This window comes from Gastrolobium bilobum, unplaced genomic scaffold (assembly GCF_033153095.1).
Source record: "Gastrolobium bilobum isolate Gb01-03AN ecotype WA unplaced genomic scaffold, APGP_CSIRO_Gbil_v1 utg35590, whole genome shotgun sequence".
NCBI lineage: Eukaryota > Viridiplantae > Streptophyta > Magnoliopsida > Fabales > Fabaceae > Gastrolobium > Gastrolobium bilobum.
Genome location: NW_026898223.1, coordinates 298,691 through 442,869, shown reverse-complemented (window position 1 = coordinate 442,869; position 144,179 = coordinate 298,691). Strand labels below are relative to the sequence as shown.

At 35.8% G+C, this 144,179-nt stretch overlaps 11 protein-coding genes and 1 long non-coding RNA gene across 14 annotated transcripts; 6 read left to right on the top strand and 6 right to left on the bottom strand.

Moving 5' to 3' along the window:
* Positions 1-1,478: 1,478 nt before the first annotated feature.
* Positions 1,479-18,692, top strand: LOC133313993 (uncharacterized). Of its 2 annotated transcripts, XM_061515424.1 has the most exons (5): positions 1,479-1,893; positions 17,397-17,628; positions 18,027-18,151; positions 18,285-18,353; positions 18,607-18,692. In XM_061515424.1, exons 1-5 carry the CDS (start codon positions 1,573-1,575, stop codon positions 18,610-18,612), a joined length of 753 nt encoding a protein of 250 aa, XP_061371408.1. In that variant the 5' UTR covers positions 1,479-1,572; the 3' UTR covers positions 18,613-18,692. The 2 variants fall into 2 exon arrangements, with proteins under 2 accessions (XP_061371408.1, XP_061371407.1); XM_061515423.1 differs by lacking the exon at positions 18,607-18,692 and having other exon boundaries at positions 18,285-18,471.
* Positions 18,693-27,908: 9,216 nt separating this feature from the next.
* LOC133314002 (laccase-15-like) lies at positions 27,909-30,262 on the top strand. The gene is made up of 6 exons (XM_061515434.1): positions 27,909-28,004; positions 28,226-28,377; positions 28,471-28,715; positions 28,795-28,923; positions 29,082-30,026; positions 30,132-30,262. The coding sequence occupies exons 1-6, from the start codon at positions 27,909-27,911 to the stop codon at positions 30,260-30,262; spliced, it is 1,698 nt and encodes a 565-aa protein (XP_061371418.1).
* A 500-nt stretch (positions 30,263-30,762) lies between these two features.
* On the bottom strand, positions 30,763-33,363 carry LOC133313974 (uncharacterized). Its single transcript, XR_009751884.1, has 3 exons — positions 33,077-33,363; positions 32,136-32,224; positions 30,763-31,022 (listed from the first exon to the last, which is right to left on the bottom strand). It is a non-coding gene; the product is annotated as an uncharacterized LOC133313974 (long non-coding RNA).
* Positions 33,364-38,459: 5,096 nt separating this feature from the next.
* On the top strand, positions 38,460-39,176 carry LOC133313983 (uncharacterized). The gene has a single exon (XM_061515409.1). The coding sequence runs from the start codon at positions 38,460-38,462 to the stop codon at positions 39,174-39,176; it is 717 nt and encodes a 238-aa protein (XP_061371393.1).
* A 23,084-nt stretch (positions 39,177-62,260) lies between these two features.
* LOC133313991 (uncharacterized oxidoreductase At4g09670-like) lies at positions 62,261-74,991 on the bottom strand. Its single transcript, XM_061515420.1, has 2 exons — positions 74,455-74,991; positions 62,261-63,128 (listed from the first exon to the last, which is right to left on the bottom strand). Exons 1-2 carry the CDS (start codon positions 74,908-74,910, stop codon positions 62,508-62,510), a joined length of 1,077 nt encoding a protein of 358 aa, XP_061371404.1. The 5' UTR covers positions 74,911-74,991; the 3' UTR covers positions 62,261-62,507.
* Positions 74,992-81,148: 6,157 nt separating this feature from the next.
* Positions 81,149-83,349, bottom strand: LOC133313981 (uncharacterized). Its single transcript, XM_061515408.1, has 2 exons — positions 81,819-83,349; positions 81,149-81,747 (listed from the first exon to the last, which is right to left on the bottom strand). The coding sequence occupies exons 1-2, from the start codon at positions 83,347-83,349 to the stop codon at positions 81,149-81,151; spliced, it is 2,130 nt and encodes a 709-aa protein (XP_061371392.1).
* A 4,944-nt stretch (positions 83,350-88,293) lies between these two features.
* LOC133313980 (F-box/kelch-repeat protein At3g23880-like) lies at positions 88,294-89,182 on the bottom strand. Its single transcript, XM_061515406.1, has 2 exons — positions 88,493-89,182; positions 88,294-88,365 (listed from the first exon to the last, which is right to left on the bottom strand). Exons 1-2 carry the CDS (start codon positions 89,180-89,182, stop codon positions 88,294-88,296), a joined length of 762 nt encoding a protein of 253 aa, XP_061371390.1.
* Positions 89,183-92,486: 3,304 nt separating this feature from the next.
* On the top strand, positions 92,487-105,426 carry LOC133313979 (uncharacterized aarF domain-containing protein kinase At1g71810, chloroplastic-like). Its single transcript, XM_061515405.1, has 9 exons — positions 92,487-92,876; positions 93,235-93,279; positions 95,080-95,118; positions 95,887-96,057; positions 96,177-96,329; positions 100,321-100,356; positions 101,951-102,249; positions 105,225-105,240; positions 105,373-105,426. The coding sequence occupies exons 1-9, from the start codon at positions 92,529-92,531 to the stop codon at positions 105,424-105,426; spliced, it is 1,161 nt and encodes a 386-aa protein (XP_061371389.1). The 5' UTR covers positions 92,487-92,528.
* A 146-nt stretch (positions 105,427-105,572) lies between these two features.
* LOC133313978 (probable serine/threonine-protein kinase PBL28) lies at positions 105,573-107,374 on the bottom strand. The gene is made up of 6 exons (XM_061515404.1): positions 107,075-107,374; positions 106,797-106,984; positions 106,375-106,573; positions 106,134-106,297; positions 105,942-106,046; positions 105,573-105,722 (listed from the first exon to the last, which is right to left on the bottom strand). Exons 1-6 carry the CDS (start codon positions 107,142-107,144, stop codon positions 105,573-105,575), a joined length of 876 nt encoding a protein of 291 aa, XP_061371388.1. The 5' UTR covers positions 107,145-107,374.
* Positions 107,375-114,072: 6,698 nt separating this feature from the next.
* Positions 114,073-123,061, bottom strand: LOC133313985 (transcription factor SRM1-like). 2 transcript variants are annotated; one of them, XM_061515411.1, is made up of 3 exons: positions 122,937-123,061; positions 120,790-121,460; positions 114,073-114,955 (listed from the first exon to the last, which is right to left on the bottom strand). In XM_061515411.1, the coding sequence occupies exons 2-3, from the start codon at positions 121,173-121,175 to the stop codon at positions 114,454-114,456; spliced, it is 888 nt and encodes a 295-aa protein (XP_061371395.1). In that variant the 5' UTR covers positions 121,176-121,460; positions 122,937-123,061; the 3' UTR covers positions 114,073-114,453. The 2 variants fall into 2 exon arrangements, with proteins under 2 accessions (XP_061371395.1, XP_061371396.1); XM_061515412.1 differs by lacking the exon at positions 122,937-123,061 and adding an exon at positions 122,145-122,391.
* An 8,724-nt stretch (positions 123,062-131,785) lies between these two features.
* On the top strand, positions 131,786-132,864 carry LOC133313998 (uncharacterized). The gene is made up of 2 exons (XM_061515429.1): positions 131,786-131,941; positions 132,308-132,864. Exon 2 carries the CDS (start codon positions 132,320-132,322, stop codon positions 132,554-132,556), a length of 237 nt encoding a protein of 78 aa, XP_061371413.1. The 5' UTR covers positions 131,786-131,941; positions 132,308-132,319; the 3' UTR covers positions 132,557-132,864.
* Positions 132,865-141,507: 8,643 nt separating this feature from the next.
* Positions 141,508-142,631, top strand: LOC133313997 (gluconokinase). Its single transcript, XM_061515428.1, has 4 exons — positions 141,508-141,636; positions 141,747-141,789; positions 141,920-141,999; positions 142,130-142,631. Exons 1-4 carry the CDS (start codon positions 141,621-141,623, stop codon positions 142,531-142,533), a joined length of 543 nt encoding a protein of 180 aa, XP_061371412.1. The 5' UTR covers positions 141,508-141,620; the 3' UTR covers positions 142,534-142,631.
* The last annotated feature ends 1,548 nt before the right edge of the window (positions 142,632-144,179 follow it).

The following is a 144,179-nucleotide window of genomic DNA, read 5'->3' as shown; positions in this document are numbered from 1 at the left end:
AGCTATATATAGCTACTTAAGTTCTAAACGCACAGTATTAGCATTAATATCTACGCTTAGCATTTTAATCCCAAACTTTGGAATCTGATCCTACTCATTTTTCTAATATTTATCATATTTTTATTTTATTTTTCGCAGCACCTTTCCGGTATGCGCTTTTCCATAGCCAGTATCAGTTCTGGCACCAGTTCTCATTATTTTAACTTGAAAATTGTTTTACAAGTCCTATATATTATTCTAGTGACATATACACACTTTTCATAATTTTTCGGGATACTTCATCGGTACGCATTTATACCGAGTAGCAGAACCGATATCTGCACTTTTCGTCAGAAAATCAACTTTCAGCAATATTACTCACTTGCCAATATTATTTAAGCCTTATAATAATTATTAGGGTCAATTATAGAATTATTTCCTAATTTCACATAATTAATTAATTAATTTCCTTAATTAATGGTACGGGTTCTTACAGCTACCTTTAGAGGTTAGGATAAATCTTATTGAAAGATTTGTCATTAAGGTGAATCAAGCAAAATATAGTAATGGTATGCAGACTACAAGGAGGCGGGTTCCTATTAACATAGTTTGGAGATTTCCTGAGGAAAATTTCGTGAAAATCAATACTGACGGAGCAGCTGGTGGAAATCCTGGTTTAGTAGCTTGCGGGGGGTGTGATCAGGAATTCTCAAGGCGGCTGGTTAAGGGGATTTTCTTTCAAGTTGGGTTTCTGCTCAGCCTTTAAAGCAGAATTATGGGGTATTTTGCATGGTTTAGAGGAAGCATGGTCTGCAGGTTTCAAAAGAATAATTCTGGAAATTGATTCATTATCAGCGATCACTGGGCTCACCAAGTGTGGTGCAGCAGTCCGTGAGATTCGCCTTATATCTCGTATACGGACATGGTTAAATAAAGACTGGGAGGTTCACCTTCAACATACTTTCAGAGAAGGCAATATGTGCGCAGACTGGATGGCTAATTACCTAGTAGATTTATCTGACGCTAGTGATTTAGTCAGATTTGAGACTCCTCCAGGGGGTATTAGGTCTCTTTATGTAGCTGATCTTGCATCTGCTGGAAGGGAACATATAGTTTCTCTTCCTGATTAGTTTTGTGTCTGTTTGTTCTTTGTTTGGTTATGCCTTTTTGTTTACAAAAAAAAAAGGACATATAATTATATTATTTTAAGTGAGAGAAAAATACAAACAATGAAAATTATGGAAGAGAAAATGAGTGAATTTTTTAATTTAAATTTTAAATAAAAATACTAGATTGTATCTTTCTCTTACTTAAAATAACACAACTATGTATTCTTTAAAAATTTTCCCATAATAATAATAATAATAATTTACTCAAAGGGACGAGACGACAAGTCGTCGAAAGAGGTTTTAGCAATAACCAGATCTTCAGCAAACGACTTGCCGACTTGATGTCCCTTGGCATCCTCTTCGGATCTTCTACTTGTGTTTCTCCGGAAGAAACGCCACAGAACGAACACTTTTCAAATCAAATGGCACTGCCACTGCCATCGACGACATGAACCTTCCCTTTCATCAAACTCCGTAAGCCATAATGAGCAACAGCTCCATGTCACGAAACATAGCCAAACGCTTCTTCCCGTTGCTCTTCACACCGAAACTTCATTTTCTCGCTAACCCGCTACATTGCCCACCACGTGTTCGACGTTATCACCGCATCAACAAAATTAATTGGCAACACAAAACTTCGCACCCTTCTTTCTCTCCAACGCCATCTCCTGCGTTCTCTTCTTCTTCTTCTTTTCACAAGTTTGGACTCGTGCAATGGTATCTGAGTAAGCTTGAAACTCATCCGGTTGTCACCAAAAGCATAACATCCTCGCTTATTTTCACCGCTGCTGACTTGACTTCACAGGTAACGATAATTTTTGCATACCCACATGAATAAAGTGTGCATTCTTCGTGTATTCTTAAATGTTTGTGTGTCCAGTGTTGAAACAGTGTTATTTGGTTAAAAAAGTTGAATGGTTCCTTGCCATTGAATGAGTGATGCTGATTTGGGTTCTTAAATGGTCCATTTTTATGAGAGTTAACTAACTGAGTGAAAATGTACGTCATTCTGCAATTCTGTCTTTGATTAAAATTATTTAAACTCGTTTCGTGGTACTCCTTTTGTTATGTATAATGGGAACTAATGTTAAACAGGTTTGAATAATTTAAGAACTGAATTGCAGGAGAGGTACATTTCTAAGGACCAAACTACCATTTTATTTATTTTTATAATGAATTAAGTTTTAGTGCAAAGTAGTAGTACTGCGTTGGAGGGATGATTTAGGCACACAAGATAAGAAAATAGTGGCTGAAACTGAAAACTAGATTGAATTAAAAAGATAGAAACTAAACACAAACTGGAAGGGTTTTTCTGCTTTAGAACATTCTCCTGTGTCTGTTTTTGGACTTTTTTCTTGTCACACTGTTGATCATCAAGTTACATGGGTTTTATAACAAATATACCCAATAATCACAGATAAGTTGCTAAATAACTAACACATAAATTTTTCTTAACTGCACATTGTTAATGTTTTGACAAGAAGGGGGCCTTGGCATGACGGTTGGTATCATCACCATGTGACCCAGAGCTCACAGGTTTGTAATCGGCCTCTTGCAAATGCAAAGTAAGGCTTTGACCCACACAATGGGTACCCTTCCCTGCACTCTGCGCATAGTGGCAGTTTTATAGCACCAGACTGCCTTTTTACAAATTATTTGGAATAACAACAACAAAAGACTTTTTCCACTAAGTCTATGCTTTGTCCATCCATACTACAAATGTGTGAGAGGGGGGATGTGGTGCCTTCAGCAAATAGCTTCCACACAAGTCCACTGCTGTTGCTGATTCTCCATTTTCGAAAGGAATGGGATTAAGTTGGTTTTATTTCCAAATATTTGTGAACGTATAATTTAAGATAATTGAACAAGTAAGAATGAATATTTATTTATGTAGGGACTAGTATAGTTTCTTATGACCATTATGTTGCTATATCAATGAGATATTTTAGATAAATTAGTTACGAGAAACTGAGAAAGATACCTACTTTATGCTATGATGCATGGTATTGCCCTTGTGCAGGAGTGTTACACAGTCAAGTTTTTTTCTCACAGTACTTCTAGCCAATAGCTTTAATTTGATTTGATTTCTGAAATGTTTACTTATATTCTACATCATAATCACTCTGGTAGGATTTTTTTCTTCTTCCATTCCTTTTTCTCTGGTAGGTAACAACTATCCATGTTATATTTATTATAAGGAATTAGGCTTTTCTAAAGCGAGGTGTAACACCTTGTGTGCACCTGGTGTATTATCATACCTTGGTACTAAGCACAACTTTTTCAACTAATTAAATGCGGAAGCTATTCATACGATTATTAACAAGATTCTAAATCCGAATGTGAATTTACTTTTTTCTTTTTACCTTATGTATTGCAAAGACAACTAACATGGAATACTCTTATAATTAGTCATGAGCCTACAACATGTAGTCATGACAACATCCATACATCATGGTGTAGACAAATATACGTGTCCTCAAATCAACAAAACCTGATTATTTAAATGTGGCATAGACAATTCCTATGCTCACATCAAATTAAACATGCATAATATTCAGAATAATCATCATGTCTCGGGAATAATCGTCATGTCAAATAACAGCAAGGTATGTCAATGCTAAAAGGTCTATACCGGCCTGTTGCCTCTAGACGCACCCATCGCATGGATATCAACACCTGAAAAATGTTCCCCAGATGGGGTGAGATTTTGACAAATCTCAATAAACTGGGGTTCTCGAAGGATCACTCCTCCCCAAGTTCACTTCTCAACATAATAATTAAAAACATGGTATTCATGGCAAAACAGTAATTCTCATAAAACAGTATATGGCAGTATATATCATGTAATGTGCATAAACTCTATTCTACTAGCTAGAGAACAATATAGGCATTACACACATCTGCTACCTACCTAGGCATAGGGGCCTCCCCTTTTGCCTCGACACTCAGGATCCACCATATTGTGTAGTCAAACAACATCACATCCATATATATATATATATTTGCCCATATACCACAAGTTTAATTACAAAAACATACATAAACATAGTAGTTAATTGCACCGCAATAGCGCCACAAGCTGCACCGGAACGCAATAGTGGCCAAATCGCGGCCATATTGCTGTCATAAGACAAAATGTCAATATTGTCCTAAATTTAAATGTGTAGCAGAAAATTTTTAAGGGTTTTTTAGTCTATCTGCGTCTTTTTCTATCACTTCTGCTATCTCTGTCTTTAAAAATATTTCTTTTTGTCATTATTTTTGTCATATATCTATTCCGCTATTTCTGCAACTACAAACCGCTATAGTGCTGTAGCCAGTGTTGTTAAAACGTAGTGTCGAAACGTAGAAACGTACCGTTTTTACGTTTTTATGACCAAAAACGTGTCAAAACGGGAGTTGAAACGGATTTTGAGTTGAAACGGTTGAAACGGCGAGTCAACTCGGTAAACTCGGTTGACTCGGCGAGTTTACCGAGTTGACTCAGTTTTTTTTAAAAAAAAAACAGGGGTATTTTTGTCAAATCACGTCATCCCCCAACTTAAAAAAAAAACCCTACCATCTTGTACACGTTGCTGCTGCTTGCTTGCTTCTTCCCCCAAAAAACAAAAAAAAATCGCTGCTTCTTCAGTTATCTTATAAAAGCGAGTATCCTTGCTTCTTGCTTCTTCAGTTCTCCTATAAAATTGCTGCTCATATTTCTTTGCTCCTTTTTTGCTTTCGTACAGTACCGACTACCGAGTTTTTTTAAACAGATTGGTGATATATCCTCTTCAAATCTAATACGCCACCATCCTTTCATACTGATATAGTTGAATATTGAATTTTTATAATTTTTTAATTTTTAATTTTTAATTTTAATACAGATCTAGTTTTTTATTTATAATAAAAGAAATATTGAATTTTCCTAAAGTATTTGATATTATTGAAAGTAGAAATATTTGACTGTATTTAATTTTTATAAATATTGTTGAAAGTAGAAGTATTTAATTTTAATTCAAATCTAAACAATGTTTTATTGTTTTATTATTAAAAATGATCCAAATTTAATTTACACGTACGTTTCACTTTATGTAACCACTGAGAATTTTATTTCAGTAAAGAAATAGGAAGATTTCAATTTTATTGTTGACAATGAACGGAGTGCATGGTGATATCTTTTATGATTTTATTACCTAGGTGTTTTGATTTTAATATGTATTATGATGACTGAATTTGAACTTAATTTTTATTTCTTTTAGTATTTGCACTTAAATTTGTGATGACTTATGTATTGGTGTGTTTTGGTTATATATATATTGGATATATTTTATTTTTTTTGGTACGTAGTAAACTCTTACGTTTAGTTTACGTTTCTCGATTTTACGTTTTTGCTTCCCCCCACCGTTTCAGCGTAGACTCTACATTTTAACAACATTGGCTGTAGCGTTTTTCGGGATTGGCCGCGACATGCCACAATCCGCATTTGATAACTTTGCACATAAGCATATGCCAATATCTCAATTTAACAAAATAGTTTATCATATATACATAAGCCAACAAACCATCCTCTCATGAAGTTTAGTGGAATCAACAGGGATTAATTCTGAGAACCAAAAGCTTACCTGTCGTCGCTAAGTCCTTCAATAATAACTCGGTGTCCGAGAGATCACCAACGCAAGATCCAACAATATCACAATCTGTTTCTACAACATACACACCATCAATATGAAAGAAACTGACCTTGAAGGTCGAGGTATGTGAGAGGGAAAAACAAAATTTTTCGAGCGGAATAACACATACCATATCAAGAAACATGCTTTAGGGCATGGATGTTACCTTGTTTGCTTTCCAAAATTGGAGGATGATCAAGATGAGGCTTGAAGATGCAAGCCCTCTAATGTTGATCCACACCACCCTTTGTCAAGACGGAAGAACTCTTCTTCAAGGCCACCAACGAAAACACCAATGGAGGCAAGCTATGTGCCCAATGTGTGAAGGAGGAGGCTAGGTCAAGGTGTTTAGAAGAGTGTATATTCAGCAAGAATAGACACAAAAGTGGCGCATGGTTTTCTTTGAAAAAGGCTAGGTTATTTCGAAACTCTCTTAAGAAAAACCTCAAAAGGAACCCACAAGGAGATGAGAGAATGAGTTAATTAAAATCTAATTTTCTTCACTCAAATAAGGCCCTATATATAGCGCACACTAGGGGGATGAGTGGAGCTGTTGCAAAATTCAAATCTTGTCAACAACCTCCTCTCACATCCTCATGATATCAAGTGAATATCTCAACAAGAATCTGACTCAACAACCATCATATGGCCAGCCATATGGTGCGCCCCACTTGGCCTCATAACAGTCCAGATACGTTGAGCAGTTGCATTCAAACTTGAACCAACTGTCTCACTTATTCTCTCAACAAACCAAATCTGACTGGAGCTCATTTGGTTGATCCTATGACCATCATCAGATACCTAAATTAGCGCCCCATGTCCTCACTAGAAGATTCTCAAAGATCTCCTCTTGATATTTGGGATTTGTTCCAACAAGATCTTATCTTATCCTTTTGTTATGAAACAACCTTTCATAGCCAATTCAAATTCGAATTCAAACATTTGAATTCGAACGTTCAAATATTTAAATTTTAAATTCAAATTCAAATTCAAATTTTAAATTCAAAATTCAAATTCAAAATTCAAAATTCAAAATTCAAAATTTCAAATTTCAAATTTCAAATTTCAAATTTCAAATTCAAAATTCAAAATTCGAATTTCAAAATTCAAATTTCAAAATTCAAATTTCAAATTTCAAATTCAAAATTCAAAATTTAAACATTTGATAATTAATTTAACTAATTAAATTAATTAGTAATGTCTTGGACCATCCAAGCCCATTAACTAACCATGCGCCATTTTTTTCCTTTTGGTGGGCTTCCAAACTTCTTCTTGGGCTAACAACCATTATTAGGCCCAATACCTTTAATGCTATATTGTCATGACAATAAGGTGTTAGTGTGTGACCCATTAGGCCCAACATAGCCACTGACATAAATGGGCTTGGGCCCAATAAGCCCACAACCCAACTAATGACAACACAGAGCACTAGCAATGTTTTGTTGCCCCAGAGCTAGTTAGGTTAATGACATAATCATCCTATTACACATATTTGGTTTCCGTATGTATTTCCTTTCGTCTCGGTTACCTTCCCATAAAACCTAGGGTAAGGAAACGTATCAACCCTTGCGGTTTAGGGTAAGCTTTATTTGAAATAGGGAATCTTCAATTTACTGACTCTAAAGGCAGATCATCTCATGATCTCTTTACTATGCATAGATTCCCGAGTCCCTGTTAATGTCATCCCGATTTCTCCGGTTTACAGATAACCTAATCTCTCACAGAGATTTGACGAATTCCTTCAGCTTATCACCCTAGCCCTGTGCTCTTTCAGGATAAGCCCAACAGTATACCTATGAGTCTCCATGTTTCAGGCAGACGAGGTATACAGTCAAAGCATGTCTTCTAGAACACAGTCTAGGTAATAACTTCTGGTCTAAGGAAAGACATACCCAAATATAAAGAGACTACTCTAATGATACTCTCTGTGAGATTTCCTCATAGAGTCTCTTTTGTGGGTCTGTTCAGTGCGAGCTATACCCTTATAGATCCACCCACGACTTTAGCTAAGACATCTCCATATCTGTAGCTCATGAGGTCTTTACCTTGCATCCGAATACAAGTAGATAAGTCGTGCTAGTCTTACCCGAGATCACTGATCCCCATTCTCAGTGTCTCTAGACTAGGAATATAAAATTAGGAATAAACATCCAGTATCTTTGAATCCTCATGATCGTGATCTCATCACAGATACTCAAGAGATACCTATTTTATTCCAAGGGGTTTATCCAGTTACTCATATATAATATTAACAGTAATATCGAGACAAAATATGAAACAGGATAAAGAATGCTTTTATTTATTTGCGACAATACAAAGGTCCACTTATGTCCTAATCTAATCAAAAGATTGTCTCTAGGACATCCATATACTAACACAATAAATATATACTAACCTATCATGCTTAAAGGGACTCTATTTCTTTTTCGTTTCTCATGCTTAAGGCTCCTTGCAAAGCCACAAGTCCTTAATCTCTTAGGTTCTTAATTATATTCATTTCACAGAGGTACACACTATTCCTTTAAGGGTCCTATACCCATTGAAAGGGTTTTGTCCGGGTAATGCTGAAGAAAACTCGAAAACAGGGGAATATCCGAATATTTGTCTGGGACATATCCAGATATCCCCAAGCTCATATCCGAATATTTTTCGGCAGAAGTGCAGTTTTTCCTTCTACGCGAAGATATCCATCAAGACTCCATTTTTAGTATTCCCAGTACTTAGAACGACTCAGTTTATGTGTGTTCATGCTGTTTTTAACCAAGGTCACTTAGTTTCCTTACTTTACTTGCTTAAAGCTTAGTTCTTTACAAAGAAATTCAAGAAGAAAGGTTGAGGTATATACCTTATGCTTCAAAACAGTAAAAGGAAGAGACTTGGAAGGCTTTGATGCTACTCTAAGCTACTGCCAAAGAAGGTGTACAAATTTTAGTTCCCAAGCTTGGTCCTTTCTTCTAAAAGATGGTTCCTTGGTGCTTCAATCGTTGTGTCAATGACTCCAAACCCACACAACAAGAAGTGGCAGCCCTCACCCTCACAAAACAGAAGCTAAAATGCTCCAAGAATGGATTCTTCTCCCTCCCAATGCTTGCTCTCAAATGTCTATAACGTTTTAATGGTGGAAAGAGGAGGAAAAATGGTGTCTTGGTGTTTTTCTTGGAGAGGAGACCATGGAGGTAGGAAGGTGATCATATGGCAGCCATGAGAGAAAATAACAAAGATGTCTACATAGGAAAAGTGGAAGAAATGAGAGTGAGAGTGTTAGTTTTTGCTATTTAGGGCAAACTCACTCAAGACACCCGGTATTAGTTCACACAACACACTCACTTAACTCTCTAATATTTTCACAATACAGTGTCTTAGAAATTTTATGGAGTTATAATCACTAATTTAATTTAAGTTTCGGGTACTTTCACCGATACACATTTTTACCGCGAAATACACAGTATTTGTACTTTTCTTCTGAAAGTTGAAATAATTAATAATTCTACTTACTCTCTAATTATCATATTCTAATTATGAAATAATTTCTTCAAATTATAATTTTATTATTAGTAATTACTAAAATTCTAATTTAGCGGTGTGAGTTCTTACACGAAGAGTATACTTTAGAAAGTAAAGTGCAATGTTATAACCATTGATTGAAAAATCAATGGAGTAGATTTTAACAACTTTATAGTTTGTTTCTCAGCTTTGATTTTTCAACCAATGGTTATAACTATGCATTTTACCCTCTAAGGGCACTCCTCACTTTGAGGAGCCAAATCCTATTAGAAGATTTTTGAAAGATTAATATCTTGCTGTTTTATAATATTGAGATTAAGTAAAGGATTCAATTGTTTTGTGCATGTTTAAATTCATTTGTGGATTCAATGCTGTTCTTTGGGTTTCAAGATGCTGAATAGATCTTTGTAAATATGGTTTCCATTTTCATTGCTTCATGTACTTCCTCACATGTTAAAAATTGGTGGAATTAAGTGGGGGATTGAGTGCAGGGTGAGCATTTTTTTTAGTAACTACATATATTTTTGAGTTCCAAACCATCTGCAATCGTATTGTCTGAAGGAACTGCTGTGTGACTGAAGCCTACTATTGTGAGGGTAGGGTGTACATGAGGAGGAATCATAGAGGATTAAAGCCCCCAAGGGGGCAAGGAAATTTGTGTGACTGAAGAGTAGGGATGACGTAAGGGAATTGGGAGGAAAACTCTATTCTAACAGAACAAATATAAAAGGACAGTAGAGTAGGGAGAAAGGCAAGAAAACAGTGTTTCCCTGATGCCCTTGTTATGATTTTTTCTCTCATTTTGTTCATTGTAACCCCTACCCTCACTAGTTGGGTTTCATAAGGAGTTGTTTTCTGTTTTTTTGTTCATTGCAATCACTTTTACACCACTGCTGCTATCACACTAATAACGGTAGTTACAGTGGAACACTGTAGTTCCTCCTTTTCATTCTATGTAATCTGGTCCAGTTTCTATTTAGTATTTAGAAAATATCTCATAAAATATTTATTGTATCCTAAAATATTATAGAAGATCTTAGATGATCTCTTAGGAGTGGTTTTCAGATTGTATTGTATTTTCTGATTTTTCATATTTGATTAGAATTAGAGTCTAATACTATTTATAAATAATCCAATATTATTATGTTTGGCATTCATAATACAAATTGCAGTTATTATCTCATGGTTACTTGGAAAGTTATCATATTACTAGTAATTCTCAAATTAGTAAAACTTATTTTGCCCCTTGTTCAAAAGTATATAGAATCATGGTATATCTGCAAAATATTAGTTTCTTTCACGTGCATTTTACAGAATGATGGTAGGTCCTTCTGGGAATTATTATGTTTGGATGATATGTTGAAGACAATGTTTACACAAATATGAATTAGATTAAAAATTTAAATAAGGGTTTTCTAGATTGTAAAGTGTTCGAACTTCAATTTGTTTCTGATAGGACCCCACAATGGTGTATCATAAGAATTGCCACATGGAATTATTTAGGAAAGATGACTCAGCTAATAAAATAGATGTGAAATTGTTGGAAGGCTCCAATTTTGTTAGAAGGGATGAGGAGGCAAGGAGAGAGGGTGAGGTGGTTAAAAGGCAGTAGGGAAGTGAGGAGAGACATCTTTTGGGCATTTGCAACCTTGGGCACCTTAGGGTGATTTGGGAGAGACTAGGGGCTCTAGAATTCCTCTAGAACTTTAGCTACTGTAGTTAGGATCAATCACTGTAATTTGTCTTTCTAATTGTCTTCTGGTTTCGCTGTACTCTTTTATTCAAGATTTTGGATTGTAATTTCGTTTCCATATTATACAGAAAATCTAGAAGATGTTCTTCTGGGCGAAAAAGTGTTATTCTCCTTTCTGTTATTGTTAGTCTCTGATCTGATTCTTATCAATTTACTGATAGGACCCCACTAATGGTTTCCTTACACTTAAGCCCATTAGGGTCTCTATATATTGTAACTCCCTGACACAGATCAATACACAACGTATTCTTTTACATTTAACTTGGTACCAGAGCTATTTCGTTCTGGGAACCCTCGCTTCCGCTTAGAAATCTTGTTCTTCGCTTTAAAACCTAAGCCCACTGCTTAGGAGTCATCTTTTCTTTGCCGTGCGTCCTTCCGGTAAGACATCAAAGGGCTGTAAGTCCTCTCCAGGCATCTTCTGCACGTGTCCATAGTCACCGGAGCACCATCAGCCACCGTCAGCCACTGTTCAGGCTGCCGGAGTACTTTTCCGGCGAGTTTTCAGTCTGGAACGAACGCGAACAGAACCCTCTCCTCCCGGCGACCTGCTCTGTGGAAGTCCGGCCACCATCGGAGTTGTCACGCGCTCTCACGCGCCTCCAGTCTTCTCTGCGCGTGGGCTTCACGCGCCACCTTCTGCCGGCGCGTGAGCACTATTCCGGCGGCTTTTTCCGGCCGGTCTTGGACAGAGAAGCTCGTCTTCTCCTCCTCTTTCTGGATCTGTGGTTGGTTCTTTGTGGGTCTGACTTTTTGTGCGCACCTCTTCTTGATTGGTGATCAGGTTCGTTTCTCTTTATTCGGTTTGTATCTTTGTGATTTGATACTATGGCAGCAAACCCTCCAATTCATTCGGAGGTCAAGTCTCCATCTCCTCCTTTGAGAAATTCTCCCAATATCATCTCTACCAATATTGGGTCCATTACCTCTTCAAAATTGAAGGGATCTGTTAATTACAAGAACTGGGCCACCTCTGTTCGAGTTTGGTTCTTTGGACAAGGATATGGGAACCATCTCACAACTAAGTCTACTGATGTCCCTAAGGAGGACAAGTCTGATTGGGAAAAGATTGACAACCAGCTTCTGAGTATCCTCTGGCAATCCATTGATCCGATTGTCTTGGATATCTTTTATTCATTTCAAACTTGCACTGAAGTGTGGGAGGAAGCAAAAAACCTCTACACTAATGATGTTCAGCAGCTCTATTTCATCATCTCTCAGTTTATGGAATTGAGCAAATCATCCGACATTCAGATGGAGACATATATTGGCAAGAGTCGCTCTTTGATGCAGGCATATTTGGATATGCTGCCTTACCCTACTGATGCTACTGCATATCGGAAACAGGTGGAACGTCTCTTTATGGTTGCCACACTTTCTGGCCTTCCCGAAGAATATGATAATGTTCGTGATACTATCTTGACTAGTGGGGAGCCTGATCTATCCATGACGTATCAGCGTCTTCTGAATTTGAATAAGAAATCTGCTCCTGCATCGTCTTCTGCTGTTGATTCTACTGCTCTAGTTTCCCGTACTGATTTTCGCGGGCATATTGGAGGTGGACGTGGTCGTGGTAGAGGCCCAGGAGGCCGGGGCCCAGGAGGCCCAGGAGGACGTAGCCCAGGAGGTCGTGGCCCAGGAGGCCCAGGAGGTCCAGTCGGACGTGGTCAGCGACCTCGTTGTCATTACTGTCAGCAACTTGGTCATTATGAGGAACGCTGCTACACCAAGTATCCTCACATGCGACCTTCTTTTGCTGCTAATGTAGCTCAATCGGATACTGCTTCAAATGGTTCAGTCTCTCTCTCCTCTGAAGAATATGCAGCATTCCAGGCCCTTCTCAGGAAGTCCTCTCCTCAATCTCAGGCCTCTGCTTCAGAAACTGGTAATCCTGTTGCTTGTGTTTCTCATTCTGCATCACTTGGTCCTTGGATATTTGACTCAGGTGCTACTGATCACCTCTGTGGTAATAAGGAACTCTTTTCTTCCCTTACATATTCTAATAATTTACCCTCTTTTACTCTTGCTGATGGAACTAAGGCCCCCGTTCATGGGATTGGACAAATCTGTCCAACCTCCTCATTGACCTTGACATCTGTCTATTACATTCCTCACATCCCTTATAATTTAATATCGGTTAGTAAATTGATCAATTCTCTTAATTGTATTGTCACATTCTCAAACCATTCTGTTTCTGTGCAGGACCCGGGTACGGGGAAGATGATTGGAGTGGGCCGTGAGTCACGGGGTCTGTTCTACCTTGATGTGCCGAGTCCTTCAGTTGCTTGTTCTCTCACAGAATCTCCACAGCTCATCCACAGTCGTCTCGGGCATCCTAGTCTTGCGAAATTGCAGAAGATGGTTCCTCTTTTATCCGGTCTTCAAACTTTAGATTGTCAGTCATGTCAGCAAGGAAAGCACATACGCTCCTCCTTTGCTAATCGAGTCAATAAACGAGCTGATGCTCCTTTTTCAATTATTCATTCAGATGTTTGGGGTCCTAGTCGTAGTGTGTCTATTTTAGGTTTTCGGTATTTTGTCACCTTTATTGATGATTTCTCCCGTTGTACTTGGATTTATTTAATGAAAAACCGTTCTGAGTTGTTTTCTATTTATCAAAAGTTTTCTGCTGAAATTCATACTCAATTTGGTGCTTCTATTCGTATTTTACGTAGTGATAATGCTAAGGAGTATGTTTCTGTTGACTTTTCTCACTTCTTAGCCACACAGGGTACTTTACACCAAACCACTTGTCCTCACACTCCACAACAAAATGGAGTAGCTGAACGTAAGAATAGACATCTCATTGAGATTGCCAGGACTCTTCTTATTCACATGCATGTTCCTCTTCACTTCTGGGCTGATGCAGTCCTTGCTTCTTGCTTTCTCATCAACCGCATGCCTTCATCTGTGCTTAATAATGATATTCCTCATAACTTATTGTTTCCAGATGTTCCTCTCTTTCCTCTATCCCCACATGTTTTTGGTTGTACCTGTTTTGTTCATGATCTCACTCCTGGTAAGGATAAGTTAACATCCAAAGCCTTTAAATGCATTTTTCTTGGTTATTCTCGTCTTCAAAAGGGTTATCGTTGTTACTCTCCTGACCTCAAGCGTTACTTAGTTTCCGCGGATGTCACCTTTTTTGATCAACAACCCTTTAATTCTATCCCATCTCCATTGTCACAGGTTGATCATGTTCTTCCTGTTCCTTTTCTTGACTTGTCTTTGCCAGATGCAGGTGCTTCTACTCCAGATAAGCAATCACCTATTGCTCCAGTACCTAAGGACCGTCCACTTCTCACTTATCAGCGTCGTAAGACAGTACCTCCAGTCGACTCGACCCCTGCTGACTCATTGCCCTCTGCAGTTGATTCTTCCCCTCCGGATCCTTCACCAGAGGCTCTTCCCATTGCTCAAAGAAAAGGTACACGTACTACTCGTAACCCTTATCCTCTTTATACCTTCTTGAGCTATGATCGCCTTTCTCCTCCTCATTTCACCTTTGTTTCTAGTCTTTCTTCTGTTCCTATTCCTAAGACCACAGGTGAAGCACTTTCCCATCCAGGATGGCGCCAAGCGATGCTTGATGAGATGACCGCACTTCATACCAATGGCACTTGGGACCTTGTTTCTGCTCCTCCAGAGAAGTCTATAGTTGGTTGTCGCTGGGTGTTTACTGTGAAAGTTGGACCTGATGGCCATGTTGATCGTCTCAAGGCACGCCTAGTTGCCAAGGGTTTTACTCAAATCTTTGGCCTTGATTATAGCGATACATTCTCTCCAGTCGCTAAGATGGCTTCCGTCCGCCTATTTCTTGCCCTTGCTGCTGTTCGTCACTGGCCACTCCTTCAACTTGACATCAAAAAATGCCTTTCTTCATGGTGATTTACAAGAAGAAGTTTACATGGAGCAACCACCTGGTTTTGTTGCTCAGGGGGAGTCTGGGAAGGTATGTCGTCTTCGAAAATCCTTATATGGTCTCAAGCAGTCTCCTCGAGCATGGTTCAGTCGCTTCAGTTCTGCTGTACAGGCGTTTGGCCTAATTCGCAGTAAAGTTGACCATTATGTATTCTATAGGATTACATCTCCTAACAAGTGCATCTATTTGTTAGTCTATGTTGATGACATCATCCTCACCGGAAGTGATCAAGACGGAATCCATCAGTTAAAACAACATTTATTCAGTGCATTTCAAACAAAGGACCTTGGGAAGCTGCGTTACTTCTTGGGAATTGAGGTGGCGCAATCTAGACAGGGCATTTCTATCTGTCAAAGGAAGTATGCCTTGGATATCCTAGAGGAGACTGGTATGTTGGGGTGTAAACCAGTTGATACACCCATGGATCCTAATGTTAAGTTATTTCCCAGACAGGGGGAGCTATTATCTGATCCTGGACGTTATCGAAGGCTGATTGGGAAGCTCAATTATCTTACTGTGACTAGGCCAGATATTTCTTTCGCTGTCAGTACGGCCAGTCAGTTCCTTGATTCCCCTTGTGATTCACATTGGGATGCTGCTGTGAGGATCCTCCGATACATCAAAGGAGCACCAGGAAAATGTTTGTTGTATTCGGATCAGGGAAATACAGAAATTTGTGGTTACTCAGATGCCGATTGGGCAGGATCACCCTCGGACAGACGCTCTACTTCTGGTTATTGTGTCTTCTTCGGAGGAAACTTAATCTCATGGAAAAGCAAGAAACAACCTGTTGTTTCTCGATCTAGTGCAGAAGCTGAGTATCGTGCAATGGCAAATACTACCTGTGAGTTGATCTGGTTAAAGCAGTTGATTCAGGAGCTTCATCTTTGTGAACAGAAACAACCCATGACACTCATCTGTGATAATCAAGCTGCGCTACATATATCCTCTAATCCTGTTTTTCATGAGAGGACCAAACATATAGAGATTGATTGTCACTTCATTTGGGAAAAGATTCAGTCAGGAGAAATCAAGACAGCTTTTGTCAACTCGTCTAATCAACTAGCAGATGTTTTCACTAAAGCTCTTAGAGGTCCTCGGGTTGAATACATTTGTAACAAGTTTGGTGCTCATAATATATACGCACCAGCTTGAGGGGGAGTGTTAGAATATTAGATATGATATGATTAGATTTGATTAGATATGATTGGATTCTGTCTTATCCGTAAATAGTCTGACTGTATTCTGACTGTATTAGGATTAGGTTTGGATTAGGTTTGGGCCTTACACTTAAGCCCATTAGGGTCTCTATATATTGTAACTCCCTGACACAGATCAATACACAACGTATTCTTTTACATTTAACTGGAACCTTGGGCATCTTAGGGTGATTTGGGAGAGACTAGGGGCTCTAGAATTCCTCTAGAACTTTAGCTTTTTTGGTTAGGATCAGTCACTGTAATTTGTCTTTCTAATTGTCTTCTGTTTCGTTGTACTCTTTTATTCAGCATTTTGGATTGTAATTTCGTTCCCATATTATACAGAAATCCTAGAAAATGTTCTTCTGGGCCAAAAAGTGTTATTCTCCTTTCTGTTATTGTTAGTCTCTGATCCGGTTCTTATCAGTTTACCTAACTTAATTAATTTGAGCTTCTGAAAAGGTTATTTCAGTCTAAAACCTAGTTTTATAAGCCTTAGCCAAACATGTGACATCCAAACTTGTACAATTCTACTTGTCCTCATCTTTAAATCTTCTTAGTCAATGATTACTAAAGTAAGATAGCATTTACCACCTTAGTTCCTCCTCTCCTAATTCAATGTGTTGTTGGTACGGTGATTACACAGTTTTTAGCTGGTAGCTGTAATAATTTGTAGAATATTATATAATGTGAGAGTGGCATAGGATGACTGAATTTGTCTTTTGTTATAATATTCTTTAATGAGTTTATAGAACTTGTTGAGATATATAGTCCCACATTGGTTGTATGAGCAACTAATGTGACCTTTATAAGGTCTTGGGCACTCTCACACTTTGAGCTAGCTTTTGGGGTAGTGTATCACAAGATTCTTTACATGGTATCAAAGTCTCGTGTCCCGGGTTCAAACCTCGCCGCCCCCCCCTTTCTCTTGTGGAATTTCTTAACACAGGTAGGCTGGGCCTGTTGCATCATCCACTCTTCAAGCCCAATGGGCTCTCGTGTGAGGGGGTGTGTCGAATAATAGACCCACATTGGTTGTATGGTCAACTAATATGACCTTTATAAGGTCTTGGGCACTTCCACCCTTTGAGCTAGCTTTTGGGGTGGTGTATCCCAAGGTTATTTACAGAACTACTTATATATTCTGAGCGAAGGCCTAGGAACACTATTTATTGAATTGGGATTAAAAACATTCTCTCATTTATTTTGTTGTTACTGCTTTTGATTATTATTTGGTCTTTGTGTTTTCACTAACATTTTGATTCACCCATTTGTTAGATGATTACATTACCCTCTTCTTCTACTTTGTATGATTTAAAAAGGACGTCCCGCATGGCAATATACGGGTTGCTAATCTTGGGGCCATCACAGCATGTGTGGTTTAATTTTCTGTCCAAAATTTTCCCAAACAGAGACATTCCAACAACCTTGAAGAAAATTTTCATGGGGCAAGCTGTATTTGGTCCTGCGATCAATACTATTTTCTTCTCCTATAATGGTGCTGTACAAGGTAATTTTTAACATTTTAATTGGTGACCTGTTCTTAAATATTCAATGCCACTAGTTTATATGACAGTTCACTGACATGGGTAGTTAGTTGATTAAGATAGTATTTTACTCTCGTGGTCTGTTTCTGTTGTTAGTTTTCACATGATTCTATACAAACTCAGGGGTAGGGAACTTGAGCCGTTTAACCATGGGCGTGATCTATATACCCTATGTCTGATGGCTATTAGACTCTAAACTGATATCATGAAGATTATCTCCATGCATCATTTGGCTTCTTAAGCTGAGCTTGTTAAAATCAACTATATTTATGGATAAGTGTATGGTTTTATTAGCCTCATTCTTTGCAAAAGCCCTAAGGTTATGGATGATTCTGAGTTACCGTTTTGATGCCAATATCAGGTGAAAGTGGGCCTGAAATTATTGCCAGGTTGAAGCGAGATCTACTTCCTACATTATTAGGTGGTGCTCTGTATTGGCCTATATGTGATTTTGTCACCTTCAAATACATTCCAGTCCATTTACAGGTTTGAAAATGTGGATAAAATCTTTGTTGAATTAATTTTCTGTTTTAATTTATTTTTAATCAGTAGCTACAACTCAGCAGTTGCTTTCTAGCTTTTTAGTTAGCTAACTTTATCTCTTTTACAATTGCTGCAGCCATTGCTGAATAGTTCCTGCGCATATATGTGGACCATTTATTTAACATATATGGCAAACCGAAAAAATGTGAGCGATGCTTAGAGCTTGGTTTGTATATTTGTAGATTTAGTATTCTCAAGTAATTTCTCATTGCTTAGCATATCTATCGGCGGAGATTTGTGACAAGAGATACAAAAATCTTTGTATTTGTACGTTTCTAGATTTCATATCAATTTGTTATTCAATTCGTTTTGTATATAGCTTATACTTCAGATTCTTAGTTTGTTCTTTCAGTTGAAGTGAATTTTTTGATAAAATGACGTGTTGTTAATAAATGCAGAGTTAAAGCATGCATCAAAGTAATGCTATGTTTACACTCTTAAATCACACTGTTTCTGTCCGTCACTGGAGGACTGAGACTTGGTTCAAATCATCCTCAGGTGAGTATGATACAGACCTCTCAATAATTAAATCAAATCACACAAGTAATTCTGAAAAAGAGACACAAATTGATATATTGATGGATCTGTATCTGTATTACACTATAGAATTCAAACACTCTGAAACAATTTACCGTATTCCACTCTTTATATCTCAAACAGCAAATTACATTTAAAGGAGAAGATAAAATAAGACAGAAGGAAACGATAATGAGGAGTATTCGAGAGACTCCACGCTCTCCCAAAGTTCCAGTCCAGAAAATGCTACTCGATACCCACCACAGCCCCATGCTTTCCTTCTTAACCAATTGGTGCCAGCTCCACATTCTGTTGGGGGTAAAATGGACATTTGCTGCTGAGTCAGCAGAGGCCTCAGCAGAGGCCCAAATTCTTCTATTTTTATCTCTTTTGTATACTTTAGTGTAGGGCTGTACATGGGTAAGGTCGGGTCAAGTTTTTGTCCGACTCGACCCAACTTGGTTTTTATAGGTCAAGTATTTTGACCCGACCCGCTTTAATTTGATCCAAGTCGAGTCTGACTTGGATTGGATTTTGTTGAACTAGTTCAGAACCAGTTTGGATCTGACCTGACTTGGTTTCTGAAGTGGGTCAAATCTGACCTGACCCGTTTTTGACTTGGTTTTCTCACAAAATTTTGTCAAAATTTTTACGTTGCAAAAGACGAAAATTTCGTCACAAAATTATTTTTTCGTCGAAATTTGTACAAAAAAAAATTTTCTATTGAAATTTAGTTTCCATCGATATTTTTTGATGACGCCAAAATTTGAAATCTGTAAAGAATTTTGATGAAATTTTTTGCCGTTGATATTTTTTGCCGTCAAAATTTTTTGATGACGAAAATTTTTCCGTCGAAAACTTTCGCCAAAATTTGAAATCTGTAAAGAATTTTGATAATTTTTTTGCCGTCAAAATCTTTTGATGACGAAAATATTTTCGTCGAAAACTTTCGCCAAAATTTGAAATCTGTAAAGAATTTTAACAAAATTTTTTGCCGTCAAAATTTTTTGATGATGAAAATATTTTCGTCGAAAACTTACGCCGAAAATTGAAATCTGTAAAGAATTTTGATGAAATTTTTTGCCGTCAAAATCTTTTGATGACGAAAATATTTCCGTCAAAAACTTTCGCCAAAATTTGAAATCTGTAAAGAATTTTAACGAAATTTTTTGCCGTCAAAATTTTTTGATGATGAAAATATTTCTGTCGAAAACTTACGCCGAAAATTGAAATCTGTAAAGAATTTTGATGAAATTTTTTGCCGTCGATATTTTTTGCCGTCAAAATTTTTTGATGACGAAAATGTTTCCTTCGAAAACTTTCGCCAAAATGTTAAATCTGTAAAGAATTTTGATGAAATTTTTTGCCGTCAAAATTTTTTGATGACGAAAATATTTCCGTCAAAAACTTTCGCCGAAATTTGAAATCTGTAAAGAATTTTAATGAAATTTTTTGCCGTTGAATTTTTTTTATGGAAATGTGTTTCGTCAAAATTTTCAATGGAAATTGTTTTGAGGAAAATGTTTCATTTGAAACTTTCGACGAAATTTAGATTCTCTAAAGAATTTAGACAAAATATTTTTTATGTCAAAATTTCTTATCGAAATATATTTGTCATAAAAATTTACGAATATTTTTTTACAAAAATGTGTTCCGTTGAAAATTTTGATGGATATATTCTTTAACAAAAAACTTGACGAAAATATTTAGTCGAAATTTTTTGATAGAAATGTGTTTCGCTAAAAAATTCGACGAATTTTTTTTTTGTCAAAAAGTTTAACGAAAATGTTTCCGTCGAAAACTTTCGCCGAAATTTGAAATCTGTAAAGAATTTTGATGAAATTTTTTTCGTCAAAGAATTTCGATGAAAATGTGTTTCGTCGAAAGTTTTTATGAATATATTTTTTTGTGAAATATTTTGACGAAATTTAAATTTCGTAAAAAAATTTGACAAAAAAAATATTCCGTCAAATTTTTTTACCGATATGTTTTTTAGTCACAAATTTTGATGAAAATATTTTTCGTCAAAAATTTTTGCGAAAATTTTTATGAAAATATTTTTCATAAAAAATTTTGACGTAATTGTTTTACGTTAAAACTTTTCTTTTAATGTGATTGTGATTTTTTTTTTCACATAATGGGTATGGGTCAAGTTTTGGGTCAGTGGGTCAATATTAAAACGAGTCAGGTCTAAAACTGATCCAAATAAAAATGGGTCAGTATTTAAACCAGTTCAAAAAATATGGGTATTTATGGGTCGGGTCAAGGTCGGATCAAGGGCAGGGCAAGTGAACCAGTTTTTTTGCACACCCCTACTTTAGTGGGCTGGGCTGTATCACAGTACCTCACACACTGTCGTCTAATAATTTCCCTATGGATAAGGTCGTCTAAGATGTTTGGCTGCAGGAATTCACCTGAAGAGTTAAGAGCTTAAGATTACTAAAACTGAAAATAAAAGCATGCAATCTTTCAGGTTTGTAGAGTGTTGTTACTTTATTTTTTTATTTTTGGTAATCAAAAGTGCAAAGCCCAAACAAAAGAAAACAAAGTCTAACAAGGAAGGGACACAGTACGTTGTTCCCTCCCAACGGACGCAAGGTCTGCCAAATAAAGTAAACGGATTCCTCCTGGTGGCTCCTCAAAGAAGATCTGATCAACTTGTTCAAATGGATTTAGTAAATAGTTGGCCATCCAATCACACGTATAGGAGATATAAGACGAATCTCACGGACTGCTACATCACATCTGGTTTGTCCAGTGATAGCTAATAACGAGTCATTTTCCAGAGTTATTTTCCTAAAACCAGCATTTCAAGCTTCCTCTAAACCATGCGAAATACCCTAGATTTCTACTTTGAATGCCAAACAGAACCCCAGCTTATAAGCAAACCCCGTCAACCAGATACCTTGTGAATTTCTGATCACACCCCAACATGTTGCTAAACCAGAATTTCAACCAGATACCTTGTGAATTTCTGATCACACCCCAACATGTTGCTAAACCAGAATTTTCACGCGCTGTTCCATTAGTATTAATCTTCACATAACCCTCACCAGGAAATTGTCAGGCTATATTAATTTGACTAAGCCTCGCTCTAGACTACAGCCCCTTACTAGCATACGCTTCCTTCTAGGGATGTTTGCGTTCTGGATTGGATCAGTTTTAGAAGCAAAAATCATTCGATCCAATCCTTTCGGTTTGATCATGTAATCATCTATTCGGTTTGGATTTTTTTCCAAATCCAATCCGATCCAATCCAATTTTTTTCAGTTTAGATTGGATCGATTTTCGGTTTTTGAAAATCCTAAAATTTGTTTCATGATTATTGTGCAAATAACATATTTTGTATATATTGGCTTTGTAATTTTTTTTTTAGAAATACAAAAGCATCAGTAAACGATAATATAGTTTTTTTTTTACTATAAGATATGAAGTTCTACATAGATGAAATTTTGTTAATGAGATGTGATTAGGTTTTTTCTTGGATTTAGTTGATGGATTAATGTGTCTTGGGTTTAGAAATTTTTGGGCTATGATTGGGGAAAAGGCCCAAGTAGGTAGAGAAAAATTAATATATTGGATCAGATTGGATTGGATCAACCAATCCAAAAATCGATCCAATCTAATTAAAATTTGCGGTTTTTTTCGGTTTTCGGTTTATTTGGTTATCGGTTTTTTGGTTCGGTTACCGCGATTTGAATTGGTTTGGATCAGTTGATGAACACTCCTACTTGCTTTACATCCATAGCTAGCCTCCTAATATGATTAATCTTGACCTCTGAGGGAGGCACCTCTTCACCCTGATTAACCTTATTCGTCCAATTCCAGATCTTCCAGCAAGCTGAGAGGAAGGTAGTTAACCAGCCATCCGGTACATCTTAGTTAATAGGTACCACAAAATTAGAAATAACCACGACGCTGTTTCCTGATTAAAAAAAGAGAAAAGTGTTTGATTTTTTAAATGATATAACTGGTGTCATTTCATTCTCTCCAAAGTGTAGGACCCACACCTTTATTTTTTTTTGTTCACTCTCTCCTCAATGATTTATTTATTTCTCTCACTTAAAATGACATAATTTTACATCTTTTAAAATGACACACTTTTTCCTTAAAAAAAAAAACTTGATACAAAGGTAGTAGGAATAAGAATCTCCCACACCCTTTTAGCACTTGTGCAATCCCTTAACGAATGCATTAATGATTTAGATTCCCTCTTACAGCACGTAGATAAATTATCAGCTCCACTCCATTGAGCAATTCTACATTTCGTTAGTAGGCGTTGATGCACCATCTTCCAAGCAAAAATTTTGATTTTCTGCGGACCATTCCAAGACCAAAGCCTCTTCCAGATTTTTAGATTATTCTCATCCGCTATAGCATGAACTGCGAGGCACCTATATATTGCTCCAATCGTGACTGATATGGTCAAATTTGCGTTGAGGAATCACATTTTAAAATTATTTCTTATATGGTCAAATTTGAAGTCATAATTAGTTCAAAAGAAAAAAAAGAATACAAAATGTATTTTTTAAGTTTTAAACATTGCGAGCTATTCTCCAATAGATCCACCCATTAGTCAGCTAAGACATCTCCATGTCTGTAGCTCACGAGGACTCTACCTTGCATCTCCATGCAAGTAGCTGAGTCGTGCTAGTCTTACCCGAGATCACCAATGCCCATTCTCCAATAGGTTCACCCACGAGTCAGCTAATTACAGTCGTTTGATGGACGGAAATCAACGGTTAAGATTGAGCGTAAGAGTTATTATTCTTACACTGGTGTAAGTTGATCCTGTTTCATATATATATATATATATATATATATATATATATATATATATATATATATGGACTTATTATTTTTCAAGATGCTTCAGATAACTTTATCTCCGACCATTAAATCATAACTGTACAAAGATGGATCAATGGTGATAAGAAGAGAGAGAAAAGAAGAATAATAACCATTCAAAGGTGAATCAATTAATATAAAGAAATAAAAAAACAAAATGACGAAATTTTTGAGTGACAGGAGATAAATATATCTCAAGCATTTTGAGAAATATTTTTCTTATATAAATATATACTATGAAGCACTGACACTTCAAAAATTCTGACGTGTCGTGTCCGACACTCCAATACTCGTTGCAAAGACTCAAAAAAGGTTCAAAGGTTGTTGCGTTGCATTTTGAGTTTCAACTATTAGATTCGTTAGATTATGATTAAGATTTTATTGAGTTTAATATAAACATTTGGGATATATTATGTTTCTTTGCAAATTGATGGGTATTATAAATTTAACTTTTTTTTTTAAATTATTGAATGCTAAATATAATATACACTACTTAAATTAAAAATATTGCACCGACATTTTAAAAATTCTGACGTGTCGTGTCCGACACTCCAGTACTTGTTGCAAAGACTCAAAAATGGTTCAAAGGTTACGTTGCGTTGCATTTTGAGTTCCAACTATTAGATTCGTTAGATTATGATTACGATTTTATTGAGTTTAATATACACATTTGGGATATAGTATGTTTTTTTGCAAAATTTAACTTTATTTTTTTGTTAAGTTATTGAATACTAAATATAATATACACTACTTAAATTAAAAATATTATATAATTTAAAAACATGTCTTAACATGTCGAAATTTAATATTTTTTAGAATTAACGTGTCGGAGTATCGTGTCATGTCGTATCTTGTGTCCCGTGTCAGTGTCGGTGCAACATAGTATATATATATATACATATATACATATACACATACATATATATATATATATACATATATATATATACACACATACATATATAGAGGCAGGATCGTTTGACACCGGTGTCAAATTTGAAGTTTGACACCTCATCTAAAAGTCGTTAGATCAAAAAAGATCAACGACTCTAAGGTGAGGTGTCAAATTTCAAATTTGACACTAGTGTCAAAGGATCCTCCCTTATATATATATATATATATATATATATATATATATATATATATATATATATTCCCCTTCTCAGTCGTTAGGGACGAAAATCAACAATTGTCATTTATAATGTAATTAATAATTAATTAATTAGTAGGATTTTCTAAACTATAACAGTTAGATAGGCGGAATCAACGGTTAAGATGGAGAGAAAAACTTATAAGTCTTATTTTGGAGTCAAAATATAATATATATATATATATATATATATATATATATATATATATATATATATATATATATATATAGGGCTAGGATCCTTTGACACCGGTGTCAAATTTAAAGTTTGACACTTTATCTAAGAGCCGTTAGATAAAAAAAGATCGACGACTCTGATTTGTAAGCGTGTGACACCATTGATCTTTTTTTATTTAACGGCTATCAGATGAAGTCTCAAACTTTAAATTTGACACGATTGTGTCAAAGGATCCTGCCACACACGTATATATATAGGGGCAGGATATTCTTACACCGGTGTAAGAGTTAGAAGTCTTATACTCAAAGATGACCATTGATCCACTTGTATCCATTCGCTCACATTACTAAAAAATTTGAGCCCTTAGATATAAGTGAGATTAACGGATAAGATTAAGAGTATAACTTACATTGGTGTAAAATATCATAACCCATATATATATATATATATATATATATATATATATATATATATATATATAGGATCCGTTTACAAACATTTTTTGCAAATTACACTAAGTATGACCGGTCGTACACTGCATGATTAAAGTATGACCGGTCGTACTTAGTGTAGTTTGTAAGAGTTTGTAAACAAAAAAGTTTGTAAATATAACTTGCCCATATATATATATATATATATATATATATATATATATATATATATATATATATATATATGAGAAAAATATTTCTCAAGCTGCTTGAGATATATTTATATCGGTCACCTCAAAACTACGTCATTTTGTTTATTATTTCCTTATATTAATTGATTAGCTTTTGAATGATTATGATTCATTTTTTCTCTCACTAACTTTATCTTCGGCTATTAAATCATAACCGTACAAAGATAGATCAATAGTGATAAAGGAAGAGAGAAAAAAAATGAATCATAATCATTCAAAGGCGAATCAATTAATATAAGGAAATAATAAATAAAATGATGTAATTTTGGGGTGACCGGAGATAATATATCTCAACTAAAGATATTTTTCTCATATATATATATATATATATATATATATATAGGAGAGAGATCATTTGACTCTATAAGTCTTACTCCCTATCCTAGCCGTTGATTTCCGTCCATCAACAGCTGAGATGGAGAGTAAGACTTAAAAGTCTTACTCTGGAGTCAAAAGAACCATCCTCATATATATATATATATATATATATATATATATATATATATATATATGGGGTTTGATTTTCTCTTGTTGCAGAAGAATTCAATTCTCATGTTGTGACTCAACTAGTGGTAGGCCCCACATTTATTAAAAAATAAAAAAGAAAAGAAATTTTTTGCACGCAAATTGAAAGATGACAAACATGAGAATTGAATTTCCATGCAACATGAGTAAATGTTTTTCCTCTCTGTGTCTCTCTCTCTCTCTCTCTATATATATATATATATATATATATATATATATATATATATATATATATATATATATATATGGCAAAAGTATTTCTACAATAACTTTAGATAAGCTTTTCTACAGCTGTCATTTTTAACTATATTCTCCCGGGGGAATACAATTATAACGTTAAAGTTGCTCTTTTTTTTTCTCTCCTCATTTACTTTTCAGAACTTTTTTGCTGACGTGGAGAGAGAGAAAAGAGCAACTTTAACGTTATAACTATATTCTCCTTGGAGAATATAGTTAAAAATGACAGCTGTAGATAAGCTTATCTAAAGTTGCTGTTGAAATGTTTACCCATATATATATATATATAAGAAAAATATTTTTAGTTGAGATATATTTGTCTCCGGTCACCCAAAATTACATCATTTTATTTATTATTTCCTTATATTAATTGATTCGCCTTTGAATGATTATGATTCATTTTTTCTCTCTCCCTTTATATACACACACATGAGAAAGGTACGTTTAGTATTCTTTATATCTCTTTTCAATCCTCTCTCTTCTCTTATACACTCCCACATATGCACCTTACACTTTCGTTTCATGCACCTTTTTCTTCTAACAACAAGTTAGGTGATCATAAGAAGAATTGGGTCAACACTCAACAGCAACAACCTACGCAAGAAGGAATTCCCTTCCCTTTTAGAAATTACCTGCAGTTTGCAGCATTGTCCAGCATACTCATGCTGCCTCTATATATGGTAGGGATCGAGCCGTATCCTGGGGCTGAAAGCGCCTCAAAATTTATAGAATTTCATTAAAGCTGCGGTTTGATACCCGTGTGTCACTACGTTTCTAGCTGTATTGGAATAATAATATAATAATTAATTAGAAATTTTTTTAAAAAAATATTATAACAAAAATTGGCCTTAATACTTACATAATCAATGATGAATCTTACGAGTGTTATCACTAATTACTTTATAGCCATTTTATATATTTATATAATTACTTCCTAGGCATTTTATATTTGAAAGACATCATTTTTTTTATTATCAATATTACCAATATTTATCTCAATATATATAACTATACAATAGTAGCGGAGGCAGATCTCTTTAAAATGTGGATCAAGAATGAGCCTTTTTATAATTTTTGGTTGCAATGACAGATGTAGGCTTGTAATCACCTCTTACAAATTACTCAAATTCCTCGTGAAAGTTAAATGATAAAATTTAGGTATAATTTTTTAAAAAAAAAAAGACTATTGGAATACGCTATTGTCCAAAATATATTGACAGACTTAAATACGTATAATACGGTAGTAGAGTTATATTGACAATTTTTTTTTTTACAAATTTACAATCTACACTATGTCTAACCGGTAATACTCTACTCAAGAGTGTCTTACCGGTCAGACATAGTATAGTTTGTAAGAGTTTGTAAATAAAAAGTTTGTAAATATAACATTTCCCATACGGACATTTTAATATATAGGTGCATAAATTTCAAATATTCCTGATCTTGCTATCATTCTTCCAAGAGTTTCATAAAAATAACATCACTCAATAAAGTAATCTATGGTCTATTTAAGCTATGTAACATTACTAACATAACAGAAGTTGAACATTTTTCTATCACGAAAATGTGGCTTGGCAGGAAAATTTTCTTCCTTCAAGCTCTCTGGTATTTTTCCTCCATTGGAGTTAGTTCCCACAGATTGAATGAATACAAATTTGTTGTGAGTTCCACTTCATCCTAACCATTATGTGCCAATTGCAAAATCAACATAATTTTCAATAATTTTTTCTCTGTTTCCCTCCATACTCTTGTTGCATGAGATTACATGCTATGTAATTCCTCTTGAAGCACATGCAATTTTATGTTTATCTAAGTGATTTCTTAGGCCATGGCTAACAGATTAGTCTATAGTAATAATAGCTAATTTGACTACTTTTGTAGGTCAAAGAAGCTCATTATACAAGACTCTGCAGCACAAAAACAATATTGACTGTGAATGGAAAATTTCCAGGGCCAATTATTAGAGCCTACAAAGGTGAAACAGTATATGTTAATGTTCGTAACAAGGGAAAATTCAATATCACTTTGCACTGGTATAGATTTCTTTACTCCTGGCGTTTTGAAGTTATATGGGAAACAAATGAAAACAAATTAATTTTAGGACTTTGTAACTGATTTGTGGACAGGCATGGAGTTAAGCAGCCAAGTAATCCATGGTCAGATGGCCCTGAATACATCACTCAATGCCCCATAAAACCTGGAGGGAAATTCAGGCAGAAATTGATTTTTTCTGTTGAGGAAGGAACCGTATGGTGGCATGCTCATAGTGACTGGGCAAGAGCTACTGTCCATGGACCTATCTTTGTCTATCCAAGAAAGGGTACACCCTACCCTTTTCCCAAACCTAATGCAGAAGTGCCCATCATATTAGGTATGAAATCCTTTGCAGTTGTCCTACCCTTTTATTTATTTATTATGGTTACTTATTTGTTTATTATTTTTGTACATAGGAGAATGGTGGAAGAGTGAAATCAAGGATGTCTATGATGAATTTATTAGAACCAGAGGAACTCCAAATGATTCAGATGCTATCACTATAAATGGTCAACCTGGTGACCTGTTTCCTTGCTCAGAATCAAGTAGGCATTAAAATTCAATTTCACAAGCACTAGCATATTATGGAACTGATATGTTCATATTCATGGATCATGGAAGGAAAAACTAACTATTTTGTAATTTTAGACATACGTATTTTGATTTCATAGTCACTAATTCGAGCATATTCTTTGAATTTCAGAAACATTCAAGTTAAATGTACATCATGGCAAGGCTTATCTTCTGCGCATTGTCAATGCTGCAATGAATCTGGTTCTTTTTTTCTCTGTTTCAAAACACAACCTCACGGTTGTTGGTGCTGATGCCAGCTACACTAAGCCATTGACAAGAGATTACATATGCATTTCTCCAGGACAAACGGTGGATGCATTGTTGTATGCCAACCAAGTTCCTGATAACTACTATATGGCTGCAAGGGCATATTCAAGTTCACCTCTAGTTGGCTTTGATAATACCACAACCACAGCTAGGCTTCACTACTCGGGAAATTATACTCCAACTTCATCTCCTTCATTACCTTATCTTCCTTACTATAATGATACAAATGCAGCTTTTGACTACTATCGTAGCATTAGGGGCTTACCTGAGACATACCCTTACAAAGTCCCTATTAATATCACCACTCATATAGTTTCCACCCTTTCTGTTAACACACTCCCATGCCCTGAAGGCCAAACCTGTGAGGGACCAAATGGTACACGTCTTGCTGCTAGCATGAACAACATAAGTTTTGAAGCCCCCAGCATTGATATCCTAGAAGCCTATTACTACCATATCAATGGGGTGTTTGGTAGGGGATTTCCCAGTTTTCCTCCTTTGGTATTTAACTTCACCGCAGAATATTTGCCTTTAATCCTTGAGATCCCAAAGCGAGGAACTAAGGTTAAAGTTATTAAATATGGTTCAACAGTGGAAATTGTTTTCCAAGGGACAAACTTGGTTGCTGGGATAGACCATCCTATGCATCTCCATGGAACCAGTTTCTATGCTGTTGGATATGGGTTTGGAAATTTTGATAAACACAAGGACCCCATGAAGTACAATCTCATTGACCCTCCTCTTATAAATACAGTGCTAGTGCCTATAAATGGCTGGGCCACCATTAGGTACAGGGCTGGTAACCCAGGTATGTGACATGGAAAACTTGTTCATTTTTAATTGCTGATTTCCATTTTCATTTTCTATGCTCACGACTCACTGTTGTTGCATGAATTTGTAAACTCAATTTTAGGAGTGTGGTTTATGCATTGCCATTTTGACCGCCACCTCTCTTGGGGTATGGAGACAGTGTTTATTGTGATGAATGGAGAAGGACCTGATGAAAAATTACTACCTCCACCTGAAGACATGCCACCATGTTGAAGAATATTTTGGACTTCCCTGTGATGAAAAAATGTGATCAACATTGCCACTACAGAATTGTTTTATCTTATGTTTTAGGAAGGCTTGCATTTGAAAATATGATAAGTTAAAGTTGTACCTTTTACTATTTTAATAAAATTTCACTGTTTTTATGTTTCTGCCATTCCATCAGTGTAACATCCCCGGCCTCGAGCCGGTTCAATTAACATGCATATGATACTTAACAGAAACAGCGGAAGACTTAACTTACAAAAATACGAACTAACTTTTTCTTTTTCTTTAATCCTTTTTCACATGACATATGACATTGCATACTTCTTCTAATTTAATTCTTATTTTACGGGGACGAAAATCGGACAGAGTAACCTCTGTAAATCGGACAACTGGGGATTTTCCAATCCCACTCTCAAGAGTTCCTGATAGACAGTTTAAACAATATATATTTCCAGAAGTACCAGTCATGCAAAGATACTCAGATACCCATCTATGGGCGCATGCTGAACTTGGCTCCGTGCCACAAATCTAATAGCATGCAATCCAATACATAACATAACTGAATACTACATAGTCATATCATCATGCCTGAATACATAAATGTACATGTATCGAATATGAACACTATGCAACAATACATCTTTTCCAAAAATACGTCTAAAACAAATAGTAGCATCCGACCACCCAGAACTCCATATCCTCATACTAGTACCTCTAGCCACGGTTAGTGTCCTTGTCCCATGAGGCTCTTCAATTAACTGTGTTCCTGAAATCATATCCCCAAACGGGGTTAGAGACGAATCTCTAGTAAACTCCAGGTTTATGGAAAACCCTCCATACCCTGGGCTCACTTCCTGCATGACAATCAGATACATAATATACAAAACATCATATAAGCAATTATCATAACTGAACAAAGCATATATACATATCTTATCAAAGACAAACTCAGTCATTCCCAAGGGATGACCCCAAGCGAAAATCAACACACGTAACAAATATCTTTTACAAAAATCATCACAATACTCACATCAAAACAAAACGTGTTATATCAGAGACGTACGTAATTGTTCCCAAGGGATGACCCCAGGCGGAAATCAACGTACGTAACAAATATCATTTACAAAATCATCATACATATCCCATAAAACATGTCATATAATCAAATATCATAACTAAACAAAACATATACACATATCTTATCAGAAACGTACGCAGATATTCCCAAGGGAGGACCCCAAGCGGAAATCAACGCACGTGTTCCCAAGGGAGGACCCCAAGCGGAACCAGAACATATCAGAGGCGTACGCAGTCATTCCCAAGGGAGGACCCCAAGCGGAAATCAACGCACGTGTTCCCGAGGGAGGACCCCAAAGCGGAACCAGAACATATCAGAGGCGTACGCAGTCATTCCCAAGGGAGGACCCCAAGCGGAAATCAACGCACGTGTTCCCGAGGGAGGACCCCAAAGCGGAACCAGAACATATCAGAGGCGTACGCAGTCATTCCCAAGGGAGGACCCCAAGCGGAAATCAACGCACGTGTTCCCGAGGGAGGACCCCAAAGCGGAACCAGAACATATCAAAGGCGTACACCATCAGTCCCGAGGGAGGACCCCAAAGCGAACATCCGGGTACTATACAATCAATGGCCAGATATTGTTACACAAATCATATTACAGAAGTCATATCATAACAAAACATATCATATTAACACATATCAAAGTAAATACATCAAAACAAAACATATCATATTATCATATAGCTCTATATGAATGCATCTATATCATATATCTCATACATATCATACAACCTGACCACAGTCCGTACACTATGGCGGAACACAAAGTAGGAGCGAACCCCATAAACATAGAGCTTACCTCTTGGAGCTTTACAATTTGCTTACTTGAAGAACAAGCTACTTATCATGCTCCACGAGAATCCAAACGTTCACAGTCCCTAGGTACACCTAGAGAAGGAATTCAACACAAAACTCAATAAAATGATATAATGCCATGTAAATATACAAGACACACACTTTATTGTTTATTTTCTTTTTACTTAATCATATTAAGTCATGAGTGGGTGGTTCTTTGTTCAATAAATCCCCACAAAATTTCACACATTCACTTAGTCTTAGGATAGTCCCAACTTAAGGCAGAATGCCCATTACAATGGAGCTATAAGATTTCTCTTTGTCTAGTGCCTAAACCCAAGCTTAGCCACCTATATAAATTATTTTACGCATATAAGTGTTCTCACTTTGCGAAATAATATCTCCGAACATATACCTCCTTTGAAAATGGCTAAAACTCATTTTAAGGTCATACAAAGGAGCTACCTTATTTTCTTTTTTATTTCACCAAAGCGAAGGTCCATACACCTTAGAATATTATTCCACGCATAAAAGTATGCTCGATTTGTAAAACAGTAACTCATAGCACATACTTCCTTTGTAAATGGCTAAGAGGCACATAAAGGAATTCATGCCAACTTCATGATTCCAATGCTTTAGTCCATCAAATTCAAGCTTATCACACACCTCTAATTCAAGATTCATTAATTCATATATATACGGTACTGTTCATCTCTACAATACTATTCATGTATACGTCACTATTCACGTATACAACACTATTCAAAAATATGGTATCTTTAATTTTTCAGATACATTTTCACCGTTAAAATTCTCATCTAAACATTTTTCTCAACATGAGCTAAACCTGAATCAAGCTCTAACATGCTCAATCAAACCAAATTTTCAAAATGAAACCATAAATTCAATCTTCATAAAAACATGAAAAGGAAGGGAATTTCTTACCACAATGCACTCTAAAACAAAGGAGAGATGAGTATCTAAGCTCCCATGGCCTCAAGCTCCATCAAAATCCATCTTTTTCATGAAATTCGAAATCTTTGGAGGAGGAGATCTCTCTCTACAGTGAAACCCACCCAGAAATACTAGTACCAATGGATTCCTCTCAAAATTTCTCACAAGTTTGGCTTTGGAACGAAGTAATTTGGAGGTCTCTAGCTCAAGTTATGAATTTTGGAAGATTTCCATCAAAATCCTTTTCTTTTCTTCATTTTCATGCTCTCTGTCTCTGCCTCCCGTATAAGTCACGAAATGAGAATGAGAATAGTGACTCCCTAGTCACTTAAGCAAGTTCATTATACCAGCGGGTATAAGTTCATCTATCTACCCACCTCTATTCATTATCAAACTTTACCCAATAGACTAGAATATTTTTCTAGTCACGTTTTTATTTTATTTTCACTTTTTGGATAACTTTATTTACCCGCATTTTTATCCCTTAACTGCCATTTTAACTCTCTTTTTCACCAAAGGTGACTTTATTTCTTTTACTTCTAATTATTCTTCAATATTAAATCCACAATTACTAGTGAGGGTTATTATAATCAGCATTACCTATTTCAATCTAGAGTACCCTTTAAGATTTTGTTTTAACTGTTAGTCAATTCGAATTTGTTTGTTTAAAGGAAAAAATATTTTGCTTTTATTGTAGAAATTTATTTTCTGCCACATTCATATAAAAATGAGTTTCTTACATTGTAAAGAGAAGAGAAAAAAAAAATTAGTGGGACCCACTTATTTATATGTGAGTGGTAGAAAAAAAATTTGTGTGGTAAAATCAGAAACATTAAGATCTTTTAACAATAAGAAATAATATTCTCAATTTAGTGTTAGTCACAACTAACATAAAAATAAAACATTATCAGATGTTATTTCCACTGGTTGTTAAGTGCATAATCATACAAGTAGTTACACTTAAATTTAACTTAAAAAATGAAGTGGACAACTTACCTTCTATAATTAAATTCATTAAATCTTACAAGTGCCATTTATTAATCATTAATATGCAAAAGGTCGTTATTAATAATTAATGGTTGATTTGCATTATTTTGTGTTTTCTATTCCATTTATATTTATATATGTAGTTTCACCACCAAAGAAGAAACATATTCAGATGTTTGGTTGTTAAGTGCATAATCATGCAAGTAGTTACAAGTAAATTTAACTTGCAAAAATGAAGTGGACAACTTGCCTCCGATAATAGAATTCATTAAATTTTAGAAGTGCGCCATTACACATTTTAATTTCAATACTCAATTAACTCTTCCCGTTTTAGATATCAGATTTCATTTTCAATCTAACAACTCTCCACTTAGTCTTTAATTTAATTCTATTTCTTTGTCACCTTTCGTATTGAGTTCAACAAAAATATTATTCCTTGTTTCTATTTCTTTTCTTTTAAAAAACACAACCCCCAAGGCAAGTAAACGATCATTTTCTAAAATAATGTATTGCTACTCTAGAGTTTTTGGTGATAATTGTTATTAACAATCTTGTAATGTTAATTGTTAATAGGCCTCTAATCAAATGATAATTGTTAATAGGCCTCTAATCAAGTTTTTGGTATTGACATTCCAAGATTTGCCAAACTGGTTCTTGGAAGATATTTGCTGCTTTTTCAAATATAAGACAAAACTCGAGAATGTAAGAAATTGTAGTTCCATAGCGAAATGAAAAAACTCCAAAATATTGCTATGAAAATCAATGAATCAATGAACTTAGTTTATCTTAAAGAAAAATGGTAATTAGTAATGTATTATATTATAAAAATAATTAGATAAATTTGTAAATATAAATATATACTAACTCATTTTATTTGAAAAAATTCATACTGTATTATTAATTAGGTGATGGAGACGAAATTGTTTCCCTCAAAGGATGTACTATGCTATGTAGCACCGATACTGACACGGGACACGTGACACGATATGATACGACACTCCGACATGTTAATTCTAAAAAATGTTAGATTTCGACACGTTAGAACACGTTTTGATATTAAATAATATTTTTAATTTATGTAGTATATATTATATTTAATATTCAATAATTTAACAAAAAAATGAATATAAACTTATAATATTCATAAATTTTGCAAAGAAACATAAAATATCCCAAATATTTATATTAAACTCAATAAAATGGTAATCGTAATCCAACGAATCTAATAGTTGAAACTAAAAACTTAATGCAACTTAACCTTTGAATCATTTTTTGAATTTCTATAACACATGTTAGAGTGTCGGGAAGTGTCAGAGTGTTCGAGAGTGTCAAAAAGTGTCGGACATGACACGTCAGAATTTTTGAAGTGTCTGTGCTTCATAGGTAGTATGTTAAAGTGTAACAGTTATTTATGAAGATTAGGTACAAATCTAAGCTCAATGAAAAGTCAACGAGAGTGGTCTCTCACGCAAAGGCTTTGGATGGAGTGAATTCAGAAGCTCAATAACTTTGTAATTGCATGTAAAAGGCGCTTCAGCAATGGCTAAACCTAATGGTAAATGATAGAATGAGTGGTAACCATTATGTCCTTGTGGGCTCCACTAGGTAAGAGAAAAGTATACTCGCTTGATACATGAGATGTGAAGTGTGCTGTGTAGAAAAACAAGATCTTCTCTAAATATCTCACTTTAGGAATGTAAAAGTATAACCTGTTATATGAACCTCAATAATCGACCTAATGAATTGGACTAAAGTGACCGGTCCAGAACATACACTAAGATGGTAGCCAAAAAAGAGTAGAATTTTGTAAAAGAGTACAAGGAACTAAGTAAGTTTATAATTATATATTTTTATGTATTTACTGGTGTTTATGATTTTTCCTTGTTATAACTTGCACCAATAATTTCCACGACAATGCATTAAGGGAGGAACTATATCCCTTAGCTTTCAAATCGTAGATTACTAAAGAAAGCACCTAGTGTGTTAGTAAACTAAAATTAAATGAAGGCAATAAATGAAGGGACGGTAAATTGCATTAACATATGGCACGAATTGAATTAAAAAAGAGTTATAAACAAAAGAATAAAGGCCAAGAAATAAAGCATAAGAACAAAGAGATGTGATTTGTGTTGAATTGATGGTTATATGTTTTCTTCACTTCTTCATGCCTTTAAACTAGTCCGGAGCCCCACTTATCCTTTCCGCCACCATAAATATCATATTTATCTAAGTTTTTTTTTTATTAATATTTTTATCGGACAATTGATTCGAAAAAACTCTTCCTATCAAAATTTTAATAAAATTACGGTTAAACTGCAACAGTCTGTACCAGTTAATTTAAAAGTTTGGTGATTATCTAAGCTACTCTCTTTTTTATTATACAACATTTATCTTCATTTTATTTTGCCTTAAAAAATAAAAGAAGTTCCAATTGTTGGGTTTGCTCTTTTACTAAAGCTCAAATGGGCTATTAGTATGAGAAGAGCTCAATGAGCTAGGGTTTTTTGGAACCCACATAAATTGTACTACTTAAGTCATCAGCTTCCTAGGTCTTTTGAGAGAAAGAGGCAAGCTTAGATCTGTATAGTGCCCACACACTTGTCTTTCCTCCTCGAGATATAGTTTAGAAAGTTTACCACAATAGTTCGTGAGTTCGTGCTGTAACGTAAATGACTCAAGCGTGTGCAACATCATCATCTCACATCTGTTCCATCAAAGAGGTAATTGATAAAACCATGATGATCCTTATACATTCAAATCACAATGGTCTCATACGCTTCCGCAGATACAATTGCTCCTACAATTGGTATCAGATCGCCACTGTTTTGACACGTTCATGACCTTCCGGTGGCCGATTTGAGAAACCAACCACATCACATGAAAGAGGACAAAATGACAAGCACAACGGTGGTCGGAAGTACATCGCGAACGGAGGCCGAACGCGCCCTCACGCGCCGCCTAAAGTGGCTGCATGTGGGCCTCACTCGCCGGTACAAAATCGGCGCGTGGAGGCGCATGGCAGCTCTGATTGCAGTATTTTCGGAGGCGACAGATTCGTCTCTTCAAGGTGGTCCTTCCCCTGGATTTTCGTGCTGAGATGAGTTCGAGTGACGGCGCAGTAGACGTGACGGCTAGGGTTCCTGAAAGTTGACTTAGGGTTTCTCGCCAAAAGTTGGTATTTTGGACCTTTGGGCCCATGGTTACCATAAAGAGGCTTGAATCAGAAACTATGGACTATAAGGAAAGGAGCAAATCAGTGGCAAAAGTTTTCTATTTGATTACTTTGTAATTTTATTTTTTTAGGAAACCATGGATTAAGGTTTTTATTATAATTAAGGCATAATAAAAACCTTAATTGTATGATTGGATGAAATATATGATTGATAACATGATTTATTGCGATAACATGCCATATAGAATAGGCGGTGCCATATTGTTGCATAACTTGTAAAATTACATGAGCATAGTAGCTATTATGTCTTCAGCTTCAGCGACTAGTATGATAGTTATTATGGGATTATTTTGATTTTAAATTATCCTAAAAAAATTAATTAATAATTATTATGATTTTTGTTAAAAAATCTAGATTAATAATTGAATTAATTAATTTTGGACAATTAAGATCAAGACAAATGATCTTTAAAATTTCCTAGGAGAATTCTTTTATTTTGCGAGTATTTTGTGGGTCTACTAAAATGGTCATGTGTTAAACACATGCTGCATACCAGAATCATGATACCATGATTGTGTGAAGCACACGCTGCCTATCATGACCGAATTTTAGGACCTTAATGATTTCAAATTCAGATAAGCTAAGTGATGCACATTCATCGGCGCTCTTACTTACATAGTTTTTGAAATCAAACAAAGGTTACTCCCAAATTAAATAAAATCTTGGAAATTGGAAAATTCTAAAATTTTAAAAATATTGAATGGGTGAAGATTTTAAATTAAGTAATTAATTTTAAAACCTGCGGGCTCTATCTACGGGTTTATTAGTGAGATGATTATTGCTGAAGCCCCATTGGATAAGAATAATTAGATCTCATTAGATTAAACCTTAATAATTTCAAATTTTAGTAAAGTATTGTACGGCCCATCGTCGGCAATACTTGGATACTAAGGATAATTTCAAAATTAAACAATGGTTAATAACATTCAACTTTGGTAAAATTGTTAACCTCCCATCGAGGCTCTGACAATGGCACCGAAGACCCAAATAACAATTTTAGTTTTTATAAGTGTCTTGCCCATCGTAAGCCTTGTAAAGATAAACTGAAGGATTGTTAACAATAAAACAAAAATTAGTTATTAGAATCTACTTGCGATTAATTTGTTTATTGCAATTCATGTTTGTAATATGTGTGCTTTGAATATTTTTCAGAAAATGTCGTCTTTCAATCCTTTAGCTACTATCTTGAGTCGAAAACCTATGGATGGTAAAAACTACAAACAATGGAAAACTAATTTGGATATTGTTCTCCAATTTGAAAAGCTCGATTTTGTCCTGACTACTCCAAAGCCAGCACAACCTGCTGAAAATGCGTTTAAGGCAACAAAGACCCATTTTTCAAATTGGGAGAAGGCAAATGTTTCAGTTCGCTGTTACATTCTGGCCAGTCTCGCCAATCATCTGCAGGAACAAGTGAGCATGATTGAGAGTGGAGCAGAAATGGTCAAGACTCTTGATGACATGTTTGCTACTTCTAGTAGTTCAGCAAGGCAAAATGCACTGACTGCGGTTACCAAGACCATTATGACTGGAGGAAGTGTGTGGGATCATTGTTTGGCAATGATAGCAAACTTCAAGCAAGCGGATAACAATGGAATCAAATTTGTCGAGGAGGTGAAAGTTGACCTGCTTCTACAATCACTTCCTGAATACTTCAACCAGTTCAAAATAAGTTATAATATGAACAAGTTGAATATGGATCTTACTCAGCTGATGCATGAGCTTGAGAGTGCTGATCCGTCTCTGGTCAAGCAGGAAAATGCATTTTTTGTTGCTGAGAGTTCTGTTAAACCTAAGGGTAAACCCAAGAGGGGTAACAAGAAAAGAAAAAGAAGAGATAAGGTATTCCAGTTGCCAAACCTGTTGCAATGAAGCAGCCAAAAGGTAAGTGCTTCGAGTGCCAAAAAAATGAGCATTGGAAGAAAAATTGTCCACGTATGAACAAACCAGGTATGGGCAATTTACTTGTGATTGAGGCTTGTTTAGTGGAGAATTACAATGATAAATGGATCATTGATTCAGGAGCCACTAACCATGTTTGTTACTCTTTGCAGTGGTTCAAGCATAGTTTGCCCATCAGTCAAGGACAAAGAGTGTTGTAGCTTGCAAATGGGGAGCTTGTGTCTGCACTAGCAGAAGGACAAGTTGTTTTATCGTTTGATAATAATAGAACTTTGGTTTTACAAGATTGCGTATTTGTTTCGGATATTAAAAGGAATTTAATTTCTGTTAGTTGTTTGGTTAAACATGGTTTGACAGTTCAGTTTAATTCCTCAGTTTCAATAAGAAGTTCATCTTCGTTTATATGTTCCGGTACATTATTTAATGGTCTATATTTCCTTAGTCCTATACCTCATGAAGTTAATCATGTTGAATTAGGAGATGATGAGCATATTCATTCATCTAAGAAAAGAAAGGTTTTAAATGAAACTTATCTTTGGCATTTACGATTGGGTCATATTAACTCAAATAGGATACAAGGTTTGGTCAAGAGTGGGATTTTAAAATCCCTGGTTTTTGAACTAATACCAGTATGCGAATCTTGTTTGGAGGGTAAAATGACTAAGAGGTCTTTTAAGGCCAAAGGAAATCGTGCCACACTTCAACTGGAATTGGTACATACTGATGTATGTGGACCAATAAATGTCCAGGCCAGAGGCGGGTATGAGTATTTCATCACATTTACTGATGATTACTCGAGATTTGGACACGTGTATCTGATGCGTCACAAGTCTGAAGCTTTTGGAAAATTCCAAGAGTTTAATGCTGAGGCAGAAAAGCATCTTGGTGTTCAAATCAAGACTCTTCGGTCTGACCGAGGTGGTGAATACTTATCTAGAGAGTTCAGGTCTTACCTGATCAAGGAGGGGATAGTTTCACAATTATCTTCTCTAGGGACACCCCAGCAAAATGGAGTAGCTGAAAGGAGAAATCGAACCCTTTTAGAATTGGCAAGGTCTATGCTCAGTTATTCGTCTCTATCTGATTCATTCTGGGGATATGCCTTGGAAACTACCATGTACTTATTAAACTTAGCTCCATCAAAATCTGTTACAAAGACATCCATAGAATTATGGAAAGGGTGCAAGCCCACTTTAAACCATATTCAGATTTGGGGTGCTCTGGCATATGTCTTACAATAGAAGCCAAACAAGATGGACTCTCGTACAGAAGTGTGCATGTTTATAGGCTATCCTAAAGGAATTAGAGGTTGGTTATGTTATAGTCCAAAAGATAAGAAAGTCTTAGTAAGTACTCATGCAACTTTCTTAGAGGAGGACTATAAGGAAAATTACAAGCCAATGAGTACGGTTATTCTTTATGAGCTTGTCTCAGATCAAGTTTTACCTCAACCTCAGGTGGTTCCAGCTTTTGTTACTATAATTGTTCAAAGAAGGGAATATATATCTCAAGGTGACAAACTCTCAAGGTGAACATATACAGGAACCAGTTGAAACAGAGGAACCAGAAGTTCAGCATGATGATCAACAAATGGAACATGTAGAAATGCAAGAACTATTTACAAAATCAAGAATTGGTTAACCCACCAAATGGGGGTCATCAAGAAATTGTTGATCCACTAAACTTGGATCCTCCTGTAGATGCACAACATCAAGTGCGACAAACTCTTAGTGGGAGATTGGTTCATAAACCTGCAAGATATCTCTTGTTGGGCGAATCAAATCAGGAAGTCACTATTGAAAAGATGGTGATCCCACTAGTTATGACGAGGCACTAGTAGATGTTGATGCTCACGAGTGGCTAAGAGCTATGAACTGTGAGATGGAATCTATGTATTCAAACTCAGTTTGGTCTTTTGTAGAAGCACCTAAAGGGATAAAACCCATAGGGTGTAAATGGATCTGTAAGAGAAAGATAAGATCGGACGAGAAGGTTGATACCTTCAAAGCTAGATTGGTGGCAAAAGGGTACACCCAAATAGAAGGTGTAGACTATGAAGAAATCTTTTCGCCGGTAGCCATGCTAAAGTCCATCCGATTTCTCTTAGCTATTGCAGCAAGTCTCGATTATAAGATTTGGCAAATGGATGTCAAAACTGCTTTTCTAAATGGTAATTTGGAAGAGGATATCTATATGCAACAACCAAAAGGGTTCATAGCAAAAGAGCAGGAACACATGGTATGCAAGTTGCAAAAGTCTATTTATGGACTCAAACAAGCATCCAGATCAAGGAACATTAGGTTTGATCAAGCCATTAAATCTTATGGTTTTGAGAAAAGCCCTGATGAACCATGTGTGTATAAAAGGATCCAAGGCAGTGCAATATCTTTTCTAGTGCTTTATGTAGATGATATACTCCTTATCGAAAATGATTTGGAGGTATTGTTAGGCATAAAAACCTGGCTTAGCAAGCATTTTGATATGAAGGATCTTGGGGAAGCCAATTATATTCTTGGTATTAAACTCTTACGAGACCGTAAGAATAGGATATTGGCATTGTCCCAAGGTACTTACATTGACGAAATCCTTGCCAGGTTCAGCATGGAGAAATCCAAGAGGGGTATTTTACCTTTCAGACATGGGATTCATCTCTCTAAGGAGCATTCCCCTAAAACTCCTGAACAGAGAGAACACATGATTAGGATACCTTATGCTTCGGCAGTAGGTAGTCTCATGTATGCCATGTTGTGTACCAAACCAGATATCTTCTATGCAGTGGGAGTAGTAAGTCGATACCAATCTGATCCTGGAGAGGAACACTGGATAGCGGTTAAACATATACTCAAGTATCTTCGGAGAATGAGAGACTATATGTTGGTCTATTCTAGTGGGAGTCTTGAAACCATTGGTTACACGGACTCAGATTTCCAAGGAGATATTGACTCAAGAAAGTCAACCTCAGGATATGTGTTCACTCTTAATGGCGGCGCCATTTGTTGGAGGAGTATCAAACAATCGTGTGTGGCTGACTCTACCACAGAGGCTTAGTATGTGGCTGCATCAAAAGCTGCAAAGGAAGTCGTATAGTTGAAGAAGTTCCTTTCGGATCTTCAAGTGATACCGGGAGCTAGTCGTCCCATCACTCTTTACTGTGATAACATTGGGGCAGTAGCACAATCCAAGGAACCGAGGTGTCAAAAAAGGCAGAAACACATAGAGAGGAAGTACCACTTGATCCGAGATATCATTGAAAGAGGAGATACAGTGGTAACCAAGATAGCATCGGAAGAAAATCTTGCTGACCCTTTTACCAAGAGTTTGTTTGAACGTGTGTTCGAGAGGCATGTTACATCCATGGGTCTCAGGAGGGTTCCAAATTTGTTGTAGCTTTAGGAGATTGGATTTTACTTTGTTAATTTTATGATCTTTGAGCAATATATTATGACATTGTAATTTTTTCTGAATATTTTTAAGGAGGTATTATTCATTTATTTAGCACACTATTTACAAACATCAAGGTCCGGATCAAATTGTGGAGTATATGATCATATGGATACGTTCATGGAGGACATGATCATAGGTTCTCACAATTGATGAATAGATTCATAGCTGTTAAATAAAGTTGGGCACTTTATTTAGGCTGCAATATTTTATGAAATGGTTTTGTCCGAATCATTGTAAAATATTGGTGTGAATTAACATTTACATTGAAAGGATCAAGGAGATATTTGATTAAGGTTGTTTTTCTGTCATAAGGTATCAAATCTCCAGTTAACTATAGTTATGTAATTTCTCTTAATCATGAGTTTATTATAAATAGGTAATCAAATAGTTTTCATTCTTTGATTTACTAAGGGTGAGGTTCGATCTATTGACGGCCAATAACTCGGTATTTTGGGAGTGAGATTATTTGATTATCGGTATTTATGAGTTAAACAAGATGGAATTTGTAGAATATGTCCCTTGATATATTTCGGTACTTGGATATTAAAGACATTGGCCAGTGCATGTAATCCATTAGAAAAACTATCATAGTCAAGGGAATAAATAATTGATTGAGTTACAGAAAACTTGTCAATCATTTATAGAAATTCTACAAAGGGGCGATGCATATTCATGTTATAAGTGAAAGAAAATGGCCTTGCAGGCCGTAGGCATGTGAGGATGAAAACAAAATTTTCAAAGCGGAATTACACATACCATATCAAGAAACATGCTTTAGGACATGGATGTTACCTTGTTTGCTTTCCAAAACTTGAAGATGATCAAGGTGAGGCTTGAAGATACAAGCCCTCTAATGTTGATCCACACCACCCTTTGTCAAGACGGAAGAACTCTTCTTCAAGGCCACCAACGAACACCAAGGGAGGCAAGCTAGGCGTCCCTAATGGAGAGGTAGGAGGCAAGGTTTCAAGGTGTTTAGTTGAGTGAATTTTCAGCAAGAAAAAACACAAAAGTGGCGCATGGAATTCACTTAGAAAGTGTTAGGTAATTTTCAAAACTCTCTTAAGAAAAACCTCACAAAAGGATGACCAAAGGAGATGAGAGAATGAGTGAATAAAATCTAATTTCTTCACTAAAAAATCAGCCCTACGTAGCGCACACTAGGAGAGGAATGAGTGGAGTTGTTGCAAATCAAATCTTGCCAACAACCTCCTATCACATCCTCATGATATCAAGTGCATATCTCAACAAAAATCTGACTTAACAACCATCATATGGCCAGCCATATGGTGCGCCCCATTCAGCCTCAAAGCAGTCCAGATACGTTGAGCAGTTGCATTCAAACTTGAACCAACTCACTCACTTATTCTCTCAACAAACCAAATCTGATTGGAGCTTATTTGGCTGATCTTATGACCATCACAAGACCCCAAAATCAGCGCCCCAAATCAGCCTTGGATGATGCTCAAAGATCTCCTCTTGATACTTGGAATTTGTTCCAACAAGATCTTACCTTATCCTTTTGTTATGAAACAACTTTTCATAGCCAATTCAAATTCAAATTCAAACATTTAAATTCAAACGTTCAAACATTTAAATTCTAAATTCAAATTCTAAATTCAAAATTCAAATTTCAAAATTCAAAATTCAAAATTCAAATTTCAAAATTCAAAATTCAAAATTCAAAATTCAAATTCCAAATTCAAAATTCCAATTTCAAATTTCCAATTTCAAATTCAAAATTTAAAATTTAAATATTTGATAATTAATTTAACTAATTAAATTAATTAGTAATGTCTTGGACCATCCAAGCCTATTACATGATCCATGCGCCCTTTTCCCTTTTGGTGGGCTTCCAAACTTCTTCTTGGGCTAACAACTATTATTAGGCACAATACCTTTAATGCTATATTATCATGACAATAAGGTGTTAGTGTGTGACCCATTAGGCCCAACATAGCCACTGACATAAATGGGTTTGGGCCCAACAAGCCCACAACCCATCTAATGACAACACAGAGCACTAGCAATGCTTTGTTGCCCCAGAGCTAGTTAGGTTAATGACATAATCATCCTATTACACATATTTGGTTGCCGTATGTATTTCCTTTCGTCTCGGTTACCTTCCTCATTAAACCTAGGGTAAGGAAACGTATCAACCCTTGCGGTTTAGGATAAGTTTTATTCGAAATAGGGAATCTTCAATTTACTGACTCTAATGGCAGATCATCTCATGACCTCTTTTACTATGCATAGATTCTCGAGTCCTTGTAAATGTCATCCTGATTTCTCCGGTTTACAGATAACCTAATCTCTCACAGAGATTTGACGAATTCCTTCAGCTTATCACCCTAGCCTTGTGCTCTTTCAGGACAAGCCCAACAGTGTACCTATGAGTCTCCATGTTTCAGGCAGACGAGGTATACAGTCAAAGCGTGTCTTCTAGAACACAGTCTAGGTAATAACTTCTGGTCTAAGGAAAGACATACCCAAATATAAAGAGACTACTCTAATGATACTCTCTGTGAGATTTCCTCATAGAGTCTCTTTGTGGGTCTGTTCAGTGCGAGCTATACCCTTATAGGTCCACCCACGACTTTAGCTAAGATATCTCCATATCTGTAACAGACGAGGTCTTTACCTTGTATCCAAATACAAGTAGATAAGTCGTGCTAGTCTTACCCGAGATCACTGATCCTCATTCTCACTGTCTCTAGACTAGGAACATAGAATTATGAATAAACGTGCGGTATCCTTGAATCCTTATAATCGTGATCTCATCACAGATACTCAAGAAATACATGTTCTATTCCAAGGGGTTTATCCAGTTTATTCATAATATATTAACAATAATATCGAGAAAAAATATGAAACAGGATAAAGAGTGCTTATTATTTATTTGCAACAAAAAGGTCCACATCTTATGTCCTTATTTAATCAAAAAGATTGTCTCTAGGACATCCATATACTAACAATAAGTGTTGTTAATCTTGGAGTTCAAGTTCGGGCTTTTAGTGGAGTAGCACCGAATTAGATAATTATTCGTTGATTATAAGGAGCCTTGATTAATAATTGATGGTAGATCCTCAAGCTAGCTTGAGACAAGGGATGAGGTGTTTTTTAGATAGATGATGACTTGTGAGTTATATGGTCTTGGGTTTTTCAACTTGAGTTTGTATCCAAAAGAGCAAGTGGAAGATTGTTGGGTTTGCTCTTTTACTAGAGCCCAAATGGGCTATTAGTATGAGAAGAGCCCAATGAGCTAGGGTTTCTTGGAACTCACATAAATAGTACCACTTAACTCATCAGCCTCCTAGGTCTTTTGAGAGAAAGAGGCAAGCTTAGATCTGTATAGTGCCCACACACTTCCCCTTCCTCCTCGAGAGATAGTTTGGAAGGTTTACCACAATAGTTCGTGAGTTTGTGGTGTGACGCAAAGGACTCAAGCGTGTGCAACATCATCATCTTATATATCCGCCATCAAAGTGGTAATTGATAAAACCATGATGATCCTTATACATCCAAATCACAATGGTCTCATACGCTTTCGCAGATGCAATTGCTCCTACATCAGTAACAAAAAAAATATAAAAATATAAAATATAATTAAACCAAAAGATAAAAAAGAAACAGCAGAAAGTAAATAGAAAAACAAAAGGGAAAGGAGGTAACATGATTTATTATCAACACCCCATTTTTGTTTGGCCTTTTATTGACTTATTTATTGTATTACTTTATTTTTATTTATATGCCAAAGAAATTAGAATAAAAATTGTGAAAAAATTCAAAGCATGAAAGAAAATTGAAAAAGTAAAAAAAAAAATCAATAGAAAAGAAAAAGAAGTAACAAAGAAAAAAGAAAAATTAATTGTCTTGGGAAAATGCGAGGTATGTTATTTTAACGATTTAATAAAAAATATTATTTTACTTTACTTGTTGTTTTAAACTATTTTAAGTGTAAATATTTCTTTTTTATTTATAAAGATATTATATTTAATCTTATATGATATTTGCAATAAAATTAACTATCAAGTTAAAACATATATAAATCCAGTACATAAAAGGGCACTTCTATCAAAATTTAAATAACATAAAATAGACAAACTTATAGTAAAATATGAATTTACAATGAATCATGCATCTAAATTTGAATTCAATAGTTCGAAATGTTAAATGCCTAATAATTAATATTGTGTGCAGAGATAAATCCCATGAAAATATATCCTCCGATATCTAATTTTAACATGATTATGTTAAATGATGAATCTCAATCATTCAATGACAAATCAATTCTCACAATTTTATTGATAAAATTTATAAAATGAAAAGAAGAATTATTCAAATTAATTACTAATAGTATAACTTAGTCATATTAAAATTAAACATTAGAGAATCTATTTTCAAATTCTTTCATATATTTCTTTTTTTCTTATAAATAAAATAACAAATAATGAATCCACGACATTTGTCTTTAAGACTTTATAAATAAGTAATTTACTTTGTAAATTTTTATAATTTAATTAAATTTTAAGCAGTTTCGTATAATTTTAAAAAATTTAGAACGATTTTTATGTTTCCAATTTTTTTTTATAATTTAACTAAGTCCTCAATTGAGTATTTACTAATTATAAAATTATAACTTAGTTTTTAAAATCTGTAATAACAGCACAGAATAACTTTTATAGTTATGAACATTCTTTTTACTTTTAAAAAAGATAAAAAAGTTATAAGTATAAAAATGTAGTAAAAAGAATCCAATTATAAAAAATTATTTATAATTTCAGCGTTACCTAGTTTGTTACAGCAAAAAAGTTGAGAGGGTTATACAAAGCTTTGTGTAACTAATTTTTACTGAATTCAAAATTTTAAATCTTTTACATATACTGAAAATTTTCTGAATAATAAATTTTTATTATTATTACTTAATAATAAATATCATTATTTCAAGTTATAATAAGAAGTGGGGATTTTAATGATTTTAATATAAATACAACTTTTCAAAGATTAATGAGAAAATAATTAAAATTGTGCTTACATTTTCAATTGTATTTTTGGACAAATATTAATTCATTAAAAAATAAAATATTTTGTATAGAATTTTTATGAAATTAAAGTGTTAAATATTTATTTGTTAAAATAATTTTAAATGCATTAAATCTCATAAAAAAATATTTTATTTTGAAATTATAACTTGGAATGGCAATGGGCTAGCTCTAACCCATAAGTGTTTTACCACGTGAGGACCTTTATTATTGTGAACCATATGGCCCTAACCTACATGAGCCCTATACCTAATAGGATAGACTTATGGCTAAAGTTACTGTTGCAAACAAAAATGCTTTAATTGTGTTCATTTTTCCATGTGGAAATTTAGCTTAAAAAAGAATCAGAGCAAGCATGTAGAACAAAAAAAATCCATGAGTACAAATTCCGCAAGAAATAAGAATATGACATAAATATTAATTCTATTAATTAAAAGGTTTAAAGTAACATAAGATATGATTCTATCACACTCAACCTACCAATTCAACTTTGATTTGCAAAACTTGTCCAACTTCAGGATGAAAGACGATATATTCATTCAATTCATGCCATGAAACCTTTCAATTGAGCTGATTTATAATGATCCTAGCATATATGTAAATAGTCGTTTTTGGTGAAAAATGAGTTAAAAATGATAGTTAAGGGATAAAAATGTGGGTAAGCAAAATTATCCAAAAGATAAAAGTAAAAATAGAAACATGACTAGAAAAATATTCTAGTTCATTGGGTAAAATTTAATAATAAATAGAGATGTCTAGATAGATAAGCATTTACCCAGTTGAATTTCACTTAATCTATATAATTGAAAAGTTTCTAAACATTTTTAATTCTTCTTCGTCTTCAAGAGACTCCACAGAGAGGGAGAAAAAATAAAAGATTGAGTAAAATGTTCCAAAATTCATAAAAAGAGCTAGAGACCTCTAAATTACTTCGTTCTAAAGTCAAACTTGTGAGAAATTCTGAAAGAAACACATTGCTATCCATATTTTCATGTGGGATTCACTATAGAGAATTCTTCTTCCCCTAAGATTTTGGGTTTCATGGAAAAGATGGGTTTTTATAGAGCTTGAGGCCATGGGAGCTTGAAGTAAGCTTTCTCCTTCATTCTTGGGTACATTGTGGTAAGGAATCCCCTCTCTTTTCTTGTTGCCATGAAATTTTAAGAATCTAAATTTTGTGATCAATAGTGCACGAAAATGTTAGGATTTTATGGATTGTGATGGTTGTTTGTGGTATATTCATGTTGTAGAGTTGATCCCAACATTGTTTTGAGCGATTTCCACGAATTGGAATCCATATTCGCTTGAGTTGGAGATTTGTGTATTTTTCACATTGAGGTCAGTCATGGTATGGATGGTTAGAGAGTGATTTGGATATAGCTTCCTTTGTTAAATATGTTTAGGATTGCTTCTTGATGAAAGACAAAAAAAAGAAATCATCGTTTAGCTCACTATAGAAAATCATAGTTTTTGGCTATATGTCAATTTTGAAAATTTGATGGCTTGAGTAGTTGGAATGTGATTTGTATGTGAGTCCCTTTGTTAAACATGCTTGGTATTGGTTCCCGTAAAAGGAAAAATTATGAAAACGCCGTTTATAACACTTTGATAAATTGGACTCAAAATCAAGTGACATTAAAGTGTAAAAACATTGGTTTTGTGTAGAATTCACATTGAGTTTATAAATGTGAATATTGATGGATATGTGTTCATTGGTTATAATGTGAAACCAAGTGGACTAGTGGAGCAAAAGCATGGATTAGATCAAGCTATGGACATTGACCAAAGCTCTTGATTATTTTGGATTAAGGTAAGTATCAATAATGGTTTGAGATGAGACTTACATAATGAATATATGATAAATTGTGATAATCTTCACTTTGAAATAGGTGTTGTGATTATTGATAGAGCATTTTGTTAGCTCGTGGACCTTACTTGGCTTGGAAGAGGTTAGGTTTGAGATCTATTCCAGGTAAGCTTTCGGTTCTTGGGGTTAATTTCCAGTTTGTTCACCAAACTCCAAGGGAGAATGGTTCTTTCATATGGTATATGGATATGAACTGTTATATGGTGTATGTATATGTATGTATGTTTGTGTGCCACACAAGAGGAGTTACCTTGTGTGTGAAGCATAAAAGGAGTTACCTTATGCATAGTACAAGATGAGTTACCTTGTACGGGTATGTTGCAAGATGAGATACCTTGCGTAATGCATACATATTTTATTCTCTGGTCATAGGAATTATTATTTGCACACTCTATTGTCATACATATTCTGATGCATGTATGGATATTTTATATACTGTGATTATACTAGAAGTGAGCTTAGGGGTGGAGGATCCCTCCAAGAGTCCCTAGCTTACTGAGGTAATTATATTATCTCACTCCGCATTATGTGGATTACCATTTCAAGTACATGAGCTTATGGTGCTGAGGCATCACGTGGCAAGAGGCCAGATGAGAGATATTACCTGACCTGATAGTCAAGATTAGCTTGTTATTTTGATATGTACTTGACAGGGTTTTATGCTGGATATATATATATATATATATATGTGTGTGTGTGTGTGTGTGTGTGTGGGAAAAATATTTCTCCAGCAACTTGAGATAAGTTTATCTCCGACCACCCCAAAACTACGTCGTTTTGTTTATTTATTTCCTTATATTAATTCATTCACTTTTGAATGGTTATGATTTCTTTTTTTTTCTCTCTTCCTTTATTACCATTGATTAATCTTTGTACGGTTATGATTTAGTAGCCGGAGATAAAATTATCTCAAACAGCTTGAGAAACGATAAGCCCTATAAATATATATATATATATATATATATATATATATATATATACACACACTTTTGGAGAGCATAGGGAGTGTCTATGCCATGTCGATAATCTGTATATGTTGTTAGTGATGTATGCTCAGGCTTATGTTACTTATTTAATTGCATCTCTTTTGTTTATTTGATGTAATTATATAAGTAACATTATAGACATTATTTTGAGACAATATGATTATGAGATAGCCTAAGCCATAGATAACTGGGCATTATGTTTATCTATGTTGTGTTAGGCTTGAGGTGTATTTGACATGTCAATCAGGTGAAAACTTTATGATGGTTAATATCCCAGAGGTCCAAAATACCGTTCGTTACATTTTGGCCAATGATGTGTAAAATTGTAATACAAGAAGGAAAAAGAAATAGTTAACCAGTTAGCTTCTGCATTAATTAAGTTGAGCATGCTACGCATACTATCATATAAATGTTAATTAACCGGCTGTAGATGGACATTACATATAATTCCTTCTCACAACTTTCAGAAGCCAAACATCCACCAGGAATTATTCAGATTAAAACACGTAATTATTTATTTATTTATTGAACTACTAGCAGAGTACAAATCAAGATCTAGGAAGAATTCTTTACTTTGTCATCCTACACACAAAATATTCTAATATCTTTACTAGCATTTTTTTAAATATTATTTTAAAAAAATCAAACACATTATTATTAATGATACACATCAAAATACAAGAATAACTCTTCACTCTGTCATTCTAAAAAATAATGAATTTGAATGATTGTTTTTTTTTTCTTCAATTTTTATGAATGTAAAACAAAATTGAAGTTATGAGAAAGTTACTAATGGAGAATGATATCTAGTTCATCCCTCTCACTCTGGTCTTTGGTGTGCTTGTCCATTTGCCTCATTGATGGATCAAGTTTAGATATAAGCTTTCAAGTTGGCCGATTAGCTTATTAACATTTAAGATAGATATTATGAACTAACGAGTCATTTGAGGTATATATCTCTGTACCACAACATGATCAAGAAAAGACAACCAACCGACAAAAAAATTGTTAGCATTTTAAAACTCAATGGTTTTTGGTTAAAGATTAAATTTTCCTTGGATACAATATTGGAAAAAGCATCGATCAAGTTCCAAAAGCTCCAAGAACGGCGATGAAGGTATTGTTGACATTGCAAAGCATGTAGCCTGTAAGAACCTGCACTGTTAATTAAGGTATTTAATTAATTAATTATGCGAAATTATGAAATGATTCCATAATTGACTCTAATAATTATTATGAGGCTTTAATAATTATAGTAAGTGAGTAATAATGCTGAAAGTCGCTTTGCGGAAGAAAAGTGCAGATACCGGTTCTGCTAGTCGGTATAAATGCGTACAGAAAAAGTATCCCGGAAAATTAATGTAAGTGCATGATAATTACTAGAATAATATGTAAGACTTGTAAAACGATTTTCAAGTCCAGATAATGAGAACTGGTGCTAGAAACCGGTACTGGCTTGGAAAAGCGCGTACCGGAAAGGTGCTCAGAAAATTATAAGAAAAATATGATAAATCTTAGAAAATTATGTAGTTTCATAATCCAAAGTTTGGGATTAAAATGCTAAGCGTAACAATTAAAGTTAATACTGTGTGTTTTATGGCTAAGTGACTATATATATGCATTTTAGCACATAACCCTAGGCATACCAGAATTCCTACGTGAAGCACTTGGTGGGCTGAGGGTGGGTTACTGTTCCATTGCCTCCTCTCACCATTTTTGAACTCAAGTTGTCACCTTTACTTGATTTCTTCCCTCTTTGAGCTTGTACACACTTAAGAACATGCATGGTGAGGAAGTGTGAGGGTGTATTCTGAGTTTCCATCCTCTGTGTGTGGGTGAGGGTGCTGGTTTTGGGTGGTTTGGGCGCTGAAAGCCATAGTCATGGCATTTTGAGGTCCAAGTGGTGACCTTTGATGAGAAGAACCAGCCTTTGTGAAGCCATTTTCGTGCATCTTCCTTGAGTCAGACTTGAGGGGCTGTGTTGAGCTCCAAGAGCATCTCCTTTCTCTGTTTTAAGCCTTTGGTATGTATACCAACCTTTGATCATGAGTTTAATGCTTAAAAATGAAAGCTTGATGCATGTTAAGGCTTAAAGATGATAACTTGTTGTTGAGTAATGTTGAACACACCTAGAAATGCATGTTTAGGTGCTTTAAATCGGTAAAAACCCAACCTTGGAAGGATATCTTCACGAAATGCATTTTCTGCATTCTGTCGTGAAATATCCGGATATGTGCCCGATGAATATCCGGATATGTGATATCCGGATATGGGTTTTGAGTATCCGGATAATAGATATCCGGATATGGGATTTAGGATATCCGGATATTGCATATCCGGATATGTCCAGTGAGATATCCGGATATTGCATATCCGGATATGGTCCCGAGGAATATCCAGATATTCTGGGATTTCGTAGAACAGTAGCTGTGTTGTGTGTACAGTAGGCTATTGGGGGTTTGTGGACCCTAGATTGATGAAGTTGAACTTCTGTAATTAATGAACTAAGTCAGAATCAAGTGATTAAGGACTTATGGCTTGGTATGGAGCCTTAAGACGTTAAACGTAAGGAGAGGCGTTGTCTTTAAGTTATATGCTTGTGTTGCATTATCATTGATATAGTATTGGCCCATAACAGATTGTGAATCTGCTGTGTTTGGACTTTGAGCTGTGGACTCTTGGCTTTTGGAGTTAGCTTGCAAGGTAAGCTTTCGTGTCCTCGGTTTAGCCATGTTGTGGTTCCACCATGTCCCATGGGGGTATGGTTTATGCATGTTGTGTACATGCTTTTGGATATTTGATATGTTGATTGAACTTTACATGTAATGGCTTTTAATATGCATGTGTTGTTTCATCTTGACGGGAAGCCTGAGTATGTAGCGCCATACAAGACGGTGTACCGGGGTGAATGCACGTGGTACTTGCACGGTGTGTAGGTGATAGACGTATACCTGCACTGTCTCTGGCCAGTAGATTAGTATTGACACACATGGCAAGATTATCTGCTGCATTGCATTGTTTTAGAAATGATAAATGATAAATTACTTTTGAACTTATATTGCACATGTAAGTGAGCTTGGGGTGGAAGATCCTTGAGGACTCACTGACTTACTGAGATTTCTAGATTAGAGATCTTACCCCACGTTTGGGGAATGCTTATTTCAGGATCAGGTAGTATGGGTACTGATGCCTCAGGCGGCAGGAGGCCGGAGCTTAGCTGATTATGTTGTTTCTGCTTATATGTTAGCATGACTAGATTTGGATGATGTTTATGTTTCTGCTATTTATGATATGTTGTGGTTGAGACTGATGTTGGGCATGTTGCCTTATTTGAGTGAGCATGAGGATTGTCCATGACACTTTCTGTTAGTACTTGTATTTAGAGTTGTATAAACTGTTAGATGGTCCGGTCTACGTTGTTGTAGTTCCGTAACTAGAGCCACACTTATATTATCTATGTTATGAGGTATTTCAGTTAGCTGTTTTATTGCAATTACATACAGGCGATGTTTTATTAATTGATTATTAAGCAAGTTGGTAATGTTAATGGCGTCATAATTGAAAAGAAAAAGTAATTCCGCATTTTAATTAAGCGCAGCTTAATACGATATTATGATAACATTACCGGATATATACGGGGTGTTATATTTATGGTATCAGAGCAATGGTTCGAGGGAAAAGCCTGTATGTATTGCAATAGCTAGGATGTTTTGTTGTGTCTGTCTTGTGTGTTTACTCCGTCGAATTTTATTATGATAATGCATATGTGATCACATTGCGTGGGCCTGATCAACTCATAATTTGTGTAACTTGTGCAGAGTCATGGTAAGGTCCGGGAGAACACGGGAGACTTCTGAGGATCAATTTGATCCTATCCTGACTGCATTGGCTGAGATGCAGACGGCTAGGTTAGCCGATCAGGAGGCCACTAGATTGGCCAACGCGGCAATGATGGAAGCTGTTCGCGAGGCGAACCGGATAGCCGCAGCTGAGGTTCGTGAAGCGAACCGGAGGACCACTGAGGAAGTCCTCGAGGCGAACAGGATGGCGAACATGACGATGATGAGAGTCATGTTGGAGGAGATGAGAGCTGGTCCTGCTATTGGCCAGGCTCCACCACCACCGCTACCATCACCACCGCCTCCACCTAGTGTTCAGGAGGAGAGCCATAGTCACATCGGCAGTGCTACTCATGCCGCTGAGACGGGGGAGCCCCTTGTGGGGATTGCTGAGGATCGTGATGTGATTGATCGCCGGCTGAATGCTTTCAGGAAGCATAAGACACCTGTGTTTAAGGGGTCTTTGGATCCTATTGCTGCTGCGAGATGGCTAGAGTCGCTGGACAAGATCTTTCGGGTTATACAGTGTACAGACCCACAGAAGCTGATGTTCTCGACTTACATGCTGGAGGGCGATGCCCATGAGTGGTGGACGCACACCTCTCGTGCTTTTGAGAGGCAGGGTCGTGTCATGACGTGGCCATTCTTTGAGGAGTGCTTTCTGGGCCGATATTTTCCCTATGATGCGCAAGAGAGGAAGCAAGGAGAGTTTGATCGTTTGGTACAGGGCTCGATGTCTGTTGATGAGTACCTGGCTAAGTTTAATGAGCTAGTGAAGTTTGCACACTTCCGGATGGTTCCTCCTACTCCGTTGTTTCTGGCAGCTAAGTTCCGCATGGGACTTAGTGAGGTGATTGCTGAGCATCTTGCTGGTGCTGCTTCGAGGGACTTTGGTACACTGGTACAGCAGTGTAAGGACATCGAGGATGTTTGCGTGGCAAGCAAGGCCAAGAGGGCCAAGGTTGAGGAGAGCAGGGGAACAGGTGGTTCCACTCCTGCTCCTACTTCTTGGAAGGACAGGAGGTTTGCTGATAAGGGCAAGGGAAAGCAGTTAGCGATTAGGCAGGCGCCTGGTCAGTTCAAGAGAGCTGTTTCACTTCAGGGGAGTTCTGCTAGGCCTCCTACCACTCCGAGATGTTCGGGATGTGGGAAAGAGCATGTGGGACGCTGTGCTACAGGGCAGTTGTTGTGCTTCAAGTGTGGCAAGGAGGGCCACTTCTCTAGAGATTGTCCATCGTCGACGGCGAGAGCTGCAGCTGTTCAGGCAGTTCTTTTGCAGATGGTTCCGATGGCATCTTCTTCGGCACCTGCAGTGCCACCTTCTGTTGGGAGAGTGTATACACTGGATAGGAAGCAGGTCGACCGCGCTCCGAACCTTGTTAGAGGTACTGTGTCTATTGGTGATTCTTTTGTGGATGTTATCTTTGATTCCGGGGCTACTCATTCGTTTGTTGCTACCCCGATTGCTTTGGGGCTTGAGTTGCCCAGTGTTGTGCTTTCTCCACTGTTGCGGGTGACTACCGCCACCGGAGAGATTTGTGATTCTACCACTGTACATCGCGATGTAGCGTTTCAGTGGGATGGCCATGAGTTCTCGGTAGATCTGATAGGGTTGCCGATGGCCAACCTTGAGATTATTTTGGGCATGGATTGGTTGTCTAGAAACTGTGCTTTGATTGATTGTTGTGCAAAGCGAGTGGTGATGTCTCCGTGTGATTCCACAGCTAGTTCCTCGCCATACATTTCACTGCTGCAGGCCAGGAGAGCGTTGCGAGCAGGGGCATTGGGTTATGTCATGTTGGGTGGTTTGGTGAGTGGGACACAGGAGGATATCACTGGCATTCATGTGGTGGGGGAGTTCCTTGAGGTGTTTCCTGAGGAGATCCCTGAGCTTCCGCCACAGCGGGAGATAGAGTTCTCCATTGACTTGTTGCCCGGTGTGGGGCCGATTTCTTTAGCTCCTTATCGTATGTCGCCACCGGAGTTGGCTGAGCTTAAGAAGCATATTAAGGATCTTTCAGCGAAAGATTTCATTAGACCGAGTGTGTCTCCTTGGGGAGCACCGGTTATCTTTGTGAAGAAGAAGGACGGGACAATGCGATTGTGCACCGACTACAGGCAGTTGAACAAGGTGACAATCAAGAACAAGTATCCCCTTCCTCGGATTGATGATCTGTTGGATCAGCTCAGGGGTGCTTGTGTGTATTCCAAGATTGATCTCCGGTCCGGATACCATCAGATTCGGGTGAAGCCGGAGGATGTCCCGAAGACCGCGTTTCGTTCGAGATACGGTCATTTTGAGTATTTGGTGATTTCGTTTGGACTCACAAATGCGCCGGCAGTGTTCATGGATTACATGAACAGGATTTTCCAGCCGTATCTGGATCAGTTCGTGATTGTCTTCATTGATGACATTCTGATCTACTCCAAGACTGGGGAGGAGCATGCGGAGCATCTGAGGATTGTTCTGCAAGTGCTGAAGGAGAAAAAGCTTTATGCTAAACCTTCTAAGTGTGAGTTTTGGCTCAAATCAGTCAAGTTTCTGGGGCATGTGATTTCAGCAGATGGAGTTGCAGTGGATCCCAACAAGATTGAGGCCGTGTTGGATTGGGAGAGGCCCAAGACAGCTACGGAGGTGAGGAGCTTCTTAGGTTTGGCCGGTTTCTATCGGAGGTTCATCAAGAGTTTTTCCACGATGGTTCTCCCTTTGACTCGCCTTACCCGAAAGGAGACTCCATTTGTGTGGACTCACGAGTGTGAGGCGTGCTTTCAGGAGTTGCAGGAGAGATTGACTTCTTCACCTGTGTTGATCCTTCCTGATCCTGAGGAGCAGTTTGAGCTTTACTGTGATGCTTCTGGAAAGGGGCTGGGCTGTGTGCTGATGCAGTCTGGTAGAGCTGTTGCTTTTGCTTCGAGGCAGTTGAAGCCTCATGAGGAGAACTACCCGATTCATGATTTGGAGTTGGTTACGATTGTGTTTGCTTTCAAGATTTGGAGGCATTACCTGTTTGGATTGAGGTTTGTGGTGTTCAGCGACCACAAGAGTTTGAAGTACCTGTTCGACCAGAAGGAGTTGAACATGAGGCAGAGGAGATGGATGGAGTTCATAAAGGACTACGACTTTGAGCTAAGGTATCATCCTGGCAAGGCCAATGTGGTAGCCGATGCTTTGAGTTGGAAATCCAGTAGTTCATCCAGTTTGCTACTTGGTAACTTCGATGTGGTTGAGAAGTTTCGCCACTTGGCAGTGACCGCTCCGTGTGCGAGCGTACTTCTCGGGTTGGAAGCATCTGATGTTGTGAACGAGCTGCTAGAAAAGATTAAAGAGGCACAAGTTCAGAGAGAGTGTCTGGATTATGTGAAGAACCAAGACGGTGTGTCTTGGAATGATGATGGATTGCTTTTGTTCCAGCGGAAGATTGTGGTTCCTCGTGGTCCGTTGACAGAAGAGGTTATGGCAGAAGGCCATAAGGGTCAGTTTTCTATCCACCCTGGTGCTACTAAGATGTATCAAGACTTGAAGAAGAACTTCTGGTGGCCGGGCATGAAGAAAGATGTTGCCATCTTTGTGTCCAAGTGTTTGGTTTGCCAGAAAGTGAAGATTGAACACCAGAAGTCGTCTGGTAAACTTCAGCCTCTTGAGATTCCATAGTGGAAATGGGAGAGCATTTCCATGGACTTCGTTGTGGGTCTGCCGAAGACTCAGGTTGGCTGTGACTCGATATGGGTCATTGTGGACAGATTGACGAAGTCTGCCCATTTTCTTCCAGTGAAGGTGAGCTTCACTACAGAGCAGTTGGCCAGACTGTATGTTCGCGAGATTGTGAGGCTTCACGGGGTACCCGTGAGTATCATCAGTGATAGGGACCCGAAGTTCACATCTCGGTTCTGGGAGGCACTGTAGGGAGCTTTTGGTACGCAGTTGAGACTGAGTACAGCCTATCACCCTCAGACTGAGCGGACTATCCAGACCTTGGAGGACATGTTGTGGACTTGCACGTTGGAGCAGAGCTCGGCATGGGATAGGTACCTTCCATTGGTAGAGTTTTCTTATAACAACAGTTTCCATGCTAGCCTGGGCATGGCACCCTACGAGGCGCTCTACGGTAGGAGGTGTCGTACACCTACCTGCTGGTCGGAGGTTGGGGATAGTGAGTTGTTTGGCTTGGACTTTGTCCAAGATACCACCCTACAGATCCAGATGATCAGGGAAATGCTGAAGCAGGCGCAGAATCGTCAGAAGAGCTACTACGATGTCAAGCATCGACCACTGGAGTTCAGTGAGGGTGAGCACGTGTTTGTGAGACTTTCACCTGTCACCGGTGTTGGACGGGCACTCGGAGTGAGGAAGCTGAGCCCGCGGTTTATTGGGCCATACCAGATTCTTGGTAGAGTAGGACATGTTGCCTACCGGCTTGCCTTGCCTCCGAACCTGGCCAACATCCACGACGTGTTTCACGTGTCTCAGCTTCGGAGGTACATAGCAGATCCTTTGCACGTGGTGCAACCGGATGATGTGGAAGTTCGGGAGAACTTAAATACTCCCGTAGGTCCACTAAAGATTCTCGATCGTGGCGAGAAGCAGCTGAGGAGCAAGATCATTCTGATGGTCAAGGTGCAGTGGACTGGAAGGACTCCTGAGGAGTGTACTTAGGAGCGTGAGGACGAGCTTCTCCGGCAGTACCCCGAGTTTGGACCAGGTATGTTTCTGATTTTGAGGTCAAAATCCTAAAAAGGTGGGGTGAATGTAAGAACCCGCACCGTTAATTAAGGTATTTAATTAATTAATTATGAGAAATTAGGAAATGATTACATAATTGACTCTAATAATTATTATGAGGCTTTAATAATTATAGTAAGTGAGTAATAATGCTGAAAGTCGCTTTTCGGAAGAAAAGTGCAGATACCGGTTCTGCTAGTCGGTATAAATGCGTACAGAAAAAGTATCCCGAAAAATTAATGTAAGTGCATGATAATTACTAGAATAATATGTAGGACTTGTAAAACGAGTTTCAAGTCCAGATAATGAGAACTGGTGTTAGAAACCGGTACTGGCTTGGAAAAGCGCGTACCGGAAAGGTGCTCAGAAAATTATAAGAAAAATATGATAAATCTTAGAAAATTATGTAGTTTCATAATCCAAAGTTTGGGATTAAAATTCTAAGCGTAGCAATTAAAGTTAATACTGTGTGTTTTATGGCTAAGTGGCTATATATATGCATTTTAGCACATAACCCTAGGCATACCAGAATTCCTACGTGAAGCTCTTGGTGGGTTGAGGGTGGGTTACTGTTCCATTGCCTCCTCTCACCATTTTTGAACTCAAGTTGTCACCTTTACTTGATTTCTTCCCTCTTTGAGCTTGTATACACTTAAGAACATGCATGGTGAGGAAGTGTGAGGGTGTATTCTGAGTTTCCATCCTCTGTGTGTGGGTGAGGGTGCTGGTTTTGGGTGGTTTGGGTGCTGAAAGCCATAGTCATGGCATTTTGAGGTCCAAGTGGTGACCTTTGATGAGAAGAACCAACCTTTGTGAAGCCATTTTCGTGCATCTTCCTTGAGTCAGAGTTGAGGGGCTGTGTTGAGCTCCAAGAGCATCTCCTTTCTCTGTTTTAAGCCTTTGGTATGTATACCAACCTTTGATCATGAGTTTAATGCTTAAAAATGAAAGCTTGATGCATGTTAAGGCTTAAAGATGATAACTTGTTGTTGAGTAATGTTGAACACACCTAGAAATGTATGTTTAGGTGCTTTAAATCGGTAAAAACCCAACCTTGGAATGATATCTTCACGAAATGCATTTTCTGCATTAGTTTTGGCAATAGTATTCAAATTGTCTTATTCAGGTCAAACATTGATATTTAGACCTACATAGGTCAAAAAACCGAACATTTAAGCTTCCATGTCACCAAGGGTTGGATGCACAATTATATGTGTGATATTTTAGTACATGTTTCACCCGCATAAATTCGAAATATATGATTAGGGGTGTACAAAAGAACAAAAAAACTGAACTAAACTAAATTGCACTTAAAATAACTGGTTTTTAAAACCAGTTCATGTTTTTAAAGAATCAGTTCATGAACCGAACTGGTTTTTAGAAAACAGTTCAAGAACCAAACCAATTTTAAAAAAATCAGTTCATAAATCGAATTGTACTTTTTTTCATTTTTCATTTTTTTTCTCTTTTTTCTCTCTATTTTTTTTATTTATTCATTTATTTAGTGGCTTCTTTTATCTTTATTTTAATTACTTTATTTCTTTTATTTTTTTTTATTTTTCTTTTCTTTTCTTTTTTCTCTTATGTATTTTTCTTTTCAACTATATATATACGAAGGTATGTCTTTGAGAAAAGTCATTAACAAATGCTCATAGATCTTTAGTACAAATTGTACAATAGATCTTCATGCTTTTTGGTATTATTACACCCTCTAATAAATTATGTAATGATCTTCACCAACCTTTATGATATTTCAAATAAAAATATTTGAGAATGATGCAATTCAAACTAGTTCAGAATCGATTCTAGCTCAAAATAGGTTCGACCCTAACTGGTTTCAAATCGATCCTAACTGGTTCTAGTTCCAAATTAAAACAAACTGTTTTCGAACCGAACTGATTTGGGGTTAAAAAAAAAATTCTTTGAACCGAATTGATTTAAATGAATTAAATTCTTTAAAAAAATTCAATTCAATTCGACTCATATAAACCTTCATTTAATTACATTTATCCTTTCCGGTTTCTCATTTGTAACAATGCCAAATGAATTCCATGTTAATATACATTACATGGTTTTGTTGCTAGCTTTTTAGTCGTAATTTAATCATTTCTTTAGTAGATTTTAAATAGAATATTATTTTAAAAAAATGAATATTCTAAATTATTTGCATATTGTTTATTTTAAATTATCAACGTTACGTAAACGTTTCACATAATTTCATATATTATAAACTATTCTTTAAAATTTTATTTGGATAAACAAAGTTTTGAGAAGAGGGACCTCAAGTGAAAATGGGAATCCTCATCTGCACATTGCATCCACTACAAAACTCTAATTATACAATGACAAATTGTAGGATTAATTATAAATCATTAATTCGGTTACCTCAAATTTTAATGTATTAAATTTAATTCCGATAAATACAATTTATATAAGGCTTTAATGTTTTTACAGTGAACGTAGATAAATTATCTACATTTTCTCTCAAAACGACGTTGTTTTGAGTTAAAAAATTAAAAAACTATAACAAAAAAGACTATTATAACCCTTAAATAAATTATAATTACAAAAATACCTTGATTTCTGCCTCAAAACGACATCGTTTTGAGCTAATGTAAATAAGTTATCTACATTGATAGTCGAAAAAGGCTACTCTTTATATAAATAAAAATTACATACGATTTGGACATATATATTTGATGTCACATCTATGTGCTTATTAGAGACTCAGTGACAACGAAAAAAAAAAAAAAAAAGTAAATCACTGTTTGAACATTGAACATCCAGTAAAAACAGTTCATCAAAAAGAAGCATGAAAAAAAACAAGAGTAAATACTTTTTTGAGTTCCTGACAAAAAATACGGTCCCCATTTTAGTCTCTTACAAAAAAAATTAGTCGACTGGTCCCTATGAAATTCAAAGTGAATCCATTTTAGTCCTTTTGAGGGACTAATATGGATCTTTTTTGAATGTGAGTATCACAATTTCAACTAAATGGGTCCACTTTGAATTTCTTAGGAATCTTGAGAGTAATTGTTTTTTGTAAGGGACTAAAGTGGGAACCGTGTTTTTAGTTAGGGACCAAAAAGAGTATTTACTCAAAAAAACAAAGCACAAAAAACAAAACATCAAAGAAATAAACAAAGATTAGGTTATTATGCTGAGGGAGATCAATACATACTTAACTTAAAAAGCTAATACTGTCACCAGTGATGAAAGTGTACAGAAAAAAGTTTCCTTGAAGGATGAAAACAATAAGTTCATTGTGTTTCCCCCAGTACAGGGCACTCAGACAAATAAGAACAGTTTTTTTTTTTGGATAACAGAACAGTTTTTTGTTGTGATGAACTAAAGGAACAAAGATCTCAATTCAACAAGGTACAAATACAGTACATACACACCTTCACTCCTGAATCTGAACAGGTTCAAAACCCCTCTCAATTGAAGCCTTCACAGCATCCAATACAAGTTGTGTTTTCCTACTAACTGCTGGCCACTTCTTCTCAGGTTTCGAGTGGTTGAATTTAATTTCAGCCACCAAACGGGCAAATTCTCTTACCATAAGAGCCTCCTGAGGGAGATCAGTGTTTATTGTATGCTTACTTGGCTGTGAAGCCCACTTTGTCACAAGTTCATCAAAGCCTGATTCTGAAGCTGCATAAAATGAAGCCTCCTTCTCTTCATAAGGGATAATAAAGTCATGAACATGTAGAGTTCCTTTTGTCCCAACAGCAGTTATATCCATTGTCAAGTTTGACAAGAAGGAGCAATAGAAGGTAGCTACTTTCCCATCTTCCCAGTATAAAGAAGCCCCACAAGACATTACCACACCAGCTTTATTAAGCTCAGGCTCGCGCGATGCTATTACAGTTTTAGGTAATTCATAGTTTGCTGCCCACAGAATTGCCCTGAGACAATACCACCCTTCATCACCCAGAGCGCCAAGAGCATCAAGATCAGGCTTCACACGAATGTCATTCTCGAGGAAATCAGCATTAGTAGAAAATGTAAAACAAGTGTGAATCTGTCAAACCCAAAAAGAAACGATGTATCAATGTTAGAACATGAAAGCATAATAAAGTATTATCAATCTTTTAACAAACCCCCTGCCCAATATTCTAACATGGCTTAGTCTGAGCCTTTCACGAAGGCCTTTTAACTTATCTTTTAATTTATTGGGTACTTTTTAAAGTCCAAACAAAATGCGTTTTTGCATTACAAGCATCAGTAAAGATATGAAGTATTACAGAATGGAGCTCCATAATTACAGGAATGAGATTGTTAGGCTATCAGGATATATCTTCTAATATCATTATTATGACAATGCTTCACAATGCCAAGTGCCTTCTACAAAATATGACAACGATGAGGCACCATTGCATACTAAAATGCTAAGCAAGCAGCTACAGGTTTCAACATCGGATGACCAAAAACTCAACAAGGAAGTGGCAAGTAGAAGACGATAAGGAAAACACAAAATCAACTTCTGCCTTTGATAATATTTCAAAAGTTATCTTGATCACTCACATGTCATGCAGGAAAAGTAAATATGAAGCAGATTTAATTAATGAAGTTGAAACTAAGCCAAAACATACAAGCATTGTGAAAGAAACCCAATCACTGTATCACTTTTAGGGGTTCAAAATTCAAAAAATCAGATAATACAACTCATGCTTCTCAAATGAAAAATTAACGTAGCACCACTTTACATTCGCCAGATAAACCTTCACCCTTCTCTTATACCTCAAGAATTTCCCAATTTAAACCTGGATCTATTCGTCAAAAACCAACTCTCCCAAAAGCTTGAGATGAAAGCTTATGAATGGCAACGCACACCCAACAGAGTAGTGGGTGGACCATTCACATGCCTATTTTACCTTGCACTAAAATTCAACTTTTATGTAGAGGAGGGGCGAAAGGATCAAACTCGTGATAACTACTTGGTCAGATAGACTTTGATACCATATCAAAGACTAACTTCTTCAAAAGAAAGAACTTAAAAAGTAGGATTGTATTATGTGAAAAAATTGTATATCACAAACAACTGTACAAAAGCTCTCTATTTAAAGAGACTAAATGATCTAATGAGCTAAACCCAAAGAAGATTCTAAAATACAACTCTCTATTTAAAATAAAAAAAATATTATTATTTACAACAGATTCTAAAATCGTTACAGCATATGGTCACAATTCCACAATCACAAGCAAAAAGAAAAATAGAACATGCAGTGAGTGGGAGCCATGATTGGGACTGGATTTTCGTGGGGGAGAGATACAAAATTTCTTTTTTTAAATCTTTCCATATAAAGTTGCTAAAGGACTGAGAATCATGAAGGTGCAAGAGGTTACCTTGCTTTATCCTACATGCATGTAGCTTTCCCAAAAGTTATGAAGTTTATGGGCAAATTCTACAAAGGGGAGAAAGTGAGACGGTTAAACGTGGTGGTCAGACTTTTGTGAAGGGTGCTAGGTTTACATGCTGTGATAACAAGAAGGAAGTCCAGAGGAAGAGAGAGGACACTCTCCACCATCTCAGTTTTATTGCCTTTTTTATTTCTCTCTCCATCTCTTTTTTTTGGGGGTTATAAAGTGTTACAATACAACCCACTTCAAGAACAGTAAAATTACAGAAGTCAATTAATGGGATCAAGAAAATAGTCAAAATACAAGTGCATATTACTGACATATTTCGAACAGTACAAGGAATTAATATAACCAACAAACAGGAAACCAACAACTAATACAACTCATATACTGAAATACAATTGGAACAATTATGGCAGGAAGTTACAAAGTTACAGTGAAACAAAGAAAGAAACTATTATGAAGAGCAATTAGAGAGAGCTCTCCACTCTCCCAAGTCCCTGACCCACACAAGACTCTTGATGATTCTCACGCTCCCTGCCTCCCCAACAATCAGTAGTAAGCTGTGTCCCCCTTTCCTAATGAAAATGCAACAGCTAGTTCATTCTTATTGCCCAAATTAGATACAATTTGCATCATAACAAAGTACTCATCTTTGATACCACGTTTATCAAGTTGTGCTTCTACCCACATTTTGCTCTTTAAAACATTTGTTGCTTTTAACCGCTCCTCGGGTAATTCATGATTTGACTTTCAATCCATTATCACACTAATCAAAGCAACAAGGGTGTTAAGACAGTCCTCAACTATAAGATTTGATTACTCTCCTTCAGTAATCCCAAGTACACATAGTTCACCTGGACTACTGTCTACAACATCCACGCCTTCTAGCTTAGAATTAGCCACCTTATTTCTACAAACAACAACTCCACTGAATAGACTAACATCCAAGGTAGTGCAGGCACTTGTAGCAATGGCACTATGCGAAAGCTATGAAACACGGACACCTCCGACACTCCAACATGCGTTATAGAAATTCAAAAGAAAGTTTAAAGGATGCATTGCGTTGAGTTTTTAGTTCCAACTATTAGATTTTTTGGATTACGATTATCATTTTATTGAGTTTAATATAAATATTTGAGATATCTTATGCTTCTTTGCAAAATTGATGAATATTATAAGTTTAGTTTCATTTTTTTGTTAAATTATTGAATATTAAATATAATATACACTATATAAATTAAAAATATTATTTAATATCAAAACGTGTCCTAACGTGTCGAAATCTAACATTTTTTAGAATTAACATGTCGGACTGTCGTGTCGTATCGTGTCACATGTCCTGTGTCGGTATCGGTGCTACATAGTGCGAAAGTTCATTGTAGTCCACAAAACCATCATTGTCATCTTGGCCCCTTAAAGTTGAAATACAATCAAGCAACTAATTCCTTCTTTTCAATGGAAATGGTGCTCGTGCTTCACTTCTTGCAGATACAATGTCAGCATTACCTAGTAAATCAACTGTCATGATGACATCTTGGTTTGCTCTGGGATGATGCCCATTTCTTTTGGCCTCAATTACTATTGATGAGGCAAACTTAGTAGCATTCATTAGAGCCAAAACAACATGTATATAATTAGAGTATTCTATTGTTAAACTATCATAGGATAATGATGCAACAATAGGTCCATTAACCGCGAAATCTAAGAAAGGAAATGATGAACAAAACTCTCAACTAAAATCTGATTAGAACATTTTTTTTTTGTGTTTATTCTAACCAAAAAATAATTTTTCAGACTTTATTGAACAACAGACTTCTCATCTTCATCACATTGTCTTTTTGCCAAAAGGTAATAACTATCTTTGGCAAAATCTTCATAATACCTTCCAAATCTCTTGTAATTTTGAGCCCAACAAAACAAATTTAATGGAGAGATAAATTTATGTTTACCAGCAAGGACTCTGCACTCTCAGCTAAGCTGATTATGGGAACAAAACTTCTTCATGACTTCAACCGTTGCTTTTGCTGGTCTCCCTTCCTCCTCCCTTGGCACCATTGTCTCTTCAGCGTTCTTCTCATCTTCCACCACCATTAGCTGAAATGATCTTGATTTGCTACGAGGTCCAAGTCATACTTAATCTCGGATAGCGGCGCGTAGCGGCTAACCCTCCAAACTGGTATAGCGCTATAGCGGGTAGCGCTACAATGTTACTATGCAAAGTGTACCTAAGTGATACACTAAATTGTACTCCACAAATATAAAACTCAAAAAATGAAAATGTGACAAAAAATAAATTTGAAGGATCTGAAACTCAAACATAAATGATTTCAACCATTAAAATTCAAATCATAAGAAAATTGAACGAATTAAAGTCCCAAATAATGTAACACAACAAAATAAAGTGGCAAAATTAGTCAAAATTCAAACTGCCACTTAAGTGAGATGCCAAATCAAAGAACTTAAGGTTTGTCTCGGAAGCTGAAGAAGGTTCTAGAATCGAGGAACGACACCCCTAATCCCTTGTCTTTGCTCAACACGCTCTCTTCCTTCTACAACGAGAACACTTTTGCAGAAACTACTGTAGCTGCACAATAGTGCTGCAATTTCAGCCTCAATAGCAGCCGCTACACTTCGCCTGACAGTCGCGGCGCGGCGTGTGGCGGCTGGCCGCCGCACCGCAATGCAACTCCTCTATAGCGTGCTAAAGCGACGCTATTCACAAGTATGGTCCTAGTTGGAATTTTTCATTAAAGCTGAAACAAAGCCCCTTTCTACATTGTTGTTGTGGTAGGTCTCCATTGTTTTTCGAACGTAATAGCCAGCCTTGAACCCTTGTAAAGTTGTTATTGATCGTGGGCCTTGGGCACCTGACAAAGCAAGATATATGGGTCGCGGGTCAAAATGATCCGAGCCCACTAAAAGGATCCCCTTCTTTACTGATCCAGTTCGCCTCACTATTGGAACTCCCACTATGGCCATGCTTTTGGCCTCGATTCTTTACGACATCTCATTCTTCTTTGATATGAATACTTCGTTATCCACCTCCATCAATTTTGGTGGTGGTCGTGCCTCCTTTATCGTAGAGTCTTCCATGAATGCCAAAAATCATTGAATTACATCCAACTCGAAACTGCAACCGTGTAACTTCTTTGGTTCAAAGCTTCCACCCTAGATACCAGTACCAAGCTTCTCCTTGCAAGGCTCTTCTCACTTCTGACATTCACACAACTTCCTATTTGTAATTCTTGCAAAAATACCACTCTATCCAATGTAACCCTTCATATACATCTCTACCAGAAAATACAGGAATCGTCATTTTGTGAAATTGATTCTCCACTTTTATTTTATTTACTAATCGGTTGTTCAAAGATTCCCAAATTAGAGAGCTCTAATATCAATTGTTGCAACCCACTCAAGAATAGTAAAATTACAAAAGACAATTAATGGGATCAAGGAAATACAAACGTATACTACGGAAACATTTTTGAACATTACAAGAAATTAATACAACCAACAAACAGGAAATCAACAACTAATAAAACTTGTTGAGATATATAGTCCCACATTGGTTGCATGTGCAACTAATGTGGAGTTTATAAGGTCTTGGGCACTCCCACCCTTTAGCTAGCTTTTGGGGTGGTGTATCCCAAGGTTCTTTACATGGTATCAGAGCCTCGCCGCCCCCACTTTCTCTTGTGGCGTTTCTTAGCACAGGTAGGCTGGGCCTGTTGCATTGTCCACTCTTCAAGCCCAATGGACTCTTGTGTGAGGGGGCGTGTTGAGATATATAGTCCCACATTGGTTGTATGTGCAACTAATGTGGAGTTTATAAGGTCTTAGGCACTCCCACCCTTTGAGCTAGCTTTTGGGGTGGTGTATCCCAAGGTTCTTTACAAAACTGATATAGAGAAATGCAATTGGAACAACTAATGCAGAAAGTTATAGTTAAATAAAGGAAGAAACTAAAATGAAGAGCAATTAGAGAGGCTCTCCATTCTCCCACGTCTCATGACCCACACAAGATTCCAGATGATTCTCACACACTGCCCTCCACTACTTATTTAGTTTTTCCCTCCATTTCTTGCTAATTGTTTTCTGTTTTGGTCAAACCTAACAACCTATTTGCTGACCGATGGAACCTAAAATAATGGAACTTCTAAACAGAATTTACCAACACTAAATGTAACAAAACCTTCAAATATATTGATATCAACAGTACTAGATATTACAGAAATAGTGAAATAACAGTGATAGACAAGGAAAAAACAGTAAAATTACAATACAAAAAGATAAACCAAAGGTTTCAACTCACCCTCAAAGCCAAACACCTAGGCCTCAAGAGATCCCTAGAGATCCTTTCCCAAACCCCATTCACTATTTGCTTAATTTCATGCATACCTCACACTCCCACACTCCCCTCCTTATATCCTATTATTTGAGAATATTCTAGAATAACTCCCTAACTAACTAACTAATTATCTCAGGCCCATCAATACTCCCCTTTCAAATTTCACCTTGTCCTCAAGGTGAAGGAAGGGGATGGGTACTGTGTGAAAGCTTCCAGTCGGGTCCCATTGTTTGTAGTATAATGGCCCTAGTAGCAACTTCAGTTCTTGCGCCACATGAAATGTCCTCAAGATGAAAAGGTCTTGCATAAAGGGTATACCAGGTCATGACAGAAGTACTTCGCGATAAATTCCTTTGCATTGAATCTTGTAGCCAACTTCAACTTCCACCGAATAATTCTTTGTTTCATCCACTTTGAGCTTCAAATTTGCAGCGATATGTTCAGCCATTAGACTATGTGAAGTACCTGTGCCTATTAAGGTTGTTACACGTCGCCCCCGAGTCCCGCCGCACAATTTGACTGATCGGCTAAACGTGTGTCCCACCATATTGTGCAAGCTAAATTGAAGAGATTCCCCTTCGACAACTCCATCCCTTCCCCCAATCCCTATTTCTTCATCAACAATTGGCTTACCCGCTCCTATCAACATGACATGCAAGCTTGGGTTCTGACATATGTGGACTGGCGAAATTGGTGCATCACCGTGAGAGCATAAATTCCTTCTTCTTTTATTGCTCGGTTCCTTTGGCGACAGCCACCGAAATCTCGCTCCTCCGTTCCTTGTACTGCGTAAGTACTTTGATTGTTCATTATGGTACCCTTATCGCTAGACCCTACCCATTGAGATGAAAGCCCTTCAGAATTCCCATTAGCCAAATTTCTAGATCCATCTCTTGCTTGGGTTGTATTCCTTGGGCCGAAACCTCCAGGCCCATTTTGTGCAATTATCTTACCCATGTTGAACCACGATTCAGCAATAGAATTGGCCCTATTGATTTAAGTTGGGTGGGTGGTTACTATTATACCCACCCATTAAACCCGCTCCATTTCCACTTCGCCCGCCCACCAACCCGATCCACATGCGATTAGTCCTTTTTTCTTCAACCCTCCATTCCAAATCTTCAACGAGGTGCAGGTGTTCCTCTCCTTCTATCGCTTCTAATATTGAATCATATTCTGAGATGGTGGAAATATTTTCTGATTCCCTTGGCAAATAATGAGATCCTTCTTTGTCTTCTTGCTCTTGATTTTCTTCTTTTTCTTCTTCATTTTCTTTTCCTTTTTCCTCTGATTCTTCTTCGATTTCTTCCATAGCTTCAATTTCTTTTTCTTTTGCTCCTTCTTCTAATTTTCGATCCTCTTCTGCATGTCTTTCTATCTCTGTTTGCTTTTGCACCAGGTTCTATTCTTGTTCTTCTTTAATCTCTGTTCGTTCTTCTTCGTCCACCTCTTGTGTGATCTCTTTTTGTTTCTTTTTTTCTGGGTTGTTCGATACTTCATCCTTCTCTACCAAACAGATCTCAGGTATATATCTTGTAACGCTCGGTCGCTTCAAGAATCAATGACTATCCCCACATACTAACAACGAGACTTTTCAGTGTGTTTTTTCCCCACTCGCACACTTTCCGGGAAAACCTCCCAGGAGATCACCCATCCCAGAATTGCTCCAAGTCAAGCACGCTTAACTATGGAGATATTCTGATCCGGGCCACCGAAAAGCAGATGCATCTTGTTAGTATAGGTAGTACAAATTAATTCTTATAAGCTATCCCAAACTGTGCAGTCTCACACCTGCACAGTCTTTGGAATCCCTCTCTTTCGGGTGACGATTCGATTCATTCATGCATGTAACCCCACGCTAGAAGCCTGTCAGGAGCCGCTCCTTGTCCGTGCCTCTTTGCACCGGCGATCACTCCCCGCCCTCGTCAGCGCTCGGGATGTTACATGCCCACCAGCTTCCGCCTGGTTCGTCCTCGAACCACACCGTACTGGAAGAGAGGCCCTGCTCTGATACCACTTGTAACGCCCGGCAACTTGCAAGGATTAACGACTATCCCCACACACTAACACGAGACTTTTCAGCGTGCTTTGTCCTCACTCGCACATTTCCCGGGAAAACTTCCCAGGAGGTCACCCATCCCAGAATTGCCCCAAGTCAAGCACGCTTAACTATGGAGTTCTTCCGTTCCGGGCTACCGAAAAGTAGATGCATCTTGTTAGTATAGGTAGTACCAATTAATTCTTATAAGCTATCCCAAACAATACAGTCTCACACCTGCACAGTCTTTGGAATCCCTCTCTTTCGGGTGTGGATTCGATTCATTCATGCATGTAACCCCGCGCTGGAAGCCTGTCAGGAGCCGCTCCTTGTCCGTGCCTCTTTGCACCGGCGATCACTCCCCGCCCTCGTCAGCGCTCGGGATGTTACATATCTCCCCATAAATGCTATATCAAAGCGCTACCAACTTACATGGGGACTGAGCTCACTCCAAAGTTTGTACCAATTGAGCGCACGACCTCTTAACCCCTTCACAGCTTCATTCAGTATATCAGCTTTTTGAATTTGATTTGCTTGAAAATGTTGTTCAAGCCCGAGCAACCATTCCCAAGCTTTAATTCCATCTTCATCTCCATAAAATTCTAATTTTTTTTTTTTTATAGATCTAGGTCACTGCTCCAAGGATCTGAAGCTTTGATACCAAATTGATGGAACCTAAAATAATGGATCTTCTAAACATAATTTACCAACACTAAATGTAAACAAAAACTTCAAATATATTGATATCAAAAGTACTAGATATTACAGAAATAATGAAATAACAGTAATAGACAAGGAAATAACAGTAAAATGACAATACAGAAAGATAAATCAAAGGTCTCAACTCACCCTCAAAGCCAAACACCTAGGCCTCAAGAGATCCCTAGAGATCCTTTCCCAAAACCCCATTCACCATTTGCTTAATTTCATGCATACCTCACACTCCCACACTCCCCTCCTTATATCCTATTATTTGAGAATATTCTAGAATAACTCCCTAACTAACTAATTATCTCAGGCACATCACTGACTCAGCCCAATTGCTTTCCCAAAAGTGCCCTTAAGGGTGGTATCATATAAAAAAAGGTCCCCCTTTACACTTTAAAAGACTTGGTAAATAAAGTCATTCTTATAGTTACTCAATGTAGCTTATTCCATCAACTTAAATTAGCAAAGACTTATTATGATTTTTATTTAATTATCAATCTCCCCCTAAAACTCTATTTTGAGTAATAATCTCTTACACTTCACTAATTTCAGATATTCAATGACTAAAGCCTCCCATAATTATTAATATTATTTTGTCTAATTAATTAAAATATATTTTTGAGATGTTACACCTATTCTTCTCATCAACTTTCAGACATAGTCCATCAATTTTGGCAAGAAAATCCGCTTAAGATACACAAGGTTCACTTGTTTCAATCTCAAGAGTAATTCATAGGGGTTCTACACCATATTGAGGATTTGAACCTCCTTACAACTGCCTCTTTGAAATCTTCACAAGAAGGATATTGGTTGCAAAATTCCCACCATTGGAACCATGATAAGGCCTTTCCCTCCATAGTCAAATCTACCCACTTTAATTCAAAAAGCCTCTCCACCCTTTTCACCCAATCATATGTTGGGATATTCAAGTATGATAGAGTCCCCACATTGGTTGGTAATGGGCTAAGTGAAGTTCATATAAGTGGGAGGATCCATGAATACAATGTCTTAAGGTTTTGGGTTGAGACATGGTGTCGGACCTACTTGTTACTATTTGTGTAGCATAGCCATTGATGGTGGTCCCTCGCCATGAGTTCCGCATGGCCTGACTAACTCTAGTATCAGAGTCGGGTTCGGCCTGAACTAGCTAGATGTTTCGATAGAGGTTTCTGTTGAAGGAAACATATATGAACCTGAATGCTGCACTATCGAATTGTACTATTTTATCCTATTCTCAAGTAACAATGTGATAAGGCCTCTTACAACTCCACTATTCAGTTTCTAACTCTATCCTAAACAAAGATGAACCTGAAAAATCCATTTGGAATTCAATGCTCCTTAGAGACTAACAAGCCTTTCTTAATTCTTGATACCTTTTGAGTTACTTATCCTTTCAAAACAGTTATTGTTAAAGGATATCTTATCCCTCCCTGTTGTACTTCTCCTCTGGTCTCACAAATAAATTTTATTTCTCTATAAGAAAAAGAATACTTTGTATGATTCTGGGTTTAATATTATGGGACAATATGCGGAAAATACTGCACAGAATGACCAAAAGTTATTATTCTTTCAAACTCTGAATGACTGAAGCCAAAGCTACGCTTATGTTCAAGAAAATAAATCAATTCAACCAAAAATTAAATAAGGTAAATCATTATCCATACACCCCTTATACTTCTTATTTTTATCATCTAATAATCACCAACTATGCAAAGCACAACAAATATAGAAACATGAAAAAAAACAAAAGCAAAAAGATTCCTCAATCCCCGAGCCACCTTTTTTAGGAGGAGGGAGAAGAATTGATGCTAGCTTCATCATTCACCATCATAATCATTATCTCAACATGCCTATTATATAATAATAACAAGAAGCCAAGAGTAAAACATATGAACGTATGTTGTAAAATAAAACTCATCAGTACAATTATCATCTTCTTGAGTCTTCATCTGGATTTTGATCTTTTGACAAGCAGCTACATGCACTAATGATAGCAATTGAAAAAAGGACATGACTGCAAAAGATGCGATATAGTATAGCCCAAGATAGGTATGAATGTTGAAAATTGTCAGATATTTCAAGTCCATAAATTAAAATCATCCAAACCAAATATAGGTATATCAATATGAATCAACAAAAATGTATGTGACTGACACACACAGCTACAATTGAAACATTACTCCCTTTGTATCTAATTGCAAAATTTAAAAAGTTTCATTCCATTAACCAATAGTGTTTGTGTCACTTGAGAATAGGATAAAATAGTACAATTTTTTATTTTATTTTTAGAAAAATAGTACAATTTAAAACAAAAGAAAATTGTGTTATATTCAATTACTAATTGCTTCCTAATCCATGAATTTAGAAATGGGCCTCAAAATTTAAGCTTTTCTATTAAAAATTAAAATTAATTTCAAATAAAAAAAACTTTCACTCGTGCAGTTAAAATGGGCATCAAAATTTAAGCATTTGTAATCAAAATTCAAATAAAACGAAAATAAATGAAAAACAGAAACTTTCACTTACACTTAAAAAAGGGTATATAAAATTAACCTTTCGTAATCAAAATATAATTGAAATTAAGAAAATTAAATGGAAACTTTCACTAGCACATAGGAATAGATAATAGAAATGAAGTGGAAAAAAAAAGCTAATTCGTGAACCAACTCTCAAAATCAAAAGCACGGTGTGTTGATCCGAGTAAAAAGGACCCGGATCCCTTAAGGATTGGTCCTGCTAATTCATAAAATGAAAAACATAAAATGCCAAGTTTTTTCTTCGTGTAAAATAGCGATGCTGTAAAACTTAACCTTGTACCGAATCGAAGATTTCAAACAATCGAAAAAAAAAAAAAAATAGGAACAGTTCAAACTGGAATATGAGTCGTACCGATTTGAGCTGGCCAAAACGGTTCGCATCGGAGAGGAACTCCTTCATTGAAGCGGTCCTGGGATTGTGCATCCACATGGTACCGTCCATGAGCTGCACCCCACTGGATTCGCACGCCTCAATTATCTCATCAAACTCTTTGGCGTTAAGAGCCACGGGCTTCTCCAGCAGCACGTGCTTCTTCTTGCGAGCGGCGAGCACGGCCCATCGCACGTGCAGGCTCGTCGGTAGCGGCACGTAGACGGCGTCGACGTCGGGGTCGTCGAGGACGGCCTCGTATGAGCCGTACGCGATGGCGCCACCGTTTGCCGCCACGAAGCTTCGAGCCTTTTCGAGTGAGCGGCTACCGACAGCGTGCAGCGTCGCGTTGGGAGAAAGCGCGATGGCGCGTGAGACCTTGCGAGCTATGTCGGCGCACCCTATCACTCCGAATCGGATTACAGTTGACTCGGCCATTTCGCAGCGAGTTTAGCAATGATAAGGAAGAAGGAAAAACGAAACGTTTTGCAGTTGATGCAGTGTAGAGTGGAGAGTGGAGAGTGGAGTAGTGACGTGGCTTTGATCCGAAGCATGTAAGAGTGTAATACTAATAATATCTTCTTGTTTTAAAACTCACGTTTATTGGACATTTTTATTTCTATTATTTAAGAAGATGATTATATTTATAAATTTAAATTATTTATAAATTCTTACTATTAGATTTTAATTATTAATTTCTGTTAATTTAATAATTATAATTACTTATTTATATTAATTTTTAATAAATTATAATTATTAAATTGACGAAAATTAACAGTTAAAATTAAATTATGAAATTTTATAAATAATTTAATTTGTAAATATAATCCTTCTTATTATTTAATATTTCTTCATAAAAAGAGTTCATCGATAAAATTAAACTTCTTACATAATAAGATTTGAGGATCCATTTTCCACTAATAAGATGATGCGAAATTTTAAGGTTAAAGAATCCATTTTTCATTGGCAAACGCCAGCATTTTTGTTTAAAAGAAACAAAAATAGAAGAATTGCATGTGTCACATATAACGTTAATTCCGAATTTTTAATGTTTAAATATAAGAGTTTGTGGTTTTTAAAATTTTATTTTATTAGCGAATATTATTATTTGTAAAATTGAAATTTAGATAATACTAACAATTTTAGTATTTTTTATAGTATTGAAAATTTTATTTAGAGTATGGTTTTAATCGAACGATGCTGATTATTCATTATGAAAAGTAACATTTATAGTTAGATTGAAAAAAAAATAACATTAACAAATCATAGTAAAAAAGACAAATGTCACTTTACCAAAAAAAAAAAAAAAAAGACAAATGTCATTTACTTTTAGAAGTAAAATAATAAATTAAAAAATGTTTATAACATTAAAATCTTATATATTAGAAAGTAAAACTGTTTGTTAGAAAGTTTGATGACGTGTCGCATTCTCATTCAATTTGAGCTTTGTGTTCACATTTGAAGAAATTTGAAATGTTTCCTGTTATAGTAACTTTTTAAATTGTTTTTTAGGCTTATAATTTTAAAAAAATAAATTGAAAACAGATTAAAAAATAGATTTTGACACACATAATTAAATTTCCACTATCTCTTTATTGGAAGCTGCGAAAGTTGGAAGCTGTAACAATTTATTGAATCTTATTGGGAGCTGAAAAGTTTTTTAAATTATTGAATCTTATTGGGAGTTGAGAAGTTTTTCAGAGTTGTGCCTTAGTGGAAGCTGATAGGTTTTTTTGCAATAAAAAATAATTTCAAATCTTTAATACGCAAAATTAAGTTTAATTTACGAAATTATTTTGTGTATAAATAGGATATGTTTCTGGATATTTTCCTTTGCTAATCGTGCACATATTTTTTCCATTCTTTGTCTTTTTATCTTCTTTGTCTTTTAATACTGTTCTAACTAACGCTCTGGCCAGCAGCTCTTCTCCACCTTGCAATCATAGGGCTCCGAACAACATCTCGGACCTCAAGATCCTTGCTTTTTCAGGTGTTGACGATCTTAAGTGCCGGATCGATCGCTCTCACTCTGAAATCCTCAAGGATCTCGAAGCTTCTCATTCGCGTCTCCACAAGCATTTCAAGGTTAACATGTTGAAATTCAATAGGGTTTGTGAAATTCTTTGTGTGGTTATTGATGACAAATTTTTGATGGCATCTTTTTTGTAGGGTTATCTTTTAGAGTAACATGTTGAAGGACACTAACGTTTTGAATATGAATCCAGTGCATTACAACGCGAAATTGTGGCTTATCTCTTTATGTTTGTTAACACCTTCGGTGAATTGCAATAATGCTGATGAAGATGGTTTTGTGTCTTCTTTTGTCCCCACTACAAAAAATACATGAGCTCTTGGAGCTTTGGGATTTCGTGTTGTACATGAATGTGCTTTGCTGCTGAAAGGAAACGTGTAACTGATGGAGAAATTTCACGATTGCATCATATATAAATTTAACATTCGTGTTAGACAATGTTTATTTATTTATTTTAAAATGATTTAGATTATTCTCCTTCGAGTCTTCAATCATACTGTTTCTTTTAAAATATTACTTTTGCAATTTATTTATCCTTCTTATGCATTTTAATTTTAAAAAATATATTACATTTAAGTATTATTAAAAAAACACAAATATGGAGCATTTTATTATATATTAACGTATAGTTAGGCGCGATACATTTTCTTAATTTTTCTATATCAATGTATTATTTTTATATCGAATGTTAAATTTAATCAAATCAATATTAATATTTTTTTAAATAATATCTATGAGAGAAGATTTTTTTTATTTAAATGGTGTATTCAATTAGCTTACCAAAAAAATGGTGTATTCAATTAAGATTTTAAAAAATTATTTTTAATGCAAAACCATTAATATTGAATTAGGGATTTTAAATAATTTAAAAAAGTCATATGTTAATATATTTTTAAACTAACATTGGAAGCTGTTGAGTCTAATAAATTTTTTGGATTATTTATTGTACCTGTTGTATTTCGATTGGTATGAAAACTTAAATATTGTGGTAACTCATAATGATGGTAACGTGATGCGGTTGCAATGCAGATTGCTTCAATAGTAATAGATGGTTAGGTCAAATGGAATTTTTTTTGTATAACAGGTCAAATGGATTTTTTTTTTGTATAACAGGTCAAATGGAATTTGAAAAGATAAATTTAATGAAAACTTATTGGAAACTTTTTTTTTTTTTTTGAAAATTAAACAAAACAACTAAAGACACAATCTGGGCATAGCCACGCCAACAACATCATCCCTCAAAATGGATTCGCAATAATTTGGAGGAGCTGTAAATTCTTGCAAATCCCAACCAAAGGAATGAGCATGATCAGCTAGAGCATCCGCAAGACGATTTCCTTCCTTGTAAGCATGGGAAACATGAACAAGCCAGTCCTTTTGCATGTAATGGCGAATCTGATGAACCAAAGTAGCCAGAGGGTGTTCCTGATTACAGTCTTTGTTGATAAAATCAATAGCGACCACTGAGTCTCCTTCCAACCACACTCTACGATAATTTCTTCTCCAAGCTATCTGAAGTCCTAGAAGGCAACCCCAAAGTTCTGTTGTAAGAGAATTACCCCAACCAAGGTATTTTGAGAAGCCAACAATACAACTCCCAGTATCGTCCCTAAGAACACCTCCACACCCAGTACGCATTCCTCCCATTGTACAAGACCCATCTACATTGATCTTTATCCAACTATCTGGAGGAAAGGTCCAGCGAATATATCGCTCCTCTTTATTCCTTCGATAAAGACCAGAAGATACAAAAAAAACTCTAGACTGCAACACATAATCATGGTAACACCAAATCTGTCGAATAATGCTATAAGCATTAGCCTGAGATCCTTCAAAAATCATTTTGTTTCTGGTATTCCAAATGAACCAACAAGCAATACCAAAAATCAAAGGCCACTCCCGATTATCTCCCATATCACCAACCACGAGGTTTGACTGCAACCAATCATTGAAACGTTGGGAGAAAAAATTCCTTTGCTTTACCTGCAAAACAAGAAGTTTCCAAACATCTCTAGAAATATGACAATCACGAATAGCATGTATGGAATTCTCCTCTGAAACTAAGCATCTGGAACACATGTTTGAATCAGCCATATGCCTCTGAACACGCTTCACATTAGTCAAGAGCTTATCCCCAACAAAAAACCAAAGAAAGCATCGGATCTTCTCAGGACCAAGCCATTTCCAAATTTTGTCCCATGGAAATACATTATCTACCACTTCCGTTTGTGCAATGAAAGAGTAAGTTGTCTTCACTGAAAACTTACTGTCGCTAGTCCCTATCCAAATCACTTAATCTGGACCACCTTGTAAGAAAGGAGGAACAAGGTTTTGAACTTGACTAGTTACACATCCAGCCACCGTCCATGAAAGACAATCTTCAGGAATCGGATACACCGCAAGCTGGGAAAGAGGAGTACAATTAGGAACCCAACGATCATTCCAAAAAGACGTGTTCTGTCCATTACCAAGAAGAACTCGAGAATTATCCACCACAGGCTGCCAAACTCGAGCTACTCCTTTCCACAGATTCGATCCAGTTCTAGAGACTCTTACATTTGGGAACAACTGGGTGCCCACTTTGTATTTATTTTTGAGAACTTTACACCACAAAGCTTCAGTATCAGTCATCAACCCATGAGCCACTTTCATAATCATAGCTTGGTTCATCCCTTTCAATTGTCTAATTCCTAGACCACCGTCCTGCTTCTTCCTACATAAGGTATCCCAGGAGACTAAATGAGTCTTCTTACAATCTACTGTATCTCCCCATATGAAACTCCTAGTTTTACGCTCCATGTCATCACAAGTAGTTTTAGGGATTATGGAAGTTTGCATCGGATATAAAGGGATTGTAGAAAGCACTGATTTTGCCAAAGTCACCTTACCAGCAAGAGATAAATTTGATTGCTTCCAAGAATTTAATCTTCAGTTAATTCTATCCAACACATAGCTAAAGGACCTTTTCCCAATTCTTCTTTGATGAAACGGGATACCCAAGTATTGCCCTAAATCAGATGTTAAGGCAAAACCCATCTGATCACTGATTTCCTGAGCACGACTGTGATGGATATTACTAGAAAAAAAGATCTTACTCTTGTTACTGCTTACCCTCTGACCCGAAGCTTTACAAAAGAAGTCTAAGACTTTCGAAATTAGACCAGCTTGCTCAGTTGAAGCTTCTGCAAAAATTAACAAATCATCTGCAAAAAATAGATGTGATATAGGGAGGCCATTTCTCTTAAGGACAATAGACTTCCAACCTGCATGGGATATATCAGCATTAATAAGATGACCAAGCCTCTCAATACATAACACAAAGAGATATGGAGAAAGAGGATCCCCCTGGCGAATCCCTCTCGTAGGATAAAATTCCTTAGTGGTGGACCCATTCCAAAGGATGTTCATAGAACAAGTCGAAACACAACTCGTGATAAGATGAATGAGATTAGTTGGAAACTTAAGATCATGAAGAGTATTTTCTAAAAAATCCCATCCTAGTCTATCATAAGCTTTCTCCAAGTCAATTTTGACAGCCATCCATCCTTGCTTGCCTTTCTTGCACCCATCAAATGAATGATCTCTTGGGCAACAATGATATTATCAAAAGCCATGCCTCAATTTTACAAAACTGCATTGATTGGGCATGACTATGCTAGGCATAAGGTCCTTCAATCGATTGGCAACTACTTTGATGACAACTTTATAGATGACATTACACACGCTTATAGGCCTGAAGTGTTTAAACGATTCAGGAGCCTCAAGCTTAGGAATCAAACACAACAAAGTCTGATTAACCTCCTTAATTTTCATGGGATCCTCAAACACCTCCCTAATGAAACTGCACACCGATGGACCAATGAGATGCCACTGGGATTGAAAAAAGGCTGCATGTAAACCGTCTACTCCAGGAGCTTTGTAAGATCCCATTTGCGCAACAGTCATCTTGATTTCTTCCACATCCGGAATTCTACCCAAGCGATGAAGAACATCTGACTGTATCTCAGGAAAGCAATTCGAAGTGGGCAACAAAGGCTTCGGCAAGCAATCTTCTCGATATAAGTCTTCAAAATAAGCAACTCCCATATCCATTAATTGGTTAGGATCACCAATCAACTCACAATTATCATCTTTCAAGGCTTCAATTCTATTCTTCCTTCTACGCATCACAGTAGATGAATGAAATAAACGAGTATTACGATCCCCATTAGAGATCCATTGGAGACGAGATCTTTGGAACCAAGTGAGCTCCTCTCGAATGTAAATAGCGTTTAATTCATTCCAAAGCTCCTTTTGTAATCTCTCCAGAGAACTACTAGGGTATTGGCAAAGACTTTCATCAATACCACGTAACCTAGCATGGAGATTTCTCTTCTGCTGTATCGTAATTTTGAAGGTGTCGTGGTGCCAAGTCGTCGCTTTCTGTCTAAAACTGGTACTTGCCTCCTTCCAAGTCACCCTATCTGGCCAACTATCCTTGACAACATGATGAAACTCCTCATGCGTCAACCAAGCTGCCATGAATCTAAAGGGTCTTTGACCTAACACGTTGACGTTAGTTCTCCCATTACTAAGCATAACCGGTCTATGATCAGATTCGTAGAAAGGCATATGATTAACCATGCTATCAGGAAAGGAAACATTCTAGATGTCATTAGCAACCACCATATCCAATCTTTCTTGCAATCTGCCTAGTTGCCAAGTGAATTTAGGACCTTGATAGCCTACATCCGCCAGGCTACAAGACAAGAGGCAATCATTAAAGTCTTGTATGCTGCGCCAATCTGGTTCCCCTCCCCCAAACTTTTCACTGGAATGGATGTAGGAATTAAAATCCCCCATGAGCATACACGGCAGAGTAACTGTGTTTCTCAGCTGGTTTAGATTCTCCCACAATTGTCTACGCTCTTGTCTTCGAGGACTACCATAAACAAAGGTGATGAACTCCTCTTTATGCTCATGGATCCAAGAAATTCTGGTATGAATGAATTGAAAGTGGGACTGCACAATCTCTAACCTGACAACTGATGGATCCCAAAGCAACCATATACTTCCTGAAAATCCCACTGCATCATGAAGGAAAAAGCTAGGTAAACCTAGGTTACGAATAACCCTAGTGGCACGTTGACCACTTATTCGAGGTTCTAATAAGCAACAAACTTTAATCTGAAATTTACTAATAAGATCTCTAACAAGGGGACAGAAGCCCTTTCTCCCAGGCCCTCTACAATTCCATGAGAAAACTATCATAAAAAAACAAAGAAAGATAGTCAGGAACCAAGAGCACAAGCTCATCATTGATACATATCAGTACCCATTTTACTGCCACCAGAAACAATGGTATTTCCCAACATTTGTGCATCCTTGGCACTTCCCTTATCCTGCAACATTGGATCGAGAGCATCAAGTGGCTTGTCTTCAGGCACCCCTTCTTCAACTGTCGTCTCAGCTTTTCCTCCATTAGGTGGCGGTAAGATCAAAGCTGCCTCAAAGCCTTTAGTCCCAGCACCTGTAGCGGACCCCAGTTTTTGCTGTCGAGAACTGCTAGTGTTCTTCATAATATGGGATTTAGCTTTCAGGGCAAGGGATAAAGTTCCACGCAAATTTTTGTTATTTTTCTTGGTCAAAGTGGGCTGACTAAGGTCTCTAGTGACAGATGGATCTTCCTTAGAAACTGTTTTCCTTCCACGTGTATTGTCATTTTTTAATTCCTTCACCAGATTCTGAACACCACCTTCTTTATTGCAATTTTCCTCAATACCATCCTGAATAACCGCTTCAACCTCTACACCATCTGTAACTGTCTTGAGAGCATCAAAGCATGATCCCCCAATCATAGGCTGTGATTGATGAGATTTCTCATTCTTCTTTAATGCTATCGTAACATTTCCTTTTTCTTTGTTTAACGGCTCCTCCCTAATTATTGCCTGGGATTTGCTTTTTGAATTATTGGCATTGATTTGCTTTGATTGGGATACTGTTGTCGTTACAGTTGGAGTCTTAATTATTGTTGGTTGCGTAACGATCTCCGGCGAAACCCTTGCCCTGCGACCTCTTGTCGGTTTCTGCACAATCATCCAACTGCCAAAAGCACTCGCCTCATCTGCCACTTCCTGCCTGATGTTCTTCTGTACAGAATGTGTCATGATTGGTGTCGGTTGCTGGTCAGCATTAGGAATACTACCACCACATTGATCCTTTCGATGACCATATCTCCCACACGCAAAACATATCATGTGTAGACCCTCATAAGCTACATGGAATGTATGCTTCGCGATTTTAAATTTCGATAAGAATCCCTTCCGAAGATCCACCTCAACACAAATGCGAGCAAATTTAGCTCTTGTTGTTTCTTCCTCACCTGAGCTTCTTGTACGAATTGAGTTGTGATCAATTTTCAGGGTCTTCCCAAATAAATTGCCTATTTGCCACAAGTGGTGTGATGTGTAGAATTCAATGGGCAATCTTGGAATCCTCATCCATACTGCTAGCTTCTTGAACGTCTCATCATAAGGATCAAAAAATGGTCTCCATCGTTGGACAATCACATAGTGACCAACAATGATCCAAGGACCTTCTTGAAATACATGAGTATAATCTTCTTCATCTGCAAATCTCACCAGCAAGTATCCGTTTTTCATATCAATAAATTCACGTGCTCCTTTCAGGCTCCACATCTTATCAAGTCTTGCTATGAAGAATTTGATCCCTACTCGTTTCCCAAGCAGCTTTACAATCAATGCTTTTTTCCATTGTTTGCAAATCTCCTTATGCATCTCCTGCGAGTACTGATATTTAGGACAAAGTGGATCACTGTCTCCATCATCAGTAGCTATTTCCTCCATCACATCATCCTTTTATGCTTCATTCCACTGCTCAGATATACAGTCTTCTTTATCACCCTCAGCTTCCCCCCATCCTCCATTAAATTGCAGAAGCGTATCCTTATACGAAACAATTTTTTGACCTTGAGATAAACCTGGATTATGATGTCCAGTCACCACAACTTCAACATTTCCCACAGAGCTCGCTTTCAGTTTTAAAGTACTCCGTTGGAGGAGATCATCCTCTTCCGCAGTTAACGACGGTTTGCTCCCACTCCCACTCATTTTTCCCACCTCTACTACAAGAGATTCTAGGCTAAATTATTTTCTTAGTTGCTTTGCATTTAGTTTTTTTTTCCTAAAAAATAAAAAATAAAAAACGCACTTGTTCGCACACTCAGACTAATTAAGATATTTCCAATAAATTTCAAACCCAAGCACTAAGTAAAATTTACTTCGTTTTGTTAACTGATGGCCACACCTCACCTCGTGATTTATGTTTAGTATTCATTTGTACATACGCGATTTTCCTCAACAACCACAAGCTGCAGGGTCTTTTTTTCGTAGGAGAGGGAGCGATAAGTAGACCATGAGAGAAAAGCTAGGTCAGTTCATGCTCATTCTGACTTTATTGGAAACTTTAAACGGCAACTTAGTGGAAATTTGAAAAGATAAATCTATGCAACAATTAAGATAGATTTGAAAAGATAAATGGTAACTTAGTGCAAATTTTAATTATTATTAACTTTTGAATTGAATGAAAATTTAGTGTTAAGAGTAAATGAAATTTGAAAAGATAAATCTATGCAACAATTAAGATAAATCTAAGTTTTTTCTGGAATATATCCTAAAAATTAAATTGATGTTGTGATTATTATAACCACACGCACTAAACAACGCATGGAAGGAAGTATGCACATTGTAATAATTGCATCCTTTCACAATGATCCACGCATAGCCTAGGAAATGATGTTAATGAATGAATGAAGATGATAATGAAAAGATAACAATTAATATGAAAATATAAATAGGGGCTTATTGTGCAAAAGCCGAAGAGATAATTCAAAATATTTCGCTCAAAATTTTGAAGAGGATACGGAAAATAAAAAAGCGATAGGGAAATTGGCTAAGACCAAATGTATACATATATAGGCTAACTTGACTTATTAATAATAATATTTATCATATTAATTAATAGAATATATATATGCGCACACACACACACACACTAAGATAGTGTTTTTCCCAAAAGTTATTAGGAGATAGCCGCTATCAAATGAAATAAAAGGGGAAATGTGCATTTACTCTCCATTTCGGTTTTCTTCTCATTTCTTGAAAGTTGAAATCATAGATGAACAAGATTTTTAATGCTAATTTTTCTGTGTGTTTCCTCACTGATTCGCATGATTCTTTACATACATAATATCGGGGATATGAATTGTAATCCGTTGTAGTTTCTGTTGTTCTAGGCTATGGTGCCCTCTTGATGCAAAAATAATCTATCTATCTTATCTTATATTATAAAGGAATTCCATTCTGTAAAAACCTTGCTGACGTGTCGCACTGTGGTTCAATTTCACCATTGCTTACTTGAAGTTGCTGCTAGCGTCACATATAATCCAAGAGGAAAAATCCAACAAATCTCCCCCTTTCCGACTTAATTAGACGGGGTTATATGTCGGCACCTTTGCAGCAGTCTTCGAACTTCAATGTTGGAATCGTCTTGGTCATCATGTCTGACCAATTTAGGTTGATATGCACCTTGTCGAGCTGCAAAAACTTCTCTTCTATTACATCTCGAATCCAATGGTAGCGCACATCAATGTGCTTTGACCATGCATAAAAGTTGAGTACTTTGCTAAGTGTATAGCACTCTGGTTATCACACTTCAACACATACTTCTCCTGATTATGGCCAAGCTCTTGTAGGAACCTCTTCATCCACACTAGCTCCTCGCAAGCTTCAGTTGCAACAAAATACTTGACTTCGTTAGTAGACAGGGCAACACACTTCTGGAGTTTGAACTGCTAGGAAATGGCTTTCCCTGCAAAAGCAGTCATGTAACCTGTGGTTGACTTCCTCGAGTCGCCATCTCCACCCAAGTCTATCCGAGTAGGCTTCTAACTCAGGTTTTCCTATCCCATAGCACAAATATTTATTTACTGTACCTTTGAGATATTTGAATATCCATTTGACAACATCCCAATCCTCCCTACCTGGATTCGATAGAAATTGGCTTACAATCCCGACTGCATGAGCAAGGTTGGGCCTCGTACTTATCATGGCATACATAAGACTGCATACAACTGAATGATATGGGACCTTTGACATCTCATCTCATCTCTTTCTTCGTCACTTCTTGGACCTTGCTTTTGAGTCCACTTGAAGTGTCCAGCTAGAGGAGTACTAACTATCTTGGATTGATCCATGTTGAACCTCTTCAGAATTTTCTTTATGTACTTCTCCTGAAATAACCACCGCAACTTCTTTGAGCGATAATGGTGTAGCACCTCATATCATGGTGCGTCATCTAGTTCCTCTGATGTTGCAATCCGTGTTTACAGGTTCTCTCTATAAGTTTATTTTGGACAGGTGCAGTACTGTGTAATACTGTACATGTTATATATAGTGTCTGGGATGGTGTCTCTTGTTCTTTTCCATGGTGGTACGGAGGCAGCATCAAATCCTGCTATTTTAATTTTAATTTGTGTAATACTGTATGATCACACCTTTGCAATTATGTAACGGTAAGGCTGCGTACAAGGATTTTCTCCACCCCACACTCGCTAGTTGGGTTTAACGGGGAGTGGTTAATACTGTGTAATACTGTATAATGGGATAGCTTGTGTGTTTATTTTTTTTTTGTTTAATTTGTGCATTTTCTTTTGTTTGTTTTTCATCCTTTTGATGATGTATAATAAAAGGGAAAAACTACTAAGTTTTCTCTCCTACACACCCTTCGATAACCGTGTTACTTTTTTCTTTTCTTTTCTTTTATTTTTTCAGGCGGTGGAGCTCACAAATTTATCTCTATGACATGAGATAACTATCTCCTTTAACATGAGATTAATAAAACCCATAAATAAAAGATTCAATTTAAATTATTACTAGCTTCTAGTTCAACGTCAACATTAACATTGCGGAGAATAAAGACTTAGCGCAGTAATTTCGGCAAAAAAATTAATGTAATGTTTTTTAATAAAATAATTACGCAGTTATTATCGTTTTGAAAATAATTACGGATCTATTGCACAATGTGACATCACTTTTAGGCGTCACATGTGACGCCCCAATGGGGCGTCTCTCATGAGGTGTTGCACGTGTCATATTTTTTCCAAAAATAATAATAATTTAATCATAAAACTTCTGAAGGTCATAACTTTTAACTCGGGTATCCAATTCAGGTAATTCTTTTTTGATTCCACATAAATTTTTGAGATCTACGCAATGACATCTCATTTGATATATTTTATTTCTCACAAACATAATTTAAATTTAAATCAGATAATCCTTCTTCCTTAGAGATTTAGAATATTTATTTAATTATTTCCTTTATTAATACAGATTTTTCAAATTGATTTTTGAGTTTAAATCACAAATCAAATCTTTATTTTATTTTTCTCATTAATAATAATTGTTACTTTTAATTTAAATCACAAACCAAATTTTTTCTGTAATAAAAATAAATTTTTTTATTTTTTAAATTAAATGACACATCAAATCTTGATTTATTTTTTATATTAAATCACAAACGCAGAACTCAGAGGTTTCTGAATTTAAAAATGTGACATGTGTCAACACCTGACACGTTATCAATCACGTCTAAATTGAGTTTCAATCAAGAGGCAATCACGCCTAATTTAGGTAATTTTATTTTTGAAAAACATTCATAAGCCATCATTAATTTTAGACCACGAGTAATACCCCAGAAGCTTATAGCATTAATCATTAATTTCAAAAATAATATCCTTCTTCCTTAGAGATTTAGAATATTTATTTAATTATTTTCTTTATTTCTACAGATTTTTCAAATTGATTTTGTAGTTTAAATCACAAATCAAATCTTTATTTTGTTTTCCTTATTAATAATAATTTTTATTTTATTTTTAATTTAAATCACAAACCAAATTTTTGTTATAATAACAAAATTTATTATAAAAAAATTTTAAATCACAAATCAAAATGTTATTTATTTTTTTATATTAAATCACAAATCCAGAACTCAGAGGCTTCTGAGTTTAACCGCTCTTATAATACCATTTTTACAAATTAAGATTGTGTTTGTGAGTAATAAAATATTTCAAATGAGATGTCATTGCGTAGATCTCGAAAAGTTATATGGAATCAAAAAAAGAATTACCTGATTTGGATACCCGAATCAAAAGTTATGACCTTCAGAAGTTTTATGATTAAATTATTTTTTTTTTGGAAAAAAATTATGACACGTGTCAACACCTCATGAGAGACGCCTCATTGGGGCGTCTCCCTCTAAATGAGGCGTCACATGTGACGCTCAAAAGGAGCGTCACATTGTGCAATAGATCCGTAATTATTCTCAAAACTGTAATAAAGACATAATTATTTTATATAAAATCATTAAATTAATTTTTTTCCCATTAATTTCCCTAAAAAAGAACCTCAGCTAATGGTAATAATAATCTAGCGGACACAGACTAGGAAAATGGGGATATAGTGAATAATACACATGTAAATCTTGCTCAATTTTATCCAACTAAATAGCATGTAAAAAGTCAGGATCAGTCTTGGCAATCGACAAGGATAACGCTGATGTCCTAGATAACTTATTAAATATATATAGCAACCAGCAATGGCTTTCATGATTCTCCTCATCATGTAACAAATGTTCAATATAACTAGATTAGGAAGGAAAAAGAAATTAAAATAAAAGCATAATCCTAGATTTAATGTGGGATTTTGGTTCACATGGAACTTTTTCACCTCCTACTATATCCACCATCTATCAAATTCTGCCTTTTCAGCTTTCGCGTTAATTTGATTCATCATCTCGTCCCCGCACTGCATATCAGTATAAACAACCCAATAAATAATAAATAATCTTAATCCACCAACTGAAAACAAAAATGCAATAAAGAAAGCATTAGTGCTTTAAAGTTTTGGGTTGAAATAATTCTTTCAACATTACCTCTTTGACAAGCCAATGCACACTGTCCTGGAAAAATAATTGTTGCCCACAACGGCGAACGTAACAAAATACATATTGGTCGAGTGTTGGTTTCACGAATGGAGTATTAAGAACCCTCCAAGCACCTTCGTTGAGGGAATACAACTCCACCTTAGGAGGAGCCTTGAAGTCGCGAGTGTAACACATATGTACCACCTTGAAATCTTTCTTCTTGGAATCAAACCCAAATCCATACCCCAAACCAAGATCGAATCCATACTCCAAACAAAGATTGAGATCTCTGCCTGAGTTATACAATGTTTGGGAGATTGGGAGTTGGAGGTGTCTCCGTATCAGAGGGTTAAAGAGGATGTAATTCATGTTGGAATCACGTCCAGGTTGGTAGGAATTGAGGCAAACGAGGCCGTTGACAGCGCCCACAAACCTGGATACATCTTTAACTTTAGGAATTGAAAACAAGCATTCGATATTTGGTGGGGACTGGGAGCATAGAAAACCCTGATACAGTGAGGTCTTGACAAGGAAGAGAGGAGGAGGAGTGTGTGCTGCTTGATGATACGAGGAAACGAAGCTGTGGCTTTTTATCAATAAGTTCCAAGATTTGCACACTGCCATACATTTTCCAATGCTTTTTGGCGGTAGGCGATGGAGGATTTCCTCCACTATACCTTCCGGAACAAAATCAGACATTGCGATGACGTTGCTGGTGGCTGGCTTTGATGATGATGACTGATGAGGAGAGTACTCTTCAGTCTTCTCCTCTGTGACAAACGCCCCCTGTTTATTCTCCTTAACATGCTTTCTATTATGTTCCCATCTTTTTTTTCTTTTTCTTGTAATGATGGACCAACCTATTTATAACATAAGATAGTTAGCTTACGTGAAAAAAGAAACTAATAAATCCCATTATTATATGAGAAAAAAAAACTAGAACCCGTAGATTGAAAAAACCCATAACATTAAAAACTAATTGGGTAAAAGCCCGTATTATTGGCTCATCTAAAATATATTGCCTTTTTTAAAAAAATTACTAATTTATCTTATTTTTGAATTATATATTTATTTTTTTAAAGTCGACCTCTACTTGTTCAAGTAAATATCAAAAGAAGAGCTTACCAAATTTTTTTTTTTATCAAAAGAAGATTACATTGATTAAATTGACATTAAATTAATATTATTTTATTAGGTTAAATAATATTTAAAATTATAAACAATTATTAATTGTCTGATCTAATTTTTAATTTTTTTTAAAAATATAAAAAAAATCAAATTATTATGATTATTTGATTAATAAGTTTTTTACGAATAAGAAAAAAATCAATATATTATTATATTATCATTTTTTAATTTACAATGATTTTGAAATATGATTCTCGTATATACAGATATATTTTGAAATCTCTATAAATTTAATAATGTTAAATATATTATTAGCAATGATCATTTGCCTATTGAATATTTTCCTTTTACTTTTTTTGCAATTACTGCAGATAAGTTATCTGCCGTAAGCTTATCTGCAGTAAGCCCAATACGATGTCTTTTTTGAACAGAAATAATGGTGTTTTTATAATTTTAATTTATTTCAGGAATATAATAATCTTTATATTTATAATTTTTTAAGATTTTAATACCAAAATGACATCGTTTTGGAAATAAATGCAGATAATTTATCTGCATCAACTGCATAAATATTTTTCCCTTATTTAAAACAAATCCTATCCACTATATTCTTTTTTTGCTGTCGTATAATTAAGGGGAAAAAATAAAAATTATATTATTACTTTTGAATTTTCAAGGATTAGGAAATGTAATTCTCATTTATATTGTGATATTTTGAAATCTCTCTAAATTTAAAAATATCAAATTTATTATTGACAATGATAATTTAACTATTAATGTTTTCATTTTCTGTCCTCAAAATTCAATGTCCTCAAATTTGTTTGGTAAATAAGGAAGGAAAAAGTAAAATCAATATTCATTAATAATATTAATATGGTTATACGATAATATTTCAAAGCTCTTATAAATTTAAAAATATCAAATTTATTATTGATAATAATAATAATAATAATAATAATAATATTATTATTATTGATTCTTCTTTTTCTTTCCGTATTATCCTGATATGATATTGATTTCTTCTTTTTTTACCTTATTATAGAAAATATGATATTGATTTTCTTTTTCTTTCTTTATTTGCTCAGTTCAATGCCTTATTTATTCAAATAAATATCAAACGGTGAGTAGCATCACGCTACATATATAATTTGACTTTATTGCGAGGCCCAGTTGGTTAACTTTGATCCAACAGAGGAAGATTGATACATAATTTATAAAGTATGACAAATTGATACATTAATTTAAAAGCGTACAATTTGGTTAAACAACCTAAATTACTCAACATAAAAATTAGAAATATATTAAAGATATATATTTTAACCAGATTATAAAGCAACGGGTCAAGCTTCCCATTTTAATATCATGAAATCATTAATATTTGATGCAGGTAAAAAAATTAAATTATTATAATTAAATAAAAAATAAAAAATTGTAGTAATTTGAATTTTTTTCCACTAAATAATGCAAAAATAAAATAAAATGATAACCCTTCCTCTAAGTCCACCTTGCACATGATAAGATTAGGGGAGTGGATCCTCTTAGGTTAAAATTTCACATGACTTGATCATGTGAAATTTTTGTCTCTATCTCTTTTTTCATTAATGATAATTGGACCCCACTTATTTAATGCATGTGAAAAGGAAAATATACACAAAAATTTCACATAATCAGATCATGTAAAATTTTATTACGAGAGTATCCATTCTCTAAAATTAGAATGTTTAGGACCCTCTTGAATTATTGATGTTTGTAAGTGTTTCTATTGTTTTTCAGGGTAGCCGACACAAGATGATGAGCAAAACTATTACAAACCAAACATTGGGACCAAACTTATCAAACCAACTCATAAATGTTGAAAAGAAATAAAATAAAACAACATAGAAAATGTTTTCGCAGTTATAGAAATAGGAGGGTAGAAAAATTCGAGGGAGAATCTTGGGTTGTAATGCGTGATCTATTCTCTGAGTTCCTGTCATTTGGAACTCTTGTTTAGAGCAAGTTATTTCTTACCCATCAACACCAATATTTGACATCTCCGTTAAAAGTATTAGTGAAAAAGTAGATGAAGGAGAATGATTTGAGCTCATCAACAATTAGTTGCGTTGATATTAGTATACCAAAATATTTGTTCATACATTTTTATATATATTCATGCATGTTTTTGTAAACTGAAATTGATGGAATCAAAATAATATTTATTATTTTTCATTAAATCATCTCAATTACTAATAAGAGAAAATACTAAATATTGTTATTTTTATTCATTCATATTCATTTTTGTGAATTAATATGCACACGCGTTATTAAATATATCAGTTTAGATTATGTGACGCATGGATGATCTACATGCGATATTGTATTCATAAACATTTTTTTTTTCATTTTACATATCTGTCACATACCTTTCCATTTCACACAATTTTTGTTTAGAATATTCTATTATCTCTTGGTATATGGTTGACACGATGATGATAATAATAATTATAATGAGATATATTTTTCTTATGTTGTAGGAAAAGAATTACTTTATGTTGTAAAAACAAAAGTATAAATGGGACCCACATGTGAGAGGAGAGAGAAAAAAAAAGTGGTGGGACTCAACCTCTTTTTGTGTGTAGGAGAGATGTTTATCTCATGTAAAATGAGATAAACATAACCCAATTATAATAATACAAGAACCACAAGAGAGACGTTAACAAACAGTCCTTCTTTTATTTCACTAATCGCAATAAAAAATTAAAATTTTGAGGTCACCAAGAAGCCATGACCGCACAACAACCATAACCGTAACTCCCTTCTCTTGTAGTAAGAACAAATTAGCTATACTTATATAAGTTCTCATAAGTCATAATCTCTTTCTTCCGAGTTCAATCCGCAAAACTTGAAAACACACACTTTGTGCATTGTGAACTGAAAAATGCTAATCCTTCCCATGCATTCTCTTTCCTCCTTTCCTTCTCTCGCCTCTCTCCGGTTTCAACCTCAAAACCGAACTGCTTCCCGCCGCTGCTCCGTCAGATGCGCGGCCGCCTCCTACGGCGGCGAAGCCGATACGTTCACGGCGAAGTCCGGCTACTTGTTCGAGCTGAGCGCGACGGAGGCGGATTCTCTGGCGGAGTATAGAATATCGAAAATTGCGGCCATTTATTACAGAAAGCCTCTGGTTGTGGCTCGACGCTTGCTCCAGACCGGGTTCGCTTTCGGCAAGTGGTTCGGTCTTCGCTACCTAGACACTCTCTTTGACCGCTCTGATGAAATGTTTGAGGTTTCGGAATTTTCTCTCGGTTTCTTTTTTTTTTTTTTTTTTTTATGGTGAATTAAGGTTTGGTGATTTTGTAGGTTTGGAGGAAATAGTTTCTCTATTATTCGGGTAGAAAATTTTGAAATTTTTACAGAAAATGATTTATTATTATCTTTAGAGTACACCATTTTGGAGGAAGTTGTTTACGTTATTGGATTAGAGAATTTTTGAAGAAAAGGGTTGTAATTGTTAGCGGGGAGTGTTTTTGAGATCTATGAAAGAATTGATTACTCAATGTCAAGAGTGGATAATCTTCATTGCTGTTTGCAATGAAGTGAACAAAACGTGTATTTTATTTTTTTATTGTTGTTTGGTTTTGCAGGTTAGAGCTGCTGAGCTAAGGAGGATATTGGTGGAACTTGGGCCGGTATGTCATCCTGGATTATTTTATATTAGTCTTGAACATTTTTATTTTTATTTTTTTTATGCCTTTTGTCGTTGAACTTGGTGTTTTTTATCTTTGTATTGAGTAATGATAAGGGTCATTGATGTTATTCATTCACAGATATGTTGTAAAATGGGTTAGACTGGTTAACGTTGATTTGCCCCCTGGAATGTAGGTGAAAATTTCAGAAATAAGTTTAAATTTTTAATTAAAAATTCGACTTCCAAAATTTGCACCCCCAACTTTTTAAAAGGGTACCAAATTGATCATTACCATAATTCCCCGCTCATATGTTTTTTGTTTTTCTTGTCCTATTTCCTGTCCCTATTTTTATTTATGTTTTTAGTTTCCTTCTGTGCCTTATATGTATTCTTTTTTTCTTTCTAGCTTGTTGAATAGCTGGGGAGAGAATGAATCAATGTTTCAATTCCTAGATATTGGTCCTCTGAACACGTAGGTCTTTCTGATCATGTGGGTGTTTAGTCAAACCTGATACATTTGAATTTTTCTCAGTGGATCCAGTGCTAATAGAATCAGAGTTAAACGAACCTTCATGCTCACCACATTCAAACCTAAGTGTTGGTTCAACCCAAAATGAGAAACTTGATTCAATCCTAAGTGTCGGTTCAACCCCAAATGCAAAACGTGAATTAGATTCATAAAAGTACCTTTCATTTCTCATTTTCATCATATTTACACTCAGTTCATTCAGTTGTTTCATAACAACATCAGTCTGGGTACTCATCTCAGAATGCATTTCACTTATCTCACGCCGAATATGACTCATTTCAACTTTAACTTCTGCTATCTCCAAATCAAAATTTACCAAGTGTTCATTGATACCTGTTAGAGATATATAAAATCATTAATATAGCCTCACCTAACAGCTTAAGCTTTTGAGTTGAATTGATTCTTTACATGGTATCAGAGCCTCGGTGTCACGGGTTCGATCCTCACTGCCCCCCATTTAGTTAATAATTAATTAAGTCTTGTGGAGTTTCTTAACACAAGTAGTGAGTTTGTGCATTGTCCACCCTTCAAGCCAAGTGGGCTCTCGTGTGAGGGGATGTGTTATAGATATATAAACCATTAATATAACCTTATCTAACAGCTTAAGCTTTTGGATTGAATTGGTTCTTTATAATACCAGAAATGTCATCACAAAATTGGATGTTGAGTTGTTCTTTCAACTCAATCGCAAATGGAGGCTTCATTGAGACTTGCACGATACCTCTGGTTTGTTACCTTCCTGGTGTGTTCTGATGAGCTATCTAATACCACTCCTCAACAGTCTTATCAAATATGGCAGGGACGATTAAAATTCAAAAAAGTCTTTAATATTACAGTCATGAACTAATTGTCCTAAAAGTTTAATCTGTTAGGTGATGAGACATGAATGATTTTATATTATATCTCTAACATGCCCCTTCATGTAATAATTCCTTGGGCTTGAAGCATGGATAATGCACCAACATCTACCTTGTGCTGAAATTCGATATTTTTATTAGAAGAGTGGACCTCTAGACCACTTGGTTCATAAAGGCTATGATATCATGTCATGAACCAATTCTCCCAAAGCTTCAAACCGAAAGGGCTCTTGCTTGAGGTGGTTCATGACAATTATTAAGAAAGGACATTATAGATACTGGATCATATATATGATAATTTACTTTAGTCATGGTTTTTGTTGAATCATCATGCCTGTAAACTAAAATATGTGATATAATTAATTGTTATTGTCTATAAATGGTTGATTTGGTAAATTGCTGTTTTATATTGCAGGCATATATCAAAATTGCCCAGGCTATATCATCACGTGCTGTAAGTTCTTGATTCTCTGTTACATTATTAAACTGGGTCTTCATGTTTTTGTTTGATTCTGGTCATTTATGATCCTTCTTCTATGGCTTTCATATGTCAATTGTCTCCTAGAAGAAGAGTTTAGGTGAAGGCGAACAGAAAACTGTAATTCACTTGTTGGCGATAAAGCTTGTTTTGCTCTTCCATCCTCGATACACTGTTTAAGCATACATACAACATCAGCAACATTCATACTTCCTTTTCATTTTATCCTTGTTGAAAACTATATAAAACATAAACATCATTCAGGAGGCCATTTTTTCTTGTTTGGGTACATTGTCAGTTTTCCTTAAGGATACCCCGGAAGGCAACGGGGAAAAAAATAAAGAAATAAAAGAACTGAATTTTAGTAGAACATTTAGAGTGCCATATTTCCAAATATTTGTATTTTAAACCTTCTCCATCTTGAATCAAATGTCCTAAACACAAAGACATGAAAATATTCATAATTTGATTTCTGATCCGGTGTTAAATTTGATTGATATTTGGGTATATGATTCGAGGGTGTTCCATTCTGTTAACTATTTAAATATTGTATTCTAAATCTTTTCTCACTTGTGTTTTAGAGTTCATGTGCAGTTTCAAAGAAATTGTGTTACATGGGTTGGCAATGCCTGAATGTGTTACGTTGAAATGTAACTTTTTTCTTATTTTCTGTTTAGATTAGACCACTTTAATTTACAGTAACTGTAATGAGGATATGCAATTTCCCACAAATTGTCCTTGTAGGATTTGATACCTCCATCATATCTAAATGAGCTCTCACTGCTGCAAGATCGAATAAGTCCATTTTCCACTGAAATTGCTTTCAGTATGATAGAACAAGAACTTGGTTTATCTTTGGATGAAATTTTCTCAGAGATTTCACCGGAGCCTGTAGCTGCTGCATCCCTTGGGCAGGTTTGTATATTTGGTCATATTGTTGTATTTATCTTGCTGATGATTGCAAAGTTTCTGAGAGGACATGTCTATATTTTTTAATTTTAAATTTATCACCTGAAAATTGGAACTTCTGTTAGGTTTATCAAGCTAGGCTTCGAAAAACAGGACAGGTTGTCGCTGTTAAAGTGCAAAGACCAGGAGTTCAAGCAGCAATTTCCCTTGACATATTGATATTGCGTTTTGTGGTAGGATTGATAAGGAGAGCAGGCAAACTTAATACTGATCTTCAGGTGATGTTGTAGTATGTGACTAAAATTTAATTTCTGCAACTTCAGAATTTAGAATATATATTAGCACCCAAATGTTTTTCATTGCCCCTGTTAGACTAATCATATGTAATCATATTCTGATTGTATTAGGTCTGGGCCTTTCATATAAGCCCATTAGAGTCTTTATGTATTGTAACTCTCTGAATTAGATCAATACACAACATATTATTTTATATTCAAGTTGGTACCAGAGCTCTTTCGTTCTGGGGACCCTCGCTTCCGCTTAGAAACCTTGTTTTTGCTTTAATACCTAAGCCCACTGCTTAGGAGTCCTCTTTCTTGCCGTGCGTCCTTCCGGCAAGCCATCTAGGGTTGTAAACAACCTCTGAGTAATTTTTCCAAACGCGTCAGCACCTCCGACGGCCACCGGAACCACCGCCCGCCACCAGAATCACTGTTCAGGCCACCAGAGACTTTTTTCGGCGACTTTTCCAACCAAACTTCACGCGATCAGGACCGTCTCTTCCCGGCGACCAGGTATGTGGAGGTCCGGTCAGCAACGCCCCTCCCACGCGCTCTCACACGCCTCCAAGCTCCTCTGCGCGTGGGCCTCACGCGCCACCTTCTACCGGCGCGTGAGCCCTTTTCCAGCGGCTTTTTTCGGCCGTCTTGGACAGAGAAGCTCGCCTTCTCCTGCTCTTTCTGGATCTGTGGTTGTTTTGGTGTGGGTCTGACTTTTTGCGCGCACCCCTTCTTGATCGGTGATCAGGTTCTTTCCTATTTACTCGGTTTATATCTTTCTGAATTCTTATTATGGCAGCAGATGGTTCTGTTCATTCGGAGGTCAATTCTCCACCTCCTCCTGTCAAAAATTCTCCCAATATCTTCTCTACCAATGTTGGGTCCATTACCTCTTCAAAATTGAAGGGTTCTGTTAATTACAAGAACTGGGCCACCTCTGTTCGAGTTTGGTTCTTTTGACAAGGACATGGGAGCCACCTCACGACTAAGTCTACTGATGTCCCTAAGGAGAAAAAGTCTGATTGGGAAAAGATCGACAACCAGCTTCTGAGCATCCTTTGGCAATCTATTGATCCAGTTGTCTTGGACATCTTCTATTCGTTTCAAACTTGTACTGAAGTGTGGCAGGAAGCAAAAAACCTCTATACTAATGATGTTCAGCAGCTCTATTTCATCATCTCTCAGTTTATGGAACTGAGCAAATCATCCGACATTCAGATGGAGACATATGTTGGCAAGAGTCGATCTTTGATGCAGGCATATTTGGATACGTTGCCTTACCCTACTGATGCTACTGCATATCGGAAACAGGTGGAACGCCTCTTTATGGTTGCCACACTGTCTGGCCTCCCTGAAGAATATGATAATGTCCGGATACTATCTTGACTAGTGGGGAGCCTGATCTTTCAATGACGTATCAGCGTCTTCTCAATCTGAATAAGAAATCTGCTCCTGCATCATATTTTGCTGTTGATTCTACTGCTCTAGTTTCCCGTACTGACTTTCGCGGGAACATTGGAGGTGGACGTGATCGTGGTAAAGGCCCGGGAGGACGTGGTCCAGGAGCCCCAGGAGGACGTGGTCCAGAAGCCCCAGTCGGACGTGGTCAGCGACCTCGTTGTAATTACTGTCAGCAACTTGGTCATTATGAGGAACGTTGCTACACAAAGTACCCTCACTTGCGACCTTCTTATGCTGTTAATATAGCTCAATCGGATTCTGCTTCAAATGGTACAGTCTCTCTCTCCTCTGAAGACTATGCAGCATTCCAAACTCTTCTCAGAAAGGTCTCTCCTCAGTCTCAGGCCTCTGCTTCAGAAACTGGTAATCCCGTTGCTTGTGTTTCTCATTCTGCATCACTTGGCCCTTGGATATTTGAGTCAGGTGCTACTGATCACCTCTGTGGTAATAAGGAACTCTTTTCATCCCTTACATATTCTGATAACTTACCCTTTTTTACCCTTGCTGATGGCACTAAGGCTCCTGTTCAAGGAATTGGACAAATCTGTCCAACCTCCTCATTGACCTTAACATCTGTCTATTATATTCCTAACATCCCTTACAATTTAATATCTGTTAGTAAATTGATCAACTCTCTTAACTGTATTGTCACTTTCTCAAATCATTCTGTTTCTGTGCAGGACCCGGGTACGGGGAAGACAATTGGAGTGGGCCGTGAGTCACGGGGTCTGTTCTACCTGGTTGTGTCGAGTCCTTCTGTTGCTTGTTCTCTCACAGAATCTCCACAACTCATTCACAGTCGCCTCGGGCATCCTAGTCTTTCCAAGTTACAGAAGATGGTTCCTCTTTTGTCCAGTCTTCAGACTTTAGATTGTCAGTCATGTCAGCAAGGAAAGCACATACGCTCTTCCTTCGCTAATCGAGTCAATAAACGAGCTGATGCTCTTTTTTCAATTATTCATTCAGATATTTGGGGTCCTAGTCGTAGTGTGTCTGTTTTAGGTTTTCGGTATTTTGTTACCTTTATTGATGATTTTTCTCGTTGTACTTGAATCTATTTAATGAAAAACCGTTCTGAGTTGTTTTCTATTTATCAAAAATTTTCTACTGAAATTCATACTCAATTTGGTGCCTCTATTCGTATTTTACGTAGTGATAATGCTAAGGAATATGTTTCTGTGGACTTTTCTAATTTCTTAGCCAAACAGGGTACTTTACACCAAACTACTTGTCCTCACACTCCACAACAAAATGAAGTAGCTGAACGTAAGAATAGACACCTCATTGAGACTGCACGGACTCTTCTTATTCACATGCATGTTCCTCTTTACTTCTGGGCCGATGCAGTCCTTGCCCCTTCTTTTCTCATCAACCGTATGCCTTCATCTGTGCTTGATAATGACATTCCTTATCACTTATTGCTTCCATATGTTCCTCTCTATCCTCTATCCCCACATGTCTTTGGTTGTACTTGTTTTGTTCATAACATCCAAAGCTTTTAAATGTATTTTTCTTGGTTATTCTCGTCTTCAAAAGGGTTATCGTTGTTATTCTCAAGATCTTAAGCGGTACTTAGTTTCCGCTGCTGTCACTTTTCTTGATCAACAACCCATTCATTCTATCCCATCTCATCTGTGATAATCAAGCTGCGCTACATATATCCTCTAATCCTGTCTTTCATAAGAGGACCAAACATATAGAGATTGATTGTCACTTCATTTGAGAAAAGATTCAATCAGGAGAAATCAAGACTGCTTTCGTCAACTCCTCTGATCAACTAGCGGATGTCTTCACTAAAGCTCTTAGAGGACCTCAGGTTCAATACATTTGTAACAAGCTTGGTGCTCACAACATATACGCACCAGCTTGAGGGGGAGTGTTAGAATATATTAGATATGATTAGATATGATTAGTCTGATTAGATATGATTAGTCTGATTAGATATGATTAGAGTCTGTAATTATTCTAATTGTATTAGGTCTGGGCCTTTCATATAAGCCCATTAGAGTTTCTATATATTGTAACTCTCTGAATTAGATCAATACACAACATATTATTTTATATTCAAGTGCCCCTAATGCCTTTTAGCTTCAAGACTGGTTGATGTGGAATTATTTACTTTTCTATGAACTCCCAGTAATAAGGGGGCATAATAAAGGCTTTAATGTTTCTACAGTGAATGTAGATAAGTTATCTATATTCGCTTCTAAAACGACGTCATTTTAGGTTGAAAAATTAAAAAATTAAAAAATTATAATGAAAAAGTCTATTATAAACCCTGAAATAAATTATAATTACAAAAATACCTTGATTTCCGCCTCAAAACGACGTCGTTTTAGGCTCAATGTAGATAACTCTGTAGATAAGTTATCTACATTGACCATAGAAAAAGCAAACCCCATAATAAATATTGCCCATATCATACACACTCGGTGTCATATCCATCCATCTTTGTATTTATCTGTGTGCATGTGCATTCTGCAGTTCCATATTGTATCAGTTTGTTGATCATGGCCTTGTATATATGCAGGCAGTTGTTGATGAGTGGGCATCAAGTCTTTTCCGGGTATGCATTAGTTTTCTTATATTTTCACCACAACTATGTGTTGTAAATATTTGTTATTTTATTATTATTATTGTTGTAAATATTTGTTATTTTATTATTATTATTAGTATTTGTTGTATTGGGCCAAGCCCATTAGGTCAAGAATTAGGTCAAGTATTAGGGTTTTCATTCTCTATAAATAGAGACCTCTTTGTACAGATTATTTACACAATTCAATAATATTTCAAATACCCTTTTCTTTCAAGTTGGTATAAGAGCTCTCGATCCTGAGGGCTCTGCTTCCGCGCCTACGAAACCTTTTTATTCTTTTTTACGTCTCTCGCTGCCATCAGCCGCCACCGGAATTTTTTTTTCCGGGAACCTCTTGGACCGAGAAGACCATTCCTTCAGTGTTCCTCTTTCTTTTTTCTTGTCTATTACACAAGAAGGAAAAAACGTTCACAGAATCAACTTTCAAAGCTTAGAACCACCGTACAGAACCTGTTCATCGCGATTGGACCCTTTTTTCCGGCGGATTCTTCACTCCGAACAGCCACAGAAACCATCGCGCTCGCCGGACGACCTTTGCCTGAAAAACCCAGCACCATCGGAGGTCAGACGCGCCTCCACGCGCCACCCTTGTCTCTGCGCGTGAATCCCACGCGCCGCCAGCTTCACCGGCGCGTGACGGTGGTTATCGGCCGCGGACCACCACGGTTCTGATCGCCTCTCCAAGCCGGCTCTGGATCTGTGCTCTCCACTTTGATCGGACATCGTTTGGTATTTTTTCCGAATTTCTTGGCTTCTTGGAGTTTGTTCTTTCACCAATTTCTTGCCTCCGACCAGATCTGACGTTGTTTGGTATTTGTTCTGGCCACTGTGTTACTGTTTCGGCCGCTGTGTTACTGTTCCAGTCAGATCTGACGTTGTTTAGTATTTGTTTGTGATTTTTTGGCTTCTTGGTGCTATTCTTTGACAAGTTTTGTGCAGTATGGCCTCTTCTCAAAGGAGTTCCTTTACAAAGTTTTCTGATGGTGCAACTTCTGAACCTAAGAGAGATGATCGATGGTGTTCTTATTGTAAAAGAACAGGTCATATAAAGGATCTATGCTTTCGCCTCCATGGAAAGCAATCTGTCTTAGAAAAGATGAATAGCATGCATGGTCAACAACATTTTACTTCCTCTAAAATAAATTCTGCATTTCGTCCAGATGAGTTGGAACGGCTCCGAACCCTCCTTGATTCTTTAAGTAAGCCATCTGATACTAGTACTTTGACTATGACTGGTATGAGCTCCAAAACTTATTCTTTCATTTCTTCATGTAATGATTTTAAACATTCTTGGGTTGTTGATTCTGGTGCTACTGATCATATGGCTTGTTGTGCTGACTCCTTTACTTCTTATCATCCTACCATTGGAACTCATACAATAGCCGTAGCTGATGGCTCTCATACATCAGTTGCGGGTTCTGGTGACATAAACTTACATCAGTCCTTACATCTTAAGGATGTTCTTCATGTTCCTAAACTCTCCACGAATCTTCTTTCGATTCATAAAATTACAAAAGATTTGAATTGTACTGTAACCTTCTATCCTACCCATTGTGTTTTTCAGGATCTCGCCACGGGGAAGACGATTGGTAGTGCTAAAGAGCAAGGTGGGCTGTACTATCTGGTGTCACAATCTCCTGCAAATAAAGTAACATATCACATCTTGATGTCTCATGGTCAATCAACTGCTGATTCTTTGATTTGGCTTCATCATAAGCGCTTAGGTCATCCTCCATTTAGTTTACTCAAATCTTTATTTCCGTCATTGTTTTTGTCTAAGTCTGTTGAGTCTTTTCATTGTGATGTTTGTGAATTTGCTAAGCATCATCGTGTGTCTTTTCCTTCTAGTATTACTAAGAGTGTTGAACCTTTTGATCTTATTCATTCTGATGTTTGGGGTCCCTCTAAAGTCCCTCATGCTTCTGGAAATAGATGGTTTGTTTCTTTTATTGATGATTGCACTCGTGTAACTTGGGTGTACTTAATGCATGAAAAGTCTGAGGTACCACAACTGTTCTTTCAATTTTATAAAATGGTTGAGACCCAGTTTGGTAAAAAAATCAAGAGATTAAGAACAGATAATGGTACTGAATATGTTAATCACAGTTTTTCCCAATTTATAAGAAATAACGGTATGATTCATGAACTTACTTGTGTTGACACCCCCCAACAGAATGGGGTTGCTGAAAGAAAAAATCGCCACCTTCTTGAAGTGGCTCGTGCATTAATGTTTCAGACACATGTACCCAAATACTATTGGGGAGATGCTATTCTTACTGCAGCTTTCTTGATCAACCGTTTACCCACTCGGGTACTTGACCATGTAAGTCCTATTCACTCTATGACTTCTTTTTTCCCTTCTATTCCAATTATGAGTCTTCCTCCACGTGTGTTTGGGTGTGTTGCTTTTGTTCATGTTCATAAACATCATCGCAGTAAGTTGGACCCTAGGGCTATTAAATGTGTTTTTCTTGGTTATGCTCCTGATAAGAAGGGCTACAAGTGCTATCACCCTAGTAGTAGGAAATTTTTTGTTTCTATGGATGTTACATTTCAGGAATCTGAGTCTTTTTTCCAAGGTCCTCATCTTCAGGGGGAGAATCCTTCACCAGAAATCTCATCACCTCCCTTCTTTGAGTTTGAATCTTCAGTGTCTACTCCTTTACCTGTGTCAGTGTATCCTCCTCTTGGTCCTGTTCCTCCTGTGTCTGTTCCTCCTGTGTCTGATCCTCCTGTGAGTAATCCTCCTGTGACTGATTCTCCTGTGATTGATACATCAAGTACACCAGAGATACGGAAGATTATGACACCTGAGTTGGTATATCAAAGAAGGAAACAACCCACATTGCCTCAGCAGCAACCTCAATCGTCTGAACCACTGGTAAGTCCTGAATCTCATATTTCTAATCATGATGTTAATACTTCTGATGACTTACCCATTACTACTGATTCTGATGATTTACCCATTGCTCTTAGAAAAGGAAAAAGAGCTTGTGCCAAGAAATCTTGTCCCTCCTGTCCCTCTTGTACTCAATACCCTATCTCCCATTTTGTTTCCTCTGCTAATCTTTCTGTGCAGCACAAAAGCTTTGTTTCAGCACTAGACTCTATTGCAATCCCAAAATCAGTACATGAAGCCTTGAAAGATGGGAATTGGGCTCAAGCCATGCAAGAGGAAATGAATGCGTTGGAGAAAAATAAAACATGGGAGGTTATTGATAGACCTAATGGAAAGAAAGCAGTAGGGTGCAGATGGGTTTATGCCCTGAAATATAATTCTGATGGAACTCTTGAGAGATACAAGGCTCGATTAGTTGCCAAAGGTTACACTCAAACCTATGGCATTGATTATGAAGAAACATTTGCTCCAGTTGCAAAGATGAATACGGTGAGAGTCTTGTTATCCCTTGCTGCCCATTACAATTGGGATATAAATCAATTTGATGTGAAAAATGCTTTCCTCAATGGTGAGTTAGAAGAAGAAGTCTACATGGAAATCCCGCCTGGTTTTGATTCTGTGAAGGGAGAAAATAAAGTTTGTAGATTAAAAAAGGCCTTGTATGGATTGAAGCAGTCACCTCGTGCCTGGTTTGGAAGGTTTACTAAGGTTATGATGACCTTAGGATACAGACAGAGTCAAGGAGATCACACTCTTTTCTTCAAGCACTCCCATAATGGGAAGCTTACTGTGCTCCTTGTATATGTTGATGATATTATTATCACAGGTGATGATTTTGTAGAAAAACAGATTCTGCAAACACGGCTTGCCTCTGAGTTTGAAGTCAAAGACCTTGGGAAACTGAGATATTTCCTAGGGATAGAAGTAGCTCATTCAAGGAAAGGAATTTTTATTAGCCAGAGGAAATATGTTCTTGATCTTCTCAAAGAAGCAGGAAAGCTCGGGTGTAAACCCTCTAATACTCCTATTGAGCAGAATCACAAGATAGGCTATGAAGAAGAGAGTCCTCCAGTTGATAAAGGACAATATCAACGGCTAGTTGGGAAATTGATATATCTGGCTCATACTAGACTAGATCTAGCTTATGCTGTTAGTGTTGTCAGTCAGTTTATGCACGATCCAAAGGAGAAACACATGCAAGCAGTAGAGAGAATTCTGCAGTATCTTAAAGCTACTCCTGGTAAAGGATTGTTATTCCGACGTGACGGCAATCTCTCTTTAGAAGTTTACACTGATGCTGATTATGCTGGATCCGTGACTGACCGTCGTTCTACCACTGGTTACTGCATGTTTCTTTGCGGTAACTTGGTGACATGGAGAAGTAAGAAACAAGATGTGGTCGCCAGATCAAGTGCAGAAGCTGAATTTCGAGCTATGGCTCAAGGCATTTGTGAGTTACTGTGGCTGAAAATTATACTTGATGATCTCAAAATAAAATGTGAGGGACCTATGAAGCTGCTATGTGACAATAAGTCCGCTATTTGTATAGCTCATAATTCGGTTCAACATGATCGGACTAAACATATTGAGGTCGACCGCCATTTCATCAAAGAGAAACTTGATAGCGGGTTGATTACCACTCCATACATTCCCACTGGGCGTCAATTAGCTGATCTATTGACAAAGGGACTTCCTTCAGACAGATTTGAAGAACTTACTAGCAAGCTGGGAATGATAAATATCTATTCCTCAGCTTGAGGGGGAGTGTTGTAAATATTTGTTATTTTATTATTATTATTAGTATTTGTTGTATTGGGCCAAGCCCATTAGGTTAAGAATTAGGTCAAGTATTAGGGTTTTCATTCTCTATAAATAGAGACTTCTTTGTACAGATTATTTACACAATTCAATAATATTTCAAATACCCTTTTCTTTCAAGTACTGAAGCTGTCAGGGTAAGGATCTGAAAATGATTTTAATAACTCTTCATACACCTCCTCCCTTGAAAGTCCTCAAGACTCTAGGTTTGAAATGAGGATGAAGTATATAAATTATGTGCAACTTTATACTGAATTTTTTGTTACTAGATAACATGGGTGGCAAGGATTGAGCTATATGCCTCTCGGTCTGTTGTGTTCTGAAGCCATGCCAATCACTTAACCTGAAAGCATAAGCTTCTAAGAAAGGGCCCTAGAAAGTTAAAATTGTTTAATTAAGCCCAACAAGTTTAAAGGAAAGGAATTTTTCACTAACTCATGATATTAAAGGAACTTATTTATCTGCCTATCTACAAAATTTCAATGGCTGTTTGGTTGCATGATGGCTGTGGAATGGAACATGTGACCTGAGATAAAAGAGAGAAGAAAGTAACTTTGTTTTCAAGCCATCTAAACAAGATACTGAAGTTCTTAGTTATTCTACCACGAATGTGCAGACTCTTTAAGTATAAACAAAAACATTCACAGAATAATTTACTGATAACCTTTTAAATTTTACAAAGAAACTAAAAATTTCGTTGATATGGATAGAGAATTTCAGCCTCTGTATGTTGTGCATGTGATCTGGCTTTAGAGTAATAATGTGTTTTTAAATAGATGTTTATAACTGTAAAATTGATTGCATCATATTGCACAAAAGAATTATCATAGATGCATACCGATATATACTCAGGGTCAAAATAGCCAAAGGTACCAAGTACTCTAGCAGTCACATGTGTCTCCTGTGCTTCTGGCATTAGCTTGGCAAACCCAAAATCAGATATCTACAAGATGGTTGTTAATTTTGGTTAAAGTACATATTGTGATATGTAAGACATGTTAAAGAGTCATGGTTGGGAGATTATTTATACCTTTGCTTCAAAATTGGCATTTAAAAGAACATTGGTGGATTTGAAATCTCTATGAACAATAGGAATTCCAACACAAGAACTTGAATGGAGATAAGCAAGCCCTTTTGCAGCTCCCAATGCCACTTTGAGTCTTAGAGGCCAATCCATTTTTCTTTCCCCGATTCCTAAAATTATGCATTGATTAACAGAAGCTTGATGTAAAATTTTTTGACATCACGTGGATTTTGGGTACATGACAAACCATTCAAATGATCTTGCAGGTTCCCATTATGCATGTATTCGTATACTAGGAATCTATGCTTCCCATCAGCACAGTATCCTATCAAGGAAACAAGATTTGGGTGGTCGAGTCTGCTCAATATGTCAACTTCTACACGGAATTCACGTTCCCCCTCAGATTCTTTAATTGCTGGCAGCTCCATTTTCTTGATTGCTACAACCTTCAGAGGGAGACACATTAGTATGTATCTGTCTATAGCTAAATCACAGAGAGTCATTTACTATGCTATGACTCAATGCTGTCTGTTATTTGAATTCAGTGATGGTATTGCCAATAATTCTGATTACCCTGATTTCTTTATGGAAGCTACAACTGATGTTACAAAATTTTGAGAATTATGAATTCCTTTGGGATAAAAGTAACTTATATCCAAAACATATTACCTCTCCTGACCGCAAAGTGCCCCTATAGACCCTGCCAAAACCTCCTTTTCCAAGCAGATTATCATCACAGAATGAACATGTTGCCTCTTCCATCTCCTTGAGTGTGAAAACAGATGATCCATGCCTCCTTTTTGCAGGTTGTGGTGCTTCATCTTGAAGTTGCCAAAACTCAGCAGGTTTATAAATCCCTGAAAAGAGAGTGAATGTTTTAAATGTTACAAGCCAGATTTTGAATGAATGTGGTGGCCCCCAACATGAGTAAAAGAAGAAGAAAATACAAGGGTCTGAATGATCTTGAGACTTGCTTCTCCTACGCTTGTTCCAGGCTGAGACCAAACCAAAAGGCATGGTGGCTCTAGCTTTATCTTGTAATGGCTCTATGCTTAAGAATTGAAATGGCAGGCTATAGCAAACCAAATACTCAATTGGATGAAGATGATTAATTCTATGACACCCCCTCACATTGGAACAATACTTGGCATGTATATGAAAGAGCTTTTCCCATATAAGGGCATATTTGGTGCATAGTATAGGATAAAGTCTAATAGTATAAGTCCTGATAGTATAAGACCTGATTGTATAAGACCTGATTAAAATTTAATACTATCCAGCGTTTGGTATGGTATTGTATAAGATAATATCCTCCAATATTTTAAAAATTAATATATCAAAAAAAATTATTTTAATATATAAATATTGAAATGATATATTAGTTCTTGGGAATTGTACTTGTAAGTAATATTAATACATCAACCCCTTATCGGGTCTAATCCACAACTCCTATGCCTGATTAAGTTATACATCATTTTGATGTATAAAAGGATCATGCTGTATAAGCTTATACTATACGATGGTCACACCAAACAATTGAAAATGTCATAACGTATAGTATAAGCTTATACTCTCAGGCTTTATACATCACACCAAACAGACCCTAAAAGTATTTTGATAGTAAGAGAATTCTGTATGGAAAACGTATGGAGCAAGTGAAGTTAGATTAGAATAATACTCAATAAGACATCTTCCAACAAGATGAATTTTTATGAGACAGACAACACAAAGAAAAAGAAAAGTAGAAACTGCTTGCTTACCTTTTGGTGGGAAGTGGTGGTAGGGTGTTTACTTTGATAAGGAAATAGAAACTGCACCCTCTTTCTCCATTTTCATATGATTTTCGTTGTACTTGTTTATACATATTGAAATATACATTGGAGGTTGGGATGGCCTTTTCATTTGTTCTCTTCAGTCTTCATCACAAGTATTGTTTTTACCTTGTTCCAAAATCTTTCTCTTGTATGGTGTAACCGTCAATCCGTCATTGTTGCTATACTTAAGTCTATCATCATCAGCAATTGACTATGACTTTGATTTTATTTAGGAACAATTGTAATCCATGACCATCAATGTGGGGACCCAACAACCAATATCCTTTAAGTCAAATTATCATCCTCATTGTCTTTGACAAGGACATAAAATAATAATAATTATACTTGGGACTTTTAAAAGGTTTATCATATTACAAACAAGTAATTTGAGTGAAATATGCTTTCTAAAAATCAAGCATTTGATAACATCTCTTACGAGGTTGTGGAAAATAGAAAGCATGGGTTTTTTCTTTTATTCATTTCTTTTTGGTCAAAAGAGTAATGACGAATTTGGTTGAAGTTTTGTGATTTCTCCACTCCGTTTTACTCACTTACTCTTTGGAGTATGCTTAGGAATTGAGAGAAGAAAGAAGGGGAAATGAATCAAAAGAGAATGGAGAAGGAAAGGGAAAAGGATTAAAAATTCTTAAGTTGCTTTTTCACTATTTGTATTAAAATCCTCCAAAATGATAAATTTTAAAATACTAAAAAAAAATGAAAAAATGAGATCCTTCACTTCTCCTCATTTAAAAATTCCAAAATAATATTTTCCCTATTTCACCCTAGGCTTTGACTAGTATCTTGGGGGAAAAAGAAAAGAAGAATTATAAAAACCTCTCTATATATTAGGAAGTACTCATTTGACATTTTTTTTAATTTCTCTCTTTTTTTATAAGGGAACCTCGGCCTAATATTTTTATAAAAAAATTTATTATAAAAAGAGCTTTCTTCATAATGATTTTTTTTTTAAAAAAAGTTTCCTAGAAGAGCTTTTCTTAAGATGTAGACAGCTTTTTCTAAGTCTTCATTTTTTTCAATTTTGTCCTTATGCTAAAAAAGTATTTACAAATTTTATACTCTAGCTTGATGACATATCATTCGATCTACTTCTCCCCTCCCAAGTATTAAGAATATCACTTAAAAGAATGAATAAATTGTATTTTATTTGTTCTTAGATCTATTTTTTTCCCCTTAAATCTTCATTTTTAAAATATTTGTCTTTTTCTTCTTCTTATTATATGTATGTTTATTTAAATAATAGAGATTTCTAATATTTTTTTATGATAATTTTTATTAGAAACAAAACTTACAAAAGTTATTTTACCAGATAACTTATTTTTAAGTTGAGTTTTAAAGTTAAATTTTTTATATAATCACAAATAACTTTTAATGTTATTTTTTAATCTCTTATTTTCAATATTTACTTAATTAAAAATAAATTTTAATTTTAAAAAATACACCAAATAAATTCCAAGTAAAACATATTACATATAAGTGAAATAAATGTCACATGTCATTCATACATAATTATTTTTTTCCCAAAAAATTCATTCTTCCTTGATAAAGTTGTGTCATCAATTAACTAAACCTATTTTTTATATGTTTTAATTTTAAAAATATTAAATAAATTCCATAATACCTTATAGATTTGAAACACATAATTATACTTAAAATGAGGATTAAGAGGTAGGACTAGTGAAAATTCTGAGTTTCGGGTCAAAATACGTAAAGAGGATAAAACGATAAAATGATAATTTAGCAAAAACATAACCCTAAACAGTAAAATGATAGTATAAGGTCTCAAATGAGAAAAGTAACCTTGAAAATTGATTCAGAACGAAAATTTGAGTGGTCAGGCAAGTTTCTGAAAATTTGATGAATAATGTTTTTATCGGATGAAAATACAGCGATACAGTTGTATCGAAAAATGTGCAGAGTGAAATTTGTGCTCTAGGATTGAATATAAGTTGGAAAAGCTACTTAGGACCAAGAAATATGATCATTGATGAAATTTGATGAATTTTAGAGTTTTTGGGGAAATATGCCAACGGTGTACATATCAAGCTAAAACAGTGATTTCGCCAAATGACCGAAAAACTCCGAATTCATTTGTTCAAGTGTAATTAAAGGACTTTTGTGAATGTTAAACTTTGGATTTAATGTATAGTTTATGAATTAAGTGGATATTAGTGAGTGAAGTGAGAGATTTGAAATAATTTAAATTGTGTGAGGTGGCAAGTGGGACCCACCTCACTTAAACAACATAAGAACACATGGCAATTACTATTCATCATCTTCATCTTCTCACTTTCTCTCCCTCTCAAGGCCGAGCCTTGCTCTTCCAAAGGGGGAAGATTGGTTCTCCATCAATTTCTCACCAAAACCACTCATCCACTACATAAAATTTTAAGTAAATGACTCAATGAACCTAACCCACACCTCCATTTCTCTTGAAAGTCCCTAAATTTTGAGATATTCCCCATCCAAGCTTACGGAAATTTGGAGGTCTTGATGTCCATGGAGCTTGTTGGTTGAGCTATTGCTTGAGGATCATTCTTAAGGGTCTTGAACTTTGATTATTGGTAAGTTCACTACCTATTGTGGGATATTCTTGTAAATCAAATTTTGAAAACCTAAGCCTATGTGTGTTGATTAGAGGTAGTTGGGGACCTCAAATGGACTTTGTGCATTAGACAAATGTTGCTTAGAATGATGAATTTCTCCTAAAAATTATTGAGAAAAAGTTTGATAACTTAGTGAATTTTTTGATGGATGAGAATGATTTTGAGAAATTGGATTGTTGATGATTGTGAAATTGAGTTGTGGATTAGTCATATTAGTTAATTACATGACGTGTGGTGCATTGGATGTGTGAAAAATCAATTGGTAATCCATTAGGCCAAGGATACAACAATTCAGCCATTAGGGTATTTTAGGAGAAAAATGATGCAAAAAATGTGTAGTTGAACTTGTGATGATTTTTTTTTTTTTGATAACAGAACTTGTGTTGATTTGAATCAAGTACAAATGGGTTGTATGAGTGAGTAATGCATGTGAATTGAAAGAAAGGTCACTTGGTGTACATAGAGCAACAATTCGGCCATATAGGCAGTTTTAGTGTAAAATTGTGCAATTGGATGATTGAGTTGAGGAATTGAGCTAGTAGGTATTTGAATGAACTAGTGTGGACCTAAGAATGAGCCTTGAACCTTGAAAAGACAAGAAAAATCCCTAGCCCTATTGGTGATGCATATTCGGCCATATTGGGGTTTTGTGGAGAAAATTGTGCTAAGTATGGCTTGATGCAATTGTGGGATGGTTATAGTGTGGGGGGGGGGGGGGGAGTGCTTTGTCTTGAAAGTGGATTAATAATCATGTGCTTGTGATCATTGTAGGTTGCCTCCCACAAAAGAAATCTTAGAAGATTGAAGCTTGGAGCTTGTGGATTGCCTTTGGTCCTTGACCAAAATGATATCAGCATTTCTTTGTTGAAGAAAGTTGTGATTAATCCCCGTGTGTGCTCCACCATGCCCATTGGGGTTGTGATTGGAAGTTGTTTGATGCAATAGTGTAAGTATAACATGATCATGCATTGGTTTGGTGAATAGGTACAAGTGAGTTGTACCGTATCTCTGGCCAGTAATTTAAGGTGGGAGCTCATTTTGATAGGAAGATAACGAGTTATGGGTATAAGAAACAATCTTTTTGCAAAATACAAATAAAGTTACATACACTCGACTCTCATCTCTATTCTCTCAAGTCGGGAAATTTTGTGTACAGAAAATTTTCCTTTTTATGTTGTTTTGAGCTTTACTGGTTGTTTTTCCTTCTCCAATAGCTAATCATCTTCTAGTTAGCAAATTTTAGCAGTTCCTGCTTGTTGAAGAAATTCTTCTTTCTTTTTTCCTATTCAAATTAATACTATTAGTCACTGCTGATTAGCACCCTAACTTTTTGAATAGGGTATTTTCTTAACTTTGCTGTCTTTCTTGATATTTTGCAGCTATTTAGCCACTTCCACATCTCAAGCAACAAAAAGTAAATTCAAATAAAGAAAAATAAAATAATGAAACTAAAATATGAGCCCACACCAAAAAATTCTAATAGGATAAGTACATTACTACGAACCCACCATGGTTTGGGCCCCAAACAAAATATGAGCTCTGATACCAATTGATATGGATTCTCAACCACCTCAGGTTGAAATCTTCCCAAAAGCTTCATTCGATCATTGCGTCCAACTGATTCCTCTGAACCCCTGCTATCGCTTTCAGATTTTCCTATACTAGATCGCCTTCATTCGTTCAGCCTAACCATCTCTTGAGTCATAGCATCCAGACGCCTTAAAATCTCATTCTGGTTTATCTCCTCTTCTCCCAGTCTTCGAAACACATCACTATGTTGTTCTTTGCTTTTGCGCAGCTGCTCCTCGTTGTTCCCCAATTGATTCTCCATGCCTCAAGTGAGCACCATCCACAAAGCTCCTAGATCAGAGCTCTGATACCAATTGATAAAGGACCAACCAATTAACAAAGCTAAAACATAATTAACTCAAGAAATACAGATCTGAATATTCACCATTCATGTATTTCACAATGCCAATTGCAATCAGAAACACTATAACAGAGAATGTTTGCAGACGGTAAAAGAAATTACAAAGATCCCAAAGAAATCAACAATGCAATAAAGGTGAAGATAGCGTGGAACACACATGAGAGGTTCCACTCTAGTTCCACCCTTAGATATTAGGTATAAGGGTAGTTTGGTATTTTAATGATATTCTAGATCTCTCTTTTCTGTTATGCTCTTCTATATAAGAGCTCACTCATTGTACAAATCAATTACCACAATCAATGAAATCAATATTTTCTCTTTACTCTCTTTTACCTTCTAATATGTTGTAACAATGTAATAATGACATGCATGTTTGAATTAAAAGATTGGAGGAGTTATTTTCCAGTTCCTTTGGTTCTTAAGGCAGCAATGGAAGAACCATTTTTCTAGGTTTCATCATCAAGAATGAGTAATGATAAGTTACTTAGCAATGGATTTTCCATTATGAACAAGTACACGAACCTCCATGTGCAAAGGGTTGTACCTGAGAAACAAGGGGCTTTCGTAGGTCAAATTTTCTTCCCCATAGTTATACAGTATATGTTCAAGGATTTGCCCAGAATCTTCCTTTTCCTGAGCCATCTCTTTGGATTTCCATTTGTTTTGTCAACTCACTGATTTGGATATAAAATAATGCCAAGATCAGAACTGAGCCTACAACATTTGGTCATTTGATATAGACTATAAAAAAAGATGTTAGTGTTTTTTATGTTGTTCAAAGCCTTAATCCCTTTCTTTATAGACTATAAAGAAAGGAATTAGTGTTTTTTATCTTCTCCATAGTACAATCTTTGAGAGGAGTTTAAAGTCTTAATCATGGACTCGCCCCAAACATAATTGTCTCTCGTGAAGGATATTTTTGGTTTATAAAAAAAAAAAAAGATAAAATTATCTCCTATACAAACATAAAGTGTAAAAGAGAGACAAAAAAAGAAAAAGAAAATATAAACTCCACAAACTTTTATATGTGTAGAAAATATTTATCTCCTACAACATGAGAAATATTAATTTAATAAAGAAAACCAGTAGCTAAATTTTCCATAATCAGCTTCAGATCACTGCATGTTGAAAATTTGAAACAGTGCCTGCCAAGTTGCATCAAGCACTTAAAGAACTTCCAAAAACTGCAGTTGTGGGTTATGACAACAAGGTTCTTTCAGAGGATAGATAGAAAAAATGGGGAAAAATTTGGCGGGTTCAAACATATCTCAGTAATTTGTAATCTCAGTCTCTGAAAGAAGGGTGACACATTTGGCTGAACGTATTTTCATGAATCAAGGCACAATAAGGATCACCTAGAGGCACCAATCTTGCACAACTTTTCTAGTTTCCACAATCTACACCTACTTTGATATTTGGTATGAATAATGAAAAGAAAATCAATGGAAAACTATGACCAACCGTATGAAAAGTGGCCTTTTACCTTTGCAGAGACTAGACAGCCAATATTAACACCCCTTGCCAATGGAAGAATTTTCAATTTTATCATAGAAATATTTTGATGGCTATGCTGCAATATGCTATATAATAAAGGAAGGTAGACGTGAAGTTTAGTTCCTACAAGAACTGAGACAAAATACAGCAATAGCTTAATTCTTTAAAGCCACAGAACCTTCCTCTGCAGCACGGGGACACTTTATATGACTAACTACAACAACATAAATGTCTACAAAACCTTACTTTCATGCTGTCCTATGTTAAGGCTGTCAAATATTCCATGGCAGCCTATACAGACACATTGAATGCTTCACGGTATGGCTTATTTGAAATAAATTGATTGAACATACAACTCTTGCTTGCATATAAGCAACTCTCTAGGAATAAGAAAAGAATTACATTAAGCTCAGAAGCCATCTAGTCTGCTTTTTGTTTTGTACATTAGGCCTCTGAACAGCACTTCATCTATGAGCAGATGTATGTGGCATGGGGTATGGCACAGGACCCAAGTTCATTGGTGCCCCAGGAACAACTGTACCAGGAACCGGAGCTCGGATACCATAAGCCATGTGTGCCGGAGCAGGAAGATTCACCGGGGTACCAACTGCAGATACAAGGGGTCCTCCTATAGGCTGCCCTATGGTAGGAGCAGCATATATTCCTACACCTGGGGCTCCAGTTGGGGTTGGTGGGGCTTGTTTGGCTGATTTCCCAGCAGAATTTGCTGCAGAACCATTTGTTTGACCAGTAATTGGTCCTTGAGGAGCTGAAATGTCTCCATTGTTTACACTAGTGATATCATGTATGCTGGATCGCCTTCTATCTTTATTCATCGAGTTCAAACGAATGAAGTACTTTTGGGCATGGCTTGCTACTTGTGTAGGTGTTCTTGTCACCACAAAGTTCCTTGATATACTTCGCCAGTCACCTTTTCCATACTTATCCAACCCAAGAAGAAATAACCTGTTCAACCAATTTGAAATTTTTTAAAAACAAAAATACTTGTATAAAAGAAAGCTTAGAACATGGAAGATATCACAATACCAGAAGAAAAGATCGCCATTAAATGAACATCAGTAGCCATCACAGACTGATGCAGCCACTGATCCTCAGTCTATAACCTCTAACAGAAGATACGCTATATCAATGATCAAGGTCATCGATGTATCTTTTCACATGAAATTCAAGATAGCATTATTCCCTATATGTGGATTAAAATTAGCACTTTTCTTTGACAATTATGACCGGTAGTGATACCATCAGCTGCAGCAAAGATGCATCTTCGATAGCGCTACGGTTAATAACTTAATGTGTTATTGCCAATCATGATTAATATTACTGACAGACATATTAACATGGCTGAACATCAAATTGAAAACCAGAAAGATCTCATAGGTACTGTTAGAGTATAATATAAACTGTAAAGAACCTTTGGGATACACCACCCCAAAAGCTAGCTCAAAGGGTGAGAGTGCCCAAGGCCTTATAAACTCCACATTAGTTGCTCATACAACCAATGTGGGACTATATATCTCAACACGTCCCCTCACACGAGAGCCCATTGGGCTTGAAGAGTGGATGATGCAACAGGCCCAGTCTACCTGTGCTAAGAAATTCCACAAGAGAAAGTGGGGGGCGGCGAGGATTTGAACCCGGGACACAAGGCTCTGATACCATTAAAGAGGCCCTCACCTAACAGCTTAAGCTTTTGGGTTGAATTAGTTCTTTACATGGTATCAGAGCCTTATGTCTCAGGTTCAATCCTCACCGCCCCCCACTTTCTCTTGTGGAATTTTCTTAGCACAGATAGATGGGCCTGTGCATTATTCATCTTTCAAGCCCAATGGGCTCTCGTGTGAGGGGGCGTGTTAGAGTATAATATAAACCATTAAAGAGGCCTTCACCTAACAACTTAAGTTTTTGGCTTGAATTGGTTCTTTACAGGTACTATTAACTAATTGCTATAAATTGAAAATTCTATATATAGATTGACAAATGTATGGAATAGGTAAAGATCAAACACAAGACTTTATGCAAAGGTTGTTCTATTCTAAGAATTATAATGTATGAATGTATTGTATTCGATTGTATAAAACTGTACAAGAGTCCTCTATTTAAAGAGGTTAAATCACCTAATGGGCTAAGCCCAAATAACCTTCTAGAATAATAAACTAATAATAATAAAACTAATATTATTTCTAACACTCCCCCTCAAACTGGTGCGTATATATCATAAGCACCCAGCTTGTTACATATATGATCTATTCGGGGACCTCTAAGAGTAATGATTGTTCGAGTGTCAGTTTAACACACAGGGATCAGAATTTACCACCGTAATCTGACATAGAACCAGAAAATAATCCCAGCACAAAACACTGAAATTTATGTGATGGTTTAGAAATCTTCCTAAAGATGTTTGTTTGGAGACATAGAATATAATGAAGTACAGGTATAGACGATGCTCAAAGAGCACTAAGAGCTTTATGGATTTAAAATAAGGCGCCAGGAAAAGGCAAAGTTAGAAGAGAAAGTGTCAGTGATAATAATCAAAGTTCAAAGACTACTCCCGTTGGCAAGAGCCATTTTAGTTTAAATCATAATTTGAGAAATATTAGCTTGCAAGGATATTTTTTAAGGGAGAAAAAGAGTAACTCTGGTTTCTTTTTCTCTGGCAGAGCAGGTGCATCCGCATTGGCAATATAATGAGCACATGAGTGATAACATAAATAACTTAGGTTCTGAACGAGTCCAAAGCTTCAGCATTTAGCATACATAAAATCTAACTAATCCCTCTTCTTATTTAGCACTATTTACCAAACTTCCTGGTTCGAACAGTCCAAAGCTCGAAAAATTTAGATACTCAGATCTAGCAAAAGAATGGAGGCTTTTGTTAAATCATATTCAAAATTTAGCAGTCACCAAGATAATTGAATGCTGAAATGGCACATGGCTTTTCTCAACAAGTAACACACAAATCCGGTCAACAAACTAACACTGATGTAATGATATTGATAACGATCGAACACTCTAGATGTTTATAGCAACCACCAATATAATGTTCTCACATCACTTCAGTAAAGAATCTCAACACATTATTGTCTTCTCAAGCAAGATATAGTCCTCTTTCTAAGATTGAAGTAAACCCATAAAGAAATCCAACAAAACAACCAAATCTTCATCCAATGCAACTCAAATGCATGTAAGGCTTCAAACATGCACCCAGAGCATGTCGAAAGATCTTAGTTTTGAGGTCAAAGGAAATTCTGCTATGCCTTTTATCTATATTTATTTCGTAATCCGAAAAATATCACAAGGGCTTTAAGGGCAAAGGACTGAAAGGTAAAAGGCAAGTAATAAATAATATGAGATTATTGCACTACCCAAACGCAGGAGGACCAAAGTTTAATGAAGACAGATTAGATGGAATAAAATACTAATGAGGCTAGTACATTACTATTTAGACTACAAAACTCTTCAGTTTTGCAGGGTCCTGAACTTTGTCCTTAGGGCTCAACAAAAGCATAATTTCTGACCATGTCAGCTGCAGTACATGTTATCCAGAGTTTTCGAAGAGGTTATTCAGAAAGTTCAATGCTGGGTTGTGGATATGAATACTATAGTACTCTAAGAAATGGTAACCTAAGACATCAAACAGTACTTTATTAATGAGTCATGAACCATAAACTGGACAACAGAGATTTGAGATGAAAATATATCCCAATTTTCAGTTGCATCGCACTAATGGCAACAATAGGCTTTCTCGCTTCTGGAAATTGTTGCAAAATCTGTTCCTATAGCATGATGAATTCATAGTTCTATGACTTTGACTAAAAAAATCAAATAAACAGTAACAGAACACAAGTCTTGATAAAAGGGAAAAATCCATAACACAAGCCCCAGTGACGAGCTGTGTCCATGATTTCAAAAAGGAAAAGGATACAAGTGATAAAAAAGAAAACAAAATAGGGAACTTACATCTTCTATCACCAAGAAACAAAAATTTGAAAATGAAGCAACTAATTACCTTGTAGAGACCCAAAATAGATCCAAAATTAGAATTTTAAGTGTTCCATTATGTACAATATCTTCAATAAGTCTACAACTCAAGAAGGTTCTTTTAGCATGAACTACATTCTGCTTTGGAAAAAGTACCAAAAAGGTACTTATGATACATACACTTGAATAGCTTAGCCATCCAATGGTCTACAAGCTGCTGACTCACTAAATGATGAGATGAGAGCACCCTGTTTCCATTATTACTCCAGATTCCGTGGTGCTTCCCAAATCTTATAGGATTGACCTACATCGGAGAAATTCTAAAATAATGTGGAAACAATAAATAATTTTCCGGCTAAATGACCTCCCAAAGAGAGTAGTCACCTTGTGTAATCATTAATGCCATAGACTACAGGGACTTGCATCATGCACCACATGGCAAGTTACCAACTGAAAAATCACCACATAAATAGGCTAACCTCATTTTTGTGCTATATTTATTAGCTCAGGAAAATTGCAGAATACTAAAAAAAAAAATTCATTTCAAAGAAGTCCAGAACTAAGGGGGCGAACCCGGGGCAGTAAAGTTTCTCTTTTTGTGACTGAAAGATCATAAGTTTCAATCCGAGAAACAACTTCTTTGCAAATATATAAAGGTAAGGCTGCGTGCAAGGATTGCCATCACCCCAACCCTCACTTGTCGGGGCTTAATGGTAAGTGATTTTTTTTTTTCCCAAAGAAGTCCAGAACTCCAAAATGATTAACTGACCATCTAAACGGTTCTTCTCACAGTTTATTCTTTCATGTACACATCTCAAAACTATCATCACAGACATCACTTGAAAACAAGACACTATAATTGCTCCATGGCAGCATTAACAAAATAATACTAAGAATTTTAAGCTATCTTTCCCCCTCCCCTAAACAGAAATCTAACCTGAATTTGGCACATCACCATCTCTGGATCCAAGATACTATCCACATTTGTGGTTCACAAAACAAAAATATGTGTTAGATCATCTCAGTTTTAAGATCCCATACCCTCAGATGGTCAAATTAAGTTAATCACCTGTCAATAGGACCACAAGAGTAATCTAAACCATGATTTTTACGAAGATACTACAACAACAGCATGTTAACTTTTGAAAATCATAGGAGCATGACAACAAAAGGGTAACAAGTAAGCTTCTCGTCAGAATTGAGTCTTCAACATTAAGATCGAAACTGAAATTTCTAGATCAATGTGACTAAACAAGGCATACTACTTTCTAAAAGTTCCCTCATATAAGCCTGACTTTAATTTTCAGGGCCAAGGCATATATGATACTATTATCATAAATAATGAGAAACCAAAGATTACTGAATTACACACAAAAATAAAGATAAAAATTTGCAAATAAAAACCATATATTGTTTAAAACAACTAATTCTAAGATCACCCCAGCATGTACAGATAAAAAGGGAGCACATCTAACTGCTCGTATAATTTTTGTGCATATGATTCTAAATATTCGGAGAAACCAGCAAAAACATTATGGATATGGATGTTTTAACATTGGTATTGCTCCAAAAAAAAAATTATGTTAATATTTGTGAAGTTTTGGGGGAATAAATGTTGCCACAAGCCTGTGAGGACTTTTAGTGGTTACATATATTGACCTATCAATGAAGGATCACACGAACTGAACCCTAGACTATATAGTCTAAACGATTTGACTCTACTAGTTTAGTCAACCCTCATTGGTGGTATCACTCTAATTGATTACTTAGCTGCAAAAAGGGCAAATAACCAGTAAAAGAAGTATTCTAATAAATAACTTGGACCATATAAGATCACATCAGAAGAAAATACTATAGTAACATGGTTAATAATCAGAATGACTGTTAACATGAAACCGGCAGAACTCAATAAAAACTTAGGTCAACACCGAGATTCCCCATTAAACCCTTTGGAGGCATTTGGTAGAGGAAAATTTTTTGTGTGCATGGGAATCACGATTACTAGGAATATGATGAGAAAGTTAATTTCTCGAGAATGTGATCAAAAATTTGCTTGGAAGGCCAAAATATTACCAGGACAGGATTCTTGGCTCAAGTTTTCTGATTCTATGTTTGGTTGATTGTCATATTACTGGGAATGCAGAGTGATTTTACAAAAATAACCCCACCCCCTCCTGAGGGTAATTTTGACCGAAATTTTTTTTAAAATATTTCCACCGAGTGGGAATCTGAAAATACCACCCATCCGGTGGTATTCTTTTATGGGAATTTGCTTCACAAATTGAAATCCCAGGTATCTAATTTTTTCGAGAAAATTTTCACAATCCTTGTACCAAACTTGGGTAAATAAGATTCCCAATGTCAATTTCCCTGGAATCTAAAATTTACCTACGTACAAAACGCCCCCTTATTTTTACCCACTTTATCTTAGCCTAAAACAGTAAAGAAATGCCATAAACCAGATGCCATAGTTTAGTAAAATATTCTTGTAAAATAGTTACTACAGATAACTTTCAAAATAATTAAGATTGGCTGGAAATTAAACTGACAAAGATCAGAAGAAATAATTTGTTAAGGCACATAAGGATCCTCCAATTGTATGAGTATACCATGATACTCAGATTGATTAAGATATAGAGTCTATAATCCAATACAAGTTCCACCTACCTAAAAAGCATATGGTTAAACAAAACAAACTTGAGACAGAAATAATAGCAAATTAAAAATAAGTAACCTAACTTATGCATTTGAGTATAGCCATACACCAGCATATCTAGGTTTTCTAGCAAAGATAAACTAACCTGTGCTCTTCCTCTGTCCACGCAATACCCTTTCGTCGTTCCTGGTCTGATCTTGAAGCTTTAGTTCCATGATTAGACTCACTGTTATAATTCCAAGGACGGCCACTCTTCTTACCACCTCCTTCATCACCAGCATGGCTTGTTGAGCCCTCTGGAGAAGAATTATAAGATGGTAGAGGCACACAACCAGATTCAATCTGATTGATATCGTCAACCAAGAGCTCATAGTGATGTTTAATCTCTTCTAAAGTTTTTCCTTGTACATCGGCTGCAATCTTCTCCCATCGATCTGAATCATCCTCAGGATAAATTGCCAAGGCATTCTCAAATGCTTTATCCTGTTCTTTGCTCCACTCAGAGCTACTACCCACTTCATCCACGGTCATCTAGTCTTGTTTGAATCAATTACAGTTCTCTGGTATGTTCTATTGGAGCTATGGATCTAGAATGGATCTAGATTATTTCTGTGATGCGTACCTCTAATATTTACTTTGATGGTATGCTATATGATGGACAACAAGGTCCCTTGAACTAGAGCCAACAGAGGCAGAAAATGCCTGAAAACTGAATACAGTTGAATACCAACTAAATCCCAAAACTCTATGTATGTAAAATTTCAAAGGTGATTTTGCTTCAGAGTTTGTAAAAATTGGACTCTTGCCAATAGTTACCTATTGATGAATGAAAAGGCAACAAAGTACAGTTAGAACATGAGAAATATCTGACAACCATAAATACATACATGTAATATACGGCGTTTCAAGGCAAGTGAGAATTTGGACATTGATGTAGTGATGTGAACCTAGTCAATGAGATGGTAATTAGGGCTCTGGATTTCAAACATACGAAAGAGACATTTCAGAAACAAACAAAGTAGAAAAACCGAGAAGACAATAATGTATAACGAGCATCCAAATTTCTTTTCCCATACTCAAAAAAAGAAATAAATATAAATTCAATTTATCCATAGCCCTACTGATAAGAACAGTTTTAACAGCACAGGACCACAAAAATATATCTTTCCACTATAAGCCTGTAACTATTGTAAAGCTTACTTTCACTGAACACATTCAGCACCCTCGTATTTGTTTCTTCTAAAAGTTCAAAATCTTCAACCCTTTAAGCCAGAAGAAAGAAACAAGGTACCAAAACCCAGCCATAATCTAAGGTTTGAAGTTTCAGAAAAATAAAAAAGGTTATAAGAATAATATAGTGATTAGCAAATGAGTTCAACATCTTTTTTTCAGTATCAATAATTAAAAAAAAAATCTTTCACTTGGACACAAGATCCTGCAAATATCCCCAATCTCAATAGTGTGATCAAACACCATAGTCTGAACCCCAGTTCAACATACCTCAGTAAAATAATCTGACTGTAGATTCTTTTGACAAGGTGCATGGGTATGCAATTTATCAGAGCTAAAAGTGATTAACAAGTAATCCCCTGAAAACAAAGGTGGAAAAAGTTCCAACAAGCACTGCCAAAACAAAACCTAACTCTGACAGTGAAAGACTTATTGATATATCCCATATTTCAAAAACATTTCATTTTGAATCATTTTGGCCCAATTGAAAAAGTCATAAAATGAAATCATAATTAGCCTGATAAAGGCAGGTAAGAAGAATCTAGATATTAAGAAAAAGGTAAAACCAGAAAATAACCATTTTAAGAAGAAAAAAAAAAAGCCCTAATTGGGTAGGAATTTGTCAAGGGCAAAACTTAGAAATCAATTGAAATTGATGGTTATCCTGAGATACCATGGATGAGTCACAATTGGTCCCATCCCAACAACAGCTTTACCACAAATAGGACAACTGGGATTGAAAAAGCCAAACCCCAAGTTGCAAAGCACTGAAAATCTGCTGCAAGCATTAATATCTGACATATGATACATGCAAAAGAGAGAGAAAGATAGAAAACTTAGGGAATAAACAAAAGGAAAGTTAGAGAGAGAAAAAGATTGAATTTTTTTATACCCCTTTAGCTTTATATTATTTCCCACATCCCAACAAATTTAGAAAAATAGAAAATGATATCAAGTATCCCGAGATCAGATGAGATAACACAGGAGCATAAGCAGCAGAAAATGATTTAAAACTTTATTGCTTTGATTTATGGGAAGATGTGAAAATAATGAAGTCATCACCTTCTATCTTCCTTCTGCAATGCTTCAGTTCTTTTTAGCTGCAAATACCTTCAGTTCTCATGAACTGTGTTGTATACAGAAAAGAGTCAAATAAAGCTGTATGGGTCCATATATATGTATTGAACTATATCAATGACATGCTTCTCTCTCTCATGATCTGATCCCAATTTTTGGAGCTATTATTCATGAGAAAAAATTTCTTTCCTTTTATCTCCTTGTCAATATCAAATGTATACATTCTTAATAAACTAATAATATATGATTTAAAAAAACTAATTAATGAATGATTGAATGCTATCTTTCTAATATTATAATATGTATAGATATTTGAGATAACAATTAATGAAAGGATGTTACCTTTTTTGGGTGTTTAGGATAAAGTCCACATTATGCACCCAATCTAGCCAAGTTGCCATGCCTTGAGGTGAATAATCAATCATTGCCCTCCACATCAGCTTCAAGTCAAATTTTTCCGGCTAAAACGAGAGGATAAGAGACCGCACATGGCATGGGACATCGTATTATTGTGTTTACTTACACGCTAGTAAGGTTGTAATGTTTCCATTTGGAAAACGTATTTGTATCAGCTAGCTGTTAAAGAATTCGTGTTTTTGAGTTGTCATGTTTCTATGCTTGCTGTTTCTTTTTATAAGGGAGAGTGTCTTTTCAATTTATCATAAAAAAAAATGTAAGAGTTATAGTGTTTTAAAATATCACCCTACCCTGATGTCGACCCTGCCAAGTCATTAACCCTCTCTCTCTTTATATGAGGGTTCGGATTAGTAGTTAGACTCTACTTGCACGTTGATCCCACTAACATCTGACTTCGGTTAAATTTGTGACTCCCGAGTTAGAGGTGTCAAAGAGGTCACTGCAATTTTTTTTTTAAATATACACGAAATACGTATTTTGATGTGTAAAAAAAATAAAACAAAACAAAAACTGGCTGATGCATAGATTTAGAACTAGATCTGAAATCTGAATCATTCTTCTTTTTCTCTTCCGATCTTCTCTCCCAAACCCAGACCCAATCTCCCTAATCTGGTGATCTCCTCTACCGTGCTGGTTCTTCTCTCCCCACCGTTAATTTGTCGTGTCGCCGTCTCTTCTCCGTTATTCTCTTTTGGATAAAAGATATCCTTTTACATACTGTTGTAGGTGCATGAGAAGGACAAGAAGAGTTTGAGTTTGATGATATGACTTTTCATTAACTATTGAAATATGTGTTTTATACTTTGATAGTTTTATACTCTAATTAGCTTATGAATATTGACTTGTGGATGTAATTAGTTGAATTATGTTAAATATATTTTGAATCTTTAATTATGGTGGTTTGATTTTTTTGAATTTTTCATATATGATATATATTTATATTTTTTTTAATGTATAAAACTGGGTCAGCGAAGTGACCTCATGACCCCTCAGTTGAACCCGTAACCCCATGACCCCAGCCGAGTCGATGGTCGGGCCAGGTTTTTAAACACTGATATGAAGTGAAATTAAGCAGTCTAATAATTAAAAATGTAATTATTGAATTTCATATTTTCAGACTACTTTAATCTTAATTTGAAAGCTCTAAATTCAAATGTTACCATTTAGAGTGAACTTGTTAAGGGGTGAAGTTGTTAGCATTCATATAAAATTTAAGTGTTATGAATAACAAGTTGAGTATGAAGAGAAATGTCTTTTCACCGTTGAATACGCATAATTATTCACCGTCGAATAGATATGACTCTTCACCGTCGAACAAGCATCATTCACCATGTTCCGTCATGATTTATAATTATGGAAGGAAATCAGAAAAAACTAATCATTTTTTTTTATTTCCCTCCTTTACCGAAACTTTGTCAAAATGTTTTTTGAAATCTCTGAATTCATTCTGCATGGTAGTTCAAACGACTGTTGCGTTCGTCAATACTATTTGTTCAAGAGTGTGGTCAACAAACAGAGGTAATTCCTTCCATCTTATGAGACAATTGTCAGTCACTCTTTGGCACCATAAAAAGAGCAAATTATCTTTAGGATATAATATTTAACATGGGACTCGAATTTTATTTTTCACATATTATAATAAGAATATTTTACATTAACAGTTTAAAGATACTCGTTAGTATTAATTATGAATTAAAATATCTAATAGAGGTGTAAATATGGGTCGCCTTTAATTAGGTTAAATTAGTAATTAGATCATGTCTATATAGAATATTTTGGGTTTGAATCCTATTAAAAAAATTATAGGCATTGTTTTGCTTATTTTTTAAATAATAAAAGCCAATTGAAAAACATGTTTTTCAATAGTTTATGTCATAAACACGTATTGTTGTAATATTGCTTATGTCATAAAAAATACTAGTCACCCTTTTTGAACATAGTTTATGTCACCCTACGCTTAACCTTACAATATTGCTTATTTTAACCACAATATTGTTGTAATATTTCCATTTAAAAAAATGTATTTGTAACAGCTAGCTGTCAAAGAATTCGTGTTTTTGAGTTGTCATGTTTCTATGCTTGCAGTTCCTTTTTACCACGGAGAGTGTGTCTTCTTTTTATTATAAAGATGCGTAAGACTTATATACTCATGATGTAATGCAGAATAAGATACACCATAAATACTTCTTACCATTGCTTTTCTTGTTGCTCTGATTGGTGATTGTAACTGATGCGAAAATTCTTTAAGCCTTCCAAGCTCTTCTCTGCAGCTCAAATGGTGTGTAACTCTATAATAGAGTGAGTTCAGGGACGTAAGAAAAATGAAGCACACCCTTTTATAAACCCTTACCAACAATGGATTAATAATGAGGTGTACATAAGTGGCTGATGATGGCAGACCGAAACGAAACGAAGAGTAGGTTGATGATTGCAAACTAAAACCATATGGCAGACAAAAAACAAAAGTAGGTACTCCATTAATGCAATCTATTATCAGTAGCGGACAATGCAAGTGGACCACATAAGGTCATATCACATTTTTACTAACATTCTCCCACTTGGTCCACATATCCCATCATATACTATAGTGAGAAACAAAATACATGAATCATGGCAATAAGTCCTCTTATTTGTGCCGAATATTATTTTCCATGTATTACACTGTATTATATTTCTCAAGTCCATACAACTTAATGAATAAACCCAATGTTTATTCTAAGTCCAAACTCTATTGATATTTTTCAGAATAATTAACTAAAATGCGCATAAACTGAATGAGAAACATTACAAATAGAGTTTCATTAATATAATATCACTCTTACAATGAAAATCATATATGGGAACCAAGTCTCATCCTTTCTACATGATCCTTAAATGTAACTGATGGCATGCCTTTAGTTAAAGGATCATCAATCCTTAATTCAGTGCTAATGTGTTCAATAACCACTGATTTATCTTTAACACGTTTTCTTATGGCTAGATATTGAATGTTGATATGCTTGCTTCAACTACCATTTTGTTGTTCTTAGCCATAAAAACAGCAGCAATATATATATATATATATATATATATATATATATATATATATATATATATAATATAGGGTCAGGATCATTTTACACCAATGTAAGTTACACTCTCAATCTTGCCCATTGATCTAATTTTTTAGTAATTTGAGTCATTGGATACAAGTGGATCAATGATTAAGATTGAGTGTAATACTTCTAACTCTTACACTGGTGTAAGAATATCATGCCCCATACATATATATATATATATATATATATATATATATATATGTATGGGGTTTGCATTTATCATTTAACATGACACAACAAAGTTTTTTATACACACAACATTTTGTGGGGCTCATACTTTTTGAAACAAAAAATAAAATAAAATTATGGCACGCAAAACGAATCTCTATAACATTACACAATCATTTTTCCAACAACATAATTCTTATAAAACCCTATATATATATATATATATATATATATATATATATATATATCTGTAATGGCCTAGAAATAGAATCTATAACTCTAAGACCAAAAATGAAACTTCTCATCCATACACCATGTGAGGTAGCGTCAAAACAAGAAGCAAACTCAACCTCCATAGTGAAAGTAGTGGTTAAGGTCTGGTTGACACTTCTCCAAGACACAGCTCCACTGGCTAGCATGAAAATATATCCTGAAGTGGATTTTCTGGAATCAATGCAACCAGCGTAGTCTGAATCTGAGTAGCCAATTACTTCCAAGTTGTCAGTCCGTCTGAACATAAGCATGTAATCCTTAGTCCCTTGAAGGTATCTACTCACTTTCTTTGCAGCTTTCCAATAGTCTAAGCCTGGATTACATTGATATCTCCCTAATACTACAACTGCAAAAGCAATGTCGGGTCTTGTGCAAACCTGAGCATACATAAGGCTTCCAACAGCTGAAGCATAAGAAATATTCTTCTTTTGTTCCGCTCAAGATCGTTTTTTGGGCACTGGTTTAAATCAAACCTTTCACCCTTCACAATGGGTGCTACACTTGGTGAACAATCACTCATCCTAAATCTTTCCAAAACTTTATTGATATAGGTCTCTTGAGAAAAACCAGGGACACCCCTTATTCTGTCTCTATCTCTCTTGATGCCAATAAAATATTAGGCATTAGCCATATCCTTCATATCAAAGTTTTTAGAGAGAAATTGTTTCACCTCATATAGCAAACCCTTATCATTGGTTACAAGTAAAATATCATCCACATGTAGAATAAGGAAACAAATTTTGCTCCCACTGACCCTTTGTTATATACATGGGTCCATGGTGTTCTCTACAAAACCAAATGAAGAAATAACATCATGAAATTTCAAATACTATTGACGGGAGGCTTGTTTCAATCCATATATAGATTTCTTAAGCTTGCATACCAATTGCTCACATTTACTAGAGGAGAATCCTTCAGGTTGTTTCATATAAACCTCTTCCTCTAGATCTCCTTTGAGAAAAGCTGTTTTCATATCCATATATTATAATTCTAAGTGAAAAAGTGCAACTAATGCTAGAAAGATTGGAAGAGAATCTTTCTTAGATACAGGAGAAAAAGTCTCCTTGTAGTCTATTCTTTCTTTTTGATTAAATCCTTTGACTACGAGTCTTGCTTTATATTTCTCAATATTGTCCAATGAGTCTTTCTTAGTTTTGAAGACCCATTTACATCCAATGGCTTTTGCACCATCAGGCAACTGAACAAGATCCCATAGAATTTAGTTCATCTTTCATAGCATTATACCAAAAAATTGATTCTTTACAATTCATGGCTAGTGAAAACTTTTTAGGATCATTTTCGACTCCAATGTTATAATCAGCTTTTTTTAGATACACAACAAATTCATTCGATATCGCTGATTTTCTTATTCTGGTAGATCCTCTCAATGTTATTTCATTATCTTCTTGAGGAACTTGTTGTTCAATTGGTTGATCAACAATTTCTACTTGTTCATCATGAACAACTTGATCTACTAGATTATCAACAGGTTGTGGATCTTGAATGACTGGTTGTACAATACCTGATTGAGCTATAGGGGTATTAACAACAACCAATCTCAAACTTGAAGTGGATGGTTGAGCAACTGAATGATCTTTCTCAAAAACAAAGTCTTCGGATTGATTGCTCCCACTAATCAAGTCATTCTCAAGAAATTTAGCATTTCTTGATTCCACAATCCTCGTACCATGCGATGGACAATAAAATCTGTATCCCTTGGACCTTTTAGCATATCCAATGAACTAGAACTACCCATTAATGGTCCTTGGGTCAAGCTTCTTTTCTCATGGGTTATAGATTCTGACTTTAGACGGGCATCCCCAAATACGTACACGTTGCAAACTCGATTTCCAACCTTTAAATAACTCAAATGGTGTCTTTGGGACAACCTTAGTTGGAACTCGGTTTAATATGTATACTGCTGTCTTAAGTTCTTCAATCTACAAGGACTTAGGAAGCTTGAAGCTACTAAACATACTTCGCACCATATCCATTAATGTTCAGTTTCTTTTTTCTGCTACACCATTCTGATCTAGAGAACCAGACATAGCGTATTGGGCAATTATCCCATGCTCTTTAAGAAACTTCACAAACGGACCATGCGCTTGTCCATCTTAAGTGTATCTACCATAATATTCTCCACCTCTATCTGATCTCACGATTTTAATTTTCTTATCGTATTGTTTCTCTACTTTTAATTTAAATATCTTAAAGGCATCTAATGCTTTATACTTATTATTAAGCATGTAGAGATACATGTATCGTGAATAATCATCTATGAAAGAGATAAAGTACTTCTGACCATGTCTGCATACTTAGTGGCAGGGGTTACTTCCCTCAAAAAAAAAAATTTAAGAAATTTTAAATACATTAAAAAAATAAAAGAATATAGACAAGAAAAGTAATTAGGGTTGGGTAACTCCAAAAAAAAGAAAATAAAACTATTCACATATATCAAGCTTTTCTATTTCACGCTATTTCACACATATCTCATTTTTTGTAAATGCTATTTCAAGCTAGAATAAAGTACATTTTGGGTCCTTAACAAATATTACGGGGCCCAATTTAATCCCTTAGGAAAAAAAGTCGACTCATGGTTCGTCTGAAATTTAAAATAGACTCATTTAGTCCTTTTGAGGGACTAACGTGAGTCTTATTTGAATTTTAGAGGGACCACAATTTTGACTAACTGTGTCTATTTTGAATTTTAAAGGAATCACAAGTCTATTTTTTTTAAGGGAATAAAATGGATCCTATGATTTTTGTTGAGAATCCAAAAGATATTTTACTCTTCAAGCTATTTTAAATGAATTTTTTTTTGTGTCTGCACTTGCACGCATAGGCAACCATGTAGGTCCACCAGTGTGTCCATGTCTGGACAACAAATATCTGTTTGTATGATTTCTAACAATTCAGTACTTCTCTTGGCACCCTTTTTGGACTTGTTTGTTTGATTTCCCTTAATGCAATCTACACAAGTTTCAAAATTTGCAAAACCTAAAGTACTAAGCACTCCATCATTTACTAATCTTTCAATTCTCTGAATGGAGATATGTCCTAATCTCCGATGCCACAAAATAGAGGAATCTTCATTCATAACAGATCGTTTCATGCCAATATTAACATGCATAACATCATGAGGGATGTCATTTTGCAAATTAATATAGAAAAGACCATAAGACAATGTACCATTTCTAATAATTTTAGATTTATAAAACAAACTGAAAGATATTTCATAAAATAGAAAGAAATAACCAAAAGGTATAAGTCTTGACACTGAAATTAAGTTCTTAGAAATACTATGAACATAAAAAGTCTTTTCCAAATTCAAAATAAAACCACCACTTAAAATCAAACTGCAGGTCCTAATAGCCTCCATATTTGAACTCATCTTGCTTTCAGAATAGATGCATAGTTCACTTTCCATTGGCTTCTTTAGGTTTTCATACCCTACAAAGTAGTTGAAACATGGGCAAATATTTTCAAAATCCTAGCAACGATTTACAATGTTAATGTATGGTCTTCCATCCTCGAGTGTTATAATCTTCGTAAGAATTTACGTGTATCCGTGTTACCTTAAATTCTAAGCTATGATGTATTCATTTTCAAAATAATTAATGATATTTCTCAAAGTTATTTTCAAAAATTAAAATCATCTAACACACAAATATTTTCTACAGAACGACGAAGCTTTGAGTTTCTTATTGCATCGACGGATACGTAGGAGCGGGACTCTTCCTGTCATGCTCAAAAATTAATTTTCTTTTCTTTAATCAATTTTGTTTAATTTTTTGGGGTGAAACAAATATTTAAAATTTCATCAACAATTTGCACAATTAATATAAGGTAACTATTTTTTTTAAATGTACGATACATAGTACTAACACCTTCCCTACATAAATATGAATTTATTTTTGTTTTTAAAGATCGATTTTCAAATAAAAAGGATTTTTTCAATGTTTTTCAAACCTTGGTGACGACTTCATTATGTTTTTAAACTTTCAATTTTTCACCGTCACGTCGCGATCCAGTTGCGACACACACTTAAAGTTTTTTGCCCGAAAGATGTATTTGATGTGAATTTTCTTACATCCCCTAATTTTTATTTTACTATTCTCTCTTTAATAAATATTTTTTTATTATGATGATTATTAGGAAAAAAATAAAATAAAAAGAATATGAAGAAATAAAAAGTGAGGGGGAGAATTGATGTTGTTGAGTTAAACGAAGGAGAAGAAAAATTGCCTAAATAAGAGGAAAAAGAAACAGAGAGAAAAGAGAAAAAATAGATATTAATAATTATTAAAACAAAAATATTCTCGATAATATATAATATTATAATTTAAGAAAAGCAAATAATACTATCATAAATTAAAAAATCAAAAAATATATAATAGAAAGAAAATTCTGACCGTAATTAAATAAATAAGAAATTATCAAGATAGAAAAGTGAAAGTCTGTACATTTCACAACAAGCAAAAGAAGAAGAAAAAAAAAACAATTTTGCCTTTGTGGCAGAAGATTTTATTTGTCATACATTGTGTATTATTTATAATATATAATATAATTTTTTGACAAATTCATTTTTTTTTGAAAGTGACAAACAAAATTTTCTGTCTTACCTGCAGATTGGACCCTAAATTATAACCAGGTTATAAATATTATATTATATTATATGTGACATAATTTAAAAATGGGGCAGGTTATATTTATAAATTTTGTTATTTACAAACTCTTACAAACTATACTATGTAGGACCGGTCCTACATTAATCATACAGTGTACGACCGGTCCTACATTAGTGTAATTGCAAAAAAAAGTTTATAAACGGATCCTGTCCCTTTTTAAAAATTATTTTATACTTCACAAGAAAAATAATAATAATAATGGCATGATTTTGAGGCGTGGACGAAGCATTTTCACCTTATATTATCCTCCCCCAAACCAAACTGTATCGGAACAGCATATCGCCGAACCGTACACATCGCCGAACCGTACACACTCCTGAATCGCTCTGCTTTTGTGGCGGCGTAGGTATGCACTCTGATGCTATTGATTTTTCGTGCTAAGTTTCCAAATCGCCATTTGAATTTGAATTCGATTTTGCTTTCTGAGGTTCACTTGACATTTTGTTTTTCCGAATTCCCTATGCTTAATTCTGAAATTGGTTTTCATTCAATTGTGGCTTCGCTTTCGATTACGCAAAAGGGTATTTTAATTTAGGGTTTTATGTGAAGCAAACTATGTGAATTGGGACCCATGAATAATTAACTTGTGACTTGTCTTATCACACTCTCAAATTCTAATTAGTGGTGCTGATTTTGATTTGAATGGGGATTTCATTTTTCAACATCATCGTTTAAATCTTCTTCCCATTTTACAACTCAAATCTTCATTTAGGTTAATTTTGTTATGGGAAACAAAGTGGGGAAGCAAGAAAGGGAAGATGTGATATTGCTGAAGATTGTACCTCCTTTGGATCAAGCATATGTTAAATGGCTTGCCAGAGATGTTGCAAGAATTCACGGCTTCACACCAAAACGTGTTCGTGCAGTGAAACCACCAGATCATTATGTTGAGTATATGAAGTTGAATGGGTTGTTGGATGTGGATTTGGATGATCCTGATATTGCTCACTTGTTCAAGTAGATAATTTCTGTATGTCAGCCATATAGACAATTGGCATGAGTTGTTGCAGCTGCAATTATGGTTGTATTAAATTGTGTGTGTGAGATAGATGGTGGACAAATAGACACAATGTTGCTTTTGGCTATAAAATTCATCTGGAAACTGTTGAATTTTGAAATCCTTGGTGTTGATCCCCAGTGGGTGCAGAAATATGCAGTACGGAAAGAATCCAAATTACTTGTAGAAATTACATTAAGCATGACTGGTCATACACTCTTGATTAGTGTATAATCGATCAGACATCATATAATTTATAAGAGTTTGTAAACAAAAATTTTGTAAATATAATATTTTTCATACTTACGAATATAATATAAATGGATAGATCATTTGAGACTAGTGTCAAACTTGTTATGTTTTGGATAGTATCACCGATTATGAAATTCTTCAAAATAAACCTCTGCATTATTTACCTTTTTAAGTTTAATAGGCTCTTTATAAGGAATATATTAAAAATAATTTATATTTTCAACTAATACCTTAGGCTTTTGTGCTCGACAGTAAAGCCATAGATATATTTTTTCAATTATATTCTGACTCGTAAATGTATTGGCATAGGAAGGTAGTTTATAATAAAGCATTAAGAATAAGCTCTAACTTCAATATTAGGAAAAAAAATGGAAGCCTGTAATTTGTCACCGGCTAAAATTAGGAAGTTTATCAAGATTTGTAATAGCCGTGTAAAGTTATGGCCATTCTCTGAGTTCTTAACTAGGCTGTTTGGTCATGACGAATGGTAATTTTGAAACTCGGAATCTATTTTGATATTTTCTAATAAATTGCAAAGAAAAATGCTTGTTGTCCATTAGTACTAACTACTAACATTACCTCAACTGGCGAAGAATTAGAACCGAAATCGAAGTTAAACTAAACATAATTACATAATAAATATTACAAATTATGAAGTAATGAATGTAAGTGTGTATGATATTATTTATTCAAATTGGACTTATGTACCGACAAAGTCCGACAAAGTTGATAGATAGCTGGGTTTTTTAAGCATACTGACAGGGGTTCGATCTCTGATCATGTGTATAGAAAAGGTTTTGTTAGGAGAGACTATACTCACTATCGCGTGATCTCTCCGTTTCGAGGGAATTAGTCCTTGACTTTCGGCTCGAAAATACCCTTGGAACAATTTCCAAAATAAAAATAAAATTGAACTTACGTACCGTACGTCTTAATTGGACTTATCCATCTAGAAAGAATAAATAAAACCAAAGACCATTGATTAAGGAGACATCGCTTGAACTTATCAATGCTATTAGGGGTGTCAAAACAGGTTACGACACGTTCGTCGACCCGGATATAATATGAAAATTCGTGTTCATGCTGACCCGTAAAAAAATTAATTCGTGTTCAGGTTGACCCGTAAAAAAATTAATTCGTGTTCAGGTTGACCCGTAAAAAAATTAATGTCGTGTTCGTGTTGGGAAAACATAACACACCAAAAATTTGTGTCATGTCAGCACGAATTCGACCTATATTTCTTTTTTTTTTATTTATAATTTTTTGGTTAATCACCATTTTGATTGTGTGTCATTCGTATTGTATTGTGTCAATCTACAAAATTTGCGGGTCGTGTTCGTGTCGAATGTTCAGACACGAATAAAAATTTGTATCTTATTCGTGTTGTATATACTCATGTCGTATCATATTTGTATCGTGTCGACCCGTTTTGAACCCCTAACTGCTATTGAAGCCATGTTTCATTGAAATGGAAGAGATGGGTTATATCCTCCTAACTTATCTTGCGCCTTGTAATCAATCTAAACCCTCTAATAATATCTTCAACCCACTATTTGATTTTGTATTTTGCGTTTGTAGTCAATGGAATGATGAACTTTCTTTATTTTGAAGATTTATTTCTAATGACATCAAAATTTTAAATTAAAGTTCATCTATCTGATTTATTAAGTGTGTATTTGAATTAGATTATTTTATGTTTAAAATAATTTATAATAAAAATTTCATGTGGAGAATTTTTTTATAAAAAAAATAAAAATAAAAAATTGACTTTTAAAAAAAAAATTAAACATGCATTAAGGAGTCATTTTTTTTAGCGCAGCGAGAGTCTGACAAATCAAAATTAAAGATAGTATGCGTAAAACACTATTTCACACTGCTAGGGTTTTCGATGAACCTTGCCGCCAGCCAAGCAACTTCAACAGAAGAGATGGATAATCTTCAACGGAGTACAAAAAAATACAAAGGAGGTGAAGGAGAATTTAGCAATGATCAATCTATGATCACGAGGGAGGAAGAATGGATGAATGGAAATACTTCTTGGAAGGAAATCCTAATGAAGCACAACGGAGAATGGTCGCCTGATGATGATCTAGATGTTGATGATGATGAGGTGGATTTAGAGGATGAGAAGGTTGGTAACATGCAAGTTGAAAAGTTAAAAGATCCTGAGATCACGATGGAAGTTCATGGTGATGGCTGTATGAACTTTAAGTTATCAGATAATTTTAAAAAGTAGGCTTGGAGGCCTTGGAGGAGAACCCTAATAGTGAAACTATTAGGAAAAAAGGTTTCACTGGCTTTTATGAGACGTAGACTGGAAAATATGTGGGCGATGGATGGAAAGACTTATATAACTGATATCAAAAATGACTACATGATGGTTAGATTTGAAAAGAAAGAAGACATGGAGATTGCCCTATCTACAGGACCATGGGTGATCTTCGATCACTATCTTGCTTTACGTTTATGGGAACCTGATTTCGATCCTACCAGATCTGCCATTGATAGGGTGACAACTTGGATTAGACTTCCAGGTTTTACAATTGAAAATGTGGGCACAAACTTGGTGGAATCTATTGGTAACTGGCTAGGGAAATTCATCAAAGTTGAGCAGGAAACTACCAATTTAGCCAGAGGAAGATTTGCACGTTTGTGTGTGGAGCTAGACTTGAATAAACCACTGTAGGCAGAATATATAATTGATGGTAGAACTAAAAAGATTGAATACGAAGGTTTACATCTGATTTGCTATACTTGTGGACAATATGGGCACAAAATTGATACGTGCTCTAAGAATGATGTGCATGAAACCAATCAAGAAAGAGTTACTGAGGAAGGGAATGAGGGAATATACAATGATGTTTCAAATCAGAAGATGGTTACTAATAATAGACAAATGCCAAGTCAGTATGGGCCGTACGTTGGTTTCTAGAACCAAGAAAGGAAAAAGAAATACGAATACAGAAGGACAGGGAAACAGAGGAATAGCTACAAAAAATATTAATTCCTCTACTCATTCATCAGGTAGATATGAGAAGCTTAAAGGAGTATCAATCGAGGAAGAGCATCGTATGCATGCAGGAGTGTCTAATTCCAATAGTGGGTATGTAGAAGACAAAACTGCCCTCGTTCAACATGCTGCCCACGTGAAAGAAAAGGACAAAAGGTCAATAATGGTGATTGAAACTCCTACTGCTTATAAAGTAGTTGGGGATGTGAGTGGTAAGGGACAACTTCGAAATGATCAAAAAGATGCAAATAATACGACAGTATCAGGAAATCATGAGTATGCTCGTGGAAAAAAGACAAATAGGGTGAGTGTTTCCAAGGAAGTGATTAAGGAATCTGATATGAATAATTTCCAGGTAGGAGTGGATCATCCCAGGCCCATGTATGAGGATCAACATGGAAGTTATCAATCTAGGGATCAAACACTAAACAATAGTTTGGCCCTGGTTGTTTCAAGTTCCAACCCAATCCAACCAAAACCACCTGATTATAATTCCGATGAAAAAAAAGTACTGCAGATGAAGATCCCACAATTTTAGCAATCTCGTCTTCCAGGTAGCTTACCTAACGATACTCAAATGCAGGAGGTTGACCCTGCGACAAATGTGGAAAGTTCTCAATGTCCATCTTAGTGTGGAATGTTAGGGGGGTGGCCAAGAGAGACTTAGGTCGTACCTTAAAGCTTCTTCGGGATAAATATAGAGTAGAAATCTTTATATTGTTGGAGACAAGAACAAATGGTGATCATTGTAGAAAATTGATGCGAAAGATAAAGTTTAGCAGTTGCATTATTGAGGAGGTCAGAGGGTTTGTAGGGGGTATTTGGTTTATTTGGTCTTCACAGGTTACTAGTGTGGTTCTGTGTAAAATGAATCCACAATTTTGTCATGTCCAAGTTGAGAAGCATAATTCTAAAAGCTACTTTTGCACTGCAGTTTATGCTAGTCCCCAAGAGCATAACAGGCTGGACCTTTGGAGCGAATTGAGGAGGTTGAGTGTTAATATCAGGGATCCATGGATCATGTTAGGTGATTTCAACGAAATTGCTCATGTCACTGAGAAGAAAGGAGGTAACCCTGTAGATCCTAATAAGTGTCACAGATTTCTAAATGTCTTGGAAGATTGTCAGGTAATGGATTTAGGTTGTTCAAGTATTTTCTTTACATGGCAGGGTCCTAAATGGCCCCATCTTGATAGGATCTATAAACGTTTGGATAGAGTTTGTGCTAATTTAGCTTGGAGGTTAGCCTTTGATGATGCGAAACTCTCTCCCTAGATTAAATTCGGATCACTGTCCTCTTTTGGTTAAATTTTCATCTGCAAACCAGAACCTTCATTTAAGGCCTTTTCTTTTTTTAGCTGGTTGGCTGAATCATCATGATTTTTCCAATCTTATGAACAGAGCATGAAAGTCAGATATTGATATTTTTGAGATGTTAAATCAGTTCATTCCTCATCTTCGCTTATGGAATAAGCATGTATTTGGTAATATTCATCGTAATAAAGATATCTTACTGAACAGGATAGAAATGACTCAAATTTCCAGATCAAGTCAAGATACGGGTAGTCTGAAGGACGTAGAGGAGGATCTTCAGTTCCAGTTGAGATTGATCCTAGAGCAAGAAGAATTGTTGTGGTATCAGAAATCTCGTCACCAGTGGATACTCGATGGAGACAGGAATATTAAATTTTATCATGCATGCACAGTCACAGGGAGAAGTTTTAACAAGATTGGACGGCTGAAAAATGCAGCTAATCAGTGGATTGACAATCTGGGTCAGCTTCGTTTAATGGCTTCTGAGTTCTATAAAATTCTATTTACTGAAGAAGTTTTTCATCGGAGGTGGATCTCCTCTGAGAATCTTTGGGGAGATATTTCTAGCTCGGAGGTAGCTAATATGTGTCAAAGACCGACAAGGGTAGAAATTTGGTGCAACATGTTTGCGATTGGTGGCCTTAAAGATCCTGGAAGTGACGGGTATCCTGTTGTTTTCTACCACAGAAATTGGAGAAGGCTTGAAGATCAGGTTTACAATAAAATCATGTCGATTTGGGATGACCCTTTCCTGTTGGAGAGTATTAATTCCACTTTGCTTGTTTTAACTGCAAAAGTCCAAACACCGAGTTACATGTCTCAATTTCGGCCTATATGTTTGTGTACAGTCCTCTACAAACTTGTCACAAAAATACTGGTGCAAGGAATCAAACCAATTATGGGGAAAATGATTTCTCCAGTACAAACAAGTTTTATTCCGGATAGACACATTCAAGATACTATTATTGTGGTGCCGGAACTAGTAAATATTATGCATAAAATGAGGGGAGAGAAACATTTTATGGCAGTAAAAATTGATCTGGAGAAAGCTTATGACAGACTTAGTTGGGATTTCCTTCGTAAAGTTATGGAAGAAATGCATCTCCCGTCGAAAATTATTCAACTAATTTGGTCAACTGTCACATCTGCTAGTATCAATGTCTTATGGAATAGTGAAAAGATGGGGGAATTCCGGCCATCTAGAGGAGTTAGACAAGGTGATCCGATTTCACCTTATCTTTTTGTGTTTGCCATGGAGAAATTATCGCATATTATTAATACAACAGTTGATGGAGGCTTATGGAATCTTATCAGAGTGGGAAAACAAAGGCCAAGAATTTCTCATTTAATTTTTGCAGATGACTTGATGCTTTTTGCTGAAGCGTCTTCTGAGCAAGTGCAAATTATCATGAAGTGTCTTAATCTTTTTGGTGATATCTCAGGCCAAAAGGTTAGTACGCAAAAAACCTGTCTTTTTTTCCAAGAATACTCCAGATCATATAGCTAATGAAATTACTGAGATCAGTTGGTTTAAAAGAGTAAGGAATATGGGTAGATATCTTGGTGCTTGGATGCAACATGGTCGAGTTTCTCGTCAGTTATATGCCAAGGTGGTGGATAGAATTAAGGAGAGATTAGATTCTTGGAAATCAAGTTGCCTTTCTCAAGTAGGAAGGGTAATTTTATCACAATCAATCATTTCTTCTATTCCTTACTTTCATATGCAACATGGGAAAATTCCAATCTCAATCTGTAATGAGATAGAACAGCTTCAATGTGATTTTATATAGGGTAGTCTCGAGATGAGGAGTCATCATCCTATCAGTTGGGAGACCATGAAAAAATCGAAATAGTTAGGGGGTCTTGGTCTTAAAAGTTTAGCCATAATGAATGATGCTTTTCTTGCTAAACTTGCATGGGAAATTCAATCAGATTCCCAGTCCTTATGGGTCCAAGTAATTCTTTCTAAATACAAAAGTGGAAGAAGAAGTCAAGATATTTTTACTAGTAAATTGGGTGATTCTCGTTTGTGGATTAATTTGTGCAGAGTTTGGAAAATGATGGAAAAGAATTTAAGGTGGGAAATAGGTGATGGTACTACGATTTATTTCTGGAAGGGTGCGTGGAATCCATTTGGAAAACCTCTTATTGAGGTTGATGAAATCAGTGGTAGTATATCTGATAGTGAGAAGAAAAAATTCATTATTGATTATACTTCTCCATCTGGTTCTTGGAATGTTAATCTTTTACAGACAATTCATCCAAATGAGTATTTGGATGTGCTTGAGTTGTCTTCCCCCTGATCCCTCGGATGGCCAGGACTGGTTACAATGGCATATTCTTGGGTTTGCTAATATCTCAGTAAAAGGAGTGTATTTGGTGTTGTCTACCTCTCGAATGGATTCTAATGTTAATGCGTTCCCTTGGAAAAAAGTTTGGAATTGGAGTGGTCCGCAAAGAGTAAAGTTTTTTGGCTGGAAATTTTTTCACAAAAGACTTCTAACTCGGCATAGATGTGCTGCTTGGGGAGGAGTGAGTCCAATTTGTCCAGTTTGTGGATCAGATATTGAAACCCTTATTCATGCTATGAGGGATTGTCCAAAAGCCAGAGATATTTGGAAAAAACTTGTCCCATTGAATATCCAGGACAGTTTCTTCTAAGAAGAAGTTGATAACTGGTTGTTATTTAAATTTTTAAATAATAATTTTGTTATTTTGTAGGTTCCTTGGCACACCGTTTTTTTGATAACTTGTTGGTTTTTATGGAAGTGGAGAAATGAGTTAGCTCATAATCATCATCCGCCCTCACTTACATATAATATCCAACAAATTCATCATTACTTAAGGGAGGTGCGCGGAGCTTTTCAACTTAGAAGAGATAGCATAATGGTTAAGATTAATCAGCGTATTCACATTACTTGGAAGCCTCCCGATGAAGGATGGATAAAATAAATTCAGATGGGGCTTCAAGAGGTAATCCTGGTTTGGCAGCCTGTGACGGGGTTTTTAGAGATGCCTCTGGTAATTGGTGTGGTGGGTTTTCTTATGGTATTGGTGTCTGTTCAGCCATCTTTGCATAGCTTTGGGGAATTCTTGAAAGTTTGGAGCTAGTTTGGGAGAGAGGTTACAGGAAAATAATTGTAGAAAGTGATTCGTTATATGCAATCACGGTGCTCACTAAATCTAGTGATGCAGCCCGTGAGTCTCATTTGTTGACTCGCATACGGGCATGGTTGAAAAGAGATTGACAGATTCAATTGTTACATGTCTATAGGGAGGGTAATATTTGCGCAGATTGGCTCTCCAACTATCCTTTGGATCATCCTCATGATGCTGGCTTCCGGTTCTATCACTTTCCTCCTTCTGGAATTAGAAGTTTATTTGTAGCTGATTTAGCTTATGTTAGTTTTTCTCGTTTAATTTCTTTGTAATTTCTTTTCTGCTGGGGCTTTGCCCTTTAGCCTACCAAAAAAAAAAAAAAAATTAAAGATAGTAAAAATAGATATATTTTCCGAAGCTTATCCACCAACGACACTGCAATAGCTGCAATAGAGAGTAAAATTCTGCTAAGGCACGTAAGTGCTTACACGTTTACCTTATTTATTAATTTCGTGAAAAAATGTGTCAATTTAAATGACACAGATTGTTGGTCCCACATAAAAGATATATGTCTAACATTTTCTTTTTAGGAAAATTATACTTATAATCTACTTTCTTTTACATCTTACAACTATTTTTTAACAATTGTTTCTGACGATTAACTTTATCATTTATTGTGAATTAATAAATTTGATTCGTGAAAATAATATTTATAAATAAAAATAGGTTGTAAGTATAATCTTTATTTATTTATTTATTTCCTGTGAGTCTCATCTCTTTGTGTATATATAATGACACAACTTGTATTATTTTAAAATTACACGTCTTTTTTCCTTGTTTGTTTAGGTGGAATTAAATGACGATGGCTACAGATGTTGTTATAGACTTATATACGAGACTCATCCACTTATAAGCCCAACAAAGGGCAATTAAAATTATTAATCAGATATAATTAAAGAAGGATATTTATCAAAGATATCAATCATAATACAACAGAACAACATGACACATGGGCTTGGACAAGAACTGAAGGTCCAAAATTCAATATCAACAAGTAAACTCTATAAATAAGGGATAAAACTTATTCTTACTATGTTTGTCAGTGTGTACACACATTCCTCAGCAAAGCCAGTGCACAATGATCTACTTAACGCTTGACTCAAAGATATCAACTGCAGCCAGATCCAAAAGTAATATACTAGCCCAATGGGCTATACATTTGTCTCTTAGACAGAAGAGATGTGATTCTGAATTTTTCCATTTGTCTTTACGCATTCAGTTCTTATTTCTCAAATTCTCACTTCTCAAAAGTCAAAATACGCCATTTTTGATCTCTGCATCCAATACATAGATATGGCTTCAAGCAAAGGTAAATGATTTACAATTGTCTTCCTCATTCTACTTTTTCATTTCATATACAAATCAATTTCACATCTGAAAATGAAAACTCTCGTCTTTCTTGCACATATGTTTTGATAGGCGCAGTTATCATAATCATGGGAGTAAGCGGGGCCGGAAAAACGTAAGTGTCCAATCCATCCAAAAAAACACTTCATTTTGTTATCATGTTATTTTGCTCTGTTGGACCAATTGTTTTTATTTATTTATTTATTTATTACCTATAACTTATAATTGGATATTTATTCGAATAGCACAATAGGTCGGAGGCTGGAAAGAGAGATGAAATCTAAGTATCTTGATGCTGATGATTTTCATTCTGAATCAAACAAAGGTGTGTATTTAAGAGTATGCACAAAATCACACAAATTCAATGCATTTTTGGCTTATAATATATTATAGGCTCTTTGGTTACCTCAACAAAGGACTTTGTTTTTATTTGTTTTTCTTCTAAATACAAACAGAAAAGATGCGTATGGGAATCCCACTTACAGATGAAGACAGAATGCCATGGCTTGAATCACTAAGGGATGCCATAAGAGAAAGCTTGATTAACAAAAAGGGTGTTATTCTTGGTTGTTCTGCTTTGAAGAAGCAATATAGAGAAATACTTAGATCAGGTGACCCTGATTATAAATGGGGGAGTTATGCAAGTGCTGTTAATTTCATTCTGTTGGATGCTCCTGCTGAAGTGCTAAGCCTTCGGTTAAATAAGAGAGCTGCAGAAGGAAAACATTATATGCCTGCATCTCTTCTGCAATCTCAGTTGGATTTGCTTAAGATTGATGAGTCTGAGGGAATTCTTAGAGTTGATGCTACTTTAAGTCCCCAATCCATTGTTAACACCATTCAAAATATGCTGCAGTAATAGGGTTGTTTTCAATCATGATTTAGTTGAAACCCATTAAGAAATTAGTAAAGTGGGATCATTACTTCAGGTTTCAACTGTAGTTGTACAAATAAAAAAGAGAGAATGAATATAGCAAAAGTATTGTCAGGCATATGCGATTCTCTGCCTGATTCATTTTGACTTATTCTGCATTTATTTTTTAGTTTGGGTAGATTTAATTTTTGAATTATTCCTTGTAGCAGCTGTAAAGTTGTTTCTTATGATCAGAAGAATAGTCTCTTTGCAAAATGCAAAAATAAGGCTACGTGACCCTCAGCTCTACCCTCACAAGTAGTCGAGAAGTCTTGTGCACAGGGATTTACTCTATTTATTCTGGTTTTTTTGCTTTCTCATGTGATTAGGCCCATAGATTAGTCAACTTCAAAATATTATGTTACCTTGCTTAGATTATTCTAGTTTTATTTAATAAAATCATGAAATTTGATTGGCCAAATTTGTATAGGGACAACACCCTTAAAATTGTAGCCATCTTCATGAAATTGATTAATAAAGAATACAGAGAAAACAGAAATTTCTATCTGACAACATGTCAAATGTCGCCCACCTCCTGCCATGCATGGAACAATTATCTAATATGGTCCCAAACTGGAGATGCTATCGAACCAGGCAACTCTGATTCGAAATATTAGACATGAAAAGCTGAGAACAATCTAATCCTATTCCATAGTAGACAACAGTGCTGCCTTGTTCCAGATAAAAGGTATATTGAAGGATCTGAAATAGGGAGAAAAGAATGTTACTAGGTACTATAATGCCTTAGTGAAGTGCTGATAGCAACTTGATCCATATGAAGATCATAAATGAACCAACAAACCACTTATAAGCAAATTGTGGAGAAAGAGAGGATTTACAACTTCCTATAGCGCCTTTAATTGCAGTGTGATATGCTACCATAGGTAGGATCATGGTCACACGCCCACTACCATCAATTAAATAAGTTTTTGCTAAAGTAAGGAAGAGAGTAGGCAACAACTTACATACTAGAAAACACAGAATTAGCCATAGAGTGCATTATTTTTGCCGTTAAGAGCAGCTTTGCTTCTGAAAAACGGAGAAGTTAGTGGCACTAGACTTTAAAGCTATCAGAGAATGTTTTATTTTCTGATATGTAGTTGTTTTTGAAGGTCAATGTTTTATTTTCTCTTTGCTTAATAGTTGCTCATGAAAATTCTGGTCAAGTGGGAGTGGTATTCACAGAAGAAGACGAGCACAAATAGTACATAAATTTTCTTTTGACTTCAAGTGGGAGATTGTGAGCATTAAAGCCAAAAGTTAATGGGCAGTAAACTCTTGCTTGAATCATTTTTTGATGGAAAATTGATTGATTCCGTTGTTACGGTAAATTAATTGGCTCCATTATCGTTAATAATGGAGAATTGATTGACTCAGTTATTATTGGAAATAACGATAAATTGATTAGCTCCCTTGTTATTGGCTAGAGTAACATTAGTTCTTAATTTTAGAAAAAGATATTGTATTGATGTGCTTGAGTGAGTGAGCTATTTGAGAGAGAAAAAAGAGAGGAGAAAATCCAATTGTACGAGAAATAATGATATGATGTATATGAGATTCTTGAATTTAGGAAAATTTTTGAGTGTTGTATA

Excerpts from the sequence above, each read along its gene's own strand:
- LOC133313993 (XM_061515423.1), top strand. The coding sequence starts at position 1,573 with ATGAGCAACAGCTCCATGTCACGAAACATAGCCAAACGCTTCTTCCCG. Across the intron at positions 17,629-18,026 it reads CTATAATGGTGCTGTACAAG|GTGAAAGTGGGCCTGAAATT; the intron begins GTAATTTTTAAC and ends TGCCAATATCAG. Across the intron at positions 18,152-18,284 it reads ACATTCCAGTCCATTTACAG|CCATTGCTGAATAGTTCCTG; the intron begins GTTTGAAAATGT and ends CAATTGCTGCAG.
- LOC133314002 (XM_061515434.1), top strand. The coding sequence starts at position 27,909 with ATGTGGCTTGGCAGGAAAATTTTCTTCCTTCAAGCTCTCTGGTATTTT. Across the intron at positions 28,005-28,225 it reads TGAATGAATACAAATTTGTT|GTCAAAGAAGCTCATTATAC; the intron begins GTGAGTTCCACT and ends CTACTTTTGTAG. Across the intron at positions 28,716-28,794 it reads AGAAGTGCCCATCATATTAG|GAGAATGGTGGAAGAGTGAA; the intron begins GTATGAAATCCT and ends TTTTGTACATAG.
- LOC133313983 (XM_061515409.1), top strand. The coding sequence starts at position 38,460 with ATGTCGTCTTTCAATCCTTTAGCTACTATCTTGAGTCGAAAACCTATG.
- LOC133313991 (XM_061515420.1), bottom strand. The coding sequence starts at position 74,910 with ATGGCCGAGTCAACTGTAATCCGATTCGGAGTGATAGGGTGCGCCGAC. Across the intron at positions 63,129-74,454 it reads GTTTTGGCCAGCTCAAATCG|ATTCACACTTGTTTTACATT; the intron begins GTACGACTCATA and ends TGGGTTTGACAG.
- LOC133313981 (XM_061515408.1), bottom strand. The coding sequence starts at position 83,349 with ATGGAGGAAATAGCTACTGATGATGGAGACAGTGATCCACTTTGTCCT. Across the intron at positions 81,748-81,818 it reads TTCTGGTGGCAGTAAAATGG|TTTTCTCATGGAATTGTAGA; the intron begins GTACTGATATGT and ends TTTTTATGATAG.
- LOC133313980 (XM_061515406.1), bottom strand. The coding sequence starts at position 89,182 with ATGTCTGATTTTGTTCCGGAAGGTATAGTGGAGGAAATCCTCCATCGC. Across the intron at positions 88,366-88,492 it reads TGCATTGGCTTGTCAAAGAG|TGCGGGGACGAGATGATGAA; the intron begins GTAATGTTGAAA and ends ACTGATATGCAG.
- LOC133313979 (XM_061515405.1), top strand. The coding sequence starts at position 92,529 with ATGCTAATCCTTCCCATGCATTCTCTTTCCTCCTTTCCTTCTCTCGCC. Across the intron at positions 93,280-95,079 it reads TATTGGTGGAACTTGGGCCG|GCATATATCAAAATTGCCCA; the intron begins GTATGTCATCCT and ends TTTATATTGCAG. Across the intron at positions 95,119-95,886 it reads AGGCTATATCATCACGTGCT|GATTTGATACCTCCATCATA; the intron begins GTAAGTTCTTGA and ends TTGTCCTTGTAG.
- LOC133313978 (XM_061515404.1), bottom strand. The coding sequence starts at position 107,144 with ATGCCTTTTGGTTTGGTCTCAGCCTGGAACAAGCGTAGGAGAAGCAAG. Across the intron at positions 106,574-106,796 it reads GCACTTTGCGGTCAGGAGAG|GTTGTAGCAATCAAGAAAAT; the intron begins GTAATATGTTTT and ends CTCCCTCTGAAG. Across the intron at positions 105,723-105,941 it reads TTGACCCTGAGTATATATCG|AGTCTGCACATTCGTGGTAG; the intron begins GTATGCATCTAT and ends TTATACTTAAAG.
- LOC133313985 (XM_061515411.1), bottom strand. The coding sequence starts at position 121,175 with ATGACCGTGGATGAAGTGGGTAGTAGCTCTGAGTGGAGCAAAGAACAG. Across the intron at positions 114,956-120,789 it reads TGGACAGAGGAAGAGCACAG|GTTATTTCTTCTTGGGTTGG; the intron begins GTTAGTTTATCT and ends TTGGTTGAACAG.
- LOC133313998 (XM_061515429.1), top strand. The coding sequence starts at position 132,320 with ATGGGAAACAAAGTGGGGAAGCAAGAAAGGGAAGATGTGATATTGCTG.
- LOC133313997 (XM_061515428.1), top strand. Across the intron at positions 141,790-141,919 it reads GTAAGCGGGGCCGGAAAAAC|CACAATAGGTCGGAGGCTGG; the intron begins GTAAGTGTCCAA and ends TTATTCGAATAG. Across the intron at positions 142,000-142,129 it reads TCATTCTGAATCAAACAAAG|AAAAGATGCGTATGGGAATC; the intron begins GTGTGTATTTAA and ends AAATACAAACAG.